We start from the raw sequence: 142,768 nt of genomic DNA on the forward strand, positions 1-142,768 counted from the left end.
CTTAAATACTTACAGATTCCCCCTTTTGCTTCCTGGAGCACTTGGAGATGAATGGTGTCTGTCTTCTGTTAATTTGAAATTTTGTAGTTCTTTTAAAAGATCTGTACCCAATTGCGGTTAAGGACATTTCCTCCCCTGTGATACTGGGTTATCCCAGGCAGTGTCAGAAGCACCTGTGCCTGTCCCGTGAATTACAAAGGAGCAGAGAAGCAGCTGGAAACACATCACACCTGCGTGGATTGAGCGCCTCCTGCCGGCCAGCTGAGGGGCTGGGGCCAGTGCAGGGCTCAGATGCTCAGGAGGTAAGACTCCTGCTGTGATGAAGCCTATGGTCCACCTGGGACACCGAGTAAAAGGGTGAAAAATCAAGGGATCCCACAGTTGCCAGATTCCAGGCAGTGGGAGAAGCCCATCACTCCTTTTCAAAATCACTACAGTAACGTTCAGAATGACTGTAAATCTCCACTTCCTAATTCCATCACTTTGGGTTAATGTGGCCAGGAAAGCCTTGCAAAGGTTTTGGCTGGACCTGGGTCTGGGAGGTTTGAGTTGTACTGGGAGAGGCAAAGATGAGGTTGAGAGAAACTTCCAGAAAATTGGTGCACCTTGAACGCAGGTCAGAGACAAGAAAGACTGCGGCTCGCTAAGCTCAGGGGCCGTGAGCAAAGAACTCTGAGACCCTGGGCACCAGCAAGTGGCAGAGTGCCTGGAGGGAAGCTGGTCTGGAGATCGAGGTCCGGTTGGGAGGATCTTGAATGTTGGTTGCTTTATTCAGTTGACAACTGTGTATGGGACACCCCGCTGAGCTGTGCCAAAGGGTGTGCAGGTTGGCACTGTCCCTGTCCCCAGCCGGGGTAGCAGAAGGGGACGTCACCAAGGTCACGTCACTCTGACATGGCTCATGGCCCATCCCCTGTGCACAGGGTCGGTCACACTGAAACTTTCTACCCAGAACTTTGACCTCCTTTTCCCAGGCATTTGCCTTTTGCTCACAGGGGGTGGGACCTTCCCTGGGACTGAGGAAGGTGTTTGACCTCGAGTCCTCATTCTGACTTTCTGATGGGAGGATGATCCCTGCGGTATTCCCTGCTGTCCATCCTGTACCCATGCCATGGGGGCAAAAGGACTCCACATAGGTCTGTTCAGTCATTGCATAATGAATGCACAAGTGGACGAATTTATCTACAGAAGAACCGAGAAAGACACGGCCACAAAGACAAAGCAAAGCTTTGACAGTTGAAATGGTTTCGTTCTTGTTTCCAAACATCTTGAGGTCAGAACATCCACTAGTCTTAAATATTTTTAAGATAAAAAGAAATGGACTTGTTAATGGCTGTTTTTAAACTTAGCCAGACTGAGGCAATGAACAGCCCTGCATTTATTAGCCCAGAGTCTGCAAATTCCAGCGCCACCTTGGAACACAGAAGCATTGTCTATGAGTGGGGTGGACCACTGGTGAGATGTGGAGCGTGCAAGGTGACATCCTTTGTCCGGAGGTGGTATTGGATCTCCATTATCCCTGATTGTTCTCCGTCCTCTGTCAGAGGATCACGCATCCCATCCTCTCCCTTGGGCGTGGCTTCAGCCAGTGGGGTGTGACTTGATGTGGCACCGCCACATCCCAGCAGAATCCCGAGAGCCAAGGTGCGGCTTGGCTATGTCTTCCTTTTCCCTCGCCGTGTGCCTGAGTTGGGGACTGATCCTCCGGCCAGGGTCCCTGAATGAAGAAAGTATGATGTGGAACAGTGCTGGGAGGTGCTGCCGAAGTGTGCCGTGTTATTCCTAGAAGCCACTGAGACGGGGGCTGGGGGTTGTTACTGCAGCATAAACGAGCAAAGCTGACTAATCAAGTGAATTTTATTTTATTTTATTCATTTTATGGTATTTTATGGCCACGCTGCTCAGCTTGCGGGATCTTGGTTCCCTGACCAGGGATCCGGCAGTGAGAGCGCTGAGTCCTGACCACTGGAAGGACAGGGAATTCCAGCGATTTATATTTTAAAACGTTGAACAACATAGTGTAGGCCAAAGGAAGCGTGTATCAGGCCAGCGTGTTCTTCGCAGCTCAATGCCCACACCCTCCCCTCCAGGAAGGCTAAAGTGACTTCCGGTGACGCTGGCCCATCTCTACCTTAGGGCACGGTCCTCCTTCAAAGCGTCTGTGCCAGGACAGGCAAATGCATCATGCAGAGCCCCCCAGGCTGGAGCACCCTCCTTCCAGCCCCCTTGTGTAGGGGTATTTGATAACCCTGCCCACTCCCTTCAAATCCCAAACTCTTGAAATGCAACTGTAAGTCCAGAGCAGGAGTCCGGCCCAAAAATACTTCCCATAGAATGACCATGTTCTCTCTGAGCTGCACTAAGGCACCTCATGGCTAAAATTAAACACTCCTCCAATTCAAGAGAATTAATAAACGGAAAACGACAATGATTACCATCCTGTCCTATACATTTTTTTTTTTTTTTTTCCAGTATGTGGGCCTCTCACTGTTGTGGCCTCTCCCGTTGCAGAGCACAGGCTCCGGACGCGCAGGCTCAGTGGCCATGGCTTACGGGCCCAGCCGCTCCGCAGCATGTGGGATCCTCCCAGACCAGGGCACGAACCCGTGTCCCCTGCATCGGCAGGTGGACTCTCAACCACTGCGGCACCAGGGAAGCCCAATACATTTTTTAAACCACGGTACTTGTCATCGTTTCTTTGCTGGGGGTGAAACCCATGCCTTTTTCACAACTTGTGGTCTGTTAAGGAAGCACTGCGGCATCGTGTACTGGTTTGAAACTTCAGAAACGGATTCATTTGATTGCTCCCTCATTTTCGGGCAGGAGGGTGCCCTGTGCTTTAGGGAAGGTGACCGTCCTGTGTCCTGTGACCGTCCACCTCCCATTTTCTTTCATGAAGGGCTGTGGCCCTTCATGATGGGGGACTCCAGCCATGATCCTGTCATGGCTCAAGTTCAGAAGGAAGGCGACGTTAGGATGAGAATGTTTTTCTCAACAAGTAGCGGGTTGCTGGACGAGGAGATCCCCAGCACCGCCTGCATCTGCCCTCCTGGCAGCATGGAATTCACCAGAAACGCCTCTGCCGACAAGTCTCCGGGCCCAGCTGTGCCTTCACCTCCAGCACTGCTTGGCTGGGCCCGCGAGGCCTCACAGTCAGGAGAAGAGAACCCGCAGGTCTGTAACTTTCTATTTTTAGGCCTCGGTGGACCTAAGCCAGTTACCCGAGGGTATGTAGTAATTGCTGAAATATTTTATTGAATACGGCCTTGAAAAGTGACAACACACATCTTAAATCTACTCAGAAATTTGAACAGGTTTAAAACGCCATGCAGCGAATTCGCACAGTGACACGAGCTGCCTCGCCCTGTGCCATCAGGCTGGTCCCATCCCCCCTTGGCTGCCCTGCCAACCACACCCACGGGGCTGAGCTCACCCATCGGCACTACAGGCCAGCAGTGAAGCTTCCTCCCAGACACGCCTCTTCAGACCAGTTTCTCTTCCAAACACAGCACTTATGTGGCCAACCGCCTCCTGGGTATCTCCCCAGGATGTCAGGCAGGGACATCGCAAACCTAACGTTTCCAAAAGGGATGCTTCTTGCTTTCCCTGTGTCTCCATCTGGGAAAGGAAGGCTCTCAACTGCTCAGGCCACCAACCCGGGTGGACCCTTTACTCTTCCCTCTGCCTCACTCCTCAGTCAATCCTAATAATTCTACCTTCAAACTCCATGCTGGATCTGCCCACTGGTCCCCGTCAGCCCCCAGCATCCTGGGACCAGCGCCCGTATCTCTTCTGTGGAGCTGCCGTGGCGCCAGACTGGTTCCCTGCCTGGATTCCTCCCTCTGCCCTGTTGCCCTTCACAGAGCATGCGGGGCGACCTGCTGGGGGTGTAGGCGCCGTCTCCATGGCTGGGCCCAGAATCCTGTCGCCCTGGCCTGTGAGGAAGGACACGTGTCTGTGGGTCCTGAGGCCCCTCTCGTCTCTAGCTATTAAATGTCATATACAGGAGATTTGACTCAAGCGATGGTTTAGCAATGACTGGAAATAGGGATGCTTCCATTCCACCCGTCCAAGTCCTGGTTTGCACAATAGAACAAAACAGACATCCAGAGGGTTTGTCTGCGACTGAAGAGAAATAGGAAAATGAATGAGTTCTTCAGACCTGCAGAGCAATAAACTCTTCTCTTCCATCACCAGGGATGTTGGATCCTGACCAAGAGCCGAAAGCAGAGAGCATGGCCTTTGACTGCATCTTCCCCTCAGTTAGAGGAGGAGATAACTAGGAAACTAAGGATGCCAGGAAAATTCTAGCTTCTTTAAGAATCTCCGCGAAATAACCTTGCGAACACACATGTAGCACCTGTGCTCTGTGCCAGTCACTCCGGTAAGCACTTCACATGTATGACTCTTTTAATCTGCACACAATCCTACGCACAGGTTACAACTATTGTCCCCATTCTGCAGATGAGCAAATCAGGGCCACCAAGGTTAATCAGCTTGCCCAACGCCTAGCCGTCAGGAAATGGCAGAGTGTTTGCAAAGTGAGCTGGCTCCACAGCCCCTGTTCTTAACCAGAGAAACAGATCTGGGTTTAAGAATGGGCTGTATGCCCCATTACAGTCCTAAAGCACAGGGAAGTTTCAGCAGACTCCGTGAGACAGAGCGTCTGGGTTTACTTGCCTACGACTGCCTCCCTGTATGGAGCCGTAGCTTACGAACGCCAGGGGCTGTGGCAGTGACGTCTGGACCTGGCTGCCAGTGACCTCTGTCAGGGGCGGGGACAGATCCCCTGGCGACTTCAGCTGCGGGAAGTGTCTGAGACTCTGGTGTGTAAAATAAACACTCAGTAGGTGCTTCTGGTTGTAAAGGCTTCTCCAGGGAGTGGGAGAAACAACAAAGCCAAGGGGCCTCTCCTAGCTAAGAATGAGATCCTGAAAAATGAGAATTTTCCGGTTTCACATGCAGGTTGTCTTTTACATCGTAGATTTACATGCGTTTATATCCATATTTCTCCTCCAATGGGATGCAGGGCACACAGTAAAACAGGTGGTGCCTGTTAAGTGTTCTGCGGTGCTTTTAGGATAGCCCTGGTCAGACTCGTCGTTAGGGCCGGGCTCCGTCAGCGGGTCTGTCCTCAGGCTCCTCGCTGGAAACCTGGAAGCTCTCTGGCTCTTCCCTCGTCCCTTCCTCCAGGTGGAATCAATTACAGGGCCGAGGGTTTTACCTCTGAAAAGTATTCTATGGCAGAGTCAGTGCCGTGTGTTTACCAGACCCGTTTCCTTTCGGTTTGGGGCTCTCGGCTCGACTACACTTTCTAGACTCCCTCCGATTAGGTGGGTCCGTGAGCCTGAGTTCTGGCCACCGGGATGTGGGCTGAAGATGTGCCGGCCACCCCAGGCCTGGCCCCAAACCTCCTGCAGGACCCGCCATCCTGCTCCTTCCCTCTCCTGCTGGTCCACTGCCGAGAACCAGCGGAGCCTGCCAGGAACCAGGGAACCGCTGCACTCCTGAATTAGGCAGCCTGCATCCTTGAGGGACCCCGTGAAGTCCCTCCCCTCCTGACACCCAGGTCCCATCAGGCCCAGCTGGATGGGGATGTGAATGAGAGAGAAACTCACTACATCCTGCCGCTGTGATCTGAGGGTGTTTCTTACACCATCTACAGCTACTGACCCGAACTAGTTTATCTTCTCCTAAATATTCCTGTGCAAACCTAATACTGTGCCCATTACTGACTTTCTAGTTCTCTCCCCAGGCCACGTTCTCCTCACCTCTGTCCCTCGTGCATCACAATTCCATCTCCTAAGGCAGAGTGAGCCTCTTAAAACACAGCTCAGACCCTGTCACTCCTCAGTGCAAATCTTTTCATGGGGACTCCGATAGCCTCCAAAGTGCTGCAGCGTGGAATATGGTTTTCCCAGGTCTGGCCTTGGTCTACAGCTCCAGCCTCGTGTTAGATTTCTGTGGCCATCCCCTGGGCCCGGATGCAGGGACGGCAGACGTGTCTGTCCTCAGGGCTGTTTCTCTCCCCAGGCCTGGAACATCCTTCGTCTGCCTGCCTCTACCTCCCTCTGCTGGCTTACTTCTCTGCATCCCGCAGGATCCTCTGGCAACACCTGCTCCAGGCTCCCTTTTTCTGTATCCCTCTCAACAACCTGCACGCCACGCATATCACTGTGTTTTCTCCACCCAGAGCATGTGGTTCAGAGACTGTGCTGGTCATCTTTGTCCCTGACACACAGCAGAGGCTCAGCAGCTACCCCTGAGACCTGACAATCACAAGTGTCTGCAGACGTTGCCAGATGTCTCCTGGGAGGCAAAATCCACCCCACTTGAGAAGCCCTGCCTTTGAGTCAGGTGGGAGAAGGGACCATCTGTTGATCCTGACAAGAAATCAGAGGGCACGTTATCTCGGTGGGGTCACCCTGGTCAATGTTGACCTGAACCTGGATTTTATCAAAACAAGCTCTCAAGGGACCAAATTCAGAAGAGCCTGGGGTGGCAGACACTGGGCTTACACAGTACCCACTGCCTGCTTCTTCTGAGCTAACAGACCCCGGTCTTTGTCAACACGGCCATACGCCCAGCACAAGCAATGTCTCACGATTAGTCTAGGCCTTTCTTGATCATTCTGTGTCTCAATATAATTTCCCAGCTTTTCTTGCAGTTAGGGGTGGCCTTATAACTGGTTCTAGTCAACGAGATATAAGGCAAAATCTAGTTTCTTTTTAGAAATTTCTGCTTTTCTGATAAAAAGGGCCGCAAGCAGGAGACACCTCCCTGCTTCACCTCCCTCCATCCTTGACTGTGAACATGACAAGTGGGCCTGGGGCAGCCCTGGAGCAAAGGCCAGCGGAGCCACGGGCGGGTCAGCTCGGACATCCTCGGACACTGAACCACCCTGCCAGGGGTGCTTTTTCTTCTGACTCTTAGTTATGGGAGAAAAAGAACTCTTTGTTTTCATGTAAGACCCTGAGTGGGTTGAATAGTATCTTTCCCCTGACCCCCAAATTAATGTCCACCTAGATTCTCAGAATATGACCTCATTTGGAAATAGGGTCTTTGCAGATGTAATTAGTTAAGGATCTTGAGATGAAATGATACTGAATTTAGGGTGGGCCCTAAATCCAGTGACTGGTGTCCTTATAAGAAGAGGAGAGAGCACGGGGAGACTCACAGGAAGAGGGCTGCGTGGAAAGACAGAGGCAGAGAAGGAAACAATGCAGCCACAAGCCACGGGACACCAGGAGCCACGGGAACTAGAGGAAGCAGGGAGCGCGGCCCTGCCGACACCTTGATTTTGGGCTTCTGGCCTCCTCAACTATTAGGGAGTGGATTACACTTGTTTTAAACCTCCATGTTTGTGGTGATTTGTAACAGGCAGACCCAGGAAACAAATACAGCCACTGTTAGTGAAGTTTTCTGCTGCTTTAAATGAAACTATTCTTTAAAAAATTAAAAAAAAATTTTTTTATTGAAGTATAGTTGATATACAATGTTGTGTTAATTTCTGCTGTACAGCAAAGTGACTCAGTTTTATTTATATATACATACACACACATTCTTTTTCATATTTTTTTCCATTATGGTTTATCACAGGATATTGAATATAGTTCCCTGTGCTAGACAGTGAGACCTTGTTGTCCATCCATTCTATATGTAATAGTTTGCAGCTGTTAACCCCAAACTCCCAATCCATCCCTCCCCCCCGCATTGGCAACCACAAGTCTGCTCTCTATGCCTGTGAGTTTGTTTCTGTTTCACAGATAAGTTCATTTGCGTCATATTTTAGGTTCCACATAAAAGTGATATCACATGATATTTGTCTTTCTTTGTCTGGCTTACCTCACTTAGTATGATAATCTCTAGGTCCATCCATGTTGTTGCAAATGGCATTATTTCGTTCTTTTTTATGGCTGAGTAGTATTCCATTGTCTATATGTACCACATCGTCTTTATCCATTTAGATGAAACTATTCTCAATGAATACACTAAGACATGGATGGAAAAACCAACTTAAAAACCACACTGGGAGATTTAATTTCCAGGGTGATTGTTTGAAGACAAGGGAAGGAGAGGAGCAGGTCAGCTGTTGTTCTAGGGAAAATGAAGCTGGTTTCTTTCATGTCTAGGTGGAGCCTTTAAAAAAAATTGGCTCCAAATATTTACCACTGATCTGTTTTTTATTATTTATCATAGAGACATTAAAATGGTGGAGAACAACATGCATGGAATACACTTCATTTATCTTACATTGTGAGGAAGTTAGATTTTCCACATAAAATGATTTTGCAGAAAACTGAGGCTTACCACTTTTTATGCTCACACACTTCTAATATTGTCAATTATACATTTATTTAGTGTTAATTTTGAAGCATTCTGAAACATACATTTTCTGTTTTCTCAAAACCAAAATTTTTTCAATATGCTTGAGCTTACGTATAAAGTTTTAAAAATTCAACCTCATTTCTTCCTTTATTTTACTTTTAAGGAAAAATTGTGCATATTTAAGGTGTACAGCATGGTGATTGGATACACCTGTACATAGTAAAATAATTGCTACAGCCAAGCTGACATATCCATCTTACCTTAGGTTTTTTAGGTGGAGCCTTTTGAAAATCTCCCTGCCCCCCTCAAATCTCATGGTGAAGGACCATGTGTGTCCACCAGGGTCAGGGTGTCCATCCTGGGACAAGAGAGAGTCAAAGCATGATTATGGGGCTCCCTGTTTATAGATTCCCTACAGACCATTTCCCAAATTCTGTTACATATGCCTTCCACAGGAATACTCCTTCCGTATTCCGTTATGTCATATTTGCGTGACATACTGAAGTTAATTCTTATGGGGTTTAACTGCCAGGACTTGCTCTGCTGAGCCCCCCACTCCAGTCGACCCGATTGGGCCAGAAGATTAGAAGTCTGGGTTTCAGGAAAGCCTCAGAGTCCTCATCCGGGGTTGTGAGGAGTTAGACCAGACGATCTGCATGGCATCTTCTGCGTCTCAGGTGGGAAGGGGCGTCTTGGGACGGCTGTGCTGTTGAAATGTGGTGACCCCGCCCTGGTGGAATAATGGACGGAGGGTCTTAGGTGATGCTCATCAAAGGCACTTGAAGGACACAGATCCACCTCCGCCGTTGTCACACCTGCCAAAAAAGACCGAAGCCGAATGTGATCAAGACTCTAGATCCAACAGACCAATTTACAGAAAAGAGAGATGACAGGGAACACGTTAGATGTTACCACAGGGAGATATAACTGCAAGATCCAGACCGTGGGACAAAGGAACCAAATTCTTCAACAACAGACGGTAACCCCTTCAACCCTTGCAGGAGAAAAGAGAAAAAGATGAGGGAGAAATCATAGATTAAAAACCTGGGAAGATACAAATCAACCATTGCAATATATAGAACTTTGGGGAAAAAACAACCTATTAAAATTTTTGTAAGATAATCAAAGATATTCATTATATTATGGATCAGACGTTTGATGATATCAAGACATCATTATTACTACCTTGATGGGACAATATCATAGTTTTGTTCTAAAGCAAGTGTGCTTATAACTTAGAAATACCTACTGAAATATGGATGGAATGATACATTAGCTGGGATTTGCTTCAACGTATTTGGAAGGGAAGAAAGTGCGTGAGGATATGAGTGAACACAGTTGACCACAAGTTGATAATTACTGGATCTGGGTAATGGGTATACAGGGGCTCATTATATAGATTCTCTCTACTGTTGTATAAATCTGAAAATTTCCATAATTAATGATAAGAGGAAGGTCATTTATTATACCAAAATGCTCACTTCCAAGATTTCCTTTTTTTAAAAAAAATATTGAAATATAGTTGACTTCCAATGTTGTGTTAGTTTCTGCTGTACAGCAAAGTGATTCCATTATATATATATATATATATATATATATATATATATATATATATATTCTAGATTTCCTTTAATGAGTGGCCCCAGTGCTTGCAACTTTCAAAAAGTCCAGCACTCACCTTTGCAGGAATATAGCTCTTTGAAGGAAACCTCTGCTCACGAACACAGAATCACTAGGGCACAGCACAGATGGATCGCTCTCTTGCTTTCTCTCACCTCTTTTTTCTCCATCATATTATTTGCCTCCCAGGGACCAGAGATTACCCATAAGCTACATGTAATCCACTGACTATTCGAGTCTGGCTCTCACTGTATGGTGGCATTTTCTGAATTAAACTGCTGTATCAAGGTGATTTCTGCAGCAAAGTGTGACCCGTCCAGAAAATGCCTCAACTAGTGAGGGTGGTCATCACCTCGACGCCAAGGGGTCTGCAGAGGGAGGCTGTGCTGTGGCTCATTCTGTTGCTCAGTGAGGCAACCAAGGGCATCTTCTTTCCATCATTCTGCTCGGCCCCCAGAGCGTTGGTCCCCTCTCTTTACTGGCCTCAGCGTGGCTGCAGCAGTGCCAGGCATCCTATATAACTGTGTCCAGCGGTGAAGAGGGGAGTTTCCTCTTGGATGTCTCTTTTATGTTCACCTTGAAGACTTTCCCAGGAGTGTCCAGCAGCCTTTCCCACAGGTCCTGTCCTCTAGGACAGAGTCATGTGTTGTGCTTATATTGGTGCTGGCAGGGAGAATGAGACCCCCAGGAGTGACGTAGACACGGCATGATTCAGCCTCTGATCCAAGGAAGGTGGGCCCTTCCTGTGTACCTGGCCATGCTGACACCTGGGCAGAAAGGGGGCTCTGCCTGCTACAACAGAGGGGGGGCAGCAGGGCCAAAGGACTTGAGTGGGCAACCAACAGCACCTGCCTACAGGTTGACATTACAAAACAGGACATTTCAGGCTCACGCCTGCATTTCCAGTTTCCTGTGAGAAAGGCCATCTCTGGTACCTTGGGTGAGTCCTGTATTCCTGCCAGCTGGAGAGCAGCATCTGTGGTCCTTTACGGCAGGCAGGTGCTCTCCAGGGCCCCTCGTTCCCACCATTCCTCATTCATGTCACTCTGGGGCCCTAATTATTCCCTTCATAGCATCCCATGACCCTTGAAATGTGACTTCAGCTCTTCTATCAAGGGGTGAAGGCTACTTTTCCACCCCTTAAATCTTGCCAAGGCCTTGTCACCTGCTTGGGCTCACAGAATTGGGAGGAAGTGAAGGCATGCCAGTCTGGCCTCGTGCATGCCCGTTTGTTTTCTTGAAATCCTATTCAGCCACCCTGAGAATGAGCTGGGGCCAGCCTGAGAGGTAATGAGAGACACATGGGCCAGTCAACCCTGGTGTGCCAACTGCTACCCAGCCAACTGCCAGCCCTGTGCGTGTGGCCCCTCTAGGTCAGCCAGCCTTTGGGGTACCCTCTAGCTGACTGAAGCACCTAAGTAACCTTAAGCCAATTTCAGCTGTGTCTGACCCAGATCAGCAGAACCACTCAGCTGGTCCACAGACTTGTGAGCTATACCAAACACTTATTTTAAGCTATTGAGTTTGGGGGTGGTTTGTTACTCAGCAGTAGCTAACACACACACACACACACACACACACACACAGATTTTTTTTGTCAGTTACTTATATTACCTAGTCAGTTCCTGTGAGCAATTGAGTGTGGAAATCTTAGATTAGGCAGAGGTTTTCAAGCTTTACTGTGCTTAAGAATTGTTCAGGGAATTTACTTAAAATACTGATTCCTGGGTTTCACTTCTAGAAAGTTTCAGTAGATTGGATGAGCCCCAGATCCCTGCATTTTAACCAGCATGTCTGATTCTGGTACAGAAAGCCCATGAAACACACTTTGGAAACCATTTGTTCGTGAGAACACTAAAACCATAATGTAATCTCAAATATCACCTCTCCTTTAATATCAGGAGAGCGAGAGAAGAGTGGGTTTTGGCCAAAAAGGGTAAATGTTGGGCTTACTGTGAAAATTGATAAGCAAAGAGAAAGACCTCCCCTGCCCAGAGTCTCAGAGACTGCATTTTGCCCTCAGTGTTGTTTCTTGATTTACATAAAGAAATATACTGCTTCTAATTTACATAAAAGATTTCTGATCAAATGCATAAATATCAAAATCTGGATATAATTACAAGAAGTTGACTGGTGGCTGATGAATCAAACTAAGGGGGATTAGCTAGAGGCAAAGACAGAGTGGGAGGTCATGGGGGGGAGGTTGAAATGTTGAAAACAAGTAAACAACGACAACCCGTGTACTAGTTCCTGGAAGCTCGGCAAGGCAACTTCCTGCTTTCATTCCCATTGGGTCGGTTAGGTGAACATTGGTCACCCCACCAGCGTTCACTGAGGACCTGTAATGTGCCAGACACCATCCTTGAGTTGGCACCCAGCAGGGAAAAGGACAGATAAAAATTCTTCTCCTTGTGGAGCTTATATTCCAATGGGGTGAGGGGACACAGACGACAACACGGTAAACAAAATTTAGATTAGATGGTATAGTGGGTTGAATTGTGTCCGCCCCCCCCACCAAAAAAAAAGATACGTTCAAGCTCTAACCCTGGGTACCAGTAGAATGTAACTGTATTTGGAAATAGGGTCTTTGCAGATGTAGTCAAGTTAAGATGAAGTCAACAGCATGAGTCCCAACCCAATGTAAATGGTATCTTTATAGGAAGAGAAGAGACACACACACGGGGAAAACGCCATGCACCGATGGAGGCAGAGATTGGAGTGATGTACCTACCAGCCGAGGAACACCAAGAATTGCTGGCAACACCAGAAGTTAAGAGTAAGGTTCTCCCCCAGAGCCCTCAGAGAAAGCACGGCCCTGGCAACACCTTGATTTCAGACTTTTAGCCTCCAGGATTGTGAGGGAATAAATTTCTGTTGTTTTAAGCCATCTGGTTTGTGGTATTTTGTTATGTGGCCCTAGGAAACTAACGGAGATAAATGCTAAGAAAAATAATGCAGGGTAGGGTAGCAGGGAGTGTTGAAGGCTAGCTTTGTAGTTTAAACAGAGCCACTTGGAAGTCCTCACTAAGACCTGAGAGTGGGGGCGGACATCTCAGGGAAGAGCATCCCAGGCAGATGTAACAGCAAGTGCAAAGGCCCTGAGGTAGGAGTGTGCCCACTGGCTTGTGACTTGATCAGGCTAGGATAGGGCACCAGACAATGCAGGGACTTGTAGATCACAGTAAGGTTGAGTGAGAAAGAAAGCCACCAGAGGGTTTTGAGCAGAAAAGTGGCATGATCTTATTATTATTATTTTTTAAGTCCACATTCGTTTTTTAAAGGATCACTCAAGTGGCTGTAGGGAGACAATGCCAAAGGGCTAAGAATGGAATAGGGGAAACCAGCTAGAAGGCACTGTTTAAAATAGACTAAAAATATTGGTGGCTTGAAGGGGGGTGTAGGTAGGGGGTAGGGTGGACTGAGGGTAGCTGTAGGGCTTTGGCTGTTTCCGAAGGTGAAGCCAAGAGGGCGTATTGGTTATGGAGACAGAGGAGGCTGGGATGACTCCAGGGGTTTTGGCCTGAGGCACTGGAAGCAAGGAGTTCCAGAATGGCGCCTAACTTGCTTGTGTGCGATTTTCTGTAGTTTATTTAACTGGACATGTTCTAATACTTGATCATAATTTCCAAATGTACAATATACAGGTACTGAAAAACGTCTGAACTCAAAGAGCCACTTTTATCAAGTAACATCATCTGGCAAAAAATCTTAGTATGCAACACACGGACTTTTCATGTCGGTACAAGGTTTGAGGCGTCAAGCACTTGGTAACGTCGACTCACCTCTGACACAGACGAGGAACAGATCATTTGAAATTCGCCTCGTTCCCACATATTTAACAGGAATGGCGCCCAGGCGCTGTGGGAGTGAGGCACACAGCCTCAGGTCCCTGGCTCGGTGCCGTGAAGTCGCCTGGCCCGGGAACGCATTCCCCGGACTCAGACCAGGACGCGCGGGGGCGGGGGGGGGCCGCGGTCCGCGGGGTCCGGCAGGCAGTCTGGGCTGCCATGGCAAAGGCAGGCTTGCTTTGGATCTCACAGACTGCGTGGTTAGCTTTGTATTCCGAACAATACTATTGTCAGACCCGGCTCAGAGCATCCTCTGGACACGGGGAACTCAAAGAGCAGACAGCTGGGCAATTCTCCAATGCATCCTGCGAACCTGTGCCAGCTCGAACAGCCAAGGCCACGCGTCCGACACCCACGTACACGGGCTGTTTCTCTGATGGGCAGCACTGCCAAGCTTGCCTCGGGAAATCGCTCCAGTGAGCTAAGCTGAAAGTTTTAACACCCGTTTCTGCATAGAAAGTCATTTTTAAATGAAACTGAAAAAGCCTGTGAGGAAACAGGCAGAGTAGGGCTCTGCCAGGGCACCCCTGGGCCCCGCTCCTGGCAGCCGCTCAGGGGCCAGTGCCGGCCGGGCGCAGGGTACAAGACCTGCTCCTCCGGGAGGACGCCGGCGAGCACTTGTGAGGGCGCCGACACGAGGGACCGCAGCGTGACCGGCGGCACGCAGGACCCTGATGGACGGGAGGGGGCTTCGGGCATCTCTGTCCTTTCCCTGGAGCAGCGACGGGACCGCAGTGGGGGCTGTCAGTTCCCTACGCAGGTCTGGAAGGTCGGCCAGCGGAGGGCGAGGACCCCGCACGGGGGTGCGGAACGTCCACCGGCAGCGCCGGCCTCTCGTCCCTGCGCACGCGCGGCGCGGCTAGGCGGCTGCCGGTACCCCAAGGCCAGCGCGCATGTCTCCACGCCTCAGCCTTGCGCGGCGGAGGGAGGTGGGGCTGTCGGTCGCTGCCGGGCCGAGGACTGCGCGCCGCCTCGCGGCTTCTCCGTGCCCCACCGCAGCCCAGTTTGGTCTAGAAAGGCCCACGAAACCGCCGCCGTCGCCGCCCCCCTCCAGCCCCTCCCTGTCGCGTATCCTTCCGTCGCGGTGCCCCCCGCGCCCCCCCGTTCCCCCCCGGCCCTCGCCGAGGAGAACCCCAGTACGCAGGCGTGGTAACCAAGGCGGCGGTGTCTAGTGAGGATTTGAAATCGGCAGCGCGTGCGCACTGGCGTTCCGGTCCCGGCAAGGGCGGCCGCGCTTCCTCCCCGCCAGCCCCCGCCCCGCTCCCTCCCCGCCCCTCATTGGAGCGGAGGCGGCGGCGCCCTCTCCTTCCCCCGCGCCCTGTCGCCGCTGAGAGTGTCTTTTCGCCGCCGCCGCCGCCGCTGCAGGAACGCGGAGCGAGCGGCGCAAGCGTGACCGAGGGCCGGGCGCACGGCGGCGGCCCTCCCGCGGGTCCCGGGCTGCGCGGCGCCTGGGCCCGCCCCCTCGGCCCTGCCGCCCGCCCCCTCCGATGGCCTCTCCCGCCGGCCCGAGTGGAACGCCGCCGCCGCGGCCCCCGCGCCCGCCCCGCGCCGCGTGAAGGGAGCCCGACAGGCCTGAGCAGCCCGCCGCGGCCTGCCCGGGCCCCTCCAGGTCGCCGCGAGCCGGGACCCCGACGGGAGCCGCCGCCCGCGAGCCGGCCTGAGCCGCGGCGCAGGCCCGCCCGCCCGTCCGTCCGCCCGGCCGCGCGCGGCCCGTCCGTCCGTCCGTGCGCGGCGCGGCCGGGGCTCGGGGCGCGGCGGGGGCGGGGCCGGGGCGGACGGGCGCGCGGGCCCGCGGGGCGGCGCGTGGATGGATCCGCGCGTGGCCTGGATCCAGCCCGAGCAGAAGGGGCCAGCCAATGCCCTGTGGATGCAGATCTGGGAGACCTCGCAGGGCGTGGGCCGCGGCGGCTCGGGCTTCGCGTCCTACTTCTGCCTCAACTCGCCGGCACTGGACACGGCAGCCGCGGCGGGGACGGCCGGGCTGGGCGGCGGCGGCCTGGCGGGGCCCGCGCTGCCCGCCGCGTCGCCCCCGCCGCCCGCGCCTGGCCCCGCCGCGCTGCCCCCCGCACTGCTGACGGCGCTCGGGCCCGCGGCTGAGGGCGCCCGGCGCCTGCACAAGTCGCCGTCTCTGTCGTCGTCGTCGTCGTCCTCGTCCAACGCCGAGTCGGGCACGGAGAGCCCCGGCTGCTCCTCGTCGTCCTCCAGCAGCGCCTCGCTCGGCCGGGCGGGAGGAGGCCGCGGCGGCGCCTTCTTCCACTTCGCCGACGGTCCTTCGACCGGCCCCGGCGCGGCCAACGGGCACCCCGGGCCGCGCGGCCCCGCGCCCGCCGGCTCCCCGCCGCAGCACCAGTTCCACCCGGGCCGCCGGAAACGCGAGAACAAGGCCAGCACGTACGGCCTCAACTATCTGCTGTCCGGCAGCCGCGCGGCCGCGCTGAGCGGAGGAGGCGGCCCCGGGCCCCAGGCGCCGCGGCCCGGCACGCCGTGGAAGAGCCGCGCGTACAGCCCGGGTATCCAGGGGTGAGTGCGCGCGGCGCGGCGGGGTGGGGGGCGGCGCCCGCCCGTGGGGATCCCGGCCCGGCCGGGCGCGCCACCCCGCCGCGCGGCTCCCCGGGCAGCACCGCGGGAGCTCGGAGGTCCCCATCCGGGCTCCCGAGGGTGGATGTTGGAGGCCAACGTCCAACTCCCTGGGAGGTTGTTATTTCCATTTTAAACTTCTCTTAACAAACGAGTGAAATGTCCGGATTCTTGCACTAACAGTGTAGGAGAGGGACCGTTGAGTCCGATTTGTGCAGATGTTTTCCTTTTCTCCCTGGCGAAACTGGAAAGGAGGTCGCCTAACTTTCTCTCCATCTCCTCCCACCCCACCCCGACAGGTTAGGGACCTTTTGTCAAAGTGGGGTGCAGATAGGTGTGGAGTTTGTTACCTTGCAGAGAATTATAGTATTGCCAGGAATTTGAATTAAGTGGAAGGTAAACATTGGTTAAATGTTAACTTTGTTTCTCCGCGGAAATACATTTGAAAGAGGATTAGGTTTTTTGTAACGATACAATTTAACCAACAGCGAATTTAAAAATTACATTTTCGGGAGGGGGTTTCAATGTTACGGTTTAATTTTGTGCCGAAAGTGACAAATAGCATCATCTGCATTTTTTTTAAACAAGTTAGTATCATTCAAAGAAAGTAAAAAAACGTTTGTAGCAAATACTTATTCTCTGGAAAGCGTCACTTCTGCTTCCACGTATTTCCACATCAGCCTAAAGGGGATTAGAAGTTCCTTTTAGGGTTAGTGCAATTACAGACGCAAGGACTGGTGAAAAAGAGGGTGTGTGTGTGTGTGTGTGTCTGTGTGTGTGTGTGTGTGTGTGTGTGTGTGTGTGTGTGTGTGTGTGGTGTGTGTGTGTGTGTGGTGTGTGTGTGTGGTGTTGGAGCAGTCCCAGGTGACCCTGCTCAGGTGTGAGTGCTACTTACCCAGCCCTTTTCTGAGCACTGGAAACAAGATATCTGTATGTAGGTTTTATGTTGGTATTTCAGGACTTAAATCATAAACTCTCCTTGTACAATCTCATGCTGACTTAAAGGGCATCTAATGATTTTCCTGGGTGTTAGGGTTGGAAAACATTAGAGGCTTAGAAATTCCTCAATTGCTTGGTATTGAAATTATCTCTTCAAGTAACTTTTTCTTTTCATAGGTCTGTTTATTCTGCTTTGAAGTGTGTTGTAAAACACTTAAGTTGATACTACTTTAGAGAGTGTATGATACACAGTAATAGCTGCGTTCTGCAACTCATTTCACCTGGTGTGGGTTGGAAGCATTACTTTCTTAAATTCCTTGCAGCATTGAGCATGCACTCAGCCCCAGGGAGGAGCCCAGACTCCTCTTCCCTCTCTTTCTACAGTTCTTACTTGTAGAACTTTCTAAGAAGAGGTGATGGGGACACAGTTTCTTCCTTTCTTCTTTTCTTTCTTTCATTTATTTATTTTTTGGGCTGCATTGGGTCTTCATTGCTACATGTGGGCTTTCTCTAGTTGTGGCGAGCGGGGGCTACTCTTCGTTGTGGTGCGCGGGCTTCTCATTGCAGTGGCTCCTCTTGTTGTGGAGCACGGGCTCTAGGCACGTGGGCTTCAGTAGTTGCAGCACGCTGGCTCAGTAGTTGTGGCTCGCGGGCTCTAGAGCGCAGGCTCAGTAGTTGGTGGCGCACGGGCTTAGTTGCTCCCGGGCATGTGGGAGCTTCCCCGACCAGGGCTCGAACCCATGTCCCCTGCATTGGCAGGCGGATTCTTAACCACTGTGCCACCAGGGAAGTCCCGGACACAGTTTCTTGATGTATGGCGTTAAACGTAAGAGTTCTTTGGGGGACCTGTAGGTTTCCAGCCTGTCTTGTAACTGGAATTGACTCTGTGTCTTAGCACTTGGAAAACAGAAGGTGCGTGGTCTTTGCTTGTAGAGCATTTTTGGTCCCAGACCGTCTGGAGTCCCGCTTCTTCCTCTCATGAGCTGCCAGCAGTGCCAGTGTGATACCCCTGTGCAAACTCCTCAGGCTCTGGAAGCTGTTTCCTCACCCATAGTTTCTAGTACGCCTCAGTACATAGGTTGCTGTCGCTTTCCTTAATAAATGAGCCTACTACCTGCCAGGTGCTGCCCTGGGATCTGGGGATGGGGTCGGCATGGGAGACACAGCCTCAGGACCCTGACTTGGAAACCTGAGTCCGGGTTGCCCACATCTAGGGCCCATGAGCCCTGCCTGTCCAGTCTCTCTCTGCCTGTCCTCCTCACTGTCACGTGGCCTGTCGTCGTCTCTAGTGAGGTTGCTCATGAACCCCGAGGTGGTCATCACGCCTTCTTGCTCCCCTTGGACCGTTCCCGGCACGGCCAGTGGGCTTTTCTCCTCTGGCAGCAGCTTGGGTCAGGTCCCAGCCCCGGGCACCTCCCTCGCCCCCCTTAGGTTAGAGGCAAAGCCTGATACCCGGCCTGCTTCCCGGGTGCTGCCGCTCTGGGCCCTGCCTGGGGTCTCCACTCCCTCTCTGTCAGGGTCCCCCGCCTCCACCCCCATCAGCCTGTTAGAAGTCGGCTCCAAGTCGTGTAGGGCTGAAGAGTGGGCTCCGAAGCGGCCAGGAGTTCTGTGTTTTGGCCCACCTAAATAGGCGGGCTGTGTTGGCTGCCCTTCCTTGCCCGCCTCTATGGGTGGCCCTGGGCCTGTCCACTCTCTGCCATCCCTGCCTAGAGGAGGAGTCTGCTAGGATTGCCTGTCACTTGCCTGGAAGGGTGAATCCCCTATGCTTGGCTCGCTGCTCTGAATCCTAGCGGACTGCCCATCTAGAAGGGCGGAGCGGAGGAAGAGTGCCCCAGAGGGAGGCGTCGTCCTTCGTGAAAAGACATTGCCACGGGCCTGCTGGGCTTCTCCAACTGACTTTTTGGTATCAAGAGATAGCTGTGTCTGGAACTTTCTTCAGGCTGCCAGCCTACCCAGAGTGATGAGGAAGGCCACCAGAAGGTCCCTCACTTGTGGCTTAGACAGGGAAAGAACTGAGATAAGAGATCGCCTAGGCCAGCCAGCAGAAAAAAATCTTGTTGATGAGATGTTGCTCAGCCCATCTAGTCTCAGGACAGCATTTCTGGAAAGACGGTGTCTGCAGTCCTCAAGAAAGGGTAAGCAGTTGCTGGTGGTGGGGGGGTGTGAGTAGCATCAGCTGAACCCCACTGGGCCTTTGCCTGGTAGCCCATGTAGCAGCTGGCACCATCCCTTCTTTATTGGGGGGGTTTCTGCCCTTGGGAACTTTGCCTGGCGGCCGCCTTGTAAGGTGGCCAACCTGTTTGCATCCTAAGAGGAAGAAAAAGCAGGTGAAAGTGCACAGGAATTAGTGCGAGAACCTTCAGAGTGGAGAAGGTCAAATTCTTGTTTTGGAGCTGCTGCTGGTTCTAGTTCTTAGTCAGTTTCCTTGGTTGAGCTCTCAGTCTTGAGACTGACCCTGAGCATGTGTCCCGGCCTCTGGCTGCCGCCACTCTCTCTGGCCCTTGTCTCCTGACCCAGCAGTATTTTGTGACTTTGCCTGGGTCAGTCTCAACAGCTTCAGAAACCTTCCCAGATCAAAGGTAAAGAGAAGCCCTGCATAAGTGAGAGTGGGAGCGTGGACCTCAGATACTCTGCCGCATCCTTCCTGGTGCCTGCAGACCCCCAGGAAGGAGATCCTGGAATGGGAGAGAACCCAGCGCCCTGGCAGATGCCTGCAGTCCGGGCCCTGCCCTGGCTTAGGTTCAGCGTTTGTCCTCTGAGGCCTGCCCGCAGTGTGCAGAGTCACACGCAGCACCCTCCCTGCAGGTCCCTTGACAGTATTTCATTTTTTTAACATCTTCTGTTCCTTCAGAGAAAATTCACTTAGCCTGAAGTTTGTGAGAAGCCGACAGATGTTGTTTCAGAGGAGAGGCCAGCGTGCCCTGCTGGGCCCCGGCCTGGGTTCTTTCTAACTCCACACATGTTCTCTTTTCCCCTTTCTCCCGAGTCAGTGCCTGGAGAAGATTCAGGATCCCTCCTCTCTCCCTCTGTGCCTCCAGCCTGACGTGGCACTACCTACAGTCCAACGAATGGTCTCCCACGCCTCGTCCTTAGGGGACCAGTGGGAGGGCACAGGTGAAGGGCCAGCAGGACCCGCCATGGACCATGGCTGTCACCACTCTTGTTGCCTTTGTCTCATTCTCATGTCTTCCTGCAGACGTCCAGGGATGCACAGGAATGGTTATTGTGAGATGGTGGCACACGTGGGCCTTGTTTTCTGAGTGATTATCCTTGGAGGCCCTGAGGGTGACGCCCTGGGCACTAGTTTGCTGCTGCACTGACCGTTCATGAAATTAGCTCCTGCTCGGACACTCCTCCCTGCGTGAAAGTTGCATCCTTGTCCCTGCCCCTCGCGCCACGGCCAGTCTCTCTGCAAAGTGAAATTGAAAAACCAGCACAAGATGGTGGCTGTGACAGTCGGGGAAAGGGATGCCTGGGTGCTGGTAAAGGAGGACGGGCAAAGCTAGCACAGCTGACGCTCGGAGGCCGGGCTGCCGAGGAGGGGGAGGAGGAGGGGGAGGGGGAGGGGGAGGGGCGGGACGGAGCTCTGCAAGTGGAGGGTCAGGATATGAGGAGTCCTCTGAAAAGTGGGCCCTCGAATGATCTTGTAAAGAATGGCCTCCCGACTGCTCCTGCTGTGGAGGTCAGGGTGGGATAAAGCGGACGTCCTGCTGCTGTGAGCTCTGGATGGAAAAGCAGTGCCAAGGCAGTGCCATTGTGGCCTCTTAGATGTGACACGTGGTTGTGACTTGATTGCTCCTAAACGTATTTTTAAGTGTTTTAAAGTAAACAAGTTTTTCAGAGTTTAAGATCTGTTTTTCAAAGTAAAGTCTCAGACCTTCTTTTGGTCGCTGTTTAATATGAAATTTTGGCCCCCATTTTAAATGGATTCATGTAAATAGAAGGAGAGATAACAGTCATCCTTGGAAAATAAGGATTTGTGCGCCACGGTTAGGTCATTATGGTTTAAGATTTGGGTTTTGGGTTGTGAAGTAGAAGAGGGTTGTAGTAAACAAACAAAAACCTGTGATGTTCAGATTCAGAAACCTGATTTTGATGGTACAGCCAGAAGGCAGGGTCACCGGGGAGGGGTGACTGAATCTCTCACTGGAGTCATAGGAGGTTGTCATAAGCCACGGCGTCACCTGGAAATTGCCACTGGCCAGCACAGCTGTGCAGAGGCCTGCCTAGAAGACTCTGGTCAGCTTGTCAGGGATTTCTCCTCTCAGAAGGCTGCTGAGTGGGTGTGGCACCCGAGGAAGGGTAGGTGGGTGGTCTCGGTAGTCGAGACAGGTGCCCCAGACATCTGCCCCCAGTACGAACGAGCCTCCCAGTGAGGTGCTCACAGGTGCCTCTCCCCAGTGACTTGGGATTTGCACTAAAAAGGAAATATCTTATGCTAGGATTTCCATGCTGCACTGATTTGCTGCTGCTGTGTAACAAATGTCCACAGGCTCAGTGGCTTTACAGCAGCACTCATTGATGTCTCACAGGTTCTGTGGGTCAGAGGCTGGCGCTGGGGGCTGGGTTCTCTGCGCAGGCACCCCGCTGGCTGAAGTCTCGGGGCTGCCCACTGTGTTCTCTGCCGGGGCTCAGGGTCCTCCTGTGAGCTCACTCCTGTCATTGGCATGATTCCATTCCTTGCAGTCACAGGACTGAGGCCCCTGATTTCTTGCTGGATGCCCGCTGGGGCCTCTCTCAGCTCCTTTAAGCCACCTGCATCCTTTGGCTCGAGGCCCTTCCATCTTCAAACCCACCTCAGGGCTTTGAATCTCTAGATGGCGCTGCCAGCTGAAGGAAGCCTTCTGCATTAAGGACTCATGGAGTTGGGTCAGGTCCACCCAAGTGACTGTCTGTGTTTAGGGCACGTAGTCATACAGCATAATCACAGGAGCAGTGACAATTTCATCACGGCCGCAGGTGCCGGGGGTCAGGGTACAGAATCTTCTGGGGGCTGCCTGCTGCGCGTGCAGGTGTTCTCTCATACGTAGACTTCTATGCTGTGGGAACACAGGTTGTGTTTTTCTCTTCCAACACTTCTCTCCTTTGACTGGACTCCAGCCCATCACGATGACTCTTGCAGATTGTCTGTCCTCTGGCTTGGTTGTCACCCCTGAACTCAGGGACAGCCAGAGTGATCATAGCTGCGAGTGCCTTTCTGTGCCTTTCTCACGTGGACTGTTCTTAAAATATGTCATCTGAGAAGAGGTTATGTGAAAGCCATGGGGATGAACATACGGAAATTACAGTGATTGAAAAGTCCCGTTTGTGAGGTATCCTGCACTGGTCAGCTTAGGAAAGGTGCCGTTCCTGTGCTGGGGGAGGAAGGTCGGTGACTCACCCAAGTCGCCTCCGTAGTCAGTACATGGATCCCCACAGTCCATCCTTGCTTTGCAGAAGACCCTGCAGCGCAGGTTAATGGGAGTGGTGTCCTGCCCAGAAGCCCCGCCTCAGAGCTCTGTCCCTTTCTGTGGAGTCACCACTACTCTTAAAAACTGACCCCTGCTCTGCTGGGTCTCTTCGGGGGAGGATGGGCTGCGGCCTAGCCTGCATTCCCAGTGCCAAGCATGCACCAAGCCGCTGCTGAGTAAGTGTCTGGTGAGTGAGTGAATGAAAGAAGGAAAGGAAGAGAGAAGGACGCTGGCAGCTTAGAGGGGCAAGTGAGGTGCGGCCAGTCTGCAGAGTTTAAATAAACCAAATGCTAAAAATAACTTTTGCTGTTTGTCTTAGAATTTCTGCAGACTTGATTGCCAACTCTGAAGTTATTTAAATGCAGAATGAAGTGAAATCTCTTGCAGTGTATCTGCCTGCCTTCCTGAAGAGTGCGGTTAAATCAGTTTTATGCCTTGTGACAGAATGTGAAAACAAAACATTCAACAAAAATTCTATTCTCCGTTAGAAGGGCATCTCCATTTAGTTCCAACTGGTCTTTTTCTTACTATAAAATTAATACCTGACATGAAAAGTTAGAAAACTTGGTACCTGGTGAGCGTCCTGTCACCTGTTCGCACGCACGTGGCCTGGGCTTCCAAGGCCTGTGTTCCCTTTGCTGGTGGGAGCGGACGGAGGCTGGGCCCCGCCCTGGCCAGCGAGGCTCGGCTCTGAAGTTTGTCCTTCTCTGCACCGACAGGGTGGACTTGACTGAGGGCTCTGAGGTTCCCCCTGGTGGGGAGTGGCTTTGATGATCAGCACCGTGCCTTTTTATTGTGGGTTTGTGCTCTTTTTTAGTTCCCAAATCAGCTGCTCCGAACAATCATTTAAGCTCTCTGTGGTTTGAGATCAGAGTTAATTTCCTGAGTGATAACATGTGGATGTAGGTAGTTTATATCTTTTCATGTTTGAAAGAGATTTCAGGTGATCTTAACGTTTCTGGAATCCTGGGAATCTGAAGGAATGGCTAGAATGCTAGTAGTTAAAGGGAAATGAAAAATCGAACTACTTGTGCGTTTGTTTTTCTTCCATCCCTTTAGCATCGGGAAGCATGTGCGAGGCCTTGAGCTTGCCGGCTAGCCTGCATCTCGTGTAGCCTGGCTCCTGGGTCTGGACATGGCTGTCTTCATCGAGGGTTCTCACTTCTGAGCCTCAGCGTCCCACCCGTGGAGCAGGGCCTGCCCCATTGCCCTTGCAGGGCTTATTAGAGAAAGGAGACGTGGGCTCGCTGTGTGAGTGGTCACGTGGGGGAATTAGGAGGGCTGCTCCTTTCCTTTTCTCCTCTCTTCTCTAAAGAAATGGAAACCAAACTTCTTGTTGCCAACCGGATACGGAGAACTTTCCCTCTCAGGCCAAAACTTTTCTCTTGGAGAGACTGCTGAAGACTTGCAGTTGGTGTCCTCAGGGCAGGCAGCGGGCACAGCTGGAGACAGACCCACCTGATGCGTGGAAATGCTTTCTCCTTTTGAGCCAAGGCAAACTTTTCTATTTTTAAAAATCTAAACAATGCCTGAGTCGTGTGTCCTCTAGATTTTTAAGTAAGAATCTTGTCTTCCCAGAGCTTTCAGGGTTTTCCTGATGTATTTATCAGGTATGTGTGTGCTGCGCTGTGTAACTTGCTTAGCGTTGTTTGGGGTTTTGGTCTTGTCCTCTGCAGCGTGGGAGGAGTGGATGTTACCCTATTTCTCTGAGCTCTTTGCAGCTTTTAGCACGTGCTCTGTGTACAGTGCAGGAAGCAAGAGTGAGGGCCTGGGAAGGTCAGAACTAGAACAGCACCATCTGTGGAACATTCTGTGAGGATGGGGGGGGCTCTAGTTCTGTGCTGCCCAGTATAGTAGTCGCTGGCCACGTGTGACCACTGAGCACTTGAAATGTGACTGATGGGACTGAGGAACTGGAGTTTAATTGTTTTTAATTTTAGTTGAAATTTAAATGGTCTTATGTTTGGACAGCACCGAACTGCAGTAACTTTAGATTCCTTACTTGACTCAGTAACTGCTGCCTGAATAAATCCAAACTCCAACAGCAGTGAAAGCTGCGCTACTCAGCGAGTCGCCACTGCAAAGCTCCAGAAATTGTTTCTGCGTTTCTAGTGTAAATCCTTCTCAGAGGGCTGCTGTTTCAGTAACACATGAAGTATAAGATGGGTTCCTACGGCTCGGGGTGTCTGGTCCAGCAGGCAGGTGGTGGTTCTCTGCACCTGTGCACACGGGCTAATGACATAATCCAGCCTCTTCCCACCGGGCAGTGTCCTTGGGCAGCAGCAGCAGAGCACAGGGACTCCAGCATGGGGTCGGCCCTCTGCACGAGGTTCCTCCCTGAGTTCTCAGAGCAGGCCCATGAAACGGGTAGTTTTTCTCTTGCTTTGGAGACAGAAAAGCAAAGCCTAGACAGGCTAATGTGATCTGGCCAAAGGTGCTGCATGTGGAAATGTCACTCTAGCTCTGACATTGGGGAGCTGCAAATAGTTCTTAAATGAAGAGCTTAAACGAAGTTCCTGAAACGAAGGAGCCGCCCGCAAGACGCGGGAATGGAAACTAGCAGCTTGCTCTGCAGACCTGGCTTTCGTGTGTCTGCTGAGGGCCATTTGCTTTTCTGCCTTCCTAGAGAGAGCAGACGGGGGGAGGGGGCCCAGGTCCTCCCATAAGGACTTTGCCAGTCAGGTGACCAATGACAGAGATGCGGGAGATGGGTGGGGGAGCGCTGGGGGACCAGAAGCCCATCCTGGTGCTGTAGTACAAGGAGTTCCTGCTTCCCCCAGACGTCCGAAGCTGCCTGGGGGCAGTCGTGGTGGAGGCAGCAGGGCTCCTGCCATCTGGGTTATTCTTAGAAGTTACACTTTATGAAAAACGAAGCATCCGATGAATCGTTGGCTTGTGTTTTTCTGGAAGACAGTGGAAAGGCCGAGAAAAAGGACTGGCGAGCGTTTGCCGACTTCCTCCTTGGTGTCAGGCGCTGCCTTCGCTGCAGATCCTGCTTTCTTCCAATTCCCCCGGACAGTAACTCGTTTTAAGTCTTGGTAGATGAAGAAGCATCTCGCCCAGGGTGCTACTAGAAGGTAAAAGAACGGGCGCCTCAGCGCAGGCCTGCTTGACAAGAAAGCCCCTGTGTTCACTGGTGCCTCCCAGGAAGGGGTTGGTGCCCCCAGAGAAAAGAGCCAGAAGCAGGAACTTGGTGAACTGGCAGGGGCGCGGGGGGCTTAGCGCCACGCAGTAAGGAGGATTTTGGTTACTGGCGTCTTTTCTAAACGTAAGCAAACGGATCAAAAAATTGAAGTATAACTCTGAAATGACTGAAATAGAAAAGAGGCTTGTGAAATGCAAAGAAATTCTGAAGTGTTGTTAGAAATTATCTCCTGTAAAAACGTGGGTGAGGAATCTGTCTAAAGAGTCGGTGCCTCTCTCGAAGACTGCCTCACAAGAGACAGACGAACAAAACCTAAGTATAATATGATGGATAGAAATAAGAGTATAGAACTGAGACCAAATTCCAAAGAATGGGGACCTGTGAGAATTGTCATAGGCTAAGGCCTGGAATGAAGGGAAGCTTGCAAAATTGGTAAGAGTAAAAAGGGCCTCTTGGGATCAGAGTAAGCCCCTAGGAAGTAAGTAAAAAGCTGGGCTGGGAAGACGGCTCAGTGTTCCGGAGCCTTCCGTAGCAGCTGGATGCTTCACCTTTTCCTCTGCTCCCATCAGGTGAATGGTCCTCAGTACTTGTCATGGTGTTAATCGTCGCTGGCCCTACTGAGCCCTCGCCCCTCCCAGGAGAGGGAGGGGCTCTTGTCTCCTTACTGTGTAGCAGGGGGTGGTGTGGGAGAGGGTGTGAGGCTCACACTGCCCATAGGTGCAGAGCTGGCACGGGAGCACAGGCAGTCTGATGCCACAGCCCGTCTTCTTAACTGCTGGACCCTCGGAGCAAAGAGGGGATTGTCCAAAGAGGAATAACAATAGGAAGAAAACACTTGCTTACGTTGAGTTCCAGTGTCTAGGTCAAGAGAAATGACTACTGGCTTCTCAGGAGGGGTAGCACACGACATCATGAAGCTCTGCCCCATCCCTGTACATCTCTCGGGCACCCCGCAGATGGACCCAAGAGGAATCTGAGTAGCTTCCTGCAGAGCCAGCAGCAGGCCCTGGTCTATCACCCTGCGGCTCTCCAGTGGCTCCTTTATGAACCGGTGACAGCACGGCTCTGTGTGACACCGTGCCTCTATGGTTCTGTTTGCTCGTTGCTTTAAAATGAGAGACTGATTTGGACTGTGCTTTATGCTGATTTTTAAATAATGATATTGTTTTTATAAAACAGATTTGTGTGTATTTTTCGGTAAAAAGCAGAAAGCTTTAAAAATCACTCAACCCCACCACCCAGAAATAACCATGGACCCATTAGGTGACTGCCATTGTAGGCATCTCTCTAAGCCCTGTATGGACAGACACATGCATTGATCAACAGAAATACTTCTATTACAATTTATGTTCTCCTTAAATACAATTTACTAAATTATTAATTTTGCTTGAAAGCGAAAGTAATGTTCAACTTCAAAAAGAAATAATAGTTTCTAAGAGATGTTGCTGAGACTAAGAATATAAAGAAGATTAAAAACCTTATGTGGCTAAGTGCAAAGAAAAGTTAAAGTTTTAATGAAATCACTTCAGTTTGTCTGCTGCCATGTAGGTTAGTGATGTTAGCCCTTGCTATGGACTGAGTTGTCTCCACTCAGATCGTAGGTTGAAGCCACAATGTGGTGGCATTAGGAGGTGCGGCCTTTGGGAGGTGATGGGTTTAGATGAGGTCATGGGTGGGGCCTCATCATGGGATTAGTGCCCTTATGAGAAAGACCAGAGAGTTCACTCGTTCCCTCTCCACCATGTGAGGGCACATTGAGAAGTCGGCAGTCTGCGAGCCAGGAAGAGGGCCCTCCACATAACCCGGCCTTGCTGGCACCTGGATCTTGAACTTCCAGCTTCCAGAACTGTGAGACTTAAATGTCTGTTGTTTCAGGCGCCCAGTCTGTGGTATCCCTTTGCAGCAGCCCAAGCAGACTAAGACAACCCTTTATGTAGCCGCCCAGCTCCTGATTTGCATTATGTTGTTTGTCTGCCACCATGAGTTAGGCATTTGTATTTTGTTCTGCAATTATGATCACTACCATTTGTTGAGCTCTTACTGAGTGCTAGACCCCATTCTAAATACTTTGTCTGTATTCATTAAATCCTCCTGACAGTGCCACGTGAGGGGGCACCATCAGCATCCTCATGTTTCACATGAGGAGACTGAAGCCCAGAGCAGCTGAGGGTCCCTCAGGGTTTCGTAGCGGATCCTGCCATCCTGCCTTGGCCCTGAACACTACAGTTTGCAGTCGATTAGTCTGGGTTCTGTCTTTGCGTAGACTTCATGCTGTGTGCCAGGCTCTCACCGGGACGCCGGCAGCTTTCCACGTTCTGATGGACATCTTCGGCAGGGCTCCAAGGGCCGTACTGCCTGGCCCCCCTGCGGGATGGGCTCTGTGCACAGCCCTTCACTCCACTCTGACCGGCCCGGCCTGGTAGCCCTCAGCCCGCTCCACGGGTCCATGCGGCCCTGCTGCGTTCCGTCTGTGCTGCGTGCTGGGAGTCGAGTTTGTACAGGAGAGCTCATGTGCTCCGCGTTCCCCGAAGTCTGCTGGGTGCCTGGAGAACAGGGTCCCCGCTTCACGACCTTGGCATGCTCCCCGATGTCTCTGGCTGCGAATGTTGTCAGAGATCTGGGGCGGGACTGATCCCGCTTCAGGGAGGTGGTTTCTTCTGGATGCCCGCCTGGCCGCGCCTTTCTCTTGTGCTCACCTGGTCCTTTCCGCAGCGTTGGCCCTGCATCAGCCCTTCCTGGACCGCAACTGCCCTTCCACCCGCAGGCCGGGCTCTGCCTTGACCTCAGGGGCTGGTCCCCTGTCGGGCCTTCGGCGCGGCCCTGGTTTCATCTTCCACATTTTCCACGTGGACGGCTTGACTCTCTTTTCCTCTCTGTCCGTCTTCCTTAAACGGGCCCTTCTCAGGTGTTGGCACAGTGGCTTTGCTGTCCTCTCCTGCAGCTCCTTGCCCCCTTTTCACCCTGTGTTTACGACCACGTTCTCACTGAGGTTTTCTGTAGCATGAAGCGTGGGAGTGGGTTTTCCTGATCCCGGCTGGCATCTGCTCCCACACTGGGGTCCTTGTTCTCATGATGTCCTGGGCCCCTTTCTCTTCCTCTTTGTTTGCTGTGCCACGTTCATGGGTTGCCATCTCTGCTGATGCGACCTGAGGGTGTTCTGAGCCCTCCGACATCCCCTAGAACTTTCCCTCTCAGGTCAGGCTGCAGGTTTGAGGGGCTGCTGTGTCTTTGGCCGACCTTCTGGGACCCGTCGGCCCCCATGTGGAGAGTCGAGTCTTGGGGCGAGTCCGTGGTCCACCTTGTTGGGGGCCTGAAGTCTGTTCTCTGAATTAGTTCAGCCTCTTAGGGCCCAGCTCATCTGGCCCGGTCCTTTCATGGCCTCGGGGTCCTCAGAAGCCTGGTGTCGTGTGCTCTGAAGTCAGCCCGGGGAACAGAAGACCCTCGCTGCTGGGTCTTCTGCAGCCTTCGCTCAGGCTCCCCCTGTCCTCTAGGCCCTGCTGACTTCCTCTCAGGGCCTCCAGGTTCGTCCCCTGATCTTTGCACATCTGGCTGCCTCTTGCCCTTCTGTCTTGGCTCCAGTATCAGCTCTTTGGGAGGCCGTCCCTGACCATACGATTTAAAGTAGCCATAAAGACAGCCGTGGCCACCATTTGGAATCTCGGCGTAGTGTGCTTATACTTGGGGTTGATCTTGGTTATTTACTTTGCCCCCTTCTCCGTGCCTCTAACCCAGCTCAGCAAGCATGGGGGACTTACTGATTCTGTCTTGCTCACTCTATAGCCTGTGTCAGAGCACCACCTGGTCCATCGTGGGTTGGCGGTAAATAACTGTGCAGTGATGACTTGCGTCTGCTTTCTGTACTTCAATATTGACTTAAACCTTTGGATCCGTTAAGTTCTTTGCTTTGCCCTCCCTTCCTCCCTGCCTTTCTATTTTTGCTAGTTTTCCAGCGCTGTTGTGTTGTCCTTTTTCTTAACATTTTTTTCTGGTCATCATGGTGGGGTCTTGGGAGGTTGATGTGTGCTCTTCCTGCCATCTTGAGCCAGAACCCTGGAGCCTGGCCTGTCTCCTGAGACTTGAAGAGGTAGACACGCCTAGTTCATGCTGAGCAGAATTGGTACAAATGATTTACGGCCTCCTTTACACTGGATGGAGACATTCCTGCTGATTGAGTGAAAAGTAAACATTTGATAATTAAAAGTTATGTTTTTATTTTTCTAATACTGTAGATCAAGCTTTGATATATATGCAAATATTGGATACAGGGACGTTAAGTAGCTTTAATTATAGCAGACGCTCAGATATGCTGACACTCGGGTGTGTGGGGAGACCTGGCTTTCGTGTGGCCATGCGCACTGGCACCTGGCGATGACGAGCGCCCACTCTGGTCACATCTGCAGGCCGCACGGGACTGGACACAGGCTTAACGAGTGCTTTGCCACTCTTGGTGACGTGGAAGGTGATTGGCATGCCCTCCGTCAGGTGCGTTACACACATGGGCTCTCCTGTCCTGAGGGTCATTGGGATGACTTATCCCGCCAGGACAGTGTCTTGGGGAGAGGCTGCACACGTCTCGCATCACCTGGCATCACCGTCTAGCATCATCTAGCATCACCACCGAGGGGTCAGGGCCAGGGAGGGAGCAGCTAGCGCCGTGGAAGTGGAGCTGAGGCCCCAGAAGTCTGCAGGAGGCAGTTGGGAGGGGCAGTCGATGGGGTGTGGAGCTCCGGGGCGCACTCTGAGCAGCGTGAGCACAGACACACTGTAGAGGTTTGTGCCAGGAAGTCTCACACCAGACGTGAGGCTCAGGCTGGTTGTCCAGCCTCTGAGCATCTGTAAGACGGGAGGTGGTGGTGGTTCTCAGGATCATCCTCGTGAAGCGTGTCGTACGCTGACTGGACAGAGCAGGCAGGTGGTACGTGTCAGTTACTTATCATCATCATAAGAATACTGGTAGGATAGTACCACTAATGAATTTTAAGTTTCTAAGTCTGAATATAGCCTCAGAATCCTACTCAACACAGCTGTCTGACAGCAGTGCCGTCAATGGGCGCTGGGACAGTGGGGAAGCCCGTTAGCTGTCCCTGGTGTGGTGTGGCCAGAGAGGGTTGGGGTACTTGAGAGAACACCCCCTTCCTCACAGGTCTCTGGGTTCAGTCATCTACATCTGCAGGGGTTTTTCTGGGATTGTAGGCTAGCTTTTTCAGGAGCCCTGTCTTTTGAGGGGGGGCGTGTATGCTAAACCAGTGACTTGGGGTGTCATTAGAACCAGAACTGTAGGGGTGAAGGGGCCTTTAGCCTTGCTGGACCTTGGAGCTGAGCAGAGTCACACGAGTAGTTCCTTGGCCCCCAGGGTGCCGGGCATGGGCCGAGCCAAAGGGAAAGCCCACGCGGGTTTGGCCTTAATGTAAAGGCCAAAGACAGCCAGTCTCAAAGAAGACTTAAGCACAGCGATGTCTGCCCTTTGATCTTTGGAGTAAAGTCAGTGTCAGTAAAGCTGACGTGATGACACTTTTTCTTGGCTATGATTATAAAAGCACTAAAGTACTTACTGAAGAAACTTGGAAAATACAGAAAGGAAACTACCCATAATTTTCCTGTTGTTAACACTTTTCTGTTCTTAACAAAGCATATGTCTCTCTTACTTTTAATGCTACTTTAAATGTGTCTTTTTTTTTTTTTTTTACGGTACCCGGGCCTCTCACTGTTGCGGCCTCTCCCACTGCAGAGCACAGGCTCCGGACGCGCAGGCTCAGCGGCCATGGCTCACGGGCCCAGCCGCTCTGCGGCATGTGGGATCTTCCCGGACCGGGGCACGAACCCGCACCCCCTGCCTCGGCAGGCGGACTCTCAACCACTGCACCACCAGGGAAGCCCTAAATGTATCATTTTTGTATGTTTGTTTAAATTCTAACTCTAGATAAGTGATTCCTCCTGTCTTAAAAAGCTCTTTTAGGGCTTCCATGGTTGGGCCCGTGAGCCATGGCCGCTGAGCCTGCGTGTCCGGAGCCTGTGCTCTGCAGTGGGAGAGGCCGCAACAGTGAGAGGCTCACAAAAAAAAAAAAAAAAACAACTCTTTTAAACAATTTTTAAAGATGGAATTGATGTATATTATTTCCTAAGTAACTAGGGAGAGATGTTTACAACTTTTCACTTTTTGTAGACAGCCCGTAGTGCATATGTCTGCATGCTTCTGTATGTTGGGCCACTTCCTGAGTGTGGCTTCACAGCCCTGTGGCTGAACGTCAAGATCGAGAGCTGCACAGCTCTGGGTTTGAGTCCTGGTCGTGGAATCTTGGGCCATTTACCATCTGTCTAATGAATAGTTTTCTTAAAATCTGTAAAATCTTAAAATCTGTAAAATGGAGAAAATATTGAATAATACTTGCCTCAAGGACTATTTGGGAGACTAACGAAAATGCTGGTAATATGGATGGTATTGTGTAGTATCTCAGGGTAGTCATCTTTTCAGGCTCTCACACATACTGCTTCCCAAAAGATTATCCGGCTCACCTTCACGAGGGTAAGCGTCTCTGGAAATTAGGACAGAGGATATAGCTGTTTTCATCTCAAAAATGATCCAGGTACTGGAGCTAGCGAGCAAGGCCGGGCCATCCTGCTTTCAGACTTGGCGGTTCCCTCTGAGCACCGTGGCCTGCAGGGATCTGTGCTGTGGCTGTCCGGCGAGGCTGCGTGGCCGGTGGCCTGAAGCAGTGCACGGGGCCCAGCCAGGTGCCTTCTTGGCACCCCTGTGTCCCAGCGGCCCTCCCGGCCGTGAGCTCCTCCAGATTGGGGGTCCTGGAGTGCACTGTGGGTTCCGTAGGACACCAGTGTTGGGGGCTGAGGCCCACTGGTCGTTCTTGCCCATGATGGGTTGAGGACGTACCGCGTGAGTGGGGTGCTTCCCTCTAGGTTGCTCCAGCTGTCCCGGCTCTTTTGTGGGTCTGAGCCCTTTCTTTCCTGGGCTGGCCGTGGCCTGGGCCGGGTGCAGTAGTGCCCCCAGCCCCGCTGCCACCTCTTGTCTGTCACTCAGCTCTCAGGCCCGCCCTGTGCAGCAGCTTCTCTGAGGGCCTCCCTGTCCCGTTAACATTTTAGAGTCTCTTTAGAGGCTCTCTCCCTCTAGAGAAGGAGCTGTGCACAGGTGGGGCGCTGCAGGAGCGGAGAGAGGCTGAGGTGCAGACCCCGCGGGCAGGCTGATGGGGGCGCTGGAAGGAACGCTCTGGAAACACAGGCTTTCTGCTTTGCAGTTTCAGTCAGCTTCCTCACACTTTTGAGCTTAGATTATAAACAACCTTTGAAGGTCTGATTCAAGACTTTCTAAATAGTGGTACAGACATTAATTGGCCTGTAACATAATTAAAAATAAATAAAATGATTTATAATTAGCTCATTAACTGTGTCAGGAAATGGGAGTTTTAAAAAGGATCATCTGGGCTTTCCTGGTGGCGCAGTGGTTGAGAGTCTGCCTGCCGATGCAGGGGATGCGGGTTCGTGCCATGGTCCAGGAAGATCCCACATGCCGCGGAGCGGCTGGGCCCGTGAGCCATGGCCGCTGAGCCTGCGTGTCCGGAGCCTGTGCTCTGCAACGGGAGAGGCCACAACAGTGAGAGGCCTGCGTACCGCAAAAAAAAAAAAAAAAAAAAAAGGATCGTCCATCCCCAAAATAGAAGTGATTCAGTCACTCGCTGCAGGTCTCACTGGTCGCTGCCCAGCAGAGCCCTTCTTTGCAGCTGGTGGAGAGGCAGCTGCTAACTCGGGCCGCCTGGGCCCCCGGGGCGCTCGGACTCCGCTGTCTTAGTGTAAGTGCATCCATGTGGGCTTGAAAATCTACCGTAAAACTCCAGTAGTTATAACTCCAAATACTTTCCCCAAGCCGTTGCTTTTGGCAAAAATGCAGACAGTGAGCACTGTGGAGCTGAGGGGAGGGAGCTCCAGCTTCTGAGAAACCGCTGGCTTTTCAAGGCTTTTGAGGGTTTTAAGAAGACTTGGAAGGAGTGGGAGAGGGAGAGAATAAATTAACAGTTGAAGTGAGTTTCTAGTGTTTTCTGTGGCATTTTACATTGTAATCAAAAAGCCTGGTTTTCCACAAGCACTTGGAGTTGAGCAGGTTCCTGGAGGGTGTGGAGGGGAGGCGTGACTCAGGGCAGCAGTAGGGCGGGGCCCTGGGGACGGTGGGCTGGGAGAGTTGGATGAGTTAATACTTGAGAGCACAGCTCTTACCTACAGGACTGGGTGCTGACACGTCTCGTAACCACGTTGGAGGAGGTTGCGTTCATTCATCTGGCTCTTCTGTTCTTTAAAGCAGTGAATGAAATCTGACCTCTGACCGTGGCTTTCCTTAGAAAAAGCTGTGGGGATTTCAGATCTAGGGGAACAGGCAAGCCTCTGTGCTTCCCCCTTGCAGACCCGCGTCAGTAACTGCTTGGCCTGTTAGCTTTGCCCCTTTTCTGTCCACACTGTTTTATTTTAAATGTACTTCACTGTCCTCGCTTCTGGTCCCTTGTGTCATCGTGTCTCTTTCCTGCTGTAGTGCATCTGCCTGTCCTCCTTTTTTGCGTACAGAGACGTCACCGTGGAACAACCTGCAGGTGGCGCTGGGCTGGGAATGGGAGAGGGAGCAGCTGTGCCTGGGGCTGGACACCGAGACTCCCAGGCCAGGAGGCAGGGAAAAGCCGGCAGTGGGTGCCCCCTGCAGAACCAGCCAGCCTTCCCGGCTTCCGTTCAGATTGAGACAGTCAGGGACCTTGCAACCCTGCCATCCCAGCTTCTGAAATCGAATATCATCCTCCTGAAATGGGTCATCTCTTTTCATGAATAGCTTTATTAGCTATGAAAGTAGATAGTTTGGTTCTCTAACTTAACAATCCATCTTTTGCTCTTTAAAAAAGCTCATTGAGTTGGATTTCATAAATGTTCACAGCAACCGTATACCAGCTGCTGAGATAGATACGGAAACATTGCTGATCTTGATAAGTTGGGACCAAAAGCAAAAATTAATTTGGGACATGTACTAAAAATTGAAAAGTCAGTCATTACCTTTTGAATGGGTTTGGCCTCTTACCAGAGAGCAATTGTAAATGAGAAATGTCTTTTTTCATTTTCAGTGAACTTTATTTTCTAGTATCTAGATTAAAAGCATGCTTGGTAATAATGTTCAGAAGTTTGTTTTCCAGTAGTTTCATGATGAAAACTAAAATGCACTGAAAACTCTGGTCTCACCATTTTCATCTTTCTTCAAATAGCCAGGAAGTGAATCAGTTCAGGGCTTGCTCCACTGTGTTGTATCAATTTGAGATTCTTCCAGATTGACCCGCAGAGTTGCGTGTGGTCTGTATGGGCCAGTAGCCAAGGCTAGAGTGTCTCAGAATCCACTGCTCGGAGACAAGGCATCGGGCGCGCGGCGCTTTCCTGCCTCCGCTGCCCGCAGGGTTCCTTTTGCACACAGACAGCAGACCTTTCCCACCGTGCCCCACCTGATGAGACCACTTAAGAGGCTCAAGCCACCACCACACAAAGCCATCCAGAGCGCCGCTCCTTGCCGGCCTTATCCCTTTAGGGCCCACGGTGGCGTGGGCACTCGGGTCCTCAGCTTAGGATGAGGGCTGCGTTGTGCGGAGGTTTCCAGAGTTCGCTCTCGGCCTCGTGGCTGCAAAGTGGCCGCACGGGCCTCACATGCCAGTGGGTCCTCTCTGTTGCTCTTGCTGCCCTCTCCCCACAAGATGCCTTGTGGTCAGCTTCTGATTCCCATATTTCTTTAGATTTGAGGTGCTATTACTTGCAAAAACCCAACCCATTCGAAGTTGGCTTTTTCTTACAGGGCAGAAATATGGGGTTGGCCAAAAAGTTCGTTCGGTATTAAGTAAGAGACGCCTTTTTCATTTTCACCAAGAACTTTATTGAACAACATATTCATTAACCGAGCGAACTTTGTGGCCAGCCCCATATAAACTTCATCTAGACAACTTCCTGCACATCAGCCAACCTAAAGAGATGCACTGTTATGAAATGTACCATGAAGAAAGAAAAATATTTAGTTGTGCATTGATTTGATGCTCAGCCATTGATTGAAAGATGTATCCCAATTTTAGACATGTTGAAATGTTAAGGAAAAAAGAGTACATTTTCGTGATGATGAAAGAATAGCCTTGCTCAATTCCACAATTACATCAGTTACTTTGGAAAATGCTCTAATCAGGCACCATTGTTACAAACATCTTGTCGGGCTCTTAAATCCTAGTTTCGTAAATGGAGCAGTGAGTATGTGTTTAAATTATATCAAGAACTATAATGCTTGCTTTTGACAGACATGGCTCTTATTTGTCCACATTTAGCCCTAAGATTCTAAAACGTTTACTTAGAGAACCTTTGAGAGCCCCAGGACCAGGGTGTGTTTTTATCCCTTGTCTCCCGTTGGAAGGTGTGTGGGCACGGTGCACTCTCCCCAGGCCCCCAGGCGAGGCCTGTGCCCCCTGGGGAAGCCGCCCCTCATTCCTGGACGGTGGCGTCTCACGGGATGGAAGGAGTGAGGGTTGCAGAGACAACGTGCGTTGAGCGTAGCGTTGCTTGGCCATCGGGGTGGAGACGAGGGAGCGGCGGCCAGGACTGCAGCCACGAGCCCCACGTGCTGTTGGGACTGAATTAAGTGAAGCTACAACCTGAGGCCCTCAGTCGCAGCAGCCACACCTCAGGTGCCCGGTAGCCGCTTGCAGAACGTGTGTTGTCACAGGAGTCCTGTCCGCAGCCTGTGCCTCCCCACTCCGCATGGATTTTAGGGCCTGGCAGAGGTGTCGGCACCAGGTACACTGAGGGGCTTGGAAGCCTCGCTGCTGTTTAGGGGCGGGATGGGAAGAATGGCGTCAGGGCTTAGAAGCCTGACCGACTTGATGTTCTTTTCTTTAAATTAAGCGATCAGTATTCACTGTTAAAATTAGGAGATGAATACAAGCAAAAAGAATTTAAAAATTACAAGTAATCTCGTCATCTAGAAATACAGTTGACTTTTTTGTGTTGTGTTTAACGTTTTGTTGTTTCCAGATGTTAAATATAATCAGTGGTGGAATGAGCATCCTCTCGGGCAGTTGTTTTCCCTCTAAAATGTATCATCTTTTCTCCTTTTCACTTTTAAATTGATACATATGATGAGTACATTCTTGTAAAAACCTAGAATTCCAGCAGCGCCCGCGTGTAGAGTAGGAGGTGGCCATTCTCACCAGCTCATCCGTCACCTGCAGGAGGAGGCCTGGCCGCCTTGGCACGTGGCCTCTTAGACCTTCTCCTGAGTTACGTGCGTGCGGGGCATGTCTGTCACCTGTCTGTCACAGAGACTCCCCTTGCTCTTCTTGGTGGGCGGACGGCGCCCGTCCTGACCCACTGCCCTGCCGCGAGCGTGTGTGTGGGGGTCTGGAGCCCAGGTGTCCAGGCGTGGGGTTCCGGGCTCAGCGAGGGATGCCTTTCTCTTGAGATACGTTGTCAGCTGATCCCAGAGCGTGAGGTCCAGCCCGAGAGAGGCCTGGTCTTTCTGAACAAGTCCTTCCTGCTTCTGACATGTGCACTTGACGTTCGCTTTTTAATTTGTTTACACCCTGCGTGTCTTTTGTTAGAATTTCTTGGTAATTATTTGACTCTCTCAGTCTTTGCGTTGCGATTGTCATTTTTGTGTTGGAGTCTGGAAAGGCCTCCTTCAAGTTCGAGATAGCTGATGATTTCCCTTGCTTTTTTCCCCTGACTTCTTCTATTTGATGTTTTCATTTAGTAATTTAACTCTGCGTCTGTGTTATGTTTTCAAATGTAGAACAAGGCAGGAAGCTAACTTCATTGGTTTTCCGCTGCTGTGTCAGGATTAGGCTTGGCTACAAAGAGTGAAAGTAACAGAGTGATGGTGCCCTGATCCCAGGGGACCAGCCCACCTTCTCCCTCTGCTGCTTTTCTCAGCCTTGCGGGGATCACGGTTCTGGAGGCCGGCCACAGGCCAGCATGCTGGGACTAGGGAAGGGGAAGGGGAAAGGGCTGTGGGAGCTCTCCCCTTAGGAAACCCTCCGAGAAGGTCTCCCCAGGGCCTTCTGCTGGGGCCTGGCAGATGCTCCCTGGCCTCTTAAGTGGCCTGGGCCCTCCAGGCGATCGTTGTTCCTGCTGGTTTTGAGATACCACCTCTCTGACCCATGATGGAGGAATATTTCCATGGTGGTCACAGCATAGAAATTTCCTTGGAAGATTTGGAGGCTGAAAGCTAGTGGGGTGACGTGAGCTCTAGGAGATGCGGTGACTAAATTGTGAGCCATGGAGGAGACTTGGGTGTGGTTTTATGTAGACGTCTTGTCATCTGTGAGCTTCCGCTGAGGTTCTGATATGTGAGAAGAGTAACTGTCCTCGTTTTCAAGTAGAAAAGATCAAAACTTTTCACAGACATAATTCAGCAAAGCGCTTTGGAGAACCAAGCGCGTGTGTCTGTTCAGTGCCGGAGGCGATGGCTGCACACGCGGCGCTGGCACTTACTGTGAAAGTGTGTTGTCCTAACCATCGTGGGTCGTTTCTTAAAGTGAGGAAGCTACTTGTGATGTGGTGCTGAATAAATAATCCCAGCTGTTTTATTTATCACCGTTTACATTTTTTTAAAAGGACAGTTGGCCATTTAAGTAATTTCTGCTAACAAAGCAAGTTATCCGATACAGGGGTAAACTGTTTCTTGGATGTTGATTTTTGATGACATTGTACAGGGAAGGTAGATCTTAAGTGACAAAGTCATAAGCAAAATATGCATTTTATCAAAACTTGATTCATCCCACGCATACTGGTTGAATGCTCACCGTAAGCAAGCGATCGGAGCTGAGATCAGGCCCCTGGAGGTCACCTTCCCTGGACAGAGCCCGGCTGCGGGGCGGGTCACCACACCGGCTGGAGGGCGGGGCGCTGCTTCTCCCACCCGCAGGCTCTGTTGGGCTGCCCCAACCCACAACTGCACTGTCTGCCCCACCCTTCCCAGCCCTCCGTGCTTCCTCTCTCCTCTCTGCGTTCCTTCCACCAAGAGCCTGAGCCGGAGGAGGCAGCAGCAGGGCTCTTTGGATCTGCCCGGGCCTCATGATGGTCGTTAGACCTTCTCGTGTCTTTCTGCTGCACCAGTGGTGCATCACCCTCCAGAGCCACGCGGTCCTCAGGTGGCCCCAGCGGTCGCGCAGTGCCTCCCGGTCCTTGCTTGCCTCGAGTAAGAGCTTGCAGGGGCTGGGCCAGAGCCACCCTGTCCAGCCAGGCCGCCAGCAGGATCCCTTCCATTCCCAGAAGGCAAAGCAAAAATACTCTTCCTAATATTTGTTACAGCCGTTGCTAATTTTTAGAGGCAGTTTAATACAAATTTCAGGTAGGCGTTTCATTAGTGTATCTATTGGTGGACCCCAACTCTGAAATCAGGAGGCGTGTGCTCTGCTGGCACTCCGCTCTGGGATGTGGGCACGCCGCGGCCTCGTTACTCATCTCTCCTGAATCAGGAGGGGAGGCGTGCTTGCCTGCCACAGGGAAGGGGCGCCCTTCTCTGTGACAGGCAAGTCAACAGACATCTGACGAGACTGACACTGTCACACTGGGCCGTGTCCGTGCCTCCTGGGAAGCTGACGGGCGACTTTTCATGTTGCTCTTTCACATGTGACAGTTCTCTCCACCCTGCAGGCGCAGACTGGCAGTGACATTTTGGCAAATCGGAATGGCCTGTTTCCTAGATGCTTTAATGTGTTACATTTGTGGGGTGTGGATAGGGTTTTGCCACACCAGGTTTGCTGTCCTTCTTCCGTGTCTCTGGGCCAGTTGCTTAGGTGCTCTAGGCCCATATCCTTATCTAACGTCTCTATGCTTCTGTACTCCTGGTGTTAGCAGAGCAGCGCTGAGCTGCAGGAGAGCGTGTGCTGTTAGCGCTTTGATGGACTGACTTCTCAGCGAGGTGACGGCTGGTCCAGTGGCACATGCTGTTGCCCCGAGGAGCCCTGTGCTATCTCCTGACAGCTGCCCGGTGACAGTGTTACTGTCACTTGTTAACAGGGGGAGGTCCCCGGTGTGGTCACTAACGTGACACATCTGGTCCTGCTGACGACATTGCCGAGCGCTGGGAACCATCGGCCACGCCGCCGACGTGACGTGCCTGCTGAGCTGCTGGAAGAGATGCAGTTAAAGGCTTTAGGATGTAGTTGGCACTGGGTAGTTGTTGAGATGTTAGAAGCTCGACCTGGTAAATCGTGGAGTTGGGTAGATATTTTGGAAAAATTATTGCATTTTAATGTTGCATGACTTTCTACCTTTTTGGGCTTACTAAAAACGGGACTCATGGCTGAATCAGCAGCATGCTTGGGGTGAAGTTTTGCGTGATTTTTTTAAAAAAATTAAACGTGATAACGTCAGGGCTCCAATCAGTGATGGCCTCACTGACCTTGCAGATGCACTGTGAACAAGCGTGTCGGGCGTTTATTTCCTGTGTGTGTGCTGTCAGCGGCTTCGAGTAGCTTTTAAACTGAGTGTCAGGATGGTCACTTCAAGTGAGTAGTGGGGGTGGCAGTCCTGAAGGTGAGAGAGTGAGGTTGGCCTCAAACAAGAGCCGAGGGCAGGTGAGATGTTAGACATCCTGTCCTTACCTTTGTCGTTTGGCGCTGGAAGGTCCTGTTAAGTGTTGTCTGCTGTCGGGTGGACTGTCTTGCTAGCTGTTGAGCTAACTAACATGATAGTATTATTGAACAAATTTCATTTTGTCTTCTCTTTTCCACGCTAATAATCAAACTTAGAACGGAAGCAGCTAGCTTTGACTTGACGTAACTCCTAGGATCGCGTTATTTGCTTGCCCGTCTTTAAATCCCTGACAGTAACCGAGGGCGGCCTGTGCTTCCTTCCTGGGTCTGCGGCCCAGATCCTCAGCTGAGACTTAACTCCCCGTCGTCGCCGCCGGGGACTGGCGGAGACGTGAGTTTGGGGGCAGGGGTGTGAGGCAGCTTCTGGAGCCCGCTCCTTTCTCCTGAAACCATTGCTTTTTAGACCTTTGTTAGGAAAGACCGAGAGGGAGAGAGGGCCGAGCTGACTCGTGTCCCTGCACACCTTGGTGCTGGCCTCCTTGCGGGAATCGTGAGGGGGATGCTCCAGTGCTGAGTTGAGTGGGGCTTTCTGCCCGAGACATGTGGTCGTGGGCCCTGGGTGCGGGGTCTAGGGTGTTGTCCGCTGGTGGGCCAGGCAGACCTGGCTGTCGAGACTTGGGGCTGCCAGGCTCCCGAGGACACACGTCCTCCTGGCCTGGCCTGTCTCAGACCCTTTAGTGAGGGTGCCCATGGGTGCAGAGCACAGCCCGGACAGGGTGAGAAACCCACTGGGTTTCCCTGCGCTGCCTCAGGTGGGATCACCCTCCATCTTTCACGGATGGAGTTCTCTCAGTTCGTTCATGTAAAGTCCCTGAAATGTTTCTTTTGAATAAGCCTTTAAATGCCAATTGAAAGTTTTGATATTTATATCAACAAAATGTGCTCGTGTTACTCTGTGGTGCTAAACCGTACCGTGGAATTTCATCCACCACAGAGTGTTCATTTCATTATATACTTTCAGAGGAAACAAGAAACTGGATTTTAAGTGGCCAGAAATATATTTTAGTGTCATGCTGCTCTAACAGCAGAATGAGAAGTGTGGTTAAGCTTAATTGTAACTCTAGTTTGTTTCTCTTTTGTCCACTAGACTTCATGAGGAAATAATTGACTTTTATAACTTCATGTCCCCTTGTCCTGAAGAAGCAGCCATGAGAAGAGAGGTGGTGAAAAGGATCGAAACTGTGGTTAAAGATCTTTGGCCGACGGCTGATGTGGGTATACCCTTTGCACTTCTGTGTCGCTACAAGTTCATGTCAGCACCCTGTGGCCGCCTGTGTCTGTGGATCAGTGCAGACGTGGCCGAGGCCATGCTTCCAGGTTCCAGGGGGTCCTGAGATGGGTGGCCGCCCTTACCGAGGAGCTGGTTAGAGACACACGCGCCCTGCCCCTGCCCAGTCAGAAACCCTGGGCCTGCCCAGGTGGGATCTCTGCCGAACTTGGGTGGTTCTGACACCTTCAAGTGTGAGGACCATCGGCCCGAGGGAATTCCTTTTTGGAACAGTGTGGTTATTCTTCCTGGTTTAAGTTTACCTTAAGATGAGAAGTTTTACCTCTTCCCTGCGTCACGCATCCTAGCGTGTGTTCCGTTTTGTGAAACTACACACTACTTTTCCAGAGAGCGAACGCGTGTACGTTGAGATGCGGTCCGTGGGCACTTGGAGTGCGGGGCCAGCGGGAGACGGCCCTCTGGCCGGCCCCGGGCTTCCCCTCCAGGGCACAGTGACACAGGGCACTTCCGGCTTTGCACTTCGGTGCCCTGGGACAGAGCCCTGCCCTGTGCCTTCCACGGGCTTGAGCCGTGGGGCTCTCAGCAGGCCCTGGCTTTGGGGGCTGTGGGCGAGGCCAGGAATTGTTACGCCTGTTAGTGCTGAGTTGTTGAAGATTCCTTTCTGGGGCTGGCGTTTACCTTACAGACCGAGAGGAGTTTGTTTGACCGCTGGGCCCTCGCAGCTTTGCTGTGTGAGAAGGGGCAGGGCAGGGCCGTCCGCGTGGCCGCGTCTGAGACGCTCCCTCTCTGTTGCAGGTGCAGATATTTGGCAGCTTCAGCACGGGCCTCTATCTTCCCACCAGGTGAGGCCCAGCTGCACCGCCGCGCGGAGGACCAGGGTTGGGTCTGCATAGCCGGGTGGGTGTCTGCACGCGTGTTAAGGCTAAAGTAGGTTCCTTGCATTCAAAGCTAAGGCTAGAGACGCGAGCGAAAGGAAGAGACGGTGGAGCACGGAGGGGAGATTGCAGGAAATAAAAATTTAATGACCGTTATGGTAACTGACTGCTTTGCATTCTTCCTCTTGCACTTAATGTGGTGGGATGCAGAGCGCTGGCTCCTAGGAGCGGGGGGAAGTGAGAGCCGTGGGAGCAAGCGCGGTAGAAGACGGTCTGAGACTTTTGGATTTGTTTTTGAAAAGTTCATCTTATGTTTTAATGAAGATTCAAGCAAACTTCTACTTGAACAGTATTTTGTAAGGATTTTTATTGGATAGAAAAACGTCAAAGAAGTTTGCATTCTAAAGCCGTTCTCCAGTGTACCCTCGTCAAGGACACTTCAGTATCTTAGTTTTATGTGCATCGTTTTATTAAAAGCTTATATTCTCCCAAGCCACTGTTAACGCTTGGAGGCTAAAGAGGCCACAGTCTCAGGATTTGGGTTGGCGTCGGCAGGGCCAGCGGGGAGCTGGACAGATTCGAGGTGTCCCGGAGCCCGGGCCAGTGCAGCCGTGAGGGCCTCGGTTGCCTCGGGGTGCGGGAGACTCGGTCAGCGTTTGCTTTCTGCCTCTGTTACGAGTGGCTCGTCAGCTGCGCTCTCTCACCGAGCGGGAGGGGCTTCCCGGCACGCCGTCTGCCTCTCGGAGGACCTGCAGGCCTGTGCCGGGGCGCGGGTCTGCCGGCCGTGTGTGTCGCTGTGTGGGGAGGCGAGCAGGGCTCACACTCGCTTTTCTCCCACCCAGCGACATCGACTTAGTGGTCTTTGGAAAATGGGAGCGCCCTCCGCTGCAGCTGTTGGAGCAGGCCCTGCGGAAACACAGCGTGGCCGAGCCGGGCTCCATCAAGGTCCTCGACAAGGCGACGGTAAGCGCGGGTTCTGGGCCCCGGGCCGGTGCAGGGGCTCTGCGCGCCTGCAGGCAGCCTGCGTCCCGTGGGGTTAGCTCATGTGGCCAGCGGTTTCTGGCTGCGTGTTTGAAGACTTCCCTACTTGTAGTGTAAACGCGCTTGTATTTTTTTGTGGTTAGGAGTTGAAGCTGAGTATGTTTAGACACCATCTGAAGTACAAGTTGTGAGAGCACCAAACTGTTCCTGCTCTAAAATGCATGATGGGGTCGTCTCTTGTGAGGCCGCGTAAAGAAAAGATATTAATACCCGAAACGAGACAGATTCAGAGGCTGCCTTTTGTGGAGAATGTGGCAGAATGATTAGACTGTGGCATTTATCACGTAGAAAAGGATTACCATTTGCCAAGTTATACTTCAGAGAGAGAAGCTTGCCTGTTCCTTTCATCGTTCCAAAATTGTACACACGTGAAAACTGTGCTTCTCTCGGGAGAAGATGGAAGATGAGGCGGCTTTGGAAGCGCGGGCCCAGGTTCACCCTGGTCCAGGGCCGCCGACAGCTCAGGAGCTCCGTGTTACCTGCCTGTGGTGTGCGGGTTGTCAGAGTCTCGGCTCTGCCCTTCTGTGGCTCTGCCGTTTGTCCCGTCGTGTTGGCCCCTCGAGAGTGCACGGTGGGTGGCCGGTGGTCTCTGACCAGGTGTCCTTGTTTAGGTGTAGAGCAGCTGAGGAGGCTCAGCCTGAATGTCTTGGGTTCCAGAACTTTCTGGAGGACAGACCATGTGCTGAATAGATGCTGCAGGAGCTGCATGGTCAGGTGGCCTCATTGCTGTCACACACCTCCTCAGCTGCTGGAGGCCCGTTGTAGGCCTCCACGAGTGTCAGCTGTTGCCAGGCAGCCCTCTCTGCCGGGCAGCCTCACCGGCATCTCATCACGGGCCCTGAGCCCAGCGTGAGAGCTGTGTTTAAGGTGGAAACTGGTCTATTTTGAACAACCACCACAAAATAAGTATTGCAGTGTTACTACTAATCTCCAGAATCTGGGGCTTCAACACATGAGTGAGGGTGGGAGGGGGGGGAGAGAGAGAGAGCGGGTGAGAGAGAGGGAGAGAGTGGGAGAGAGAGAATGAGGGAGAGAGAGAGGGAGAGAGAGAGCGAGAGAGAGAGAGATAGAGAGAGAGAGAGGGAGAGAGATAGGGAGAGAGAGAGAGAGAGAGAGAGAGAGAGGGAGGGAGAGAGAGAGAGAGAGGGAGAGAGATAGGGAGAGGGAGAGGGAGAGAGAGAGGGAGGGAGGGGGAGGGAGGGAGGGAGAGAGAGAGGGGGAGAGAGAGAGAGAGAGAGAGAGAGAGAGAGTGTGTGTGTGTGTGTGTGTGTGTGTGTGTGTGTGTGTGTGTGTAAGGCAGGCGGGTGCCAGGAGTGATTTGGGGAGAAAAGCCTGTGCGTATAGAAGGCTTCATAGCTGTGTCCAGAGGTGCCGGGGAAGATGCTGGCTCCTGAGGAGCTTACCACATCCGGGAGGTGTGGGCCCTTGACCACAGGCTCCTTCTGAAGCAGTTTTGATCAGTTCTTTGGGAAAGTGTTTTGTTTCCTCTGCCTCCTTGGACCTCGCCCTGCCTGGTGGTGGAGGTGATCTCCAGGAGAGACTGTCACCACCTGCTGGCCTGTCCCTCTCACACGTGTCCTGGGCAGTTTGCCCCCAGGTGTATATATGTTTTAGAGCCCAGAGCAGGTGTGCACTGAAGAGCGTGTTCCTCTGTTGACTTCCAGACATTTTAAGCCTTTCGTGAGACCCCGATTGTTTTGGCGGAGGGAACGTCCTTTTTTGTTCCTTAGAGGCGCCTTTTTTCTGGAAGAACAGTTTTGTGTGGGGCAGGTGTGGTCTGAGTGGTTGCTTGGGCAGCTTTTATGAGGCCGGTTTTGGGTGCCTTTTGGTGATGATTCTTGTTACTGAGAGCATTTAGAGAATAGCCTTTTACTTGATTTTCAGGGGAAAAAAATGTTTTTAAGTTAAATTGTCTTAAAGAATGAAAACCCACAATAGAGTTGTTTGGAAAAACAATATCAGTACAAAATATAATTTAAAAAACAGCTTTGAAGTTACTTTGAATGCTTTCAGAAATTCTAGCAAATGTGATTTGGGGACCAAAAGCTCTGCCCATCCCCAGGCCCTCATGGGGGGACAGGGCCTTAGCTGGCTTCCCCTCGCGGTAGGCAGGCTTGGGGAGCACAGGTCCTGCAGAGAGCCCGTGGTTGATGCTCAGTCACCAGCGAGGCGCCGGGTCAGGCCAGCAGGGCCGGGCAGAGATGAGCGCTAGCTGTTGTCGGATGAGGGGGCGGCCTTGGGGGCTCATGGGGTTGATGCTGGGAAAGTCCCTTTTCTTCTCATCTTTACAATCTGGGGTTCATGATCTCTAAGCCCCTTCTGTGTATAAGGAGAAAAACCCTCTGTACAACTTGGGAAACATCTGATGCCTGACCGTGGAAAACGTTGCCTATTAAAGCACAATTTTCTGTTTTCTAAAGCACAATTAACTCCTTGCAGGTGCCGATAATAAAACTCACAGACCAGGAGACGGAAGTTAAAGTCGACATCAGCTTTAACATGGAGACTGGGGTCCGGGCAGCAGAGTTCATCAAGAATTACATGAAGGTGCTGTCTCAGCAAGTTAGCACAGTAAAATCCAGGGGGTGATAATCTTTAATGACAAAGACTGTAGCAGTTGAATTTATCCTACAGTACTATTTCTAGAGACACTTCGAAACTACAGAGCTGTTTTACAGATTTGCCTTCCTTGGCTAACCATTTCATACACTCGAGCATTATTTTAGAGCACTTTGTTGAAATATTCTTTCTAGTTATTACAAAATGACCATCCCTGTAGCTCAGCGTGCCTGATTGCAAGTTGAGTACATCATAGTGGAGTGTATGTAAATTTGCTTACTTTGGGTGGTCTTAGTGCCTAAGGGTGGGACGCATTCACTGGACTCTGACCAGGTGTGTGGTGCAGTTAAATGGAGAGTCCTTCCCTCCTGTTGCCATGGAGGTGGCGAGGCGACCCCAGCCCCATCATCTGGACCCTGCCTCTGCCCACAGTTTCAGGACCACGTGCTCCCCTTCCCTCTGCACCATCCCGCTTGCCTGAAGGGTCATTTCTACCCCAGCAGAGCAGGAAAAGCAGCAGGAGCTTCCACATCCCTCCACCCACTTCTCAGCCCTTCTGCCCTCCACCCTTCGCCCTGCGTTTGGCGATGCTGCCTTCTGCTGGCCTCCTGCTGCCCCCCTTGCCCCTCTCACGGGTGCTTCTGAGTGCTGGCGTTTGCGCACTGCCGCACACCCACCCGCAGAGCCCTGCGCTGGGCGCCGGCGAGCGGGGAGACACTGGGAGGAGAGGCTCATTCTCTCCCCAGCCCCACTGGGCTTGGGGTCTCCATGCAGGCTCCCCACCTCACCCCTGCTGAGCCATAACCTGGTGGGGGGGCCAGCGTGGCCCTGACGAGCCCCTCACATAATTCATTCTCAGGCCCCTACGGTGTGAGGATGATTGGCCTCGAGCCTTCCGAGGGGCAAGAGGATGGAGGGAGCTTCCTGTCTGCCATGTGGAATTTGCTGTGTGAGAAGTCTTCAAAGCTACAGAGTCTAACCAGATGATGTTTTTCTTCTGGAATTTGCAGAAATATTCATTGCTGCCGTACTTGATTTTAGTACTGAAACAGTTCCTCCTGCAGAGGGACCTGAATGAAGTTTTTACAGGTGGAATTAGCTCGTACAGCCTAATTTTAATGGCCATCAGCTTTCTGCAGGTGAGTGTGCTTTCTCGCGAGAACCCCTGACCCTGAGGCTTCCGTGGGAGTGCCCTTCCTTGACGCTCTTACCGGCTGCTTCATGGGTCCCAGCTCCTCGCTGTCCCTTCGGTATTCTGTTTGGTGTGGTAGAAATTGACTTCTAGTCTTCATCATAAAACTCTGTTTTGATCAATACTATTTCCTTTGCTCCTTCGTAGCTTATTTTTGTATCCAATTTAACTGTTGGAGGGAGGGCTTATCTCGTTCTGTCAGTCGGGTGTATATTGATCTAACCTGGAAGAAACACTCTTTATATTTAGAAAAATTTCATGTCTTGAGGGACAGTGAAACACTATTTTTCTCCGTTCTTGACTATGATTTATACTGCAAAATTTGTCTCAGAAAAATAGTTGGCTACCACAGAAGGTAAAAAAATACTGAAGAGGGCTTTCTTTTCTGAGTGATGAAAAGTCAGTATTTTGTCTTTAATTATCTGTTGTGCTTATTTTGTTGAGTACCATGGAAAAATCAATCAAGAGAGAACCTTCCTAAGTATTAAATGCTGTGATAAACTATACTTATACTACTTTTTAGACATATATTCTCTAAGTTAACGGAGACATGAATTGCCCCGTTTAAATTTACTGGAATGAAGGACTGCGCCTGTGTTCTAGCTGCACAGCACCGTCCTCCGTATTTATCAGCAGGTTTGCCTTTGTGGTTTTATGTCCAGAATTTGGTCATTTTTCTCAGTGTCATTAGTACAGCTGACGGTAGGATTGCTGGTCACAGCGCCTTTCACCATGTTGATTTCCTTGGCATGTTTTTGCAGAGGTGCTGTAAGAACAGTGAAAATGGAGTTCCGCGCCCATTTTCTTACCGTTCTAATGACACTGCCTTGGCCTCCCCTTTCACCTCGGAGATGCTGCCCTTGTAGCCGTTCTTCCCGAGTTTTTGGACATTATTTTTTTTTTTTTTACAGTACGCGGGCCTCTCACTGTCGTGGCCTCTCCCATTCCGGAGCACAGGCTCCGGATGCGCAGGCTTAGCGGCCGTGGCTCACGGGCCCAGCCGCTCCGCGGCATGTGGGATCTTCCCGGACCGGGGCACGAACCCGTGTCCCCTGCATCGGCAGGCGGACTCTCAACCACTGCGCCACCAGGGAAGCCCCGGACATTATTTTGAACAGAGCACGACGTTGTGCGCTTAATTTATCTCCTCCTGTTTTCCTGATTGAAACTCTTCCAGTAGCCTTGTAACGGACCACTGCCCACTTCTGTGGTGCTGGGCTCCCCGTCTGAAGTGACCATGGAGGCCGCACCTGGCCGGGGCGGGGTTGCCGCTATCCCCTGCCCATCCCTCGGTGCCTTGCCCGCCCTGCCTCAAAGCCGTGACTGCTGTAGCGTCTGTGTTCATTTCACGGCTTATTGAGATCAGGAGGCCCAGCCTTGCCCCGGGTGGGCTCTCAGCTGGATGATTTTTGACTAAGGCCAGGAAAATAAGGAAGGGAGAAGGTAAGGCAAAAGTAAGAATGCAGCATTGTGCCTTTGTAAGGTCTTCCGAACCCTGAAAACATCTGCAGGCTTTAGAAACCGTATTTCCTTAAGGAGCCCTGTGCTATAAACATTTTCAGCCCTTGTGCTTCTGCTGGGACTCGGACTTCTACGTCCTTTCGAACTTGACCGTCCTTTCTTGATTGCTGCTGTCCAGTGTGACTTGCTGTGTGAGGGCAGTGCTGTCTGCTCGGTCCAGCAGCATGGCCATGTGTGCTTACGGGGCGCTGGCAGTGTGGCTATAGCAGACCAGCACACTGAATGTTTAGTTTGTTTGTTTTAATCCGTTTAAATATAAACACTCACGTACGGCTCGTGGCCGTCACAGTGGGCAGCGCAGGTCCCTGTTGCTCACATTCGTGAGCCTCTTAAATTAGTGACGCTTGGGTGGGGTCAGTAGACAGGGACTTGGAGCTTCAGAATAAATCCATCACCTGCTTCAAGAAAGCGTGGTGTGGAGCCGAGGCTGACGCGCACCCGTATGCCCGGGCAGGGAAGGATGCGGTGCTGATGCGGTGCTGACTACCACACACAGTTAACATTAACCGGTTCACGTTGCCCTGTGGTACTGTTCAGTCTCACACTGCCCCCTGTTGGCTGTATTTCAGAACAGTGGAATTGAGATTAGAATCCGTGAAAGCACCTCCACCATCTGGGTGACTCTAAATTGTGCAGAACATGGTCCACTTATTTATCAGTGTTGGGGAATTTGCGGTTCATCAGATGTCTGTGTAGGAGGTAGCTATATGGGTTACAGATTTCAGAGAATTAAAGTATAATATAAAAAATCAGAGGAGAAACTTTTATTTCTTTTGAGCACTCTTGATTGGCAAAAGATATCCAGGCTCTGTTGGTGCCTCCTGGCTGCCTCTGCGAGTGTCCTCACGGTGCTGGTGCGCAAGGGAGGGCCACCGACTGTGCGCGCCCTTGGCAGGCTAGCCGAGGCCGCCTCGCGCAGCTGTCCCTAGAGAGTGACCAGAATCCGAACAAACCGTGGATGCCTTGCTTTTACAGTTGCATCCAAGAATTGATGCCCGGAGAGCTGATGAAAACCTTGGAATGCTTCTTGTAGAATTTTTTGAACTCTACGGAAGAAATTTTAATTACTTGAAAACTGGTATTAGAATAAAAGAAGGAGGTGCCTATATCGCCAAAGAGGAGATCATGAAAGCCATGACCAGCGGGTACAGGCCGTCGATGCTGTGCATTGAGGACCCCCTGCTGCCTGGTAAGGACCCTCGCCTTGCACCCGCCCCAGCATGGAGGCGTCGCGCGCCAGCCGGGTGTGGAGGGGCATCCACAGGCCCCCGCCCGCCCCCCACACACACACTGAGCCGAGGGCATGTGATCTGATGTAGGTTCCTGCTGTACTGACAGAGTCAATGGTGGCACGTTCAGAATTCATTCTTAATGCTTCTCATTAACGTACTGTAAAGTTGCAACTTTGTTTACTTTCTGTAATCAGAAGAACATAGAAAGTGAGAATTAAGAAAAAAAATTTATTTTTTCTGAATAGAAAAGTGTTACGTATCCATCATAAACCATCTGCTTCCCGGAAGTTTGCCACATAGAAAAGTGAAGTATGCCATAATCCCCTCCCTTTTGCTGTGTTTTTCTCCAGTTTTCCATACGTGGATATTAACATTGATTGTTGCCTCCTTATTAATTGAATGGCGTCACATAATACCAACAGACTGCAGCTTGTCATTTATTTAAACAATGCACGCGAGACGCTTTTCCTCTGTGCATGGGGAGTGTTCGTTGTAAGGGCTTCCTCCTTGCAGACCCCGAGGCAGGTTAGGATACTTTACACCCACACCTTTGGTGACCGTCTTTTAAATCTTTGCCGATCTGATGAGACCGTGCAGTACACGTTGTCACGTACCTTATAGTTTTTTAATGATGAGTGAGGTTGAACACATGGTTACTATCAATTGTGCAAAATGTTTATTGAGCATTTATTAGGTGACACAGTGTACTTACTGTTGGTGATAAAGTCAGTGACAGACAAGTGACAGGAAGGGTGGTGGAGATTGTTAGCTCCAGGTCCACTGCCCTTTGTGTTACTTTTTGTGTGAGCTCATGTGCTTTGTCCATCTGTCTGCTGGCCTGTCCTCACTGACTTTGTAAGGTCCTCTGTGCGTCAGGGAAGCCTTTCTTTGTTGACATGCTGTACTTTTGTCTCTTGTGTCTGTATTTGGTTTTTTTTTTTTTTTTTTTTTTTTTTTTTTTGGCGGTATGCGGGCCTTTCACTGTTGTGGCCTCTCCCGTTGCGGAGCACAGGCTCTGGCTCACAGGCCCAGCCGCTCCGCGGCATGTGGGATCTTCCCGGACCGGGGCACGAACCCGCGTCCCCTGCATCGGCAGGCGGACTCTCACCACTGCGCCACCAGGGAAGCCCCTGTATTTGGTATTTTTTATTGTTTTGCTCCTGTATATGTTTTCCAACATCCTCAAATTTATGATTTCTGTTTTGTTTTGTGGCTTCTGGGGTATGAAATTTATTTCTTAAAAATCTTTTGAAAGACTCTCCTCTGTGATCTGTAAGCGCTGTAGTCTGCACAGGTGCTTATCCCTCAGCCCAGCAGGACAGGTTTCTCTCACCGGTTTGTCTGTTTGGATCAGTTAAATGGCAGGCAATTCCTTGGTCTTCAGTGTTTGCTGAAATATAACTGAAACATGAAAACCCACACAGTTACTGGGTTACATTATTATTAAACCTGGAAAGGAGACAATTCCAGTACTTAAGGATATATCTCCTAAAAAACACCCTCACCTGAATTGTGAAGAGCGAGTTACGTGTAAAAATTAAACTTGGAAACCCTGCCATTCTTAACAAAAGTCGGCTCCTTGCCTGTGGCTCTTGCTGACTTCAGTGGCGGCTTCGTCTTTATTTGCCATCCACCCAAGAGTTCGGCCTGGCACCTTCTGTCCTCGAGGGTTTGCTTCTTCAGGCCCCCTCGGTGCTGACAGGTGCGGGGCTCAGGCTGACCTGTCCTCTCGGGCAGGCCCTGGCCGTCTGGTTAAGGTTGTGCCTTGGCTCCATTGCACTTCCTGCCATCGGGGGGTGACCCTAGTGTTTGAGGAGCTGTCACTCCGTCTCCATGAATGACGGCTCCTTTAACGGACATGGATCCTGATCTGATGGTGAGAGGGGCCCTCGGGCTGCAACGCCCCCAGCTGCCCACGGCGGTGGGCGCTGTGCACTTCCTGGCACCCGATCCAGCTGTGCTGGGGGGTCTGGAGGGTGTTTCAGGGCTGGGAGCCTGTGTGGGAAAGGCTCACGCGAGAGGACCACGCGGCTGGGTAGCAGCTCCCACGGCAACCTTTCTGTTTCAGGGAACGACGTGGGCCGGAGCTCCTACGGGGCCATGCAAGTGAAGCAGGTGTTCGACTACGCCTACATCGTTCTCAGCCACGCCGTGTCGCCGCTCGCCAGGTCCTATCCCAACAGAGATTCCGAAAGGTAGCCCTGTCCTGGGTGCCGCAGCCTCTGCAGCACCGGCGCCCTGGCCTCTGTCGTTTGTTGACGGGTGTGCCACCCTATCTTGGGAGAACTGGGAAATACTGGTAAAGGAAGGCCTTTCAGGAGTTCAGGATGGTCATCGTGCTCAAGGGTGGAAAATTTTTTATTTAGGGAGTTAACATTTTCTCAGGTGTTAGTTTTGGGGAGCTCATTTCTGGCTTTTAAAGCTGTGGCACGTGGTGCTTTTTCTCAGGCCGTCTTCAAAATGTGGGTGCTTAGCTCCGAGGGACACGTCTGCCCCCCGCCCCGGCCCCTTCCTGTACACTTGTCCCCCATTCCCCGTTTTGAGTGTGCACTCTCGTGGTGTATGCATTGATTGGCGATGAGCAATATTTCTTTCTGAGCCCAGATGCTGCTGCTGTGGTGGAGGTGGAGGGACTTGGGCAGGGGGGAGAGGGGAGTTGAGAGGAAGGCTGAGGTGATGGTCACCAGTGGTCACCGCAGCAGGACCGCCACCTCCATCCTCGGCAGGTGATGGAGACAGTGGCCTCTGAGGCCTGGCCCCAGCAGTGGTGGCACAGGGCTCTGCGGCCTCAGTCCACTCAGCGTTTGCAGGCAGAGCTTTGGGCCCGTGCTGGGCTCTCGCTGTCTCGCCCGAGTGCTGGGAAACGGGACCCCTGTGGTCACTGGGGCTGGGGAGGGCGGGCTTCCCTACTCGGCCCCGGGCTTCAGCGGTCTTTTGTAGATAGACGTAGGTCCAAGGATTTCTGCCTAAGAGCACCCATTTTTTTCTGTCCTGTGATTGCAAAGTATGTTTGGGCTCAAACCCCGGAAGTCATACAGATTTGTAAAATTATTTCAGCTCTTTGCCCGCCTTTCGCTTAGTGAGGTTCTGTGTTAAAATGTAAAGTAGCTGCTGGGAAGGACTGTTGACTGCCCGTGTCCTCCTGCTGCAGCACCTTAGGAAGGATCATCAAGGTGACCCAGGAGGTGATCGACTACCGGGCGTGGATCAAGGAGAAGTGGGGCGGCCGGGCCCACGCGCCGCCAGACGCCGGTGAGAGGCCAGCCCAGGGCCGTTGCTGCGCCGCCTGACCCGTCGGTGCAGCAGTGTCTCTTTGTCCCTTGGTGGTAAACTGTTCACTCCAGGGGCACCTCGCTTTCTGTGAGAGTTTCATTTAAAACTGCTAAGGTTAGGCCAGTGCTGTACAGTAGAAATAACGTGTGTGCCACACGTGCAGTTCTAAAGCTCCTAGTAACTGCATTGCCAGCGTGGAAAGAAGCAGGTGAAATTAATTTTGATAATATATTTTATTCAACTTCTAGTGTTCAGAATATTAACATTTGCACAGGTAGTCAATATACAGAGTTACTGAGATTTTTTTTTCGGTACTGTGTCCTTGAAATCCAGTGTGTTTTTATACCTAGAGCACATCGTGATCAGGGTTTGTGCAATTTCCAGATGAAACTGTACATCCACGTTGTTCCAGGCCTATTTAAATGTTCTCCAGTAACTGAAGTGTAATTTTAAAAATTAATCGAAACGAAGTAAATTAGAAATGCGGTTTGTCAGGCCCCTGAGCAGCGTTTAAGGCGCGGCGGGGCCCTCGGGCTGAGGTGCGTGACAGCTCTGTCTTCCCTCCACAGACGACAGGATTAAGACCACCGAGCGGACGGGCACGTGCGAGGGGGAGCAGCCTCCGCGCCGGGACCCCGAGTCGCCCTGCGGCCCACGCCTGGCCCTGTCCCTGCCCAGCCCCCAGCTCCTGTCCTCCGGCTCGTCTGCCTCCTCTGTGTCCTCGCTCTCCGGAAGCGACATTGTGAGTGTTTCTGCTGGGTGTGTGTGTGTGTGTGTGTGTGTGTGGAAAACACCCGCAGCAGTGAGTTTAAACTCTGCCCCCCTCGCTTTATCGCTTGCTCTGTGTGCCTGAGGCCGCCCCGCGTGTGCGCCCAGCGGTCCCCGCTGTGCCTAGAGCCTCAGGTGGCGGGCACGTGGCCCTCGGGAGCGGTGGGCCCGCGCAGCGCGGCTGCCGTGGATCGTGTCTCACCCACTTACTGGGAGATGAGACCTTGCAGTCTGGGCGTCCCTTCTGCATCTCCTTTACGTTCTTCTTCGCTTACATTCTTCTGCCCAGGTCTTAGGACTCGGGGGAGACCTGGGCAGACTGGGGCGGCCCACATCCCAGGACCCTGGGGGCTCACCCTTGGCCGCTCCCGTCGATGTTAGGGGCACGGGCCTCGGGTGCAGCCATCCTCTTGTCACCCCCAGGATTCGGACACGCCCCCCTGCCCGACGCCCAGCGTGCGCCAGTTCAGCCTCCAGGTGCCTGCCCCTCTGCCGGCCAGCCTGCCTGCCGCCCTGCCGGTGCCGAGCGGCAGACCTCAGTCGGCCACGCCCAGGACGCTGGTCATGGCAACTAACACCCAGGTACGTGGCTGGTGACAGCCCCGGGACCAGCTTCCAGCTGCTGCCTGCGCTGTAGGACTGGCTGGTACGGTAGAACTTACAGAAGCAACTTTAGAAGTCTCTGGAAGTTCCGCTTCTGTCTTGTCGGAAATTCTCATCTTCTGTGGGTGGATAGGATGTAATCGTTGTTCAAGGGACGTCCGTGCAGTTGAGGCCCGCCAGGCCCTGTGTTTGCAGCGAGGGGACTCTTGGTTCCCGGGCACCGAGGTGGCTTTTCTGCAAGCGTGAGGCCACCTCCCTGGGGCCATGCTGAGAGAGGGACTCCGCTGCCGTCCCTGGGCAGAGACGGACACTGTCCTTGCTCTCCCCTAGATTCTCAGTGTTTACACTCTTACTAAGTTTTGATATAAACTTTGACTTCTCCACGTTATCCATTAGGCAGTATTTATAGGTTTTTTTTCTATTTGAATATGTCCTCTTTTAAAAAATTTAGACAAAATTAGAGCGTAAAAGTTAATTTTAAATATTTTAAATTTGTACCTACTTCCCCAATATACATCAATTACACGTATATAAAGCCCGTCCCGTTAATTGACTTCTAAAGTAGAACCCGTTTCCACAGTGTGGGGCATAATCTGAGCGTAAAGCAACGCGGATGCGTGCGAACGTATTGCCGGGTTCCTCTGCGTTGCTTGGCTCTCCATCCAGGCAGGGCGTTCTCGGGACACGCCTCAGGCCGCGGGGACTGAGGGCAGCGGGCCCAGGATGCGTGGAGGCGGCCGTCAGCATAGCACCCCCAGAAACCTTCAGTTGCTGCGTAAGCGTGAAATGAAGAGGCAGGTGCCTGCGCTGTGAAAGTAAACTGCCACAAATGAGGAACTTGGCTCTAACCTTTCCTTGGGCTTAGCTCCCTCGAGAGCTGCATGCCGATCCGTGCTGCCCGTGCTCTCCCTCCAGGATGCTGGGGACGTCGGGGGGATGGTCAGGGCCACATGCTGTGCCGGGTCCCATCTGTCACCCGCACGGACAGTGAGTGAGGCAGAAGCTAAGGTCATTCAAGTTTTAAGACGAGGCTCAAAGCCCACTTTCTTATTGTATTCCCAAACTTCAAACATTACTTCCAGTGGGGTAACTAAGGGAAATCCCACTTGAAAACCTCACGTGTACAGTCTCCCCTGCCCACTTGGGGTGCAGTGGGGACTTAGAGCTGGGGCCGCAGAGCCCCCACGGAGGAGAGGCCGCGGGTGTGCTCAGGCCCTGGGGTGGGGGGGGAGGAGGTGTGAGGAAGGGGCACTGTGTGTGCCCTGCAGCCCCTGAGCGCACCCCTGAGGCCCCAGCTCCTGCTGCAGCCGCTGCCCCGGTGGCCACAGTCACGCTCCAGAGGTCTTTGGGGCAAATGCATCCACTTCTAAGACGAGAGCAGTGAGGTTGTTGAAAGTGAGTGGAGGGGCTCCCACCAGCACCTCTGCCCCGTGACGGGCCAGTGATGCAAAGACGGAAGCGTTGGGGACTCTGACGAGAGCGGGGAGGGTGTCCACCCCGTCTGTGGGCCTTCGCTCGGGCCAGCCTCACGCCTGTCATCTGCCTTGCTGAGGGCTCTTTCTGGAGACCAGGGGTACAGGTATTTTGATGACTGTAATGTTTTTGAGTTGTTTGGTCTTCAGTGAATATTAAAACCTCACAACTTGGGTGACTGGACATACTTCACATCGTCGTTGCTGTTTCAGAGTATAGAATGTGTCCGATTCAAAATAAGATGTTGTAGTCGGGCACAAGCTAAGGGGCCTGTTTGCAAATGGCACCCTCGTTGGCGCCCATGGTAAGGACGGGCTGGTTTAGCCTGTGTTGCGTTGGTGTCTCATGGACGTCTCTGCTCATTCTCTCCCAGACCAGGTTTACTATACCTCCACCAACGCTCGGGGTGGCCCCCGTGCCCTGTAGACCAGCTGGCATCGAAGGAGCTCCAGTGCTGAAAGCTGTCCACCACGTGTCTTCCCCGGCTGTCCCATCTGCGCCGCCCAACGCGCTCTCCAGCCCTCACCTGTATCACAAGGTATGAGTCCTGTCTGCCCGGGTCCTGGGTTCCCACCAAGCAGGTTTGTGATAGCCCGGTGCTTAATGCTTTCTCCACCAGAGAGGGAATTCCACAGAGATTCTTTTTTTTGTTTTCTTCTCTGATCATTCAGCTTCATGTTTGCTTTCCCTTGTAACAAACAAAACTTTACAAGTGTTAAGAAATTATTTTAAAATTTCGTATAGTTTAATTCATCATGCATCTCTTTTTTCCATTGAATTTGTTAGCATAAAAATTACGTTTGAAGCGAAGGATATTTTGATTTCCCATTTTTCTGTTAATTTACACACTAAAAGAACTTTGGTTTTCAAGAAGCAGATGATGAAACCAGGAACGATCACGCCGTGAGCAGTGTTGTCTTCCCACAGTTTCCCTCCCTCCCTGTTCTTTGCCGTGGGTGCCCTGGGCAGAGGGCCTGGCAGGGCCTGCGTGCGATTGGTTTTCTAGTGACCGGGGTGGGGTGGTCCCTGTGAATGCATTTGTCCATTGCCCTGTGGCTGCTCTAAGTCCAGATCCCACACATTAGAAACTTGGTATCAGGAAGACAGGTCGTTGTTAAGGTGCCAGGATGTTGGAAAGAGCCATGACCGTGTCCAGGCGTGGGGGTCGGGGTGCGAGGCCCGAAGGCCAACGCGCCCAGGCTGACGGCGCTTGTCCACCTCCGCGCTAGTCAGCGCTCTCTGTTGCTTGTCTAATCACATTTGCCAGTAAGTTTTGATCCCTGAGGGTTGGCTCTTTGGACCTATGTCACTGAGTCCTGCTGATCTTTTTCATTTAGAGTTAAATAATAGAACGTTCCTTCCTGGATTTATCCATCCTGTCGCTACCTGGCTTGCTACGCTGATCTGTTAGAAATACTCAGGATGAAATTACAACTTTGCAGAGGGCAAAAGTGCTCTTCCTTAATAATAGCATTTTGGCTTTCCTTCGTAACCCCCTTCTGCTGGTTTTGCTCTGAAACCTTCCTGAGACCAGCCATGTCTTCCCTGGTCTGCTGTGCGTGGGGCTTGGCGGCCTGGGAGCAGCCTGCACACACCCCACTGACATGGAACCCGCTCGTGTGTTTCCAGAATGTCACGGTCGAAGTCTGGGGGAGAAAGTGAGAGGGACCCTCTTATCTCTGTGGACACGTAGAAGCAGCTAGAAGTGAGGTTCCAGACGTATTTGGATATGAACACGTGTGGTTTGAAACAGGCCCACAGTTCTCGTGTTGCCAGAGCTCTGGGGTAGGGGTGGTTCTCCGTGTCTGGAGGTAGCAACAGGAGTCCCTGTGAGGCGTGAGCGGAGGCTCGCTGTCAGTCCCGTCGCGTCTGGGGTCACGTGCACACGCGCAGCGGGCCACCGTGCGCAGCCTGCAGCCCTGCCCGCGGGCCCGCCACCCTTCAGACCCCCCAGCGGGGTCGTGTCTCCTCGCTCGGGCTCCCAGCCCACGGAGGCGGCGGGTCTCCACGTGGGCCCTGTCCAGGATGGCCTCCAACCCTGTGTCCCTCTTGGTCCCCTCAGCAGCACAGCGGCATGAAACTGTCCATGAAGGGCTCCCACAGCCACGGCCAAGGCGGCAGCTACAGTGCGGTGGGCAGCGGAGGGGTGCGGCCTCCCGTGGGCAACCGGGGGCACCACCAGTATAACCGCGCCGGCTGGAGGAGGAGGAAACACACACACACGAGGGACAGCCTGCCCGTCAGTCTCAGCAGATAATACTCCTGGTGGCGCCACCCGGCCCACACCTCCCAGACTGGAGCCGGGTGGCCTCGGCGCCCCCGGGACCTGAGACCAGCACCCAGCACGCCAGCCGGGCCCCCGGCGCCCTCGGCTGCTCGCTCTGCATGTTCCTTGTGCGGTGGCCACGTCCGTCATGAAGAACGGCTCCCGTGCTCGTCTGTGGAGCCTCACTGGACGTGGACGCTGCCTTCTGCCTTCCCAGGAGTCTCCCTTCAGTGCTGGACCAGGAGCTGCGGGGACGGACGGGGCCTTGGCCTTTCTCGGTACCGTGTCTGTCCTTTGCGTTGGTACTTCATTCCACGTTGTCAGAGCAACGGAGATCGAACCCCGTTATTTGTTGGGAGGTCATCCTTGTTTTACTGCCCTCACATTTTGTTTCAAATTTCAGAACTGTTTTTCTATGTAAATATTGGAAATTTATGATTTGTGCAATAACTCAGATATTTTTTATTTAATTTCATATTTTCACATAAGTTATATTTAAGGGAGAAGGGAATTTTTTTAAACGAGCTTAGATCCTTTCCCGAGTTGCATTTTCTAAGTTGGGTTCATCCTGTCGGCTGGTTGTCTGATGAGCGTTGTTACGAACACTGCGAACGAGGGGCTTGGGGTTTATTTTTATGTTCCTTCTTTTGGTCAGACGTGAGGCCTCTCAGTTCGTGGTGAAGGAGCTGAGTCTCCCCCTCACTCGCCCCCCCAGCGGGTTTCCGAAGGGGTTTGGCTCCGAAGCCTTCTGACCAGCTGCCCGCCGGCTCTGCCGTCCGGCCTGTCTGTTGTCTTGCTCTGACCGTGGAGTTTTAATGTTTTGGGTTTGGTTCTTTTAAACTAGACAACAGACCCAGCATTTAGAGTGCCAGAGTGTATAACTTTCTATGGGGAGGAAAGGTTGTCACATGATGAAATCTTAAGCAAATGTGAACTTTGAAACGCCTCAGTTTTAGTAACATAGCCTGTAAATGATGGGTCTGGTGAACAGCGTCACGGACAATGGTACCCAGTTTTAGGAATGTGGAGAAAGGAATTATGTTGATTCCATTGTGGAATCTGTAGCAGTATGCATTCGTTCTGTTAAGAGCAAATATAGGAGAAGCACTTGAGCTGCTCAGTGCGCTGTGGAGGGGTTTTTAACACATCACAGGAGAGCACAGCCCAGTGTCGGGCCCCGGAGCGGCTGGCGCCCGGCTTGAGAAGCATACAGGTATACTATGCAAGTGTATTCTGCCATGACAGCCACTGTCTTTGTTACCCATTTTTGAACACTAATATACCCATCCTGCCTCACCCTGAGTTTTTGGAGCACCACAGGTGTCCTGGGAGTTAGGTGCCTCTTCTAGGTCATCCGACTCCCATTTTTAAAATGGGAGTCCTGGCCCTGCTGACGCTACAGGTGGGATGGTCTTTGAAGTCCACTAGCAGAGAAGGTTGGGACGAGAAGCTTACTGCCGTGACCCCAGTGACATGCAGAAGCGGGGCGTCCTCAAGTGGGGTCTGAGTGTAGAGAGCTTCACTGCATCTGCGGGCCCCCTGGAAGCAGGACTGGCCCCCGTGCGTTGAGAGTGGCCAGCCGCGCCTGCAGGGCTCCCTGGGAGGCTCCCAGAGCCGAGCAGCACACTTTGTCTGCAGTTCTTGATGATCGGAGGTTATCAAAAGTATTTAAAGATATTTAAATCATGAACCTATTGATAAAGAAATATTTATAAAAACTGATCCGTAGGCCTGTACTAATCTCTACGCGTTAGCAATATTGACTGTAACCCTCCTCCAAGGAAACGCTGCGGGGGACCGCGGGGTACCGTGGGAGCGCCCTCGGGTGTGCCTCGGGACCCTCAGTCCCTGACCCGGGCGCCAGGCTCCAGCCCCGTCACGGTGAACCAATGAATTGGCCCGGCTGCCTGTGGCCACACGCCGCGGGCCTGACAACAGGATATCATGTTTCGATTTTTTGTGTGTGTGGACAACAATGTGGAAGCTAAAATTGACATATTTTTATGTAAAGTTTTTCTATTCTTTGATTTTTAATAAACTTTGGAAACCAGGAGGTGTCGTGTTTGAGTGTGTCTTTCCTTGCGGGGTTTATGTTATGTTATGGCTCCTGCAGCTTATGTTCTTGACCTCCCTAAGTTCGGAGGGCGGGCCGTCGTGTTACCACTGGTTCGGTGAACTCAGAGCCTGGTGAGGTTGCAGGCTGAGCGCAGGAGAACCAGACCCGCCACAGGCTAGGCTGGCAGGGTGCCCCAAAGCCACTTAAACACTGCTCTTTGTGCGCCGTGTGACACCGTACTGACTTCCCGACCACTCCTCTGTTTCTTCCACGGCTCTCTGAGGTCAACGTTGTTATCGCTTCAAAATAACGCATTTTAAACCACCGAACATCACGGTGCGGCTTAATGTAGCTGATGATTAGGATTTATAAGGAAACGTATAACATTTCTTACCAGCGAGTGACTGAGCCGCTTGTCCCGGGCTGTAAGGCCCGCGAGTGGGGTGCTCCGGGACCTGGTTGGTAGAGCCTGGCGTGCCGTAAGGCTGGTGTCACGGGTCCAGTGCTCCTTCGGGTCCTTCCACCTTCCGAGGGTGCCCTGGGCAGGTGCTGTCTGGAGATGCCAGGCCTGCTCCTCAGGCACCCACGTTCCAGTGAGGTCGCAGGAGACCTCCGAGAGCAGCCGACGCCACGTGGCCTCAGCAGGGCAGGATGCCGTGGCTGGAGGTGAAGAGTGACGGGTGTGTTTTTCTTAACAGGACCGCCTGGGGTGGCCTGGAGCCCAGGGCCTGAGTGGCGCCAGGGAGCTGGGTGCATCAGGGGCACAGCAGGAGGCCTGATGGCCGAGGCGGGGTGCAGGAGCTAGATAGGAGGGCGGTGGGCTGGGCGAGCTCCTGGAGGCCGCGAGGGGAGGTGGGAGGCTCTCTGTGCCACTGGCCACCTCTGGAGGATGGTGCTGGGATGGTCTAGGCGAGAGAGGACGGCTGCTCGGGGCACTGGACGGGCTGCAGTGCGGGTTTAGGATCCGGGGTCGGCCTGGAGGTGGAGCTGGTAAGGCCGCCTGGTGGACGGGGTGATGGGCGGGGGGCGGGGGTCGCCCTTGGCCGCCTCGGGGTTTCTGCCCACAGCTCTCCGCAGGAGCTCAGATGGTGTGACCGCAGATACTTGAGGCCTCCCCGAGGAGCAGGGGCTGAACAGGCCAGTTGCACCGGGAGCCTGGAACCCGGGGGCGTGGAGACTGCGGTTACCTGAAGTGTAAGCAGGGCCTCGGGGAGCTCAGAGGGGAGGCGGTACCTGTGCTGTCCCGGCGGGGCCCTGCGTCCTCCCGGGACTTGGCGAGCCAGCGTCGGCTGTCGTGAGGGTCCCACTGCAGCTCGGCCTCAGTGTGACCCTCTGCCCGTCCAGCACGTCGTCTCAGGGCCCATCAGCGCTGACTCCCAGGCTTCCAGATAAACCCCTCGCGGCCACGTCTCCAGGACTTCCCTTTTCATTTATTTGTTTGTTTGTTTGTTTGAGATTCGTGGCTTGTGGGATCTTAGTTCCCTGAGCAGGGATTGAACCTGGGCCCTCGGCAGTGAAAGAGTGGAGCCCTAACCACTGGACCACCAGGGAATTCCCTCCAGGATTTCCTCTTCAAGTTGCTGCAGGGTTTCTCGTGCGCTGTCTTATCCCCGTTCGAGGTGCCTGGCACGTGGGCCCCAGACAGCCTGTGTGCACGGTGGCGGTGACATTGGTAATCCAGACACACGTACACGTTTTTGCTTCAGTCACCTTATGATGATTTTTTAAACATATTCTTTATTTTTCTAGTGAAGTATAGTTGACTTGCGATATTAGTTTCAGGTGTGCAGCATAGTATTTCAGTATTTTTGTAGCTTATCCTCCATTTAAAGTTATTAGGAAATACTGGCTACATTCACCCCCTGTGATGATTTGATGAAACTTTGAGGAGGGTGTGATGTTTATCATTACACTTCAGAACTTGCAAAGCTCTTGCCAATCTTTAGGCGACTTAGATGACCAGAGCAAGCTGATTACAGTGGATAGTGGCTACCATGAAGCACAGAACCCCAAACACCCCACCCTTGGGGCTACTTCCCATTGGTTAAGAGCGACTCAAGAATAGGTTTCATTACTGTGTTTCCTTGGCTGCGTGCGGGCAGGGCGGTTCCCCGGCAGTTGATGAGGAAGGCACCCTGGCCACACCGGCTGGTGTCATTCGCTGTCAGTCTCCCAGCATCACAGGGTCCTGGAGAAGGACCAATTCGTGATTCACAGGCCCCAGAGTGGGCAAGATGGATAAACCCGGTGTTCGTTAGTGGGGTTTTCAGAAGGTAGGGTGAGTTCTGCTTTCATTGGAGCCGCGTGCCAGCCCGGAGCGCCTCAAGGTCTCCCGTGATCCCCCGAGAGACTGCTGACTTCAGGCTGAACCCCTTCGCCTCACACTGGTGTTGAGGTCCAGCCGGAAGCCCCCTGGGTTGATGTGTTCAAATGGTTATGAGAAAACCACCTGGACTTGGTTTTCATGGCCAGTGTTTATGTCGTAAGATAGTGGCCCTCGTAAAGACGGATTCTGGAACGTGCACTCTCATCCCGCTCTCTGGTCCTTTCGGCTCCTTCCTGACGGACCCCATCTTCCTCTGCCCCGGCGCCTCCTTTCTCATCCAGCTTCAAGCGCACTCAGGCCCTCGTGGTCAGATCCCTCACCGTTGTCTCTCAATTGCATTCTCCCGGCAAGACCCGCACCCCTCGGCCCTTCGCACAGGGGAAGGAACAGCGGGGGCGGGGGTGGGGGTCCACTAAGGCCAGGGCTGAGGGCCCCGCAGAGACGAGGCTGACGTTCTAAGTACTTAGTGGGCCCGGATCACCCTGTGACGCCACCAGCGCCGTGGCTTTGCATGCCTCCACGCTGGGCACAGGTGACGTCCCATCCGCAGGTGAGTGAGGGGAGGTGCAGAGGTTAAGGAACTCGGCCAGGGTCACTTAACAGGTGTGGGGTGAGATGGGACACAACTCCCTGTACCCTCAGGGCTCAGGTGGTCCTTCCCACTTTCTTAGCAAGGAGGGTCTCGACCCCTACTTGGTTCAAATCCACACCCCACCTCCCTGCTCCCCTCCTTCCCCTCTCAGACATGGCCTTGCCTCCTGGGTCAGAAAGCAAGCTGGGGCCCCAGGGTGCTTGCAGCACGGGCCCTGCTCCTTCGCCGACGTTGTAAATAAACACAGGAAGTGCAGCCCGGCCTTTGCTGGGCCCACTTGTCCTGTCCTCTGTCTCAGACCCCTGCTTCTGTCTCCCACCAGCCTCCAAACCCTTCAGGTCTCCCCCGTCTCCTCCCTCTCTGGAGGCTCCTGGCCTCTTCTGGAACCAGCTGCCTGCATGGCTCTCTCCACCCCCTGCCTCCCCTCTGGGCTCGCATCCCTGCGACTCTGTGAAACCTCGGGGCAACCTCAGCTCTGCTTCTCTTGGGCTGGGCTCCCAGGACGCCCTCACCTCCTTGGCCTCCTCGACGACATCTTCTCCGCATTTTCCCGTCTCCCAGCTCTGCTTGTACCCTGGCTGGATTCCCCAGGAGCAACTCCCAAGGCCACACTGGTCTCTCCTCCACCTGTGACCTCACCTGCTTCCAGGGTGGCTGCCCTCAGCCTTCCTCGATCATCCTACCTCACCCACTGGGCATCTGTTGGCCTCTAAATCTGCTACCTACAACTCCTCAGGACCTAGACCCGTCCCTTCCTTCTCAACCTGACTGCCTGGGACTGCCCTACCCGCCTCACCCTCCCTGCTCTCCCGGACGCCCTGCCCCCGGGCTCGCCCTCATCCCCACCCCTCTCCCGGACGCCCCGCCCTCATCCCCGCCCCTCTCCCGGACGCCCCGCCCTGGGCCCGCCCTCTCCTCCCCCTCCCCCGGCCCTCCCCTCCCCCTCCCCTCCCCCTCTCCCTCTCCTGGATGCCACTCCAGGGGTCAGCCTTCAGTCCATTCTCCAACTTTCCTCCACGGAGCACCGTCTTTCAAAAACACAACCTCAACCCTGTCTCTGCTTCTCAAATCCCGGCATGTCTCTCCGGGGTCCTCAGGACGGCCTTCCCCAACATCAGGCTTTATAGTACTGAATAGTTCCTTCCCAGTTTTATCTCTCTGCGTGTACTGCCTGAATTGTTACTGAATTGTTACTTACCTCCTTTTTTTAAACGCAGGTCCATTTATGTAGGAAGGAAAAGATACCCCTTCTTAAGTGGTTTGGGGCTGAGACTTCCAGGTCGTACAAATGCTGCGGGGCTGGCCAGAGCACTGTATCCTGTGACCGGAATTGGGAGCTTCTTGGGGTTCTGTACCCCCAAACGCGCCTGGTCCAGGGAGGAAGCCAGTCACCTCTCATTTCCTGTTTGCCTCCTCATTCTCAGGGGACACTGGCCAGCCTGGGCGCTGGGGCACTGGCTTCACCACAGCCCCGCATAAGTTTCCCTTAGAGCTCGGCCTGAGCCTTCAAGAGCCCTGGACAGTCGTGGCTGGCTGGTAGGACCACCCTGGCTCCCCTGTAGGGGGCCGGGCAGCCCTTTTGAAGAGAAGGCTGCCCTTTCCGATGACCTCTGAACACTTGTCTCTCAGATGGTCTGTACTGAAGGACTTGTGAGTTGTTTATTTTTTAATATCTGGTCAGCCATTACCAATAGTCATGTAAAATACAATAAAAAATGAGTTAGTAGGAAAAGAAAAGTGGAAAAGCAAAACCCTGCTTATAAATATACAGATTAAAAGCTCATGTGGTTCGTTACTGGATCCGTCAGACCAAAGCTGTGCTGTCAGGTGTTCGGGTGTCTAAACGTTCCCATCCATGTTCATACCTCCCTATGTGGCCGTGGCTGGGCTTTGGGGACCCAACTTGTCCCTCACCTTGCTCTGAACCGCGGCTCCCACCTGTCCTCAGGTCTCTCCACGGCCCTCCTGGGGAGCATTTATCCTTTGGGAAGCCCCATGACACTTATTTAACACACGACTTGTGGTGTTTCCTTCCTGTGGGTGGCCATCAAGTGCCCACGTTACACCACTGCTCTTGACAAAAGTGACTGGAAGACCTGTGTGGGTGTCTACATGGAGGCTGGCTGCCTGAGCCCCACCTGTAGGGATCTGAATTAACTGTGTAGATGGAGCCTGTGCCCACCAGCTTTAAGCCTCAGGGGATTCTCCTGTAGGGTCAGGATGAGACCCATTGCCCAGAGCATCATGTGTCCTATTTCTACGACCACCTCACCAAAAGGAATACATGTTACTTTGCCGCCACGTACATATGACTCTACAAGTTAAATGAACCACTGCCCATGTTTACATGTGGGATCGATTCTGTTCTATCCTGCTCTAGCTCATTACAAACAAACAAACAAAAGGGGAAGAGGAGGGGCTTTCCTGGTGGTGCAGTGGTTTGAGAGTCCGCCTGCCGATGCAGGGGACACGGGTTCGTGCCCCGGTCCGGGAAGATCCCACATGCCACGGAGCGGCTGGGCCCGTGAGCCATGGCCGCTGAGCCTGCGCGTCTGGAGCCTGTGCTCCGCAACGGGAGAGGCCACAACAGTGAGAGGCCCGCGTATCGCAAAAAAAAAAAAGGGGGGGGAAGGGGAGGGATAAATTGGGAGATTGGAATTGACATATACACACTACTATATATAAAATCGATAGCTAATAAGGACCTACTATATAGCACAGGGAACTCTACTCAATACTCTGTAATGACCTATATGGGAAAGAATCTAAAAAGAGTGGGTATATATATATATATATATATATATATATATATAGCTGGTTCACTTTCCTGTATAGCAGAAACTAACACAACACTGTAAATCAACTATACTCCAATAAAAAATTAAAAAATAAAAACAAAACAGAGTGCTGGTGGCCTCACCCACTGCATCTCTCTCGCCAGCCCTGATGGTCTGGACCCATCATTTGAAGCACAAGACCCCAGAGCCCAGAGAGGACACGAGCTGCCTCGGTCGAGGAGGGTGGGAAGCCAGCGGAGTGCAGCTCCTTCCTGGGGTCCCTGAGCCAGACCAGCATCCCCTGTGCTGCTTTCAAGAGAAACTGTCTGGGTGGGGTCTGAGGGGCTTGGCCCTTTGAGAAGCATCTCATTGGCTGGAGGTGACACTGTGGTCACAGTCTAAATGCTGCTGAATTCTGTTTGGGGTGCAAAACAAAGAGCAGTTGGGAGTTTTTTTGGCTTCCCTCCCTCCTCATGTCCTGAATTTCCAGCTCGCTGTGAAGGTGTAGAAGCCCAGGTAGGTCTGGTGCAGGGCAGGGGGTCCTTCCTGAGTGTGGGAGGCCCTGACACCCCTGGCCTCCACCTGTGTGTCCCAGGACCCTCTTTGGCATAGGGAAATGTTGGCTGTGGTTGGGGGTGACTGGGTCCTCCTTTTCTCTGTGCACTTATTCCAGGGCCGGCTCCTCCGTCCACACCCAGCGGCTCCCTCCTCTGCTTGGAGCCTCCTGGAGGGTCAGAAGGGCTGTCTGCACCTTGCTGGGTCCCGTAATTATCATTGGTCAGTCAGTCAACTTGCTTTCTGATATTTACTATATTTACTATACCATGGTAAGAAGGCTGTTACTTGACTTTTTCAAATGTATCTTCTTTACTCAGTAGATCGTGAGCTTTCTGAGGTGTGTGAGTGTGTGTGCGTGCCTGTGTGTGTCCCTCACAGCCTCAGTGCCAGGCGGGACATCGCGAAACTGCTTGCTGAGATCTCACCGGTTTATGGGGAGGTGCACATGCTTCTTCCCTGCTTCTGTTGTTACACAGGGAGGAAAGAAGCAAATAGACAGCAAAGCTTCAGTGAGTTAAAAAAAAAATGCTTTTATGTGGAAAAATGCAGCAGGAAATAAATAGTAAGACTCCAGGTTCATTTTAGGAAAATTGGAGTCTAGATGCCCACTAGAATTTGAAAGAATGTCAAGTCCTCCCTTTAGCTGTAACACATCTCACTGCGGTGTTGCCTGTCCTGGAGAGTTTTCTTTGGTTCTTTGATACCCTGCCTGCCAGCTAGTCGAACGGGAGGAAGAAAAGCTGGACCCACAGTGAAGCCGGACAATTGTCAACGTTTTGTTTGGCCGCTTTGTTCCATCTCACCCCATCCCATCTCCAAGTTCCGGGGTGGGGTGTCTACTGGCGGCCAATCTGCCTCCCTCACAGGTGCTCCAGGCGTTCCTGCCGTCCTGCCGCCGCCGCCTGCCCGGCGAGGGGACCTGTGTGCGACGACCGGGGTCTGGGCGGGCCTCGCTGTCGTGCCCGGCCCGGGACTGTCCCCTGGGGGCTGCTTTGCCGGCCCTTCGCAAGGCCTGAGGGAGCCTCGCCCCGCGGAGGAGGGAGGGGCGCTGCTGGCTCAAAGCCGACGCCCCGGCCCAGCATCCCCGCGGCCCCTCCCTCCCTCCCACCCTCCGCCCAGCGCCCCTCCCTCCGCCCGGCGGGAGGGTCCCTTTACCGACGGAGGACCGCTCCTTGAGGCGGGCTCTGAGCTCAGTTAATATTTGGAAAGAAACCACGTGCCCAGGTCTTACAAAAGCACAGGGAAGCGGGGCAGCAGCTCTTTTCTTCTACCGCGACCAAGAGAGGTTTGGGACCTCCCAGCAGTGACAGTGCGGGTGGGACCGCGGCCGCTCCTGCCTCTCCGGGGATGCCCGTCGGGTCCGACAGGGGGCGCCCCGAATTGCCGAAATCAGGCGTCCACCCTCCGTGCAGACCCGACGGCGTGTCTGGCCCGGGCAGGGGGTTGGTGGCCCTGTTGTCCACAGGTCCCCGACGGCGACGATGTGCTGCGAGGGAGACCGGGAGGGGGGAGCTGCCGCAGGACAGCGGCTGGACCTCGGGGAGGGATCCGTAGTGGAGACGGCGCTCAGCCCCGCAGGAGCAGAGCGGGGAGCATCTCCTGGGGGGAGAAGAGTTTCCCACGCAGAGAGGGGGCACTGGCCCTGGGGGTGGCGTGGCCCTGGGGAGCCCGTGGGCAGTGCGGGTGGATAGAGGTCTCTGGAGCTGCGGCCGCCACCGCGGGGAGGGGAGGGTCACTCGGCCCCATTGGAGGGACTGCTTGTGGCCCCGACCTGCAGCCCAGGACGCTGGGGGCTGGTAACTCGGGGGGGTTGTTAGGTTGACGGCCCCGTTCTGAGAACAGCCACGTCGGCAAACACTCTGCAAATAGATGCTCAGAGCCTGAGCTGGTGGAAGGAATATTTCTTATTCTCTCTCTGCTTTTCCTTCAGGGACCTCCGCCTCTCTCTGCCTATTTAAGTTCTGGGGCGCATTGGAGGCCCTGTTCCCACAGGCCAGGTGCCTCCATGGGGCCGGGGCCTCCCAGCCCCTTCCCCTCCCCAGCAGGCACAGCCCCCCCACCCCCGGTCCACCAGAGGGATTCCAGGAAGTCCTGCTTTCTTCTCAGAAACCCAGCTCGTCCCGGAATCCAGTTTTTTTGTGTACCTGACAGTTTGAAGCAAACAACTATGAAAGCTAGTTTTTAATATACAGTGTTTGTGTTTTTATTTTATTTTTTAAATATTTATTTATTTATTTAGGCCACACCGCCTGGCATGTGGGATCTTGGTTCCCCGACCAGGGCTGGAACCCGGGCCCCCGGCAGCAGAAGCTTAGAGTCTTAACCACTGGACCACCAGGGAAGTCCCTATGAAAGCTGTCTTACTTCACAAATGTCCAACTTCTTTTTGCTCTTGGTGACGTTATCGAAGTCACAGCCCAGGCCGGCCTCATTCCTCCCTCCCCCACTTCAGGACGAAGGTGGGCGCAGCACCCAGGACCCCGGGGGTGCATGGCAGTTGGGAGGGTGACCCAGGAGAGAGGGAGAGGGGGAGGGGGAGTTGACCCTGTAAGTGGCGGGAGTGAGTGTGGCCTGACCCTTTGTCTGAACCCAGCTTCTTTTGAGGCTTCCCGCCTGTGGCCAAAGTGCCGTCCTCGAGGACCAGCATGCTGGGGACACCAGTTCCCTTGACCTGGGGGCTCCTTGGATGACAAAGGGCAGGGTGGGGTCTGTGTGGGCAGCGCACCCCACAGGCAGTGAGCTCAGGTGACGCTGGAATCCACAGGGTGAGTTCCAGACATCCGAGATGCTGGTGCCCAGCCCGAGGGCCTCTGGTTGGGAGGGGCCAGGAGGGGCTCCCACCCCGCTTCTGTCACAGGCTGGAAGGAGATGTGTCTTCACGGTGGCTCAAAACCAGCTTCAGGGAGACTATCCTAACCAGGCAGAGCCTAGGTGGACCAAAGCATCGTTGTCACTCAAATCCCTACTTGTGAAAAGTCCGCTGGACTCAGTGATCATAGTCATTGTCACATGAGAAATTCACGTTACGTTTATCAGCGAAGGGACAGAAGGATTGTCAGGTGCTTCACCCTCATTCCAAGGGTGGTCACCGTTTGAAGGGTGATGGGGAATGCCCTCCTGAACTCTGTTCCCCAATCACGTTAACAGAGTGTCTCACCCATGGGGTCAAAAAGAATTTGAAGACATCGTCACTAAAAAGTCCTGAACAGGGATCACACAACCATTTCAAACACATAGCTTGATATAAAAAAGTCAGGCTCAGAGAAATCCACCCCAACTTTCTATTACAAACATAGTAAAAGCTTTTATTTGGAAATTTCACACAAATGCAACATTTATTATCTCCATATACTGTATTTCATTGTAAAATTATAATGATATACAAAAGGGAAAAACTTTTTTGCCACACTTCATGTCGATACCCCCAGTTTTTTCCAGTTTACCCAAATGTACTATAAAAATACAGTAAAGTAATAGTTTCTGTGGACTCAGAATTTGCTCTGATTATCACCAGTATTGGGAATCCCTGTCCTAGAGGGCAGTGAGTTTTGTGGTCACAGCTTCATAAGAGTTTTTATGTTAGCCTTATATTTATACTGCTTTTATTATAAAAATCTACAACTGATGTGGGATAAAAACTAATGAAGCTATGAAGCATGTTTACTTTTCACTACCTGTGAGATTGCTGTTCAAGGCTCTAATCACAGGACCCGGGTGGGTGAGAGCTTCTTTTCCATCCAAAGAAGAAACCTTCTGAGGTTCCATCATGTTAGAAGCCCAGTCGGCGCCTCACATCCACAGAAACACAGGGGGTTAAATTGGGCAGGTCCGGACATGTGGTTCATCTGGGGGGCTGGATCCTGGTGGCCGTGGCTTTGGCAATAAAAGCTCTGGAGCTGGGCTCTGCGGAGAGCATCTCCCAGCAGGATCAGCCGTGACAGGACTTTTAGACGCACAGGCTCAGTATACAGGGAAAGGCTCGCTCAGCAGGGTGAGCACATCCTTCCAAAAGTTGTGGTCCTTGACCATCCTAGGGGGGTCACCTCTAAGCCCCTATGTCCTGCCTGATGAGGGGGTCTTCGGTTATCTGGGGCTTTGGGCCCTGGTAGATTGTCAGGCTGGCAGTGTGATTCCTGGGGTCCTTGGTTCACGCTGTAATCAGTTTGACCTCTAGAGGGTCCAGAGACTGAGGATCCAAGGTCAACCCCCAGGGAAACCTGAGACACAAGGCCCAGGTAAGCTTCCCTGGTTGGCGATACTTCACACTGTGGTCCCCTGTCACTGCTGGGAGGGTTCAGCACTGTCTATACAGCTCCGTGGACACCCCAGCTGGAGGCTTATGCGTTGTCTGCCCTGGACTCTCTCAGGAGCCCTTGCCTTTGCCGATTTTGGTCTGTATCCTTTTGCTCTCGTAAATTCAGCTTTTCCAGGTTCCATGTGTCCTTCCAGCAAATCACTGAACCTCAAGGTGGTTTTGAGGACCGCTGTGACACGTGGGGACCCTTCTGCTTGTTGTCATTTTCAGATAGGAAGAGGTGGGTGAGGGAGGAGATTCAGCACAAACACACTGACATCCATGTTGCTGGGACGCAGGGATTTCCTGGGGGTCCAGCCATCTCCTCCAGAGACACAACCACTAATTGTCTTGGTGAGGGAGGCCCAGCTCCAGGGACGGGGGTTCTGGAGGTGAAGTGCAGGGGTCTCACTGCCATCAGGGGCTATCCGTGGGCCTCCTCTTCAGTGACAGGCACAGGTGCAAGCCCACCACACTCAGTGCTTGTACGGAGCTTCCTGAGTGGGGAATCTCTGCGTGCTGATGCAGTTTGAGCTCTGTATCTGGTGCCGACACTGGCCCAGGTGAGACGGCAGTTGGAGTGCAGTCTGTGGGTCGAGATGCTGGAGAAGCACAGTCCCTGCTTCTCAGCTTGTGGAGGATAAAATCTGGGGGCGGGGCAAGGTGGTCCTGTGCCCCAGATCATGCTGGGCTGGCTGCCCAGTGCTGGGCACACAGTGCTGGGCTGAGGAATGGCCCCAAGATGCTGTGACCGTTTCCTGAGGCAGCTGTGACAGAGCACCACAGACGGGGCAGCTAGACAACAGAGCTTTATTGTCTCTCAGTCCTGGAGGCCGGAAGTCCGGGATCCCGGTGTGGGCAGGGTGCATTTCTCTCCGGTCCAGGCCTCTCTCCAGCTTCTGGTGGTCTGCTGGCAACCCTTGGCTCAGAAGCATCACCTGGATGTCTGCCTTCATGTTCAAGTGGTGTCTCTCTTCATGTCCGTCCCTGTGTCCAAACTTCTTTTTTTGATAAGAACACCTGTCAGATTAGGGGCCTGCCCTCCTCCAGTCTGACCTCAATTTACTAGTTTCATCTGCAGCGACTTTATTTCCAAATAAGTTCACACTTCGAGGTTCTGGAGGTCAGGGTTCAACATATGATTTTGGGGAGGGAATATTATTCAGCCCATAACAGCTGCCCATGCCCTAATTCCCAGAACCTGAGCATGTTACCATGCACGGTGAAGGGCGCTTTGCAGATGTGATTAAATTAAGTATCTTAAAATGGGGAGATTATTCTGGATTGTTTGGGTAGGTCCTGCATATAATTGCAAGTGTTGTCCTAAGAGGAAGGCAGAGGGAGATTTGACTACAGAAGAGGAGAAGGCAATGCAGTGTTAGGAGCAAGGGTTGGAGTGATGTGGCCACAAGCAGAGGGACGCTAGTGGTACCTGAAGCTGGAAGAGGCAAGGAATCTCTCTCCCCAGAACCTCCAGAAGGGGCCAGCCCTACCGACCCTCAGCGTTAGCCCCCGGCACTGATTTTGGGCTTCAAAACTGTAAGAGAATAAATTTGTGTTGTTTGCAGGCTCCAAGTTTGTGGTCATTTGTTACAGCAGCTGTAGGAACTGATACGGCTCCACTTTCTCTTCCTGAGGCAGAAGGAAGGGCCCTGGAGCTGCGTACCTGCTCCTTTAAATTGGTTTTTCCATTCGGTTGGTTCAGAGGAGGACATGAGAGACTGATAGAGTCAGTGAAAGAAGGTTCTAGAATGAGCTTGGTTCACTTAGGTGAAAAGTGTGCCATGTCCTGAGGGATAGTAAAGCTCTAGCCTTGGGGATGCTTCCACCGCCTCGCAGAAATCCCTACAACTTGTCAACATTCACAAGTTAGCACGCGGCTTGCCTGGTCTTCACCAGCAGTCACGAGGGGGTCACAGCCGTGTGTGTCCTGTGTCCTCCGGAGGGCCGGCCTCGGGCTGCTCTGATCTGACTCTGCAAGGACACAGGACCTGCCTCTGCCTCGCTTCCCAGCCTCGCGGGGTTTTCTCCTCACTCGCTCAGACATGGCGCCACCACGTGGATGGAGCGATCACGGCGTGTCCTGGGGACGGAGGCAAGTCCCAGGGGAGCAGAGAGGAGCTGCCCTCCGGCCGCCCCTCAGCGTCTAGGAGACGGTACCGAGAACAAGGGAATCACCCTTGTGTCCAGACTGGCTCTTCCCAGGGTCTTAGAAGTGCTTTTAGATACAAGGCAGCGAGTCTGCTGCTGGTTTATGTTGTGACATCAGCACTTCTCTGCACGCGCACAGCTGTGAACAGACCCGCACCCCCTGCCCTCTAACCGCCCGCCTTCACTGCCGGGGCAGAGACCGGCTTGCTTTCCCCCGAGCCTCTGGGTGGAGGCTAAGGGCGGGGCCGGGGACTTTGGCAGAGCTGGCTCACGTGTGCTTCGTCTCTGACAACTTGTCACCCAGCACTGCTGCGGTGGCCGAGCTGGAGGTGAGCTAAGCTGGGTAGTGTGTGGGGCTTCACCCCGACGGGACGCTCTGAGAGCCAGATGCTCAGCCGCTGTGAGCCCCTAACACTGTCTGCCTGGGGTTTTGGGGGGCTTGTGTGGGATCTCCACAGGGCCACCCCATCTCAGGGATTTGCTTGGAGGGCTCACAGGACTCAGCATGCGATCGTACTTGTGGTTCAGATTTATTCCAGCAAAAGGATACGAAGTGGAACCAGCAAAGGGAAGAGGTGCACGGGGTGCAGTCCAGAAGGGACCGGGCATGAGCTGCCAGGAGCCCCTCCCGGGGGAGCCCCACGGTGGGCGGGGGAGGCCTTAATTCCTTCAGGGAGGAGCTGAGATAGCGCGCGAGAAGTGCTGTCCTCCAGGGAAGCTCAGCTGTCCCTGGTGCCCAGGGCTTTTCCTGGCGGCTGGTCACGTGGGCACCCACTGCCCAGCAGGGCCGGAAATTTCAGACCCCAGAAGGAAGCAGCTCTTGCCGGCATGGTCTGGACACAGTGAGCCCCTCTGGTCCGTGAGGGGTGGTGGGACCCTGCAGCCCGGGACACGGGGAGAAGCAGGCGCGGTGCCTCGTTCCCGCCCTAAGGAGAGTTGTTTGTGTGGGAACGTACCTGCAGGGGCTGAGTGGGCAGGACACGTGCTGTTGGGCTCCTTCTGGTCCTTCCGAGCTCAGCAGGCATCACCGACACTTAATCCTGAATCTTAATCCCTGACCTCCCCCGCAAACCCCCGGCATGGTGGGTGCTCAGCAGATATTCGTCAGGAAGGGAGGGAATGAAGGAGGGAGAGGGCTGGCTTCCAGAACACTCCGTGGGGCTGTTCCTCCACCCATGCACCTTGGCAGAATCCCTCAGCCCCACGAAGCCCGGCTCTGTCCCGGCCCCAGCTGGATGGGGAGTTTCAGACCACACTCAACTCACCGGCCCCCTCTGCCTGATGTGGGAGCCCTGAAGCAGGGCTTTAGAAGCCTTTTACTTTGCTTTCTCCACGGCTGCGTCCTGAACGCTGCCCAGCACACAGATGCTCAGAGCGCCAGTCCTCTGTGACTAGAGGCAGGTGTGTCCCCATTGGCTCAGCTCGGACCCCAGCTTCCCTGGAGCCTGGGGGAGAAGGGAGCATGCCTTCACGAACCAGAGGTCCCGTGGGGTGGGGCTGTCCCGGGGAGAATTGTGCTCTGTGGGTGTAACATCTGGCCGTCCTCTGCGGTCAGTGTGCCTGGGCTGATTTCTGCCTTGAGCTTTCGCCTCTTTGTTCCCGGAGGCGGGAGCCAGCAGCCCTGGGGACGGGAGTCGGGTGTGGGGTAGGTCAGCAGCTGCAGGAGGGCCGGCCAGTCGTCATCCCTGCCAGCAGGAGACCAGCAATCCCATCTTCCCTGTTCCTCAGCCAGAGGCTGAAGCCACGGCCGGCCAGCGCTGGGCTCTGTCCTCTCTGGAGCGGGTGCTGCCGTCCGTTGCGTGAGCTCGCAGGCCCGGGCCTCCCTCTGCCTCGCCATCTGCCCTCCAGCTTCTCCGTGGTCCCGTTCCATGGGCTTTGGTGCCATGGGGCTCCTCTGGCCGCTTTAGACTGTCCCGTCCTGCAAGGGTGACCCACCGCTGGGCCAGACCCCCTGCCCCTTGGGACCAACTCTGGCCCTCCCAGCACGTGTGTCTGCCTGGGAGCCTGGGATTTTGATGGGCTCCTCGCGATGCTTCGGGCTACACAGAATCTTCTCTGCACGAGGGGCCTGGCTGAGGGCAACCTGCGGCGGGGCTGTGTCCTCCCAGAGGAAGGGGCATCTCCTCCTAGTTGTCACAGAGGCGTGTGTGGCCTAGCAGGGCGGGGGACCCAAGCACAGCCGGGTGGCGTTTGGATGGTGCTCTGTGGCCCGGATCCTGGGCTGTTCCTGCCGGCTCTGGTGCAGCCACAGCACTAAGGGTGCAAGAGGTAGGGGCCTTGGCGCTGCCGGGGGCTCTCAGAACTCTCCCTCAGCACTTGCCAGCCCCGGGGAGGCATGCCTTCAGTCCCGACGTTGCTGAGGGCGGTGACTGGAGGCACCCGCAAAGAGACGGGAAGGTCAAGCCTGGGCTGGTGACCACGGCCATGAGGACTGGTTGTGAGGCTGACCAGTGTACCTGTGGGTCCAGGGGACTGGGTGGGAGCTCATGTTGGCTTCACCACGAGGCCCAGGTTCTTTCCCTGTGCTGGGAGCTCTTCTCCTTGTCTGTCTGCAAAGCTCTACTGAGTCTCCAAGAGCCACCCGATGTCACCTCCGCTGTGAAGGGACTTGCCCCAGCCGGACTCTCACAGACAGAATTAGTGACTTCGAGAAGAAATGCACCCTCATCCCCACCTTCCTGGGACAGCATCGCACAGTAATGACTCAACCTGGGAAAGGCGTGGATGATGGAATTGAGGGAACCGTGTATGTGTGTGTACACACGTGTGCGCCTGTGTGCGTGTATATGTGTGTTTACCTGCACACATGCAGGAAAACACACCCTTAGACTTAACGCAGATGCTTCTAGGCAATCACCCAGGGGCCCGCGATGGGACCTGTTGATTTTATTCTCTTATAATTACATTTTTTTCCCCCGAAACAATTTCCAGTTAAATTTCTGTTTGACAAGGTACCAAGTGAAACCCATCTAACCCAGAAAATGACAGGAACACGTTTACTCTTTCCAATTTAACCTTTTCATCCTGACTTAACCTTTCCCTTCGTGACATAAATGAAGAAATTAGGGCTCTTGACTGATCGATTTAAGGAGATTGCAGAGGCGCTGCTTGGGAGAATGAACAGGACATTTAGCTCCCCTGGGCCGTGGAAAGAAGGTGCTCGGTGTTTGGGGTCTCAGACCCCTGAGAAGAGGCAACTCAGCCAAAAGCACAGCCCTGCTCGTGGCCCCATAGGACACGCGGGCAGTCTCCACAGAGGCTGCTAGGCGCCAGGCGCAGCTCCGAGCACCAAGGAAGGGACGGTTTATCTAACGCTCAGCAGATCCTAGGACATGGGCACTGGAGTTGTCAGAAGTGTGTGTGGGGGGAGAGAGGAGGGAATTGTGCGTGAACCGCTCCCCTCCTGGCTGGCAGCAAGCCAGGCTGGACTCCGGCTCCGAGGCTGCTCCCGTGGCCCCCTGGAACACCCCTCCCCCTCCCCCAGCACAGCAGCACCCACGGGGCGGGCGAGGGATGCCGCCAGCCGAAGTTGGTGCTCCATCAGGGTTGAAGGCTCGGTGAGCCAGTGGTCCAGACGAATGAGGGCATGTGCACAGTAATTCACTAGAGGCCATGCTGGTGTCCTAGGGCTGCCCTGACAGCACCACAGGCTGGGAGGGCTGAGACAGCAGACAGTAATCTTTTCATATCTGGAGCCGGAAGCCTGAGATCAAGGTGTCAGCAGGCCCACGCTGTCCCTGAAGGTTCCAGGGCGGGAGCCCTCCTGCCTCTTCCAGCTTCTCACGGTGGCTGGCAATTCTCACGTTGCTTGCCTCGTGGAAGCATCGCTTCGTCTTCACATGACCGTCTTTCCTCTGTGTCTGTGTCCAAATTTCCCTCCTCTTATAAGTACACCAGCTTTGGATGAGTTTAATTTATCTAATCACATCTGTCAAGACCCTATTTCCAATTATTGTCCTATTCTGGTGTTCCTGGTGGACCTGGATTTTTGGAGGACACTGTTTCAACCCAGTACACCAACCAACTACTCGCTCACCCCCGTCCTGGTCAGCCTGGCTGCCACAACAGAGTACCACAGCTTACTCTGCGCCTTAAACAGCAGATGTTTATTTCTCACGGTCCTGGAAGCCAGATGTCCAAGATGAGGGTGCCAGCAGATTTGGCTCCCGGGAGGCCTCTGTTCCTGGTTTGTACACGGCCATCCTCTCACTGTGTCCTCATGTGTCCTTTCCTTGGTGTGTGCCCATGGAGGGAGATCTCTGTCTTCCTCTTCCTGGGAGGGCACTAATCCTGTAATAGGAAGAACATTTTGCATTCTCTTACAAGTTCATCACTAAAGGGATGTCGCCTACCAGCTTAAATTACACATCATGGCCCACCTCTGGGAACCCTGCCTCCCATGTAATGAGCATGAAGCTGAAATACCTTTGTTTAGCTCACAGGAAACATCCTGACCAGACCCACCAGTGAATGGCTGCAGGAAGGAAGAAATGAACACATCCCCTCCAGAAGCTGATGGGAACCAGGAAATGTTTGACTTTACTCCCTCCCTTTGTAGTATAAAAAGAGGCTGAATCCTAAGTCAGGAAAGACGGTTCTTTGGGGCACGAGCCCACCGTCTTCTCGGTTTGCTGGCCTTCTGAATAAAGTCGCTATTCCTTGCTCCAACACGTCATCTGCACCCCAACTGCTCGCGTGAGCCGCACGAGCTTAGAGTTGGTAAATCCCATCATGAGGGCTCCACCCTAATCTAACCCTAGCCATGCCCCAAAGCCCCGCCTCCAAATGACATCACACTGGGGGTTAGGGTTCCACACGTGGATTGTGGGGTCCCAAACCTGCAGCCCAGAGTGCTCGCTTACTGTCCCTTGGAAGAGGTAAGCAGGGTCTCCTAGTGGGCATGGCCCAGATGCCAGCTTCTGTAGACCTTGCCTCCTTGACGATACAGAAGGGACTGTCCAGCGATGGGGCTGATGGAGAGGAGGACACGAAGGACTGGGGTGTCTCGAGGGGCTGAGGCGGGTCACCTGTTCCACTCTCCGCATGTCATGTCTGTGATGCCAAGGCGGTGATGTGTGGTCAACCTCATCGGGCGTTGGACCACGAGTCTGAGTCTTCGGCATGTGAATCAGCTTGGGGACCGCTCCCCTGCTCCCGTGGGTTTCCAGCGTTCCCATCCTCTGAGAGAGAGATCATGGTGGTGCAGGATCTAGCCTCTCCACTGGCCTTTGTGGAAATCGGGGTGTGAGTGCAGACGTTTGGGGCCAGTGTGAGTGGGACCCTTTCCATCCTCCCTCGGGGCACGTGCAGTCAGGACAGGAACTGCCTGTTCATCCTCACCACCCCGTCATCTCCCAGAGGTGGGGTCCTGGCCTGGGGTCTTACCTTTTGCATCTGTGAAATGGGGGTAAAATAATATCCACCTCCCAGTGTTGTGAGGACGAAGAGTCAATTCCCGTTCAGAGAGAGAACTCAATGCAGCTGTTTCTGTTGTTATTACTTTCCCCACTATTTTCACACACTCTCCATCTGCTAACGTCCTGTTCCTATAAAGGGAATCATGCAATATGTCACCTTCTGTGTCTGGCTTAGTTCACTGAGCATAATGTATCAGTACTTCATTCCTTTTTATGGCCAAATAACATTGGCTCGTGTGGGTGCCACATTTCACTTACCCTGTCAACGGTGGATGGATTTGGTGTTTGTTGCTACTTTTTAGTCACTTTGAATAATGCTGCTATGGACGTTCATATACAAGTTTTTATGTTGACATATTGTTCATTTCTCTCGGGTATATACCTAGGCGTGGCGTTTCTGGGTTATGTGGCAATTCGATGTACGACTTATGGAGGAACGGCCAAGCAGTTTTCCAAAGTGGCCTCTGCATTTCACAGGCCCACCCGCCATGTGTGAACATTCTGATTTCTCCACATACTCACCAACGCTCGCGATTATCTGAATTTTTAAAAATTGAAGTATAGTTGATTTACAATGTTGTGTTAGTTTCTGGTGTACAGCAAAGTGATTTAGTTACACATATATATGTACATATATATATACTTTTTCATATTCTTTTCCATTATGGTTTATTACAGGATAATGAATACAGTTCCCTGTGCTCTACAGTAGCACCTTGTTGTTTATCCATTGTATATATAATAGTTTGCATCTGCTAACCCCAAACTCCCAATCCATCCCTCGTCCACCCCCTTCCCCTGCAACCACGAGTCTGTTCTCTATGTCTGTGACTCTGTTCTGTAGATGAGTTCATTTGTGTCATATTTTAGATTCCACATATGTGCGATATCATGTTTTACTTGTCTTTCTCTTTCTGACCTACTTCACTTAGTATAATCATCTCTAGGTCCATCCATGTAGCTGCAAATGGCATTATTTCATTCTTTTTTATGGCTGAGTAATATTCCATTGTATATAGGTACCACATCTTCTTTATCCATTCATCTGTTGATGGACATTTAGGTTTTTTCCATACCTTGGCAACTGTAAATAATGTTGCTATGAACACTGACGTGCGTGTATCTTTTCGAATTAGAGTTTTCTCCAGATATATGCCCAGGGGTGGGATTGCTGGATCACATGGCAACTGTATTTTTAGTTTTCTGAGGAACCTCCATACTGTTCTCCATAGTGGCTGAACCAATTTATATTCCCACCAACAGTGTAGGAGGGTTCCCTTTATTCCACACTCTCTCCAGCATTTGTTATTTGTAGACTTTTTAATGATGGCCATTCTGAATGGTGTGAGGTGGTACCTCATTGTGGTTTTGATCTGCATTTCTCTAATAATTAGCGATGTTGAACATCTTTTCATGTTGCCTGTGTCTTCTTTGGAGAAATGTCTATTTAGGTCTTCTGCCTAGTTTTTGATTGGGTTGTTTGCTTTCTTTGTTGTTGTTGTTACTGAGTTGTATGAATATCTGAGTTCTTGATTCTAGCCATCCTAGTGGGTGTGAAGTGATATCTCATTGTGGTTTTGATTTGCATTCGTCTAATAGGCAAATCCATGATGAACTCATGTCAAATACCACAGAACACCCATGTGCTATGGTGTCTTAAGCATTCCATACATGAGTGTTTATCTGCGTGGTGGGATTAAAGGTGATTTCATCTTTTAAAATCAACTTCATTTCTCAAGTTTTCTAAATTTAGCATGCATTTTTTTGCAATATTTATCATTTTTCTAATGCTTATAAAAGACAATGACAGATATTCTTTTTCATAAGGGTAGTCCCTGGAGGAAAACATTTATTTAAATTTATTTATTAAATTTATTAATTAGCTCAAATTCTCATAAGAACTGATGTCTTACGAGGTCAAATATTGGTTTGAGAAGGTGGATGAGGGGAAGCACCAGAGAGAAGGCAACAAGTACCAACAGCTAGTGGAGGGGGCTCCCTTCAGAAGGATCCAGGAGCTCACCTGTGTCTGTGACTGTCCACTTTCTTAGGTGTCTACTCAATCCACACAGTTATGTGTGATTCCCAACTTGGAGATCAATCTTATGTCCATGGCAACCTACAAATCCCCATGAGGACTCTTTCCCTTCGGAGCTGTCAAGACCTTCTCTTCACCCAAGACAAGTAGCTTCCCATCCTTACGTAGGGGGACCCCTGGCCCTCTGTGAGCTCCTCTCTCTTTTACTCAGCTCCCCTGCCTGGAAGGAGGCAGAGTTGCTGGCTTCACTGACAGGGTCCAGAGAATGGGACTGATTCACAACTCTCTCCATCCTTTGTCGTCTCCGTCAGCTTCTTGTGTTTGAAAGCAGACCATGGAGGCTGGAGGCCCCGAGTACATTGCTTTGCATCCTCGAGGGCAGCCTCTGTTGGGTACCATATCCAGGTGTCTGACAGCTGTGCTGAGCCCCCTGGCAGTGCCATTGGCACCACAGGGAGAGTTGATGCTCTTGTGTGTTTCCCAGGTGGCTGGAGGTGCCCACGGATGAGTGAGGAGACACTCCCCCTGGAGAACAGAGGTGGCAGGAAGGCGCCCAGGAAGCTGGCCGAGCTGTCTGCTTCCACTAATTGTGAGGTCCACCCGGCTGCATGAATCAGTCACACGACAACTATGCTGGGATGAAAGACAGGTTTCACTCAGCCATCACCATCACAACCAGAGTGCTTTTTATGCTCAACTTCCTGAGACACTGTGACTTAGCAGAGCTCGCTGCTGCTTCGGTGACAAGATGCTCATCTTCTGCAGGAAACAGGAAATGAAATGCATGCAGCAGAGGACAGCGGTTCAGCTGAGAGAATTGTTCCACGTAGTGTGCAGGGGTGTTTGTGAAAGAATACATCAAACTTTCCCTTAGGTAGTTTTTAAAACTAGGAGACAAACATCTATGCCACTTTCCAAAGTGATTCTTGCACAGGTAAGCTGGGATAATTTCTCTGAAACATGACACAGACTCATGGTTTAGTCAGGTTTGGGCAATGGAGCATGGAGTCTGTCCTGAGTCCCTGGTCCCCTGTCTCCTCTGGTGAGGATGGAGCCTGGTGTGCCCGCTCACAGCAACCCTCACGCATGGGAGATGTGTCAGCTACACACATCGACTGGGCTCTGGACTTTCAAACCACGACAGAGTTCAAACAGCCTAAGGGAAGGAACCTGCAGTTGACTTTTATTCATTTCTTTTCTCCACGCTGCCATTCGGAAGCAGGTTGGCAACTTTATGCTATTTTACAACAGATATTGCTGTCACTTGCAGGAAATTAACCTCAGCCTGGTGTTGGCGGCCCCAACACAGGGGATGTGCCCCAGATCCCTGCTCCAAACCCTGAAGGACGTCACAGTACCTGCTGTTTGAAGCCTTGCCCTGGGTGTGTGTTTGGCGAGGGGGCGGGAGTGTACCAACAGCGGGCCAAGGGGCTCCATTCAGAAGGATCCGGGAGCTCACCTGTGTTTGTGACTGTCCACTTTCTTAGGTGACTACTCAATCCACACAATTATGTCTGATTCTCAACGTGGGGACCAATCTTATGTCCACGGCAACCAAAGAATCCCCATGAAGGACTCTTTCCCTTGGGAGTTGTCAAGACCTTCTCTTCACCCAAGACGATCAGCTTCCCATCCTTCTGTGGGGGGTCCTGACCCCCTGCAAGGTGTTCCTCTCTCCTCAGCTTGGCTCCCTGCCTGGACACTGACAGACAGAGATCAGGGGTCGGGGCTAACTAAGAACTCAAGAAGTCCGCCCCGTTCCTCTGTGTGGCTACTCACCTCTGAGAACAGAACGGTAGCCAAGGCTGATCCTTCGTGTCCGGGGAGGGACTGCAGATGTATGGGAACCTGGGGGCCTAGAACCACCTGCTGCTCCTCGTGTCTGCGGGGGTCCCTGGACTCTTTTTGGAGGAAGAACTTTTACTCTGTGTGTTGGCAACTGGGGTTCTGTTGGCTGCGGTCTCCAAACTGGGGGTAGAACTCAGCTTGTGCCTCTTTCAGTGTGTTCCAGACCCTTCAGGGTCCTAAGTGGAGCTAAGGGGTGATTCTGCCATGAAGGCTTATCTCCATCTGTCCCCACTGGAGTGACCCTGGCTGTGTAGACACTAGCCTCCTGGGTGTGGAGGGGGAAGTTCTCCTCATGTCTGAGCGGGGGCCTGTTGCTGAGGATGCGTCCCATTAGGCAGGTTCTAGTTCAGTCTGGCTGGTGTAGAGACCACGGTCTCTGTTTTGGGCTGAATTGTGCTCCCCAAAAGATAAGTTGAAGTCCTAACTCCCGGAATCCGTGGACGTGCTTTTATTTGGAAATAGGTCTTTGCAGATGTCATCAAGTCAAGATGAGGTCATACTGGATTACAGTGGGTCTTAATCCAATGGTTGGTCTCCTTATAAGAAGAGAGAAATGTAGACAGAGGCACACAGAGAGGAGAATGCCATGTTAAGGCAGAGGCAGCAATTGGAGAGACCTGGAGTGATGCGTCAACCAGCTAAGGGTTGCCGGCGACCATCAGAGGCTATGGAAGGGCGTGGAGAGGAGTCTCCTCTAGAGCTTCCAGAAGGACCCAGCCCTGCTGCACCTTGATTTTGGACCTGTAGCCTCTAGAATAGTGAAAAAATAAATTCTTGTTGTTTTAAGCCATGCAGTTTGTGGTATTTTGTTACAGGAGCCCTAGGACTTTATAGCCCTCTTCCAGACTTTGCTAGCCAGCTCTGAGGCTGCCCCCAAAGGCCGGAGAGGCAGGGCTCTTTCTGGTTTGGGGCTCTTTCCCACCTCATCCCCATCCCTGCTCTTGGCCATATTGATGGTTGAAACATAGTCTCTCTCTCTCTTTTTCTTTTAATCTTCATTTCATTGATTACTATTTAAACATCTTCTTATATTTACTGGTCAATTGAATTTCTATATCTGAGTTGCCTATTTAGATTTGTTGTCTGTTTGTAAATTCTTTTTCTCATTGTTCAGAAACTCTGTAAGGTTAAGGTGTACAATGTGTTGATGTGATACACTCACACATTGCAACTTATATACTGAGTTGATCTGTGTGTGTGGTATAAGACAGGAGTCCAGTTTCATTCTTTTGCGTGTAGCTGGCCAGTCTTCCCAGCACCATTTATGGAAAAGACGATCCTGTCCCCATTCTAATTTCTTGGCTTCTTTGTCATGAATCAACTGACCATGTATGTGTAAATTAAATTTTAAAGGAGACAAATTAGAATGTTTTTTCCTTTTATATATATATATTAGAAAGGCTTTTCTACTCCAATACCTTAAACATCATTCTCCTATACAATTTTTTTTCTTATTTTCATAGTTTTGTATTTTATATTTAGGACCTTAATCAATGTGAAACATTTTTTTAAAATTTGCTTATTTTATTGAAATATACTTGATATACAATGTTGTGTTAGTTTCAGCTGTGAATGTTGTAATGTAGGAATTTAACATTTTTCCCCCAATACCTTGCTAATTTTGCACAAACCATTCATTACCTGTCCACAATTCCTTTCTTCCCTTCCTTCCCCCAGTTTGAGGTAACACCTTTCACACAGACAGTGCACTAGAATATAAGCCTCAGGAAGGAAGGGATTGTGTCTATTTTCTTCACTGCTGTATTCCCAATGCAAAAAACACAGTGACTGTCAATTTTTATTGTTATTTATTCTTGAGTGAACAAATAGATGAGTTTCTGGGCTTTATCTGTTCTACTGAGATACTCAGCTCCTCCTGAGTCCACCCATCACTATATAAATTTGAAATTTTTTAGGCAGAGCATATATGGTAGAGCAAAACTCCCCTCTCCATTCCTCTTTTTAAAGGTCCTAGCTATTTTAAAGGTCCTGACTATTTTTACACAATTACCCTTCCATTGTACTCTTTTTTTAAAAAATAGATCTTTATTGGAGTATAATTGCCTCACAATACCATGTCAGTTTCTGTTGCACAACCAAGCGAATCAGCCATAGGCATACACATGTCCCCATACCCCCCTCCTTCTTGAGCCTCCCTCCCATCCTTCCTCTCCCACCCCTCTAGGTTATTGCAAAGCACTGAGCTGATCTCCCTGTGCTTCCCACCAGCCAACCATTTTACATTCAGTAGTGTCTGTATGTCAATGCTACTCTCACTTTGCCCCAGCTTTGCCCTCCTACCCCATGTCATCAAGTCCATTCTCTATGTCTACCCCTTTATTCCTGTCCTGCAACTAGGTTCATCAGTACAATTTTTTTAGATTCCATATATATGTATTAGCATATGGTATTTGTTTTTTCTTTCTGACTTACTTCACTCTGTATGACAGACTCTAAGTCCATCCACCTCACTACAAATAACTCAGTTTCGTTTCTGTTTATGGCTGAGTAATATTCCATTGTATATATGTGCCACATCTTCTTTATCCATTCATCTGTTGATGGACATTTAGGTTGGTTCCATGTCCTGGCTATTGTAAATAGTGCTGCAATGAACATTATGGTGCATATCTTTTTGAATTATGGTTCTCTCAGGGTATATGCCCAGTAGTGGGATTGCTGGGTCATATGGTAATTCTATTTTTAGTTTTTTAAGGAACCTCTGTACTATTCTCCATAGTGGCTGTATCAATTTACATTCCCACCAACGGTGTAGGAGGGTTCCCTTTTCACCACACCCTCTCGAGCATTTATTGTTTCTAGCTTTTTTGATAATGGCCATTCTGGCCAGTGTGAGGTGATTCCTCATTGTAGTTTTGATTTGCATTTCTCTAATAATTAGTGATGTTGAACATCTTTTCATGTGCCTCTTGGCCATCTGTATGTTTTCCTTAGTGAAATGTCTATTTAGGTCTTCTGCCCATTTTTTAAGTGGATTATTTTTTTTTTTTTTTTTTTTTTTGATTTTGAGCTCCATGAGCTGTTTATATATTTTGGAGATTAAGTCCGTTGTTTCATTGAAAATATTTTCTCCCATTCTGAGGGTTGTCTTTTCATCGTGTTTATGGTTTCCTTTGCTGTGCAAAAGGTTTTATGTTTAATTAAGTCCCATTTGTTTATTTTTGTTTTTATTTCTGTTACTCTAGGAGGTGGGTCAAAAAAGATCTTGCTGTGGTTTATGTTAAAGAGTGTTTTTCCTCTAAAATTTTTATAGTGTCTGGTCTTACATTTAAGTCTTTAATCCATTTGGAGTTCATTTTTGTGTATGGTTTTAGGTACTGTTCTAATTTCATTCTTTTACATGTAGCTGTCCAGTTTTCCCAGCACCACTTATTGAAGAGGCTATCTTTTCTCCACTGTATGTTCTTGCCTCCTTTGTTGTAAATTAGGTGCCCATATGTGCATGGATTTATCTCTGGGCATTCTATCCTGTACCATTGATCTATATTTCTAGTTCTGTGCCAGTACCATACTGTGTTGATTACTGTAGCTTTGTGGTATAGTTTGAAGTCGGGGAGCCTGATTCCTCCAACTCTGTTTTTCTTTCTCAAGATTGCTTTGGCTATTTGGGGTCTTTGTGTTCCCATATGAATTGTAAGATTTTTTGTTCTAATTCTGTGAAGAATGCCATTGGTAGTTTGATAGGGATTGCATTGAATCTGTAGATTGCTTTGAGTAGTATAGTCATTCTCACAACATTGATTCTTCCAATCCAAGAACATGGTATATTTCTCCATCTGTTTATGTCATCTTTGATTTCTTTCTTCAGTGTTTTATAGTTTTCTGAGTACAATATTTGCCTCCTTAGGCAGGTTTATTCCTAAGTATTTTATTCTTTTTGTTATAATGGTAAATGGGGGTGTTTCCTTAATTTCTCTTTCTGATTTTTTGTTGTTGGTGTATAGGAATGCCAGAGACTTCTGTGCATTAATTTTGTATCCTGCAACCTTACCAAATTCATTGATTACTTCTAGTAGTTTTCTGGTGGTATGTTTAGGATTTTCTATGTATAGTGTCATGTCATTGGCAAACAGTGACAGTTTTTCTTCTTCTTTTCTAATTTGTATTCCTTTAATTTATTTTTCTTCTCTGATTGCTGTGGCTAGGACTTCCAAAGCTATGTTGAATAAGAGTGGCGAGAGTGGACATCCTTGTCTTGAGTGGAAATGTTTTCAGTTTTTCACCATGATGCTTGCTGTGGGTTTGTCATATATGGCCTTTCTTATGTTGAGGTAGGTTCCCTCTATGAGCATTTTCTGGAGATTTTTTAACATAAATCGGTGTTGAATTTTGTCAAAAGCTTTTTCTGCATCTATTGAGATGATCATATGCTTTTATTCTACAATTTGTTAATATGGTGTATCACATTGATTGATTTGTGTATATTGAAGAATCCTCTCATCCCTGGGATAAATCCCACTTGATCATGGTGTATGATCCTTTTAATGTGCTGTTGGATTCTGTTTGCTAGTATTTTGTTGAGGAGTTTTGCATCTATGTTCATCAGTGATATTGGTCTATAATTTTCTGTTTTTGTGTTATCTTTTTTCTGGTTTTGGTATCAGGGTGATGCTGGCTTCATAGAATGAATTTGGGAGTTTTTCTCCCTCTGTAATTTTTGGGAAGAGTTTGAGAAGGATGGGTGTTAGTTCTTCTCTAAATGTTTGGTAGAATTCACCTGTGAAGCCATCTGGTCCTGGACTTTTGTTTGTTGGAAGATTTTTTTTTTTGGAAGATTTTTAATCACAGTTTCAATTTCATTACTTGTGATAGGTCTGTTTATATTTTCTAATTCTTCCTGGTTCAGTCTTGGAAAATTGCACCTTTCCAAGAAATTGTCCATTTCTTCATGGTTGTCCATTTTATTGGCATATAATTATTTGTAGTAGTCTCTTATAATCCTTTGTATTTCTACAGTGTCAGTTGTGATTTCTCCTTTTTCATTTCTAATTTTATTGATTTGTGTCCTCTCTATTATTTTCTTGATGAACCTGGCTAAGGGTTTATCAATTTTGTTTATCTTCTCAAAGAACCAGCTTTTAGTTTTATTGATCTTTGTCATTGTTTTCTTCATTTCTATTTCTTTTATTTCTGCTCTGATCTTTATGATTTCTTTCCTTCTACTGACTTTGGGTTTTCTTTGTTCTTCTTTCTCTAGTTGTTTTAAGTGTAGGGTTAGATTGTTTATTTGAAATTTTTCTTGTTTCTTGAGTTGAGATTGAATTGCTATAAACTTCCCGCTTAGAACTGTTTTCACTGCGTCCCATAGGTTTTGGGTCATTGGGTTTTCATTGTCATTTGTTTCTATGATTTTTAAAATGTCTTCCTTGATTTCTTCAGTGATCTCATGGTTATTTAGTAGCTCACTGTTTAAGCTCCGTGTACTTGTGCTTTTTACAGTTTTTTTCCTGTAATTGATTTCCAACCTTATAGCGTTGTGGTCAGAAAAGATGCTTGATACAATTTCAATTTTCTTAAATTTTCTGAGGCTTGATTTGTGACCCAAGATTTGATCTATCCTGGAGAATGTTCCATGTGCACTTGAGAAGAAAGTGTACTCTGACACTTTTAGGTAGAATGTTCTATAAATATCAATTAGATCTATCTGGTCTATTGTGCCATTTAAAGGTTGTGTTTCCTTATTTATTTTCTGTTTGGATGATCTGTCCATTGGTGTAGGTAGAGTGTTAAAGTCCCCTACTATTATTGTGTTACTGTCAATTTCTCCTTTCATGGTTGTTAGCCTTTGCCTTATGTATTGAGGTGCTCCTACGGTGGGTGCATAAATATCTATAATTGTTATATCTTCTTCTTGGATTGATCCTTTGATCATTATGTAGTGTCCCTCCTTATCTCTTGTAACATTCTTTATTTTAAAGTCTATTTTATCTGATACAACTATTGCTACTCCAGCTTTCTTTTGATTTCCATTTGCATGGAATATCTTTTTCCATCCCTTCACTTTCAGTCTATATGTGTCCCTAGGTCTGAAGTGGATCTCTTGTAGACAGCATATATATGGGTCTTGTTTTTGTATCCATTCAGTCAATCTGTGTCTTTTGGTTGGGGCATTTAATCCGTTTACATTCAAGGTTATTATCGATATGTATGTTCCTATTACCATTTTCTTAATTGTTTTGTGTTTGTTTTTTGTGGGTCTTTTTCTTCTCTTCTGTTTCCCACTTAGAGAAGTTTCTTTAGCATTTGTTGTAAAGCTGGTTTGGTGGTGCTGAATTCTCTTAGCTTTTGCTTGTCTGAAAAGCTTTCAACTTCTCCATCGAATCTGAATGAGATCCTTGCTGGGTAGAGTAATCTTGGTTGTAGGTTTTTCTCTTTCATCACTTTATGTATATCCTGCCACTCCCTTCTGACCTGTAGAGTTTCCACTGAAAAATCGGCTGATAACCTTATGGGGATTTCTTTGTATGTTATTTTTTGTTTTTCCCTTGCTGATTTTACTATTTTTTCTTTGAATTTAATTTTTGTTAGTTTGATTAATATGTGTCTTGATGTGTTTCTCCTAGGGTTTATCCTGTATGGGACTCCCTGTGCTTCCTGGACTTGGGTGACTATTTCCAATGCCATGGTAAGGAAGTTTTCCACCTTAATCTCTTCAAATACTTTCTCAGACACTTTCTTTTTCTCTTCTTCTTCTGGGACCACTATAATTCAAATGTTGGTGCGTTTAGTGTTGTCCCAGAGATCTCTGAGATTGTCTTCAACTCTTTCCATTTTTTTTTCTTTATTCTGTTCCTCGGCAGTTATTTCCACCATTCTGTCTTCCAGGTCACTTATTCGTTCTTCTGCCTCAGTTATTCTGTTATTGATTCCTTCTAGTGTATTTTTCATTTCAGTTATTGTGTTGTTCATCTCTGTTTGTTCTTTAGTTCTTCTCGATCTTTGTTAAACATTTCTTGTATTTTCTCAATCTGTGCTTCCATTCTATCTCTGAGATTCTGGATCATCTATACTATCATTACTCTGAATTCTTTTTCAGGTAGATTGCCTATTTCATCTTCATTTATTTGGCCTTGTAGGTTTTTACCTTGCTCCTTCATCTGTGACATATTCTTTTGCCATCTAATTTTTTTTTTTTATGAGTCGGATTATGTTTCTGTTTTACTGGTTGTTTGGCCTGAGGCTTCCAACAGTGGAGTTTGTAGGCTATTGGGTAGAGCTTGGTCTTGGTGCTGAGATGAGGACCTCTGTGAGACCTCACTCTGATGAATATTCCCTGGGGTCTGAGGTTCTCTGTTAGTCCAGTGGTTCTCTGTTAGCTCCAGTGGAGCTCCCACAGCAGGGGCTTCCTCCTGACCCTGGGCTCATGAATCAAGATCTTGCAAGCCGCATGGGGTGGCAAAAAAAAAAAAAAAAAAAGAGAGAACAATAGCATAGTAAAAAATAAAATTAGACTAGGAAACTAACAGGTATGTTAGAAAGAATATAAAAATAAAAATGTAGATGAATCAATAACTGGAAGGTACATCAATACCACAAGAGTAAAAAAGAGGAGTAGGGGCTTCCCTGGTGGTGCAGTGGTTAAGAATCTGCCTGTCAATGCAGGGGACATGGACTCAAGCCCTGGGCTGGGAAGATCCCATGTGCCATGGAGCAACTAAGCCCATGTGCCACAACTACTGAGCCTGTGCTCTAGAGCCCATGAGCCACAACTACTGAAGCCCATGTGCCACAACTACTGAAGCCCGTGTGCCTAGAGCCCCTGCTCTGCAACAGAAGCCACCACAACGAGAAGCCCATGCACTGCAACGAAGAGTAGCTCCCGCTTGCTGCAACTAGAGAAAGCCCAAGTACAACAACGAAAACCCAATGCAGTCAAAAATAAATAAATAAATAAAAAAAAGACAAAAAGAGGAGGACGGAAAAGAAAAAAAAATGGACGGGGGGGGGAGAACTTGGCTGTGGAGGGAGTGGCCTAAGCAAGGGTGCGGGTTGGGTGGTGGGCGGGGCCAATGCTCAGGACCCACAGGGTGGAAAAGGCCTGGGGGCTGTGGGGGGAGGGGCTTAGGCTTAACGAACAGAAGGGGCCCATGTGTGCCCCCCACCGCTGGTCTCAGAGGGCAGGGGACCTCACCTGGGAGACCAGCAGGCTTCCTGTGCCTGAGTGGTTGGTGCAATCGCTCTCTGCTCCTCTCCCGCTCCTCCTGGAGGGCCCCTCCCATCTGCCTCTCCTGATCTCCCCAGACTCCCTCCTCCGCCCCCAGGACCCACGCTACTTGGAATGGGCTTTGGAGGTGGGGGGGTACCAACCTGGGAGCTCAGCAGGCTCCCTGGCCTGAGTGGGCCAGGCGATTCCCTCCACTCCTCCCCTGCTCTTCCTGGGGAGTCCCTCCCACCTGCCTCTCCTGATCTCCCTGGCCTTGGGGGCACTGATCCTGTCTGGCCTTCACTTCTCATCTCCCCTCAGTCCCCCTACATCCTACCGGTTCACTCTGGGGTTCCTCCCATCTCCTTGGGCATCAGAGTCCCCCACCAGCAGCTGTCAGTCACCCTAGTTGTGAGGAGACCTAACTCTGCAGCTTCCCACACGGCCGTCTTGACTCCACCTCCCATTATACTCTTAAACTCAGCTTGTTCAGTTGCTTTAAAACCTTTGCACTGTTGGGTCTTTTCATTTGTGAACAGTCCATCCCATAATATATTCTGGTCTTTCAAAAATGTCTGTCCATAAGGTCTTATGGTGCTCTCTGTAGAAGTCGTACCCAGTTCTTGTTAAGTTTATTTGTAGATTCATTGTTTTAATTTTTATTAGTCAAGAGACTGTTCCTTTCTATTACACACCTAATTGGTTTTTTAAAGTGTATAGAAAACTTGATATTTAAAAAAATGTTGATCTTGACTAGGACTCTCTTTATAGCTATTGTTTCAAATACGATGATCTAGTTAAATGCTATTTTCTAAGGGAAATTGTGCAGATTTTACGAGGCAGTGGAACCCCAAACAGTCAGGCTTGCACACCTGGTGAAGGAGTTGCATTGTGCAAAGCTGTAGGGCGAATGCAGGAAGCAGAGGGACTCCTTTTTGGAGGGAGGGGCTGGATAAGATGGAAGTTCACACTGGGAGACTGTGGCATAAATGTGTCCTCTGACGCCTGGTTCTCAGACGGGACGGGGTGGGGGGAGTGGGGGGAGCCGGGCACCCTGGGAGCAGGGAGATCAAGGTCCCCTCCAAAAGAGGAAGCTGGAAGCTGGGTGAAATCCCATCGGGTGATGGACTCCAGCTGTTCTAAAACACCCCAGTTGGTGGCTATGTCTGTCCAGGGCTCCAGAAGAGCTAAAAAGCAGAAGACTGACCAGTGCTGTGGTCCCCGTTTTAGAGATGGGGAGAGCCAGGCTGAGAGAGGGCACATCGCCTGTCCAGGACAGCTGGGGGTGAACTCCACAGTGCCTGAGTGCAAAGTGCCTGCCACTGTCCCCACTCTGAGCCCCCGGCACACACAGACCCCGCAGCTGGTCACCATCGGAGTCCAGCTTTAAGGCTGCACTTCTCAGCTTTTGTTCAGTATGAAGAATCCCTGGAGCACTTTCTAAAAACGCGGACTTGCTTTTTTGATTCTAGAGACACTAATTCTGTGGGTCTGGGGGTAAAGCCCAGAGCTCTTCATTTCTAAAACACACCCCAGGTGATTCTGAGGACGGCGCTTTAAGAAATCCTGGGTTAAGTTTCATTCTCTTTGACAATTTAGAGGTGGATTCGTAATTTGGCAGGTTAAATTGAAAGATAAGACAGATATGACACATTAACCGAAAGATGCCTTATGTTTCAGAGAACTGCTATCTGGTTCATCTGGGCTGTCATAATAGTGGTGCCACAAATGACAGGAATGAAATAAAGCACCTAGTGTGTGCAAGAGGGGATTTACAAAGACTGTAATGGGCGTATAATTTGCCTACTTAGTCGTTGCCAAAAAGTGAGTTGACTTATAATAGGGCAATTTAAAAAAGACCATGGAAAGAGGCAATGAATAAGGGATGCCAGGCGCCCACAGTGAGTGGGGCTTAAAATCAGTTTTCTATCTCTTTGCACCGCTCCACCCACCCGCCCACTAACTCTAGGCCACAGCAGAGTATGGGCTCCCATGGAGGGCAGAGCCAGGCTGCGTGTGTGTGTATGTATGATGTGGTTTGGGTGTGTGGTATGTGTGTTTGGGGGGGGCATGTATGGTGTGTGTGTGTGTGTCTGTGTGTGTGAGGTATGCCAGGGCCCGTGGATTATGCAAACAAGTGTCATCCGGGCTTGTCTAGAAACACTCAGTGGCCGTTCTCATCTTGGCTACATGCCAGTTGCTTCTGGTCTTAAAAAAAATCAAAGAGAATTACATAAACATTCCATGCACAGCATAAATTGTGGATGATTATTCAAATTTCTGCTTCTGAATGGAAAATAGTGCATATAAAACACTGCAAAGAAGAGGCTGAGTGTGGAGACAGATGTATTGGAACAATCTAGAAAGCAAGGAGGAGTGGGTTGGAAAGCTGCCTGTAGCCATGGGATGATGAAATGGTGGGGTCAGAGGTCCCCCGGCGTCAAACAGTCCTGCCTCGCCCCCCAACCCTCCCTGTGCGCATCTGTGTGCTCCCCTGGGGTGGAGACGGACACCTGCCTGGGAATGTCTCCCTGCCTTCTGACCCGAGCCCCTCCTGCTGCAATGAGAGCCCCCAGCCCACCAGCACACGTCACTTACTTAACCGAAGATGCAGGGCTTTCTTCTCAAAAGTGCAGCTCTTAAGTGCATGTGTTGGTGGTCATGAGGGTTCCGGGAACCAGACACTCTGGGCAGAGATTTTGACAGCTGCAGAGATGAGTGGGCAGCCCCACCCATCCTGCACCACCTAGAGCATCACACAGGGGAAAATCCATTTGGAGACATCTCCGAGGACCAGAGGTCTGCTGTTGACACCTTAGAATTTATTTTCTCAGAGTATTTGGGATTGGGCTAAATTGAAACATGGAACTTTCAAGTAACCATTATTTGCTACAATAGAACTGCACGTGTCCTCCTCAACTAAATTCTCAAAAGCCAAAATTTAAATATAATTAACTATTACCATTTTCTTAATTGTTTTGGGCTTGTTTTTGTGTGTCCTTTTCTTCTGTGTTTCCTGCCTAAAGAGTTCCTTCAACATTTGTTGTAAAGCTGGTTTGGTGGTGCTGAATTCTCTTAGCTTTTGCTTGTCTGAAAAGCTTTTGATTTCTCCTTCGAATCTGAATGAGATCCTTGCTGGGTAGAGTAATCTTGGTTGTAGGTTTTTCTCTCTCATCACTTTAAGTATATCCTGCCATTCCCTTCTGGCTTGCAGAGTTTCTGCTGAAAAATCAGCTGATAACCTTATGGAGATTCCTTTGTATGTTATTTTTTTGCTTTCCCCTTGCTGCTTTTACTATTTTTTCTTTGGATTTAATTTTTGTTAGTTTGATTAATGTGTGTCTTGGTGTGTTTCTCCTAGGGTTTATCCTGTATGGGACTCCCTGCACTTCCTGGACTTGGTGACTATTTCCTTTTCCGTGTTAGAGAAGTTTTCCACTCTATTCTCTTCAAATATTTTCTCAGACCCTTTCTTTTTCTCTTCTTCTTCTGGGACCCCTATAATTCGAATGTTGGTGCATTTAGTGTTGTCCCAGAAGTCTCTTAGGCTGTCTTCAATTCTTTTCACTCTTTTTTCTTTATTCTGCTCAACATCAAAAAAATCTAGAAACAATAAATGCTGGAGAGGGTGTGGAGAAAAGGGAACCCACTTGCACTGTTGGTGGGAATGTAAATTGATACAACCATTATGGAGAACAGTATGAAGGTTCCTTAAAAAACTAAAAATAGAACTACCATATGACCCAGCAATCCCACTACTGGGCATAAGCCCTGAGAAAACTATAATTCAAAAAGACACACGTACCTCAATGTTCATTGCAGCTCTATTTACAATAGCCAGGACATGGAAACAACCTAAATGTCCAATGATAGATGAATGGATAAAGAAGATGTGGTACATATATACAATGGAATATTACTCAGCCATAAAAAGGAACGAAATTGGGTCATTTGTAGAGATGTGGATGGACCTAGAGTCTGTCATACAGACTGAAGTAAGCCAGAAAGAGAAAAACAAATATTGTTATTAACGCATATACGTGGCATCTAGAAAAGGCATGCTGGGTGCAAAGGGGCAGGAGCCGCCCACCTCTACTACTGCATTGCTGAATGTAAGGCAAGCATTGCTGTATGTAAGGCAAGCATGACCAATTTTCCACTTTTTAAGGACAGGCTGAAATCTGGAATTTTGTGAAACATTTTCTAATTTTTATGTGTTAGAAACTATAGGCATATATTTTTTTTTATTGTGTTTTGCTTTATTGCAGTTCACAGACACTGTTTTTTACAAATTGAAGCTTTGTGGCAACCCTGCGTTGAGCAGGTCTATTAATACCATTTTCCCCATAGCATTATTTTTAATTAAGGTACGTGCATTTTCTTTTTTAGACATGATGCTATCACACACTCAATAGACTACAGAAGAGTGTGAACATAACTTTTATAAGCACTGGGAAACCAAAACATTCCTGTGACTCACTTTATTGCCATATTCGCTGTTGCAGTGGTCTGGAACTGAACCTGCCATATCTCTGAGGTCTGCCTGTAGTTAGAACATTTGTAGACCCTTGGCAAGCCAAGCAAAGCAGAATAGCAGCTCAGAGTTCGACCCAGGCTTATAATTTACCATGTTTGTTCTTGGGTTATCATGGAAAACCTTATCAATTTGAGCCATCAATTCAATGGGTTGCAGGTGAGAAAATGAGATGATTAGGATAATCTATCACCACTCCTGGCAAACCGAGTTCAGTCCACGGTGGACCAATGGCAGGTCTGTGCATCATCTCCTAGGGGGAGGACACTTCATCGTCACAATATGATGTGCAATCATTTACCATTGGAAGACCTCACAAGGAAGCCCATGAGTCAGGCTTCCCTGGCCTCTCCCAGGGACACCCTGCTGGTGGTGGAACAGGTATTGTATAAAGAAAGGTGATTCCCTAAAAATAAGACATCCGTCACTAAATACAAGAGCTTTCATGCTCTCAGGGTGGGTTTGATCAACATACACCAGTTATTTTCAGTGGAGATGATTCCTCCCACCCAGGGGCATTTGGCAATGTCTGGAGGTATTTTTGGTTGTTACAACTGGGGGGCTGCTCTTGGCATCTCAGAGGTGGAGGCCAGGGATGCTGCTAAACACCCTGCAATGGACAAGGCAGACCTCTACCACAGAATGATCTGAACCCAAATTCCAGCGGTGCCCAGGTTGAGAAGCCCCAATCTAGAGCTATGACCTGGATTGCCATGGTAATAAAGCCAGGTGCAGAAGTGACACATAGGTCTGTGTTCTATTCAGCGAGTGCAGTGACATTGAACATGGTTGGTGGGCTCTAGAGAGTCAGTTTAATTCACTAATTCTTAACCTCTTTTGAGGAACAACGTTGCCTTTGATGTGTTCACAGCCTATCAGGAAAGCTGGGACAGCTGCTACATCCTGGTACCCAGGGGCTCGCACCCCTACCCCGGGGGGAGGCGGACCCACAGAGGAGGGAGCACCACATGATTGGGGTCGGGGATCTGACCTCTTGAGCAGTTTTGGAATTTTACTTCATTCATTTAATTTAATGAAAATGTCCACTGTTTCAAAGGATTTGCTTAAACTTTATATGTGAAAACAATGACTTGCAGGGAGCAATGGTTGAAAGTGAAAGCACCAGTGACAGGATGAGTAGCAAGTTGCTTTGTACATGTGTCGGTGGAACGTTGGGGGAGAAGCTTCAGTTCTCTCTGGCCCCAGGTGCCACTGGGGGCGTGGCCACCACCGAGTTCTGCGGGCAGGACTTTGATCAGTGCTGTGCGAAATAGAACAGACCATGGAGAGGAGAAAAAACATCTCAGTCTGTCTCATTTTTCCATCCCTATTGAGTTTATAGTATAAGAAATAACTCTTTTTCTTGGACTTATACACTGTCAATGAGACAAGAAAGTCATTTGAGGGAAATGTACTGGAAAAGAGAATTTCATTCACTTCCCCAGGAGAATCACTGTGTGTGTGTGTGTGTGTGTGTGAGCAAGTGTCTGCACAGATTAAAGACAAGAAGTGAAAGAAATAAAAATCTTTATGTTGGAGCTTCAAACAAGCCAAGTATGCCCTGTTTAATCCCAGGCTACTTGTAAAACAGTGTTTGGGGGAATTCCCTGGTGGTCCAGTGGTTAGGACTCCGGGCTTTCACTGCTGAGGGCCTGGGTTCATTCCCTGATTGGAGAACTAATATCCCACAAGCCACATGGCTCAGCCAAGAAATTTAAAAAAAAAAAGAAAAAAGAAAAAAAAATAGCTTCATCTTATTAAAAAAACAAACAAAAAAAAGAAACAAACCAGTGTTTGGGATCCACAATACTGGTTCCCTGCAACTGGGGAGTAAACATCAATCAATACAGCTGATCAAGTTATCAGCCATTTGCTACTGACATCAGCTTAAATCCTACTTTTGATTGTAAATGTGATGTGCATGTTCATAATAGCACAGTTGGAATATATAGAACACTATAAAGATTACCAAAACCTCCTAGAAGTCCAACATGCGTTGATAACCATTGATAACTGTTAATAACTGTTGGTGTATTTTAGGGCATGGCTCAGTAAACTGTGGCCCGTTGGTCACATCTAGCCTGCTGCTTGTTTTTATAAATAAAGTTTTATTGGGATGCAGCTACAGATATTTGCTTACGTATTTTCCAGGGCTCTTTTCAAGCTGTGGTGGCAGAGCTGAGTGGTTGTGGCAGATACTGCATACCCAGCAAAGCTTTAGTTATTTACTCTGTGGCCCTCTGTAGAAAAAGGTTTGGCCACCCCTGCTTAGGGCAGTCTTTATCTTGGGGGCTGGGGTGTGAGTGCACATGTGACAGACACATTGAATTGGAGACGAGGAACCAGGAACCAGAAACTAGTTTCAAGATTTCTGGGGACATCTGAGCTGAGTTTTGGCCATGCTGGGTGTGAGGCACGTGCCCCGGAGAGAGCTGGGGAGATATTCCTGGGGAGTGGAGCCAGGAGAGTGGTCCGGGAGGGCATGGAGTGTCCTGGTAATGGTGGAAGCTGGGGGCGTGAATGAGGATGGACCTTCAGAGTGAAAGGAAAGACCAGTGACGGGCTATGGGGTTTCTATGTGGTGAGCTGTTCTTGTGTAGGAAGTGGGTCCGAGAGGAAGGGGACAGGGAACCCTACCTCCCGGGAAGGGAGTGTCACCAGCAGCGACAAATGCTGCAGACAAGGCAATGGAGCTGAGTGTGCAGGGGCCACGGGACTGGAAATCAGTGGGCGGTTAGTGAGATGTGTGTTCACACATGCTACACAGAAATGCCTGCCAGATGGCGGTGAGGAGAAGGGTGCACAGATGAGGAGGTGGTAGGAGCAGCCAGAATGTTCTAGAAGACAGTACGTGTTTCGTGGAATAAAAAAGTGTGCTGAACAATTGTGTGCCCAAAGCATAAAAATCCACCCGTAAAAGATTTCTTCCATGGGGCTAAGTTCATTTCTGTAATGGTACTAGCCCCTGATTCGGTGGCATTAGCTACTGGAAGGTTCCTTTTCCATTACTTTAGTATCGATCTGAGTGTAGTCTTAGTGATTTACAGATCTATTTTGAATCAAGATGCTGCTTCATATATTAAGGAATTTTAATATGGTATTATTCATTGATTTACATATAGGTTCTGTTGCCTCAATGTGCATATAGATAAAATCTATATTTTTAATTGCCATAAAGAATCACAAACCCTAGGGAGAGAAATTTTCATACAAATCATTTTACAATGTTGGTAATTGCAACCCAATTTTGTGTGAATCTGTATTTTAGCATGGAGTTTGACTTAAAGAGATGCATATCTTAAGAAGTTTAGGTAGTAAATGCTTAATTTTAAAAAGGCATTGAAATGAACTTAGTTTAGAATTTAACGAAAAATTTCCCTCCATTTAAAATAAATAAATGGCAGTCCAGTGGTTAAGACTCTGCACTGCCACTGTAGGGGGCGTGGGTTCGATCCCTGGTTGGGTAATTAAGTGGCCCAGAAAACCCCCCAAAAAACAAAAAACAAGAACTAGAACTGGATGCCAGTGTTTTTTTTTATTTTTTTTTATTTTTTTTTTGATGCCAGTGTTTTGAATGTTTTAAATTTAGGGCCACCTAATGAGGTAGCTGTGTGATTTTTTTTTTTTTTTTTTTTTTTTTTTTTTTGCGGTATGCGGGCCTCTCACTGCTGTGGCCTCTCCTGCTGCAGAGCACAGGCTCCGGATGCGCAGGCCCAGTGGCCATGGCTCACGGGTCCAGCCGCTCCACGGCATGTGGGATTCTCCCGGACCGGGGCATGAACCCGCGTCCCCTGCATTGGCAGGCAGACTCTCAACCACTGCGCCACCAGGGAAGCCCCAGTTGTGTGATTTTTAACTGTTCCGTCATTTTTCTTAGATCAAGTGTTAAAGGAATAGTAGTTTTTAATTTTTAAAAACCCCTCAAGGCCAGCAGGCCAAGTAGAGGGGTCTCAGGGGTGACTCTGAGAGAGGAGGGATGTATGTGAGGGGTCAAATGTCTCTACCTGTGGAAAGAGCTTAGTGGGGGATGGGGGATGGAGGATGGAGGATGCTTTAGAGAAGCTCCTTGAGGAGGTGAATACCTGGAATTTCACCACCAAGAGCCCACTTTACATTCATCGTGCAGTCAACAGGCCTTGAGTTTTCTAATGATGCCACCACAGGATGGGGTGTGCTGGGACTGGACTGGGAGAATTACCTGAGCCCTCCCTCCCTGAGGTCATCAAGAGGGGAGGGCTGCAGAGAGGTGGCCAGGAGGCAAGGACGCACTGTCTCACCTGCCCTGGTTTCCCAGGGAGCTAGGATGAGCTGGGGAGGCACCAGGGCGACTCCTCCAGGTCCGGCTCCCTCCTGGCTCCGTGGGAGAGCCTGTGAGGACTCTGGGCCACCTGCCAGGTGGGTGTCGCTCTCAGGACCCCAGGAGCAGGGAGGCTCTGCAGGGGCTTCCAAGGGGTCTCCAGCTCAACCCAGAGACCAGACTCCACAGGGGTCTCATGGCAGAGTCCCTAACCCCGTCCGGGGTGAGGACCCTGAGCCAGTCAGGAGAGGTCCAGCCAGCAGGTCCCTCCCAGGGAAGCTACCCCTGGCCTGGGAATCTCTCCCGGTGGCTAAACCCAGAGATGGCGTGCAGTGGCAATGCCAGCTCATCCCTCCCGGGAGCGGGAGACATGGCCCAGGGGCTGCGTAACTGCTGGGTTTTGGCTGAAGTCGGATGTTTAGGTGTGACTCTCCAGCCTGGGAATTCTGGGTGTCGGGATGCGCAGCACAGCCGAGTCAGCGCCGTGCCTCTGTGGAGAGATCTGCAATCTTGACTAAATTTATCCAGAATTTCCTGCTGTGCCAGATCCATTTCGACTTTGAACTTTAAGAAAACAGCTTCTCGGGTTATGTAACTGGCATCGCACTGGATGTGGGATGGAAGGAGGTGAAAAGAAACCTTGGACACGGAGCAGAGAAGCTGTCCTCCTGCTGCAGGGCCGCTGGTGATGGGCTGCTGACCCCGTGCGGCTGGGATCGTGATGCCCCGCCCCCGCCCCGGTCAGGAGCCTCTGGGAGGCAGGGCCCCCATGTGGGTGGAGCTCTTCCACTTCCCACAATGCTCACTCAAACAAAACTCACCCCTCCACGGCGCAGGGCTCTGCAAAGGGGCTGGCAGATGGATTTGAAAGGAGCCGAAGTTAAGGCTGTGAGAATGTGATGCATCAGTTTTCTCATCACACTCACCTGGGGAGCTGGTGATGCCACTGCTGCGGGGCCTCATCATCAGAGACTAGGATGGAATCAGGTTGAGGTTGAGCCTGGGTGTCAATGTTTCAAAGCATTTCTGCTGTGCAGCTTGGGCTGAGCCCCACTGATCCGAGGCGTTACTTTCCCAGATAACATTTGTGGATCCACAGACACCTCAGAGCCTCAGCTTAGGAATCTGCAAACTGAGGATCTCGGATCCTGTGATCTCCCGAATTGGCTAGTCCCAGTGTTTTATGATCCTGATGTTCGAGTGCTATGGAAATCCTAACAGTGCTGGAGGCCACAAAACTTCCCCAAATGGCATTTTAATTTTGGCTGTATTAAGAGGCCTACAGGGGAATGTCTAAAGTCCTGGTGAGCTCATTTATGTGTTGTTTCTTATTTCCCTGATCATCGAGCATGCGGCCCCGTGCATTTTGCATACCAACAACATGCATGTCCCTATCTGCTGGCCAGAGCAAGATATGAGCTTTGCCAGCCCCCAGAAAGAAAACCAGACATCTCAAGTTAAGGAATTTAGCACTTTTCTCTATATGGGAGGATGCAAGAGTCTGGGCTTACTGAAATCGTTCCTTTGAGATGCACCTCAGCTGTCTGGGGCCAGTAACCTGTGCTTTCTCATCCTGAGTTTCCTCAAGCTGCACCCCATTGGGGGTGGCTGCAGTCTGATGACTCCTAGATGGTGGGCATTCCTGTTTCCATCCTGAGTTCCCTCAGGGCTCACTGTTGTGGGTGGCTTCAATCGCTGATGGCTGAGACATCCTTTGTTTACTGATGTGGCAGGCAGCATTCTTAGTCCATATTTGTATCCCCCCAAAACTCATAAGTCAAAGCCGAAATCCCCAGTGTGATGGTATGAGGAGGAGGGGCCTCTGGGAGGTGATTAATTAGGTGATAAGGGTGGAGCCCTCCTGAATGGGGTTAGTGCCCCCATAAGGAGATGAAGGGATCAGAGCTCTTGCTCTCTCTCCACCATGTGAGGACACGGTGAGGAGTCAGCCATCTGCAAACCAGGAAGTGGAATCTCACCAGTCACAGGACCTACTGGCATCTTGATTTTGGACTTCTAGCCTCCAGAACTGTGAGAAACAAATGTTTGCTGTTTAAGCCTCCCAGTCTGCTGTGTTTTGTTATTAGCCTGAACTGACAAACATATTATGCCATACTCCATTGTCTGAATATTCCAGAATAGATTTATCCTTTTTATTTATTTATTTGGTTGCGCCGGGTCTTAGTTGCTGCAGGTGGGCTCCTTAGTTGCAGCTCACAGGCTCCTTAGTTGTGACTCGTCAGCTCCTTAGTTGCGGCATGCAAACTCCTAGTTACGGCATGCATGTGGAATCTAGTTCCCTGACCAGGGATCGAACCTGGGACCCCTGCATTGGGAATGCAGAGTTTTATCCACTGCGCCACCAGGGAAGTCTCAGATTTATCCTTTGTCTTGATGTACATTTGGGTTGTTTCCAGTTTGGGGCTGTTTTAAAGCTGCTAGTAACATTCTTGCATTCATCTCTAATTTTTAGCAAACAGTATTAGCCTGGATTTGTTTCATTAGAACTTGAAAAGCTGGTCTGGACATTTAGGAAGATTGTACAGGAAAAGAGCCCACAAGAATTCTGTTTGGTTTTGATGCAAAGTGCAGAATGAAGCATGATCATTGCATTCAGATTTAATTGAGCTGCTTAGTTTTTGTTGTACTACTAAAAAGTGGACGAATGGAGTTGGTACGGAGCAAGGAGTAACTGTGGCATTGCTGTGGCTTATTCCCACTCCCCTGGACCTGGGAGATGAACAGGTTGGAGCCAGAAGTGACACGTAAGATGGGGCAAAGGCAGAAGATAAATTCCACCGCTGGAACACGTGTGGATTATGGATGTGTATCCCACAGTGCATGAGGGCAGCCCCACAGCTCAGACTATGCTTCCTGCTCGAGTTCAATTTTGCCTTTTGAAAAATAAAATGAGTGTTTAAAGATGAATTTTGAAAACCATATAGTTAAAGCTAATGACTATATTTTCTAGAAGTTTTCCAGGTTTATGGCTGCATTGGGAAAAATGGAGAGACCTTTACTCTATAATCCTCAGTCACTTATTTAACAAAGGAAGTGTGCGGAAACCTCGTTAGATGCAAGAGTGAAGCTCCTTTTGTCATGGCTCTCCTTCGCCAACTGCTGGGGGCACTACTGCATGCAGTGTTCTTTTTTTTTTTTAATTGAAGTATGGTTGATTTACAATGTTTCAGGTAGACAGCAAAGTGACTCAGTTACATATATATATATATATATATATATATATATATTCTTTTACAGATTCTTTTCCATTAGAGGTTATTACAAGATATTGAGTATAGTTCCCTGAGCTATATAGTAGGTTCTTATAAAATAGATAAATATATCTATTTTATATTTAGGAGTGTGTATATTTTAACTCCAAACTCCTAATTTGTCCCTCCCCTCCCTGTCCCCTTTGGTAACCATAAGTTTGTTTTCTGTTTATGAGTCTATTTTTGTTTTATAAATAAGTTCATTTGTATCATGTTTTTAGATTGCACATATAAGTGATATCATATGATATTTGTCTTTTTCTGACTTAACTTCACTCAGTATGGATCTCTAGGTCCATCCATGTTGCTGCAAATGGCATTATTTCATTCTTTTTTATGGCTGAGTAGTATTCCATTGTATATATGTACTACATCTCCTTTATCCATTCATCTGTTGACATTTAGGTTGTTTCCATGTCTCAGCTTTTGTAGCATGCAGTGTTCTTTGCTTCTCATGATCTCAATGATCCTTCAATAAGGATTCAGCAATCAATAATCCTTCTCTGTCATTGAAATTTAAATCATCAGATTGTCTGTGTGTTGATCTGATTGATGGCTTTTCCAGTGCAGAGGGTGCTAGATTGGATTCCTTCAGGGTCAAGTTCATTGAGACCCACCCAGGGAGTGACCCCCAGTCGTCCCACTTTGCCTCCCACAGAGCTTGGCTCTGCTGTTGCCTGAGCTGCCATATTCAGAATGAGGTTCCTAGGTATTTTGTTTTCTCTTTGGAATCCTCTTTATCACATTTTGGTGTCATGTTGGCCTCATAAAACAAGTTGAGGAGATTTCCACTTTTGTCTATGGTCTGGAAGAGTTAGATAACATGGGAATTCTTTTCTTTTCTTTTCAAAATAACAGCTTTATTGAGATATAATTCACATACCATAAAATCCCCCCATTTTAAAGTATACAATTTAGTGATTTTTCCTCCCTAAGATTGTAGTACATTTTTTTTTCAGTTACACATATACACATATCTATTCTTTTTCAAATTCTTTTCCCATTTAGTTGTTATGTAATACTGAGCAGAGTTCCCTGTGCTATACAGTAGGTCCTTGTTGGTTATCTATTTAAAATATAGCAGTGTGTACATGTCAGTCCCAAACTCCCTAGCTATTCTCCCCCTCCACCACACCCTTCCCCCCTGGTAACCATAAGTTTGTCCTCTACATCTGAGAGTCTGTTTCTGTTTTGTAGATAAGTTCATTTGTATCTTTTTTTTTTAGATTCAGCATATAAGTGATATCATACAATATTTCTTTCTCTGACTTACTTCATTCAGTATGACAATCTCTAGGCCCATCCATGTTGCTGCAAATTCTTTGCTGTGTTTGGATAACATAGGAATCCCTTCCCCAGAGGCCCACACCACTCCCCCGTCACTTCGTTTAGCTAGCAGATGGGTGTCAACGTGCAAACGGTCCTGGAAAGCTGATGCGACTAGCACTTCCTCTAGCATCTGTGCCCCCCGTGATGTCTGCCTTCCTTCTAGCCTTTACAACCATCTGCCACGGTGTGCATCCATTCTTCCTGCCCTGTTTTCTCTGACTGTATTATAAATGATACAAGACAAAGGATTTAATTTTGCTTATTGCTCTATCTCTAGTGTGTAGAATAGAAGTGGCATATGGCGGGAGTTTAATAAATATTTGTTTGAGTGATTGAATTCAGCTGTAAAACCATCAGGCTCTAGTCACCTTTTTTTTTTTTTCAATTATAGAACTTTTATAGACTATTTAACCATTGTAATTCTTCCTGGGTAAATTTTTATTTTTATATTTGACCAGAAAAGCATCCATTTCCTCCAGTGTTAAAATTTATTGATATAGCATTGGATGAGGTATTCTCTTGTTTCTTTAAAGCTCTTCTTTATCTATGGGGATGACTTCTTTTTTTATATCTAATCTTGCTTTTTTTTAAATTAATAAGCCAGTCCTTGTATATCTGGGATGCTTTGCAAATCTTTACAAGTAAACTACTTTTCTCTTTAAAGTGGTTTTACCTGAGTTTTCTTTTCATGTGTAAGATCTGAACCCTCCTCAATTTTGGCTCCTGGTTTGATCTCCTGATGATCCTACTTTCCCACCCTATAGCCCAAGTACCAAATCCGTCAGTCTATGCAATTCAAGACTAACCTCCTTAGAAAACTTTAGAAGCCAATTTTTGTTCACCCTCTCGGTCCATAATATCCCAGGCAACCCTGGGTGGACGTGTCAGGCAGTTCACTCAGTGTACCTTATGACCCCATCCTTCCTACCCCATAGAACAATGGGTGAAATCTAACCCAACAGGCACAGCCCTTGCTTACAATTAGATTCTTTCTGTCAAGAATTTGACCTAAGATGCACAGAAACCATAAATCAGCTGGAGCAATCCCAAACGTTGGCAGTACACTCAGGCAGCTTGGAAGAGAAGCAGGCTTCATGTATTAGAAGAGGCACTAAGAGAAAAAAGGACATGTCTGCAGTTTGTGACCTGCCTTAACTGGACAGAGACCAAGGCCCTGATGACGTTGGTACAGTTCTGGAGCCCGAGCAGAACCCCGCACCCCAGAGTGTGGAGGAGCTATTCGGGCCCTGTTCGTGCACGTACTGTGCTTGTTTTGCTACTGTCATTGAGGGAGATCTTCAGCAACTACTGGACACTGCTGACTTGCATTAGTGCCTTTAGCACATCATACCTCTTCCTGTCTCAGTTTCCTTATTCATATGTTAGAGCTGTTAACACCTCTCTTAGAAATGAGACCATGAATGTTACTTATAAAGTGCAAAGGGCTCTACAAATGCACGTTATTATTATTTAAGTAAGCAATCAACCAATCCATCCATTCATCCATCAGTCTTGACCTAGGCCCTCTCCCGTCTCTTTGTGTGAGTGTACTTTAGTATGTTTTTTTCAGAAAAGCAATCTGGAAGTGTGATCAAGAGTCTTTAAAATACAGAGAGCAGCCAAGATAGCAGAATAGGAAGACACAGAAAAACCTCAACAAATTTTCTGGTCAACTCAATATGTATATATATTGGGTTGGACCTGGATGGACCTGGAAGGTATTATGCTAAGTGAAATAAATCAGACAGAGAAAGACAAATACTGTATGATTTAACTTATGTGTGGAATCTAAAAAACAAACAAATGAACAAACATAGCAAAACAGAAACAGAGTTACAGAGAGCAAACAGGTGGTTGTCACAGGGAAGGGCAATGGGGAGAGGAAAGTAATAGGTGAGGGAGATTAAGAGGTACAGAGTTCCAGTTGCAAAATAAATGAGTCATGGGGATAAAATGTACAGTGTGGGGAATACAGTCAAGAACTAGGTAATATCTTTGTATGGTGACAGATGGTAACTAGACTTATCATGTTGATCATTTTGAAATGCATAGAGATACCAAATCACTATGTTGTAGAACAGGAACTAACGTAGTGTTTTAGGTCAGTTATACTTCAAAAACAAACAAACTCACAGAAAAAGAGACCAGATTTGTGGTTACCAGTGGCAGAGCATGGAGGGAGGAGAAATTGGATAAAGGCAGTCAAAGGATACAAACTCCCAGATAAATAAGTACTAGGGATGTAACATACAACTTGATAAATAAAATTACCACTGCTGTAAATATGCATATGTTATATATAAAATAAATATATATTTTTTAATTTCTTTATTTTTGTATCTATACAAGATACATATTTAATATACATCATACTATCTATAATTTTTATTTATTCTTCTGTTAGAATTGGTTGTATTTTTTGAGAAATTTGATGTCATCCAAATTGTCAAATTTTTTGGAGTAAATTTGTTCATAATGTCTTTTTAATGTTAGTAGGATCTATAGTTTTAGCTCATTTTTTCTTATTTGGCCATTTGTGTTTCATTCTTGTTCTATATTTCTGGGACTTATCATTTCAAAGAACTAACTGTTGGCTTTGTTGATATTTTAATTGGATTACAAAATTTTTATTAAAGCTCTGCCCTTAGCTTTCTTATTACATTCCTTCTTAAGTGAGATTTGATTTTTCTTTCTAGGTTCTTGTGATGGAAACTTAAATCTTTGACTTTTCAGCTTGCCTTCTTCTAATACATGCATTTAATGTTATAAGTCCCCTCCGTCCTTTTTGCTTTTATCATTTCTTTTGAGAAATTGCTATTAGTCTTATCTTGACTTGTTTGAAGGTAATGTGTTACTTCTTTGGCTGCTTTTAAGATTCTCTTTCTGTCCTTGATTTTCAGCAGTCTGACATTGATAACATGCCTACATGTAGTTTTATTTGTATTTGTTTAGCTCAAAGTTTGCCGAACTTCTTGAACATGTGGGTTGATGTCTTTCATCAATTTGGGCCATTCTCAGTCATTATCTCTTTGAATATTGCTCCTGTCTCATTTTCCCTCCTCTCTTTCTGGTAATTCAATTATATTAATTTAGATCTTTTGAATATATTACACCTATCTCTCAAGTTTTAAAATAAATTTTCTTACTTTTTGATCTCTATCCTTCAATTTGCATATTTTTTATTTAGCACCTTTCAGTTCATTAATTCTGTGTGTTTTCTGTGTGCAATCTGTTGTAACAACTCTTCATTGTATTCTTAACTTCGGATTTTGCATTTTTCAGTTCTGCCATACCCATTATTTGAAAAAACAAATTGCAGTTCTCAATTGCAAATTGCTATCATTTCATGTATGTTGCCTCTCATTTCCTCTGTTTTCTTGTACATATTAATCATACTTATTTTTAAAGTAATTGTCTGCTATTGTTACTGAACCAAATGTGGGTCTGCTTGCCCACACGCAGTAAAGCCAATCTCCTGACACCGGGTTGTGGTGAAGGAAAGTGCAGCGTTTATTGCAGACACCAGTCAAGAAGTCCAGGGCAGCTAGTGCTTAAAAGACCCCAAAGGCTTTCAGGGAAAGGTTTTTAAAGATAAGATGAGGGAGAAGGGGTTGCTAGGTGTGTGATCAGCTTGTGAACATTCTTCTGATTGGCTGGTGCTGAGGTAATTGGGAGTCAACATCATCAACCTTCTGGTTCCAACTGGTCTGGGGTCTACGTGTCTGTGGACAGCAGACAGTTAACTTCCTCCACCTGGTGGGGGTTTCAGTGTCTGCAAAACAGCTCAAAGGACACGGCTCAGAAGATTATCTATAGTCCTTGAGGAAGAACTAGAGGTCCTTGACTTTGTTTAATGGCTAAACTATTATTTTGTCTTATTTGACTGTTTTCCCTTCTTTCTACATTTTCTCACTTCTCTGATTAAATTTACTCTTTGGAACTCAGGGAAGACCTAGGAGGCTACAGATTTTTACAAACAAGAGGCGGGTGGAGGACACGGGGGCAGGGGTAGTCTGTTCTGGGAAGGCCCATAGGGTCCCTTTCTGTTACACTATCTCCAGTATCTGGGTCAACCTGGAATCTAATGCTGTTGATTTTTTACTGTTTAGCATATGGTCTTTCTTTTCATACACCTCGTGATTTTTCTGTAAGCTGGATATTGTATCTAAAATACTGTGAAAGTAGATTGAGAGAGGAGGTCAGTTTCCAAACTCTAATCAGGGATTGAGCTCTATGAGGGCTGAGAGTGAGGGGGTCAGGAGTGCAGAGAGCTGAACTTAAGTCTCTCAAGGGCAAAGCTGAGTCACCCACAGCCTGTCAGAACTGAGGAAACAAAGATTTTCCAGCCTCTCACAGAGGCAGATTGAGTCTGATCAATCATAACTTGGCAAATGTCTTGATGGATAGAATGGTTACATGTGTGGTGCCCTCCAGTCTCTAATTTTGTCCCACTTGAACATCAAAATCCTTGCTGATTTTTCTGTTTCCCAGCAGCCGGTTTTTGCCAGTGGCTGAACCTTGATTCTCAGCCTAGAGGCAACACCACAATTTGACAAGTAGCTAGAGTTCCTGCTGTCAATTCACCATAGGCTTTCATCTTCTGTCTGTTCTCTTTTCAAACCCCTTCCCTCAGGAGATCTTTGATCCTAATCACCTCAACATTCATGGCAATTTTATTCTCCTTTTCAAAAACTTTCTGCCTAGCTCTTTAGGCTCCATCTCCCTGACCACTCAGCCAAAAAGGTGAGCAAGCGTCTTGTGGATGAAATCAGCTATGCATTTCAGACCCCTCACCTGTAGTATGATTTATCACCCTAGCCCTACACCACCACTAACAGCTTTTCTCTTTCTCTTTCCCCAGCAACATCCTCTACCTGGTCCACGTCTGATCATCAGACTTCTATCTAGACCTGGAAGATGCTTCCAGGGAAAAGTGGGTATCAATCATACACTTTTCTCTCTCTGGAATTTTAGTTCATTTAGTCCTTTTTAATTCCACTGCTCTCCAATGCTTTAAAATGATTTTTGTAACTTATTCCTTAAAAAAAGTTTTGAGAGCGGGAGCATTGGCTGTGACCTACCATATCCTCATTAGAAGTGGAAGTTCAGGGCACAAGTTTTGGCTTTCTTTTCCATAGTTTGATGACTTGATTACAGATCAGTATACTCTATACTCTGCATTATTCATGGGACTCCATATTTTTACTTGTAAAACTATTGCATTGGAGGCATTTTCAGTGGTCACAGGCTAGGATTTTCTTTGTGAAGTTGAGTAGTCCTTAAAAGACTGGAACCTTTGAAACTAACTTTATCAGAATTATGACATCATTCTCAACTTTTGGACCTTATAGCTCAAATTGGGGCCTGATTCCTTAAAGATTCTCCACTTCATTGTAAAGTCATGTCGGGGTCGTGCCCTTTGATTACTGCTGTTCCTGGAGTTTTTACCTTTTGAAGTTTTTCCTTTTAAGGCATGAAGATGGAGGAGGGATTTGACTAGGGTTTTGGGCTTTTGGTTTGTGTAATTTATGAAGATTGGGGGAGTAAGTGTAAGCCTAGGGAATGTAGAGACGGAGTTAGATCCAGTCTGCGCAAACTTTTCATGTTGATTCAAGCAGAGTTCACTTTTCCTCTTTTCCTCTACAGGCTGGCTCTTCACTGAGGCACCTTCATTGCCACTCTTCATTTTGGAATCAATTAGCTATCTTTTTTCAATTACACTTCAAGAAGAACTGATTTCACCACCTGGGTTACAGGCTTAAGCAACTGAAATCTTATTGGATTATTTTATAATCCAGAAGAGCATGTAGACTCATCTTTTCAATAATGTTGTCAGTGAAGAAGAGGAAACTTCAGGGAAGGTTCTCTTAGGGTGTAAAAGAAGGAGCCAGCTGCAGTGGGACCAAGTCTATATGATGGTATGTGGTGGCTACTGCAAGGTATAGAGAAGTGGCTTGAGTTCTGGACACGAGGGCTACACAGTTCCTCTGAGAGGGAAGGGAAAGAGGCTGGACTGATGCTCATGGGATGCCATCCCCCGTGACCAGAGGGCAGGGGTGGCGAGCCGAGGGAGTTCCGTGTGCTGAGACTGTGTGTCTGTTCTTCGCACATGCCATCCAACTAGACAGAAATTATTCCTCTACTTCTATCTTTCACATTTGGCTTGGGGCAACTGACCCTGCATCATAATATCTCCCGATTCCCCAGTTGGCAGACAGTCCTCCCACTTTTTCACTCCTAAAGCACGTGGCATTATTTATGTATCACACTAGTTGTCACTGTACTCAGGGGTGAAAATCCTATCTATCTACTTGGTGGTAGAGCATCAGTAGGGTAGTATTTTCTAGTTGTTGTAAGAATGAGCTCTAGATTCAGATTTCCTGGGTACAAATCCCTGCCTCTGCTCTCAATAGCTAGTATTTAAGACAAGGTAAGTTTTCCCATCTGTAAAGTGGGCCAGATCTTGGTAACAACTTCAATAAATTTTGTGAGGATTAAACAAGTCATTATGTAATTAATTAAAATGTACAAAGCATTTAGAATACACTGAGTACTCAATAATGTTAGCTGCTACTTTTCTTACTACTTCCATTAAATTAATATACACAGAGCATTGAGAATACATTTCCCTTTAAATAAATGTTATTTTTCTTACCTGATTGTTAGCTCTTTGGTAACAGAGATTGTGTCTCAGCAGCAGTGAAGGACACCACAGTAGCTGCCCTTACACTGGAGTGTTAATAAAGCCATGAAGAGCATCTTCGTAAAAGGGCCTCCAGGATCCCAGTGAAAATATCAAAGGGAATTTTGTAAATGATGGTTAGGCTTCCAGATTCACATGGATCTTACTCATGAACTATGCGAGCCCAAGGTCTGCAGGTCTAAAGGGGTGTGTGTGCTCACTTACAGACTCTCCTGTTTAGTTTCCTGAAAGAACAGCAAGAATTACGATGCCCATGGAGGGGTGCCTGGAGGATTGAGGGAAGGGTAAGGAGCTTGCAGTCACAGTGAGGAACTGGATGGGAACAGGAAATAATGCAACTGCCATGGCACCCTGGGCCAGAACCGGCCTCTGAGGCTGGTAAGTGGAGGAAACACACAGCCTCCTGTTTCACCTTCCATGGGACCCATCGTTGATGCTCAAAATGAAGTGGCTGAATATATGAGTTCAATGACCTGAGGCTAAACTATTATTCAGGCTCTTAGGAGTCAGCCCTCCCCTGACTCCTGCAGCTGCGAAAAAGGCTTGCATGTCACTCACCCTGTATAGAGGGTTGTCTCAGGCAGAAACCTGAGGGTGGTGGCAATGCCAGTGCAGATGGGAGAGCCTGGCTGTTTGCATGACACTTGCAGCTCTGCCCTGTCACAGTGTCAGCCGCTGGACAGCTGTCCTCATGCCAAGGAAATGAGTTTACATAGTGAGGCAAATCAAATTGTAGAGAACAATGTGATTAGAGAAAATAAATTATCTTGCAGTCCCAGGATGTGATATATTCATGGTTCAGGACTTTTAACAAAGAAATAATAATAATAAAATCCTCTAGAAAAACAAACTGACAAACATTTGTAAAATATTTATAAGATGCAGGGCCTTTTTAAATACAAGAATTTATTAACTAATTTTTTATTCCATGAAGGACTATTTTTGGAATCAATGACATTGTTCTGGAGAAATACATAAATTGGTGAAGATTTAAAAAAACACAAAACAGCCAAGACTTTAATTATTGTGACAATTATATTTCAGGCAGGAAAATTATGCAAAGCTATTTGCACTTTTAATATTTTACCAACTATTTTTTTTTGTTTTTCACATTGGTGACAAGGGTGAACTCATTCAACCTAGCAAATAAAGAAAAAAAAATCTGGGAAGGAATCTGGCTAAGCTAAAATTGCTTGATCTCTAATTCTTTTGCGATGTGAACCCTGAGTAATGCAGATTTATATCACCCAATGAGTAAACATCCTGATTTGTAGAATGTTTAAAAATAAATCGTGTTTATTTCTCCTTGTCCAACTTTGCGTGTAATTACTGCAATTTCTGAGCAAGTTACTTGATCAGAGACATTGGCAAAAGGGAGAGAACAGAGTAGAGAAACCAAGGGATAGTGGGTGATTATAAACCATTTGCAAAAGGAACAGTTGAAGAAATGGGATTCTTTACATAAAGAGTGGATCACTGGGTGGGGACTCATGGGCCGCCCTGCAATGTATGAGAGTTTCAGCGTCTCCCATCTCTCACTGTCCTCTTCCTGGGAGGAGCTCTTGGCCAGATGGATAAGAGAATAGCGTATACAAGTCATGCTATGGAATGTAATCAAAAGTACCAAGAAACAGTGTGTCATGTGGCTGCTTTATCCTAAAGAAACATAAAGCCTCAGTTTTCCATAGAACCTGACATGTCTGTTCTTGGGATGGACATCGAGGGCCCCTAAGAGATCTCACAGTGGTCTACAAAGGGGGCCACACCAAGATGGATTTAGGAGTTTATGTAGCTCATCCAGCCTCAAGCCATGGAGGGAGGTTCTTGTGCCTTCTTGCAGGCACCCCAACCTCTAGGAGTGATTCCTTTGGAGTCTTCCTTGATTTTCCTTAGATGGGGATGTGGAGAAGAAAGGCACATCCCTCCACACTGGACCACCAATTGCTCTCCTGGTTTTCTTCAATCCTCTGTGTACTTCTTGTCTTCTCTTACCTATGCTGGGGATGACTGTAGGGGGCATGATACTGACCAGCAGGGGTGCATTTGTTATTTTTCTGCAAGTTGGTCGTAGATGTGTTCATGCCTCTCTTTAGCAAGTAGTTGTACTTACTGCTTCCTGTCCCAAGCTCTGTGGATTTAGGCAAAATTTTTAGAGACTAGGAAATGGCCCGTTTAACACCCTGCTACATTAGGCTCTAACTGGCCAATGCACTGCTCAGTATGGTGATCGGTTTATTTGTGTGAGTTAACAGAAGTGAGTGTCACTGATCTCAGTGAGGTGTGGTTCAAGCTCTACTGAGTCTCGTGGTCTAGCAGGTGGTCCCCTAGTGTGATGTTGCTTTGTTCTTAGGACTTTTAGAGAGTTTTTGTTGAATTCACCTACTGGGTGGATATTGGGTTTGCTGATCTCAAGAGCTTCTTTATCGAGCTTCTGGGACTCTGACTAAGCAAAGAGCTGTCTGTCCTCAGTGGTGATCCTTGTTCTTTGAAACACGTGGAGGTTTTCTTGGTCAGTTATTATCTACGATTGATTATCGTAAAAGTGCGCTTGAGAAAAAAGTGTTTTAAAAATTGGGAGATATAGAACTTTGTATCTGTCCATTAGAACAAACTTCTTAATCAAACTGTTCAGCTATTCTTGCTGAAATTTTTTGCCTGATTGATGACCAGTAATTACCATATCAATCCAATGTGATGGTGAATTTATCAACTTCTTTCTGTGGCTTTAACACATTTTGCTACATTTTGTGAATGTTTTTTAGGTATGTACATTTAACAAAATTGTTATATTATTTGACTAAATTGAATCTGTTTTATTAATGTTGTGATCAGGGCTGTCTCCCTAATGCTCTATTTTGTCTCAGTGTCTCTTATCTAGAATGATTACATCTATATTAGCCTTCTTTTTTGTTGGTAGGCATTTATGTCTTTCATCCTTCTTTTCTACATTGAACCATATAAAATTGGCAATATCTATCAGTTTCATATAGTTTAACCAATGCTGTCAAATTTTACAGGTCTCTATGCTTTAGGTGGGTCTTCTGTATATGTAGAGCATCTATGTGGACTTTGGTTTTTATCCCTTCTTTCAACCTTTATCTTTAAACTATGAGTTTAATCCATTTACATTTACTATAACCTTGGTATATTTGGACCCACTTCTACCCTCTTGATATATTATTTCTGCTTGTTTTACCTCTCTACATTTTTAATTGATATTTTTATTTCTTCAATAATGAGACTAGAACTCTTGTATTTCCACACATTCACTGGTCTCATCCTCTTACAAATGCTGCCATCATGATGTTCTCTCTTTCAGTTCTGGCTGATGGAACTTTCTGTGGCAATGGAAATGTTCTATATCTAGGATGTCCAATAGGGTAGCAGCAGCTATACTGGGCCTCTGATTGGCAAACATCTCTAAGATCTTGTAAGCCTGGTGATATTCTCATTTGAATGATGGTTTGACAGTATGCAACAGTCTAGGCTATTCAATGTTTTGAAAACACCAATCCATTTTTCCCTTATATCCAATGTTACTATTGAAATATCTAATGTTGACCGAGTTCTTGATCCTTTGTATATGATCTGTTCTTTATCTCTGGAAGCTTTAAAAATTTTCTTTTTGTCTGATATTTTGAAATTTCATTAAATGTGTTTAAATTCTTCTTCTTTTTTGGCCCTTTCAATATCAATTTTTTTATTTCTGGAAAATTTGTATTTCATTTTTCCAAATTTTACTAGTTTCATTTTAATTTTTCTCTCCGCTCACCTGGGGGTCCTTTTATTTGAATTTAGTACATCTATTTCCTTTCTTCATATCACTTTTATTTTTTTCCTGCACTTTCTAATTCTTTGTCATTTCTTTCTTCTTTCTGGAATTGATATTCCAGTTTGCTATGTTATTCCTCAGCTGCATATTTATTGTATCTGTTATTATTATCTGTTCATTATATCTATTATCTATCCTATTCAGTCGATTCTCTATTTCAACTGTCATATTTTTCACACCAAATGTTTCTGTTTGTTTTCTATAATTTTTTCTTTTTATTTCATATTGCTAATATCTCTTTTCAAATGTTTATTAGTTTAATTGTAAATCCTTGGTCTAATATTATTTCTGCTTCAGAATCTGTCATCTAGTACTTTTTTTTTTTTTTTTTTCTGTAAAGGGTATACCCATCAACGGTCTTGCTTTTTTTTCCTTTTTATCCTGAAGTGTATTTTTCTCTGGGATGTCAGCTACCCTCTCAGCCAAGCAGATGGAGGAGGCCTGACTCCATTGCCTCAGCCCAAGTGAGCTGGAAGCATGGGGGTAGATAAACCTTATGGACAAGAACCTGGCGCCAGAAAACACAGTCATGCCCCCACCCCACAGGACCACACGTCAGCTCAGGCCTTCACCTCCTACCCTACTGGGAGAGGCAGCATTAGGGAGAGGTGCTCTTAGATTAGAATTTACCAGCCCTGGGGAGATGGGCAAGCTACTACCTGAAGTTTGTCAGTCTCAGCTCCTCGTACATACAGAGCATCTGGACCTCCCTGAATTTCCTCCTGTGGCCATCTGGACCAGAGATCAGAGTTGTCCAGTTATGGTTCCTCTTCTATTTTTATTCTCCCACAGTGTGCCAGGCTGCCCCTGACATGGGTCAAATCCATCACCCCATGTTCAAAACAAAACTGTCCCCACCCCATTTCTTGATGTTTTATCTCCAGAGTTCTCCAGCTTAATCTTGGCCAGGGCAACCAGGGTCATGCTTGTTCAGCATTTGATAGGAACCAGAATGCTTCTATACAAAGAAAAGATTTTAAAACTTAAAGTCTCATTTGTTTGTATATAATTAAGGGCTACAAAGACTCTTTTCCCAAACAGATAAACATAGTTGGCACCAATCCAGACTCAAGCCTAATTCAAAATGTGAATAATTTGGATAGAATTTGAGATGTTTTACAATATGTTATCTCTTTGAATGTTTATTTTTAACAAAAACGAAATGGCATATTGGCCATGGTCAGTCTCAAGGTGATTTATATGGAATAGTATGAAACAGGTCTTCCCTTCAGATAAAGGTGGTGGGAAAATGTCTCTCCCTAGGACTGACAGTTAAGCTTATGGAAATGACTTTGAAATGCAATTCGATAGCTTGGGTGTGGTTTTAGTTCCTGGTTGCCATTAGTTAAAGCTTAATTTTGGTCTCAAGCAAATAGGTATTTTATCTATGAGATAATTAACAAAACGTGAATTTTGCAGGGCAAGAAGCAAGACCGTATTTCTGTTTCTAAATTTAAGCCTGGAGACAGTTAACTCAAGGAGATGATGAAGAACACGTGTAAGACAACTTCAAAGACTTCTGTGAGATCACCATTCAAAAAATCTATGACTTACTTAAGATCATAATGTTTACATTTGAAGATTTAGAAACTTAGAGAAAGTATGGAGGCATACACATCCATGGTTTAGCAATTGTTAATACTTGGGCACTTTTCCATCATGTCATTGTTTTTATATTACGTATAAAATATACATATTATACAAACATAATATTTTCTGTACTTAAAGCATTAAAAAATGGTCACATAGAATGTTACAAAGGTCACCATGGTCGTGAGTTCGGTGAATATTCTTCAGCGCTGCAAAGACAGACACAGAACAAGGAGGCCAAGACCTAGGGGTCTGTCCATTTGTGGATGGATGTGTGTCTCTCTGCTCGTATGGAGACTGCATTGGTTTGGTAATCACCTAAGAACATACATCAGGTAACCTGGGAAGATTTTAACATGGGATTGTATAATCTCAGTGTTTGAAGGGCTTTGGGGTCACTTAGTCTGACACTGCGGTTTCCAGATGGGGAGGGAAACTGAGGCAGGGAGGTGCAATGATGCTAAGAAGGTTGTATTATTCCAGTAACACAACTTTGTTCCCTGAAAGTCACCTACTAAATAAATTGAAAATTATAACCATGGTTTGGGAAAACATTCGGATTCATGAGGACACCTTGAGAATGTGTTCTAAACGGGAGATTTGGAATAATTTATTTTCTAAATAACGATGTTGAAACTGTTCTGTTGTGGCATCTCAAATGCACAAGCCAGAGACTAAAATCAGTCTGAGCTGGAGCCTCGCAACATTCTCTCCAGGGAACTTTTGGGGGTTTAAAGACATCAATTATTCGTAGGTGAAAGCATGGCCTCCAGCAAACAGAGAGTGGCTTGCGGTAGTCAATTTTTGTGCATGTTTGATTAAGAAAGTTATTAAAAAAAACAAAACAAAAACAACTGTGAGATTTTCAGATGCTTCAGACGACAGCGTGCAGTGTTTCCCAAACTCACTTAATCTGAGTTCCGTTTCTTGTAGTACATTACAGGGTGGTGCCCCATAGAATATAGGTTAGGAATGTCCTAAAGGTAAGAAGATGTCAGGAGGGGGATAGTTCAGGCTTTAGATGGAATTACCAAGTTGTATATAAAATGCTTTACATGCAACAGAGCACTGAGTCTTCACAACAACTTTGCAAGGCAGATACCGGGTCAGGTGAGGACAGAGAGGCACGGAGGTCCCTTAGGATTCGTCAGTGGTGGCTGCACCTAAGGGGCTGTCAGCTCAGCTCCGGAGCCCAAGCTGCTGAGCCCAGACCTCTGTGGAACTCCTGGGCTCCCAGGCCTGCCTGTTTCTGGGAGTCAGGTCTACCCCACCCCCATCCCTGCACCTTCACGCTGAGCTCTGGACTTTTGGCCTCATTTGAATTCCTCCAGTGAATAGTGCAGCCTCTTCCTCAGGGCCTTTGAACATGCTGTTCCCGCTTCCCTTTGTTCCCTGTTAACACCTATTCACCCTTCAGGGTTGAGCTCAATGTCACTTTCTTGGGATGCCTTTTCTGACCCATCAGACTAAGTTTTGTTCTTCTGTCGCCCATCACCGTGTCACTTATCACCGGTCTTGTAAAGATGTGAATAGGGCCGTGGACTGATGCCCTTCCCCTCCCCCACGGGCAGGCAGGAAGCAGGGCTAGTTTGCGGCATCCATGTACGTGTGTGGTGCTGAAAGCAGGGGATCAATTAATACAGCAAAGATGAGTCTCCCTTCCTACTGGTTAGTCTCTCAGATTTACAATAATGCAGAGACTGGAAAATTCATTGGTTGACTGATGATGTGTTTGCCTTGTATCCTGGAATAGTTGAAGCATATTTAATGTTTATTATGGTTTGTGGTCTTAAAGTCTGTCTCTTCCAAGTGGAGAATACACACACGTGACTCTATATTTCTCTGGTTTTAAATAACGAAAGCTATGTCCCAAAGTACAGCTCTCTTTGACCTTTACTGTTGATGGTATTTTTAGATGTGAATTTTGGATCTGGCTCCTGTATAGTAAGAAACAAAACACCATCACCCTCCTGTTAACAGAGCTGACAGAAAATACTTCTCCCTATTAACAACCTTCAAGAATGGCGTTCTGAATAGAATGAAAGAGTTGTCACTTATTTCTAGCTTTATTTGCTATTACGAGATCTTTCTCTAAGGGTCAAGTTACTATTTTACATATTGCTCTGAGAAAATAGGAATGAGCACGGCTGACCCCAACCTGCCGTGATTACGAGCAGTAACAAGGAAAACTGGTTGGAAAGCACTTTGCAGATGCCAGATGTTACATAAATGCTAAATGATTAATTGCCACTGTTCACTCCCCATCGTGAACTCTCTCTGGCAATGGTAATTTTAAGATGGGAATTTTTCTTCATATGGTTTAGGGAAAGCTCAAAATCAAAATCTAGCTTACAAATGTCTTTTATATTTGAAAAGTGTCTTCACAGGGTAATATGGAATGTTTTCTTTTCCTCCCACGTCTAAGGCAGAATGACAAGGTTATCAAGTGTCCCCGTTCTCTGTACGCTTTGAAGCTTTTGTCTGTCTGTCATTTCTGCAAAGATCTGCATTTCTGCAAAGGTCTCTCTCACCGCACGCCATGGCCAACCCTCAGGACCTAATGGAAAGTACACCTATGATGCCCAGCTGTCTGATGTCCGGACCTACCACTGCTTGTGTGTGTACCTAGGAGTCCTAGGTGGGATCCCCAAGAAGAGTGAAAGGCAGCACCAGCCTGGGGGCGGGTGGAGATGGGCATCTTACACAACACACCCCCGTGGAAGATGTTGTTTCTACTTTCAGACTTGCCAATCTTCTCCGTGTCTTGGTGATCAGAAGCCTTCCCTCACCAATAAACCATTGTGTGGCGTGTGAATCACTGACCTCAGGTATCAGCAACATCTACCTTTAATCCCAACCTGTTTACTCCTGCTCTTGGATACAGGTCATGTGTTTATAACTCAATGAGACGAGATGAGGTCCTTCTGAGCCATCTTCAGTTGGTTGCTCCTGAAGACCTGGAACTCAGCACCACCCTTGGAAAAATGATGACTCTTTGGTTAGTGGATCCATTGTAACTGAGTGAGGACCTTAATGACAGTTTCCGTCTAGTAGAAAGATCAGCTGAAGAACCTTGGACTTCTAAGAACATAGGAACTGCAAGAACCTTGGTTGGGTCTTGGGAATTTGAGATCAACATTGGGCTCATACAGGCATACAGGTGTGTATACACTGTGTACATACATGTAATACATATGTGTTTAAATGACGCTGTTGACAATTTGCAGAGAGAACACCCAGATACAGAGAAACTATATAAATACTAATTAGCAATTTATTAAATTTGAAATGCTTTTAACTTTATTTCAACAGTTTCAATTAAAAAAAATGTACGTAGCTTTACTCTGACATTCTAGGTCTCGATTAAAGCCTTGATCAAAAACTGTAATTTGTGTGCCCTGCCCCCGGGCACAGGTGTGCTGGAACAGGCCCCCACTGGTTCACCGGAGCCACAGTGAACGTCTCTTCCCAACTCCATGTTCAGCAACGTCAAGTCGGTAGCTTGAAATAGGCCATGGTAGCAGTATTGACAACATGGCAGTCAGCACACGCTGCACATCAGTCAGCTCCTTTCACCTCCAGGAGAGCCTGTTGTTAACCATTTACAAGCACACCACTGCTTCCAGCTTCTGGTATTTGGAAGAGCCCAATTTCAGTATGGAGGTTATAACTTGTATATGTAAAAGCTTGAAGCCTCTTCAAGGAAAGTGGTCACGAAGGGTGATTAGGAGTGCCTGCAGCAGAAGACACCCTTCTAACACCTGGGACACCTTGCCTGAGAGCCAGGGAGGCCACTGTCATAGGCTGTTCTTTGTCCGCAGCCCTAGCACTGTCACGCCAACCCTGCGATGACTGGAACATAAATACATGTTATCTTTTTTTTTTTTAATATCCTCAAGGTTTTCATTTCATTTACTTATTTTTGGCTGCATTGGGTCTTCATTGCTGCACGCGGGCTTTCTCTAGTTACGGCGAGCAGGGGCTACTCTTCACTGTGGCGTGCAGGCTTCTCATTGCGGTGGCTTCTCTTGTTGCGGAGCACGGGCTCTAGGCGTGCGGGTTTCAGTAGTTGCGGCACACGGGCTCAGTAGTTGTGGCTTGCGGGCTCTGGAGCGCAGGCTCAGTAGTTGTGGCACACGGGCTTAGTTGCTCCGCGGCATGTGGGACATTCCCGGACCAGGGCTCGAACCCGTGTCCCCTGCATTGGCAGGCGGATTCTCAACCACTGCGCCACTAGGGAAGTCCCAATACATGTTATCTTGTGTTCCACAGCTCCTTTTTAGTGTCTGAATGACAATGTCAAAGCAATAATGTTTTAGTACCTGAGGGGAAGAGAGTTTTGCAAATAAGACTCACTGATAACCCCGGATGCTTGTTTGAACATCACAGGAGCTGTGAAATGGAACTTTCCCTCTCATTTTGCGGTTGAGCTGCTGGCGTCTGCACAAGCTGTCTGATAAATGGAACAGAATGGATGTTTCTTGTATAGGCTTACGTCGAGGATGCAGCGACTCTGTGGGAATGAATTTACCTGTAGGTATATGCGCACTTCTACTTTCCTGTGACACCAGAGTTCAGTAATACAAATGAAAGTTAATTTGTTTAAGAAGGAACCCTCTAATGAGTCTTAAAAGCATTTTTATAATGCACCCTTGAGTATAGTTCCCTGTGCTATACAGTAGGTCCTTGTTGGTTATCTATTTTATATAGAGTAGTGTGTATATATGAATCCCAAACTCCTAATTTATCCCTCCTCCCTTTTCCCCTTTGGTAACCATACATTTTTTACATCGGACATACTATACTCAATATTTTGTAATAACCTATAAGGGAAAAGAATCTGAAAAAGAATAGACACACATATATAGGTATAACTAAATCACTTTGCTGTACACCTGAAACTAACACAACATTGTAAATCAACTATACTCCCATAAAAAAATAATGCACTCTTGACTAAATAGCCATCGTTTGCAGGGTTTTATTTTCTGTTATAGATTTACTGAATTATCATTTACATAACATGCAATTCACCCACTGTAAGTGTACAGTTCAATGATTTTTTTTAGTAATATACAGTTGTACAACCATCACCACAAAACAGTTTTAGAACCTTTTCATCACACCCTTGCCATCCTTCCCCTGCCCTGGCTGGATACATTTGTAGATTCTGCACTCAGGAACCACCAGACAAGAAGTGGGAATCAGTTCTTTATTTCCAAATACATGCCTACCCTCCTGAGGTGTGTGTGTGTGTGTGTGTGTGTGTGTGTGTGTGTCTACAGAAACTGCAAGAAGGAAGGAAATTAGAACTCATTTCATGTCTCATGTAAATTACCAGAAGATAGAACTTCGCAGCTCACTCCATCACACTTCTATTTGATCACTGTTTTATGGCAGTCAGCTCTGGACAGGAGCAAGTTTCTTCTGAGCCATCCTTACAAATTTTGTTTTCTTTATTCACTCATGACCTTCCTTCCCTCTTCTGCCCTACTTTGCTGGCTCCCTTGTGGAATATCTCCACGGCACGGACTATCATGTGATTTCACTGCATCTTTTTTTAGTGGCACTGATTAGCTCCAAAAGTTACTTGGAAAGTCATTTGTGATGGACAGTTATGTAAGATCATGGTTCACCAGTTCTTCTGGAAGCAATTTAAAATGCCCAGAAATGTATTAGAGTTCAACCATTGCAATAAAACCAAGATTGGAACTCCCGTGTTTATGAGGGAATTGCAAGTTATATGAGGAAGCATCACTTGGAGGTGCTATTTCTCCACTGAGCCTAAAAGGGGCCGAGCAACCAGACTGTTGGCTTTTACTCCTCTCTGTTCATAAATGTGTTACATTGTAGTTCATGCAGGATTGTTGCAGTTCTTTCCCAGTGGATCATTACCGTCTGTTACTTTTCTTATTAGTTAAACCTTGCTTCAGATGTCCAAGGTCATCCAAACTGATCTCTTTATCTGAGAAGCGGTACCTAGCGAGCATTATTCTTCTAGGACTTTATTTCGAAGGAAGCTGCTTTTTCCTCTCCCTATTTGTATTTATTAAAGTAATACAGCAGTTTACAACTGATTAAGCTTGCATTTTCTCATGGATAGTGCTATAAGTGGGTTGAAATTCTGGGATAGATCCACTTGTCCCTCAAAAATATCAAACTTAAAAAAGGTTTGAACTATGTGGCAGAGACATTTACTGTTCAGTGATTATCCACATGATACCCACAGATCCCAGCCCCTTGGGGCTAGGTAGGTCCATGTGACAAGTTCTGGACAGTGGGCCAGAATTATAAGCTTCACTTCTGGACCTTTAGAGCACTTGAGAGAGGATGTATGACCCTACAGTTCTCTCTTCCATTGATGCAGTGAACTGGAAACCATGGGACCCAGATGGTGTAGCTGTAAGAAGCAATTAGCCTGGATCTCTGAGTTACTGTTCAGAGGTAAGAGTCCCTAGAAAGTGGCTGAAATCACAGAAGACTTTGTGAGGTAGACAAATGAACCTTTACATATAACGCCCCTAAGGTTTCCAGATTAGTTTATTACTGAAGGATAACCTACCCTATTCTGGCTAATACACGAAGCATTCAAATGCTAGAAAATAAGACATCTGCAATAACTAATAAATGAACTAGTGCATAAACAAAAGAGGTAATCAGTGATTTAATAACCATTTACAAAGTTGAAATCCTGCTGCTTAGGAAATAGAATTTGTGAAGTTTCTGGGAAAGGGTTTCTTAGGGGAGAATCAAGGGTTAGCAGTTAGTGATGTTGTTTGATTTCATTTCAAATGTCTCAATTTTTGTTACCTCCATGCAGGTTTCAAGCATAATTAGAGTCATTTTAATATTTTAATTCATAAGTAGAGATGAAAGGAAAATATTCTCTCTAGACAAGATTATGAAAGTGTGACAAAATGATTGTCTTAGGTGGAAATACCTTGGGTTTGAGCAGTAACAGAAGAGAAAGGAAAATCTCTGTTCATTGTTCTAATCATGATTCTTTTAAAGATCCTGGAGATGTTGAAGGGACTTAAAATTAGACAGTTCTCTTTAACAGCCTCAAGAGGGCTCCACCATCCCAGTACCGCTTGGTTGTGGAGCGTCTCCGGACAGGTGAGGCTGACCACAGGACTGGTCGGAGTAGAAAGTGCGGCGAGCCGCCTCCGACCAGCAGAATGACGAGTCGCCACACGCAAGATTCTTCTCGTATCACACTTTATTGGAGCACAGCTTGGTTAAAGAAAAGATGGAAGGAAGACGCCGCAATCCTATAGCAGTCTGCTTATATAGGGATTAAGAACATGTGTCGCTCTGTGATTGGCCTTCGCCGATGGTGCGACTTGTGAGCCAGCATCGGATAGGTCGCTACTTTAAAACCTCATTAGTATACTTAGCGCAAGCGCAGTGGCCACAGGAAGGATGACTCAGCTTACTTCAGCTTCCTGCTGCGTGGCAGTTAGCTGACCGTGCCCTACATCTCCCCCTTTTTTATTTACTAGAATCACCAAGCAGAATGTAGCCCGTACAAGTGTTCACCTCATGATGTGCTCACTGTTCGAGGGCAGCCTTCCGTTGGCATGTCTGAGACACCTTCCTGCGTGCAATGCCAACAAGGGCTGCAGGGTGCAAAGGCTGACTCAGAATAAGTTTTGATTCCCTATAGAGGTGCAATGGCAACAGGGCCTCTCCGTGCAAGGGCAATCCATTCGAATTGTTTAGGACGGAGATCCAGGCTGCGGGAGAATCACCTTCACGAACAGCCAAAAGTGCTTGAGTGAGTAGGACCTTATCTCGATGTGCCCTGACGCGCATGCGACAGACCAACTAGAGACATATTATAATCCCAAATATACAGCAGAACCGGCATGGGAACTGGCCAGGTCCGGCTAATTCCCCAGAACGTCATATTCTCTGCCCTAAGCAAGGGAAGAATCATCAGGAACATCCAGCTCAGCATCTTCTCTGAAGTTTTCTTCAACAATTCTCGTCAGTCTTGATGGCACCCAGATCGGATCTTGATCCGACGGTTCACTCCGTGTGTCGAGTTCTGAATCGGTCCTCCATGCAGGGCGCGAAGTTCCCGGGTTTCGGCACCAAATGCGGCGAGCCGCCTCCGACCAGCAGAATGACGAGTCGCCACACGCAAGATTCTTCTCGTATCACACTTTATTGGAGCACAGCTTGGTTGAAGAAAAGATGGAAGGAAGACGCCGCAATCCTATAGCAGTCTGCTTATATAGGGATTAAGAACATGTGTCGCTCTGTGATTGGCCTTCGCCGATGGTGCGACTTGTGAGCCAGCATCGGATAGGTCGCTACTTTAAAACCTCATTAGTATACTTAGCGCAAGCGCAGTGGCCACAGGAAGGATGACTCAGCTTACTTCAGCTTCCTGCTGCGTGGCAGTTAGCTGACCGCGCCCTACAAGAAAGAATATAAATGTCTTAGGTTGCTGTCGTTTTTACATTCTGGAAATAATTTTTCTACGTAGCAGTTTTAAAAATTAAAGTTAGAGAATGTGTTTAAATTTCCCTCTAAATTTAGATATTTCCTTTCCTAATAAAACTCAAAAGTATTTGCAAAAGTACATACCAAACAAAACACAAATCAGGGAGTGACTGTATGATTTTGAAAGTAATTCACCTCAGAATTTCTTTGAACGGTAGCCTTCTTACTTCATTTAATATCTTTATAATAATTTCTTTATATCAACATTTTAGAAGTAGATTTATTTAATAAGGCAAAGTGTATAAACATAGCACAAATGTGATTCACCTTGATATTAAGTTTCCTGAATTCTGTAGACTATCCAGAGTCATAACGTAATAGGAACTAATCCTTTGGTAACTTCCCAGAGGCATCTTTTGTTAATGCAATTTTGGAAAGTTTTCTTGCTCATTTTGAAAGCGTAGTAGGTGCTGAACACTTTCTAGGTAAAGGTTGCTGAACATTCATGTGCTGTAAACATTTTTTGTTTTTCAAAATTTCCTTCAAAAACATCTTGAGATTAAATAGGACACACACACATACATATGATGTATGTGTGTATGTTTATTTCAAAACAAGTTTGCTTCTTTCAAACAGTGGGAAACATTAAGACTGTTTCTGGGGTAACAGCCTTCCTTTAGAAAGTTTTTAAGGGTCTGAGAACTACAGAGATGAAGTATTTCTTCACCTGGTCTCCTGAGGGGCAGGATTATTTCTTAGAACTGTTGTTTTCCTCTCCCTGGGGCATCTTGTTAGGTTTCAGACTGTTTCGTGCCCTGAGGAAAACATGAAGCGGGATGTGCTGGAAAGATTTAAATCATATCAAGCAGAACGGGGTTTCGAGATGGAACCTAGGTTAGGGCTTTCCCCTCTGCCTCCACTTCAACCCTGTCATCCACCTGGGGAAGTTGACCGCACAGCTGAGCTTGCTTTGATGTGTAAAACGGAGACACCCTGCTTGGGGTGAAGGTGCCACAAGACCAGCTTTCAGAGGCTCTCTGGGGAGGAGTCTTGGGGTCTGCTGTTGTGCTACACAGATGGTGCTACAGGGGAGGATGTGATTGTCGTGACCATGTCTGTTAGGTGGGATCTGAGCCAGGGGCTGGATGATGGAGTCAGTATGGCATGTTAAGAGGTAAGGGGTCTGAAAAAATGCCTGCTTGGGTAGAAAAAGAGCCCGCACTTCCTGAAACACACGCTCACTTAGCCTCCTGATGGTAAAAAACATGGGGTCCAGACCCTAAACTGTTGCCTCAGCCGGCAACACGGAGTAAAAGAGGACCAAGTAAGCCATGTGGTGATGGGCAAAGCACCTTAATATTTGCAGGTGGGGCACCGAAAAGATGCTGATATTTCAAAGGTCTTGTAACTAGAATAAGTTTGCAAAGTAACTGAGGTTGGACAACCTACCCTCATTTCAGGACTTATTACCCTCGTTTGGCATCTGGGAAATAATAAGCTGTTAGTGTTTACCAAGTAAGATGAAAACACAATTACGGAATTTCAGCCATTTTCTCCTTTGTAATTGCACAATAAAAGGCTTAATCCATGTTTTAGGAAGACCCCTTTTTAGACCAGTTTTTGAGGTTTAATACGTAACACAGGTGTCCTTGACTTGGGGCATCAGCGTCCTTGTGGTTTGGGGCCAATGTAGGGTCATTCCCAGCATCCCTGCAAATTCTTGACCTTTTCTGCTCAGCTTTGTCAGTCGCCACTGAAGATGCTCCTGCAAGATGAGCTCCTTCTTCCCCCCGCCCCATCCCGAACCGTGAAACTGTGGCCGCCTTCCTTAGGAAATCCAAGCAAACCAGACCTCTCTGGATGTTTGTGGGGTTTCTCAAAGGTCCACGAGACCCTGGTGAGGGCCCCTCAAGCAGTACAAACTTCTGCTGCACTGCTGTCTCCAGGCGCAGAGCCCTTTCCCCTGTTGCCCTCCGGCCCACAGTCCAAGGCTTCCGGTCATCTGGCTTCTGTTGTGTTAGACCATCGGGCCGCACAGAGGGGAGAATGGAAGGAAAAGCCCCACTCCATGCCTCTGCTCTGGCGATGTCTCCAGCAGGACCCGTGTCGCCTCCGTGACTCTCACCTCCATTAGACAGACCTGCTGTGGTTCCAGTTTTCCTTCCCATAGGGCTAACCATGGACCTCTTCCATCTGTCTCTCCAGCTGGCGATGGTTATTGTTCTCTTTTGTTGTTTATCTGTGGCTCGTTTCACAGCCGGGTTTGGCTTCTCAGCCCCTCCGTCCCGTGTAACCAATGCCCCGCATTAATTTCCCTCTGTGTTGAGTGGGTCAGCTGTTCACTTACCCTTCACACACAGTTGCCCCTGCACTTTCATGCCTCTGAGAACCCTAGTCCTGAGAGCATTCCTGTCCCTGTGGGTGAGCAGTGCAGCCTGAGTTTTAGAGAATCCCCTTCCTCTATCTCGTTGCAAAGGAGTTGGTGGTTTGCTGCACGTAATCAAACTGTTCCCTGGACATTTCTTAGGGGTTAATTATGTTCTTTTAAAGTTAACACATTTTTACAACTGAGTTTACAATCTGGAGCTTAATTCCAGGTTAGAAACCCCTCTTTCCAGTACAGGAAAAATGATGAATTTTATCATTAAAATTTAAGAAATGAACCTAGATATACCTTGTTGATATATGTGTGTGTGTGTGTGTGTGTGTGTGTGTGTGTGTTGGTCAAGCACATCTGATCTGCATTTATTCTGGTTTCTTTTTGCAAGAACGGTAAAGTTTCCATCTGTTGGGCATCCTTTGTTTATTTTCTGTATCTATGTTTTTTTTTTTTTTTTTTTTTTTTTTTGCGGTATGCAGGCCTCTCACTGCTGTGGCCTCTCCCGTTGTGGAGCACAGGCTCCGGACGCGCAGGCTCAGCGGCCATGTCTCACGGGCCCAGCCGCTCCGCGGCACGTGGGATCCTCCCGGACCGGGGCACGAACCCGCGTCCCCCGCATCGGCAGGCAGACGCTCAACCACTGCGCCACCAGGGAAGCCCTGTATCTATGTTTTTAATCCAGTCTTTCTTTCATCTTACAGGACATTTTTCCTGCATTCTGGGTCATTTCATGAAGCGTGTCATAGATGGTACTGATTCTGTTTCCTCCCCAGTGTTAATTCTATACTTTATATAACTTTTTGTGTGTATATTTTTCATACCTGACATGTGTGATGCGTGTTTATGTTCCGTGTGGCCTCATTTGGGGCGTAACCTCTTCCTGGGGTGAATAGATTCCTTCTCTTCTTGTTCTCTGATCTCATCAGCTCCTTTTTCATCCTTTATTTTGTGGAGTTCACCTGGGCTTCTCCAGCCTCAACAGCTTCCTACCCCTTCAACTGCATGCTTCTGAGTTCAGACACAATTCCAGGTGTATTTCTGTGCTTTTGAAGACTTCAAAATGTACATATGTGATACATCCTCTGTGATTCCATCTATATGACATTCTGGAAAAGGTAAAACTATAGAGACAGTAAAAATATCAGTGGTTGCCAGGGGTTGGGGAGGGAGGGGTGAATAGGTCAAGCACGGGGGATTTTTAGGGCAGTGGCCCTATTCTGTACGACACTATAATGGTGAATACGTGTCATTATGCGTTTGTCCAGACCTATAGAATGTACAACACCGAGAGTGAATCTTGATTCAAACTACGGACTTTGGGTGATGATGAGGTATCAGTGTAGGTCCATCCATCGTAACAAACGTACCGTCTGGTGGAGGGAGGCTGTGTGTGTGGGAATGAGGGGATTTAGAAACTCACTGTACTTTCCACTCGTTTTTCTGTTCTAAAATATAAAGCCTATTAAAATATATATACACGTAAAAATTCTCTGTGTAATTAAAAAATAATAGCAGAGGCTTTATAATAAAGCATAGACACTGCGTGCAATTTTCTCCTTTAGATGATGCCTGAGGGTTTTTCCCCTAGGAGTCACCATTAACAATTCCGTCTGGAAACTTCCAGATCCTAGTTTCTATGGCTTCACAGACACACACACACACGCATAATTATAACAAGTAGATAGGACCATTCCTGTTCTTCTGTAGCCCTTGATTAGTATTATTATTATTTTTACTAACAATATATCTTAAACCCCTTTCCATGTCAGAGCATACATTTTAAATTCATCCTTTCTCACTGGTTCATAACGTTTGCTCCTTTTTCATCTTGAGTGGTGAATGATTTTTCAACACATCTTCTGGATATTAATCCTAGCCTGTCGTATATGTTGTAAATATTTTCTCTCATTTTTCCAATTTTCCCTTGGTAGAGGGTGTGTTTTTTGGCTCACATGTATGTTTTAAAGTTTCATGTAGTCAAACTGTCAGTGTTTCCTTGATGACTTCTGAGTTCTGTGACTAGCTTGGAAAATCCTTCCCCATTCTAAGATTATAACATAATTCTGATATTTTCTTTGTATTCTTTTAAAATCATTTAGATTTTTTTTGGTCATGGTATAAGGATCTAATTTTATTTTTTTTCCAAAATGATGGCCAGTTACTTTAATACCATTGAACAGACCATTCTTTCTGCACTGATCTGAAATGCCACATTAGTGATATTTTTAGATTTTCTGTTCAGTTCCATTGATGTATTTTCCATTCCTCCACAAATATATATTATTATAATTTCTACAACAAGACAGTATGTTTTGAGATCTGGCCTGACTCTTCCCTTTCTTTGCATGTTTTAAATTAGATTTTATTAGTTATTCTGGTACATTCATTTACGCTGCCGAATGAAAGTGAGAATCAGCATGTCAGGCTCTAAAAAAACATGCTGTTGCAATTTTGATCAGGATTGCTTTGAATTTGTAAACGAATTTTGGGAGAACTGACATAATTTTAGTATCTATTCAGGTGAGTGTTATGTCTAGTTTTTCAGTTTTTTAAATTTCTGCAAAAATATTTTACAAATTTTTTCTTTAGATTTTCTATAACTTTTACAGGTATATTCATATAGTTCTTGCACATTTCTTGCTAGTGGCATATCTAGGCTTTTTTTTTTTTTCCTATTGTTATTGTGACTGGGATCTTTTTTTCCCCTATTCCACTTTCTAATTGCTTGTGACAAGTACATAGAAAACTGTCTTGGGGTAATTCATGCTAGCTGCTGTAACAAACACCCCAATATTTCAGTGATTTAACACCAGAAAGTTTTATTTGTTGCTGATGAACAATCTAAGTTGGACCTCCTTCATCTAAGCAGTGATTTGGCATACCAATTTCTTTCTATTCAATCAGGCAAGCCTGGGAATTTCTGGACTCTATTCTCTGCGATTACTGTGCATACACGAGCCCCTCCTTTTCCGAACTCATCTCTTTCTTGTCGTGGCTTTGCAAGTGAAATTATAGCCAAGACCCTCCTCTAACACTCTCTGTTCATCTTCATCTCCAGACCTACAAGATCCACTAGCACGTGACCTGCCTTCCAAAAAAGAAAAGCTACGTTTTACCAAATATCTTGCCACAAGATAACGTTGATCCATTTTCCCATCTTGAATATAACTTTTCTTACCTCTTGCCATCCAACTGCTAAAATAATGCTATGAATTTTAGGTTTTATTATGTTTTTTAAATATCAAGAATCCTCTTTCAAGTTGCTTAGTTTATTAGGATAATCAAAGTGAGCCCATGTAACAAACAGTCTAAAAAGCTGAGTGGCTCCGTCATTGAAGCTGTGTTTCTTTCTCATGTCATAGGTCTAATGGATTTGTTCTGTTTTGAAACATGTTTTTCCTTTGTCATTTCTAGGAACTTGGGGCAAGGGCGAGGGGAGAGAGTTGTACCTTGTTCAGTCTGCCACCTTGATCTGATGCTTTCTTGTGAATTGATTTTTATCACATTAAAAGTGTGATTCCCAGAAAAAAACACTCCGTGCCTCTGGCTCCACCACCTTTTGAGTCCTTGGGCATCATTTATCGGGCAGGAAGTATATCAGCAGTTCCAACCTTACCAGCTGTGAGACTGGAATAACTATACCTCGATGCTGGTACCCTCAGCATCTGGTGTTTCTGGTTTGAATGGGAAACCCAGGAAGACTTGAAATTATATATTTCCTACTCCTATCCCAATCCCTCACCAGCAGCCTTGCCCCAGTTGGAAGAACTAGATTATTCTTATTTCCTTTGCTACCCCACCCAGTTCTGCGGTGCGAGAGAGCTCTAGACTAACCCCAGCCCACTTGGCTTTTGCCATCCCTGGCACCTGCCAGCCCCTGGGTGTCCTGTGCTCCTGCAGCCTCTCACTGCTACACTCTTTCCCCCCACTTTTGCTGCCCCCCCCAGGCTGCCGACTCCTGCCAGTGCTGCTTCTGTCCTTTGGAAAAGGGGTTCAGCATGGTTGTCGAGTACATACTGGTCATGGTTCTTTTCCTCAGGAGAAGGCGTCTCCTTAGAGGGGGTGGCTGCTCCCCGGGCTCAGCTGCTGTTCCTGCTTTTCCTCCATCCGTTCATCAACCACCCACCAGCCTTGAATGAGGTGAGGGGTTCTGTCCTCTCTGGCCCCTTGGACTGGCAATTGTTTAGGACGCTGAAGCTCTCGACAGAGGGGAAAAATTCACAGAGGAGTAGGGAGACAGATGAAGTCACTCCTTTCCGTGAACACTTCAGCTTAAATTAGTTTTCTCATATGAATGATGCAAAATCATAAATTGGTACTGATCAAATCTGGGCACACAGCAAAGCCTCTTTTATGCAGTGAGAGTGTTCACTTAATTGAATTTTGCATATAACTGGAGGTTTCTCCTTCCACTGACACATGGGGAGGGATTTCAGTGATAAGCTCTGAAAATAACCAGAAACCATTGAGGTGGGGAGGCCATGGGGAAGGGATGAAGCCCAGAGAGAACAGCTGGTCGAGGAGGGGGGACGCCAGAGTCCACCAAGGTGAAATCTTGGCTGCCTCTGAGTTTCATTTCCAAAGACCATTAGGAGGATGATGAATTGCTGTCTGTAAACACACCCTTTTGCAGGAACTTTCGTTGAGAGAATTGTCCACAACTGGGTCTATGTCATGTCAAAGCCTTAAACATAATCAAACACAACTGCATTTAACAGAGTCTTTATGGGGCTACCTCAGATTCTTTATCACAAGAGGACACATCACAACATTATCCCCACTGAAATTATGACTGCATTTGATTTTCCTGGTGTCAACCAAAAACATGAGGCTGGATGTGCTAAGTAATTCCTTTTGTGTACGTGGGAATTCTCATCCATGTGTCACCCATGAGAGCATCCGGCCGCTTCATCCCCGCTCACAAGACAAACTGAGTGAATATAACCCTTGGAAGATTATGGTAGGAATTGTCACCTTCTTTTGTGTTCAGAGCCCTAGAAATTTAGAGTGAAAAAAACAACACACCCTATGGAACACAGTGTGTAAAAACACATTTACATTGTATGTTTTATATAAAGATAAAGAGAAGAAGATAAAGAGCTTGTCTTGATTATATGTGGTTCCTCCAGAGGATGTTTTGAAATAAGAAAAGCAAAAGATCATTTTTTTTTAGATGAGTGGTGTCTGTAAGTAAAATTGAAAAGAAAGATTGAAACAACCCTCTAGATACGGGGCTTGAAAAATATGTAACAAATCCAAGGAACATTTTTACGTTTTGTAAAAGTTTTACATCTGATCATATTTCTCCCTGAGGTTTCATGAATATATACACAGATGAGAGAGATTAAAAACCTGAAATACTTGTGGAACAGATGAGGATGTAGGAAAGAAAGCCCTTTTATTCCATGTTTGTTTGTTTTTTCTCAGAAAAATTTATAGTTTAACATTTCCCTTTCTGGTTTCCCCTGGAAATCAGTTTTCCTTAGAAATTAAATGAGTGGGGATCATGAGTTTGCCTGAATGTCTTTTTTGGAAACTAGTACTTTGCAGTGTTCCCACCTCAAACTTTTGTCTCTTGAGTTTACCTTTTAATTCTTTAGTCTGTGAAATTGTATCAGTTGGCAAAGATGGATAAAGGAAAATTAAGAATCAAGTTAAAAAGGAACAGATCGGGGGTCAGCAGACTTTTCAGTAAGGGGCCAGAAAGTCAATCTTTTCTGTTTTGTGAGCAGATGGTCTTTTTTGCTGCTCGACTTTGCCGTTGTCACCTTAGACAGTGGGGGGAATCCTCTCACAGTGTATCCATACATGAGATCATCACCTGGTGCACTTTAAACCTCTTGTAATTTTATTTGTCAATTGATTTTTTTTAAAAAAGCTGCCACAGAGAAGAGGTGAAAGAATGGGTGTAGCTGTACTCCAGTAAAACCTTATTTTTAGGTTTCAGTTTCACGTACTTTTCACATGTCCTGAAATATGAATCATTGTTTGACTTTTAAAATCATCTTAAAATGTCAGAACTATTCTCAGCTTATGGGTCATATTAAAACAGATGATGGGCTGGGTTGTTTGCTGACTTCTGTACAATATCATACCCTTGACCTAGTTTACCTTTAAAGTTTGAATAAACCCATTTATTTATTTGTTTTTCAACTCTTTTCTTGAACAACCTCTAACTGGGTATAATATTCCTGGCTCACATTTTCTTTCCCTCGTTACTTTGCAAACATTTGCTCCATTGTTCTTTGGTATTAAATATTGCTACGGAGAATACAGTTAGCCAGCTCAAAAAAAATCCTTAATGTTGATTTGCTTTTTCCTGAAGGTTTCATTATTTATGCTTGACATTTAATAGCTTAGCTAGTGTCTTAGTCATCTCTTGCTGTGTAACAAATCACCCCAAACTTAGCACATTGTTGTCTCACAGTTTGTGTGGGTCAGGCATCCAGGCAGAGTGAAGGTGGCTGCTGTGTTTCATGCTGTCTCACAAGCTGCAATCACGGCACCAGCCCAGGGTCTGTGGTCTCATCTGAAGGCTCATCTGGGGAGGGACTGGCTGCCATACTCACTCAGAGCCTGTTGGAAGCATTCGTATCCTTGTTGGATTGAGGGCCTCAGCTCCTCGCTGGCTGTTGCCTGGAGTCTGCTCTCAGTTCCCTGTTATGTGGGCAACTTTCATATGGCAGCTTGCTTTATTAAGGTGTGCAGGCTGAGATGGAATAGAGGACTCCGCTGAGAAAGAAGTCAGAGGAAATCATCATACCCTTGGCCTCGTGTACCTTGAAGTTCTAACAAATACATGTACATAGTCAAAAATGGGAAGTAAATTCATCTGTTTTATTGAATACTTTTGCTTTTGATTAGTGACCTCTGTCTCAGCTTTAAAGATACCATAGATTTAATCAAAACAACCTGGGCTATTTACTCTGACTATGCATCCCAGGCAAGCAAGGACCACGCACCTGAGGGTCAGATGGCATGTTTTGGCAGTAACCACGATAAGAGCAGCTGATAATGAAGTAGGAGTCATTGTGTTTCTGGGACTCTCTGGAGTAATTTCCAGCCTCAGTTCAATGAATCATCACAACAAACCCATGAGAAAGGCCCTAACATTCTCACTGTGGAGCTGGGAGACTTACTGACCTGCTCAAGGCCACACAGTCAGAGTGGTGGCACCTGCTCCCTGCTCAGGTGGGCTGGAAACAGGCTGTGCTGACCCCCCAGTTTACAGAGGATGATGCCCACCTGCAACAGCTCATCCTGGAAAAGGAGAGCAAGGAGGTGAAAATCTGAGAAGGGCACCTGTACATAGCTGCTCCTTCAAAGAGTAACCCGTGATTGATTTTGAGTAGAATTTTACATTTTGTAAAATTATTGGTCCACATTCCAAATGGGACCATACAGTGTTTTTCTTCTCATCTAAACAGACAACAAACAAAGCTGGAAGGAGCAGCTGGCCCACAATGTTTAAGAAATTCTACTCATCAGTTTTTTTTTTCAGAATTACATTTTTGTGTCCCCTGGACATAAATGTCATGCATTGGTGCCTCTTTTTTCTTTTTCTTTCTCTTTCTTTCTTTTTTTTTGAGCAGTGTTCTCTCTGCAGCACAAACTTTGGAAGTCAATGTGGGGCTGTAGAGTTAATCCATTCAAAATCCTCTTTCTGAGCTGGGATGCTGGTGGCCAGGGTAGTCCCCCCACCCCGGACAAAGCAGGACAGAACCAGGGTGAGTCCTCTTCATTGAGCCGTGTGGTCCAAAGCACGAGACTGGAAACACTTGTGGTTTGTTCCTACTTCTTGCTTTGATAAGTCTGTTTTATCACACATATCAATGAATCCCTCGGCAACCTGCTTCTTGTGAGATAGAGACAGGAAGCGATAAAATCACCATCCTGGGAACAAATAAAGTGAATCATAATACTTGGAAGTTAGTTAACTTTTCCTGCATGAACAGGAATGCACATATCTACACGTTTACATTTTGTGGAGGCTCTATGCTCTCCCTTCTTCTCGGACAGGATTTTATTTATTTCTAATTGCAGTATAATTTGACATATAACACTATATTAGTTTCAGGTGTAGAACATAACGATTTGACACCTGTATATTGTGAAATGGTCACCCCAATAAGTCCAGTTAACATCTGTCACCACACATGGTTATAATTTTTTTTTCTTATGGTGAGAACTTTTAGGATCTATTCTCTCAGCAATGTTTAAATATGCAATACAGTCTTATTAACCACAGTCATTGTGCTGCACATTCCATCCTCAGAACTTATTTATCTTATAACTGGAAAATTGGATCTTTTTATCGCCATCATTCGTGTTCCCCTCCCCCTAGACCCCACCTCTGGCAACCACCAATCTGTTCTCCACATCTATGAAGTTGAGAGTTTTTGTTTGTTTCTTTAGACCCCACATATAAATGAGGTCACATGGTACTTGTCTCTGTCTGACTTACTTCACTCAGCATAATGCCCTCAAGTATCATCCATGTTGCAGATGGTAAGAGTCACTTCTTTTTTGTGGCTGAATAATACTCTGGTGTACATATACACTGTATCTTCTGTACCCATTCATCCATCGGTGGACACTCAGGTTGCTTCCATATCTTAGCTATTGTGGTTAAAGCTGCAGTGAATATGAGGGTGCATTGGACAGGACGTAACTGATTAGAACAGATTCATCATGCTTATGTGGATCAAGCAATACTATAGATCCATGATATTCACCATTATTTTAATTTGTATGTTTAATGACTATATCCGCTAAATACTTACATAGGGCTTACGAGGTGCCAGGATCTATTTTAGGCTCCTAACGTAAGTTAACTTAGTCCTCACAAAAACCCTTCGAGTAGGTGTAACTCCGTCCCCATTTTACAGATGAGGAAACTGAAGCACAGAGGGGTTGAAGAACCTGCCTTGGTCCCCACAGCTGCAACTAGCAGGGCAGCGCACTCCCGCTGCTGGATGAGCACTTCCTGGTCGCTCAGGGTGTTAGGCTTTCGTGACCCAGCAGGAAACAGGAGGCACAGATGGCGCTCGATGCAGCTGCGGCCAGTCGGGTGGCTCTGGACACCCATACCCATCAGAAGGTGGAGCCACTGGGGCTGGGGACCTGGAAGCTAAGGTTTCACAGCAAGGAGCAGAAAGGATGCCCTCAGGCCTGACTCTTCCACCTGCCTGATGAGGGGCTTATTTTCTGCAGCACCTGGAGTCACGTGGGCAGCCCCAGGCAGGACTAACCCAGACCTCATCGCCCCACCCACATCTGGGCGGAGGTGGGTGCACCGTCAGAGCCCCCAGGGTGTGTGTGCCTGTGCCCCCCCGGGCCTGCGCGAGGCAGAGTGAGCCCTCTGCCTAGGGGGATAGAGCAGGAAGCCCCGCTCCCGGCTTTTAGGGGCCCGGGCGTCCAGGTGTCAGGAATGTTCCCTCCTCCAGCTCACAGAGAAGTGCTCTGTGGTCCAGAGTCACCTTAAATATGAGTGAATGAGTCTTCATTTGATTTCTAGAAATACTCACACGCTTTAAAGGGTTGAAACACCCTGGGAAGTCTCCAAAGGCGGCTTTGGAATCACTGACCCAGAACGAGAAACTGCTAAAGCTACGTTGGGCGCAGTGGCACCTCCCCCCCTCCCCCCAGGACTCCTGTGGCTGGAACCAGGCTTCCCAGCCGAAGGGAGGGCCCTGTGCTAATCTGCGCAGCCCTGCAGGCAATTCCCCAATCCTGTGAGTAGAGTGTGATTTCATGAAAATGCAGTAATTAAAAATAACAGGAAAGCCTTTCTAATTATAGATGGTTTTATAGGCACTCTTTTAAAACAATCCCGAATTTGGCTCCAGTGATTCGGCAATGGTTTTTCTGGGCCCTACGTGGGTTTTATTTTTAGTGGTGCAGAAGGATTTCTAAAGGCATTCAGCTGTAATAATAGAAGAGGGCAACAGGAGGCCTTTGCAAAACACCAGGCTCCTTAATTAGAGGAGAGTGGCCGAAAGTAAAAAGGTTACTTTTAGCTAAGGTGCTCATTCCCTGGTAGATAACTGTTGTTCATCAATTTCATATTATGTGATGTAAGATACTTCATGTATTGAATGCTTTGTCACTGCTTACAATAATCCTTGAAGGAAATTGGAGGACATTTTTGTCTTCTTATTTTTATGTATAGATGGGGAAACTGAGTCATGATGGACCAGGATAGGGATCAAAGCTATCTTGAGGCTTGGTGTCAATGTCTGCCCACCATGAGATGCTACGGGGTCACTACAACTAACCTAGATAAGAAACGCTGGGTCTTGGCACCATTTGTTCCTTGTTGTCCAGAACCTCCTGGATTTTAGAGGATTCTTGGCTATTTCATTTACCAGATAAGAACAGGGTTAGTTTGGGTTTGATATTTGTTGATGATGATCCCTGCAAATAAAGAAGAGTAGCAACTTTTCCTTTCTTAAAGCTGTGTTGGTGTATATGTTAAATAAACGAATGTCCCCATTTTAGGAAATTCACTTGACATCAACAAGGTCTTTTTATGTCAATAGAGAAATAGAGTGTGGGAAGAGGGCTAAAAAGAGAAGCATTTTGTATCAAAGATTCTTTTTCCTATGGAAAAGCACAAGATAAGACAATGGTCACTGTTGTTTAGTGTGGAGTGGTAAAAAAAATAAAAAATGACCCAGAGATAAAGATCGTGCCCAAAGTATAGACTGGAGTGATGTGGTGGATCCACTCAGGTGGTCCACGGGCTCATTCAACTCGTGAAGGTGGGATGGATATAAGAAAGGAAAAGAAAGGCTGTTCATTTTTAGGGTCTTGATTACAAGAAAGATGCTAACCACAGCTTGAGAGAGAGCTCTGGGAAAACCTCTTACTTCCTCTCCTCTTATAAGAAGGCTTCTAGCAAATGTGCTTCCCCAAATTGCCTTTTTTGTCCTTCTTCTGGGTGTCCCCCGTTGTATTGGTCAGTGTTCTCCAGAGAAACAGAGCCAATGGCACATGCACGTGTGTGTGTGTGTGTTTGTGTGTGTGTGTGTGTGTGTGTGTGTGTGTAGAGAGAGAGACACACATACACACAGATTTATTTATTTATTTATATTAAGAAATTTGGTCACATGATTGTGGATTCCCTGGAGAATCAGGGAAGAGTTGCAGTTCAGCAGTTCAGGTCCACAGGCCATCTGCTGGCAGAATTCCCTTCTTGCTGGGGAGAGGCCAGCCTTCATTCTATTCAGGCCTTTGACTGATTGGATGAGACCCACCCACATTATGGAGGACAAATCCACTTTACTCAGTGTCCACTGATGTAAATGTTAATTTCATCCAAAAAACAGCCTCAGAGAAATATCCAGAATAATGTTTGGCCAAGTATTTGGGCACCTTGGCTCAGTCAAATTGACACGTAAAATGAACCATCACATCCTTACTCGGAAGCACAGAACAAGTTCGGGAACACCATGGCAGACTCTGCTCACACGCTATCTATGGGTTCCTACATTTCTAGCTCCCTTGCAGTCCAGCGAGCATCTCTTCCATGTGAAGCATTTCAGAGTCAGTACTCTTCCTCAGCTCATTGCTTCCTTGCCTTGGAGGTCAGGGAGTTATGTGTTGAGATGATGGCAGAGTTACAAGATTGAATCTCCTTGAGACTTCTGCCTACGTGGGTGAGAAATAAATTGTTGTGTATTAAGCCACTGAGATGTCAGGGCGCGGTAGTGAATACAGTGAGTATTGTTACAAACTCATCTGGGTCTCCTGGAGGATCTGTTCTCACTCAGCCTCTCTGGAGGTCAGTCACACCTGTCGTATATAAATTCCACCTAGAATCCCTTCTTTGGAGAAGTCTCATCCTAACCCATGTGTCTTGTGGGGCTGGGAGTCATGCCCCTTCTCCCCAGGTATTGTGTTGACTACATGATAAGTTGGAAAGATAAAATCACAGTATCCACAGTGTTCACTCTGGGTAGGTGTTTTTCCAAAGCTAGGCTAATTGGAGCACCTCTCTGGATTCCTCCCTGGAATTGGATGGGCGGGGGTAGCTCTTAATCTAGAAATGTGACCCACAAGCATGTAGTCTGGGCTGTCAGAGCCATCTTGCCACCCACATAGACATTGTTTCATTGCAGTGAGAGTCAAAGAGACCAACACACAGAGTGGAACAGAGACAACAGAGCTGCAAGGTAGAAAGAATGGAGAGGGTGTCCTGACAACATTCTTGTATCCTCTAGATCCAGCCGCATTGGAAATTCACCATAGATTTCTCCCTTAGGTGAGTGGATATGTCCCTTCTGTGGCTTTGGCTAGTTGATGCTGGGTTTCTGTCAGTTGCCAGAAGTCCCAACATTTATGGCAGTATTCCAAGGACATGAGCATGTTACTCTTCCTACCATGGGCTGCTGTCAAAGTGGGGTGCCAAGAGTCAGGGAAAGATGAAGCCAATTCTAAACAAAAGAAACCTCACGCGTTGAGAAGAGAAAAGGAGACCTTTTACTTTTATCCTGATTGGCTGTTCCTCCATTTCAATGAGTTACGTTTGTTTGTCAATGCCACTTAATTTCCTTTATTATATTTTGGGGGGGCATGTTTAATCAGCACATCCTGGTTTTTGCACTGATTGCACCTGTCAGGTACTGAGTGCAGGTGATATTTGCTTGCCTTTGAGTCTTTGTTAAGCAGAGACCTGGCATAAGTCACTTCTAACATGTTATTTCTAGGGCTTCCCTGGTGGCGCAGTGGTTGAGAGTCCGCCTGCCGATGCAGGGGACATGGGTTCGTGCCCCGGTCCGGGAAGATCCCACATGCCGCGGAGCGACTGGGCCCGTAAGCCATGGCCGTTGAGCCTGTGCGTCCGGAGCCCGTGCTCTGCTATGGGAGAAGCCACAACAGTGAGAGGCCCACATACTGCAAACAAAACAAAACAAAACAAAACAAAATAAACATGTTATTTCTATTTGAATCTGATTTCCCAAATTTGTACAGAAGATAGCCTTCTGAGGCTGTCTTTTTTCTGACCAAACTCTTTCAAGGTCCCTTGAGATAGATGGAGTTGCTTTCACATCATTGTGTGATGAAGATGCTGCAGGATGTGGCCTTGTGGGTATCCCTGGAGCTCCTGGAATGCTCTGAACTTGTCACCTGGCGCTTTCTCCATAAGTGGTCCCTGGGCTGTTCCAGTGCTAGAAAATTTTCTTCAAAGGGATGTTGCAAAATCTCATTTATGAATTACTGAAGCCCCAGAGGCACTGTTTTCTCCAAGCACCCGCACCTGTAGCTAACATTTTACTTGTGATAGTATACTAGATCTAAAATTCAATTTACTGGTACCCAGACGTAAGAGCATGATGACGCAGGTACCATTAGGTGAGACCTAAGAAGCTTTTGGCCGTGAGCAAGTCTCTGTATGATGGGTTGAAAAGAATGGGCTGAGCAAGACGTCATGTAGAGAAAGCTAAAGCACTGAGTTATCCCTTCCTTCTAAAAAGAGTACTGATGACACACTTTTGTTGAAGAATTTTTAAACGCCATGGTTAGGTGCTCCTTAGGTTTCTAAATGCTTTGTATGGTTACATCTGTTTGTAATTTGAAGAGAGAGTTGACCACTTGACATTGGCCTTGGTGCCCCCATCTGTCTTGACTGGACCCTATGTCTTATCTCTAAATTACTGAAAACCTTGACATCACAGGCATATCTCGTATTGTTCACTGGGTGGCTCTTTGCCCCAACTGCCGACCAAGGGAAGCTTCTAGACACCTGAAACAAGAACTCCTTAGCTCCACATGGAATCATTGCATTCTTAGAGTTGGAAATGGCTTTAGGGAATAGTTTTACAACTGTTCCCTGTTCACAGATGACAAATGAACACCTGGAGAAGGGAAGCCCCTTGTTGAAGTTCTCAGTGCTTCCCATGGGGGAGTTGCTGGGAACAGAGGATACAAAGGGAAAGGGAAATGTCTCGGGGAGAAGAGGGTGGGCATGCGCACCACGTACATCTGGGACAGTGTGGTCCACAGCCGGGCTCTGTCTGTGCTGGGGCTCAGCTGAGGCCTGCGAGGTGGAGGGCTGGGGTTCTTCCCACCCTCTTGTCATTGTGACGAGCTTAACGTGGTGCCTGCTGATGCAGGAGGAATGTTTACAGGGCCGGGTCTGTATCACAAGCAGGTGTGGAAGGGTGGATCTGGGGCTATTTGGCTGTTTATTCACCAATTCCACAGTGGTACAGAGTGAATAAAACAGACCAAAAGCCTGGCCCTTGAGGGGCTTGCGTTCTCGCCATAGGAGACAGAGTGTAAACATGACAAAATAGTGCAACACACTCATGTGGGTGCTGAAAAGTGTTGAAGAAAAATACAGGATGAGGAGGGGTTGGGAGTACGTGTGTGGAGAGCTTCCATATGGATCCCTGGCGAGGCCAGGAACAGACTCACTGAAACAAACTCCGGACAGAGGTGGGGAGAAGCATGTGCAAAGGCCCTGAGGTGGATGCACTCCTGGAGTTTTGAAGGAAAACAAGACAGTGTGACTGGTGTGTAGTGAACACAGGAGAGATGACGTCAAAGAGGCATCAGACAGAGGGAACATGTGTGCATGTGTGTGTGAGAACATACGTGTGATAGATGTGTATACGAGTGTGTGCATGCATCCATGTGTGTGAATGTGCACAGGTGTGAGTGTGTGCATGCATGTGCGAGTGTGTGTGCATGTGTGTGCATGTGCACATGCACGTGTGTGTGTGTGTTGTGGACAGGATTGAAGGGCCTTGCACAAGAGCACTAGAGGAAATTAACTTGGACTCTGAGGGGACAATAAACCTTGTGCCCCAGTAAAGCGGAAGTTTTGAATGGAGGAGCAGTGGAATTTCCTGGCATTCCCAGTTGCTGCAGGGAGCATTGGCTGTGATGGGCAGGGGTGGCAGCAGGGGACCAGTGCAGAGGATTCTAGGGGGCCCTGGGGGTGTGGACCAGGGTGGAAGCATGCAGATGCTGAGGGGTGGGCGGGCTCTGCATCACCAAAGGTAGAGTGCGGCTCCCAGGTGATGTTTTGCTCGTGCTGGCCACTCTCTCTTGAACTTGGCCATGGGACCTGGAGGGCTCCAGCTGGACGTTGACATTTAAATTTAGTGCTCACCATCTCAAAGCAAACCTTCTCACTGGGGGGCTGTACTGTTCCCTGGACAAGAGAGTTATCTCCCTACGAACGTGGAGAATAAACTCAGGCAAACCAAGACCTCTGCACTTCCAGGAGGCAGTTCCTGTCCTTCCACCAAACCAATTAGGAATGTGCCGAAGGCCGAGGAATGATGTCTAGGGGAATGTTTGTCCTCCTGCCGACTCCTGTGAATCCCTGGTTACAGGTGTGTCCTTGATGCTCAGATGAGAAGTCCTGCCCCCAGGTCGAGGACCAGAGGTGGCATCTCTAAGTGGTGCATATTGTCAGGAGTGAAGACTCCAAGCAGGCTTTTTGGAAAAATTAAAGAGAGAAATAAGAGCATTTCCTGGGCGGTGGGCTTGCGAGGGCCCAGGCAAATGTGTATTCGTAAGCCGTGCGCCTCTTCTCTTCTCTGTAAACCACACACGTCTCCTTCCCTGTCGCACTGAGTCCTCAGCCCCTCCCGGCTCAGCCCTCTG

At 48.4% G+C, this 142,768-nt stretch overlaps 1 protein-coding gene and 1 long non-coding RNA gene across 3 annotated transcripts; one reads left to right on the forward strand and one right to left on the reverse strand.

The window, feature by feature from the left end:
- Nucleotides 1-7,455: 7,455 nt before the first annotated feature.
- LOC141278256 (uncharacterized) lies at nucleotides 7,456-14,865 on the reverse strand. The gene is made up of 2 exons (XR_012330613.1): nucleotides 13,731-14,865; nucleotides 7,456-9,143 (listed from the first exon to the last, which is right to left on the reverse strand). It is a non-coding gene; the product is annotated as an uncharacterized lncRNA (long non-coding RNA).
- A 216-nt stretch (nucleotides 14,866-15,081) lies between these two features.
- Nucleotides 15,082-60,591, forward strand: TENT4A (terminal nucleotidyltransferase 4A). Of its 2 annotated transcripts, none has more exons than XM_033852755.2 (13): nucleotides 15,082-16,316; nucleotides 41,595-41,718; nucleotides 42,531-42,577; nucleotides 43,453-43,573; nucleotides 46,091-46,198; nucleotides 47,221-47,349; nucleotides 49,899-50,112; nucleotides 52,224-52,350; nucleotides 53,307-53,407; nucleotides 53,998-54,170; nucleotides 54,620-54,778; nucleotides 56,646-56,810; nucleotides 58,338-60,591. In XM_033852755.2, the coding sequence occupies exons 1-13, from the start codon at nucleotides 15,604-15,606 to the stop codon at nucleotides 58,527-58,529; spliced, it is 2,373 nt and encodes a 790-aa protein (XP_033708646.1). In that variant the 5' UTR covers nucleotides 15,082-15,603; the 3' UTR covers nucleotides 58,530-60,591. The 2 variants fall into 2 exon arrangements, with proteins under 2 accessions (XP_033708646.1, XP_033708645.1); XM_033852754.2 differs by having other exon boundaries at nucleotides 15,084-16,316; nucleotides 58,335-60,591.
- The last annotated feature ends 82,177 nt before the right edge of the window (nucleotides 60,592-142,768 follow it).

Source organism: Tursiops truncatus, chromosome 3, assembly GCF_011762595.2.
Source record: "Tursiops truncatus isolate mTurTru1 chromosome 3, mTurTru1.mat.Y, whole genome shotgun sequence".
Taxonomy (NCBI): Eukaryota; Metazoa; Chordata; class Mammalia; order Artiodactyla; family Delphinidae; genus Tursiops; species Tursiops truncatus.

Excerpts from the sequence above, each read along its gene's own strand:
- TENT4A (XM_033852754.2), top strand. The coding sequence starts at position 15,604 with ATGGATCCGCGCGTGGCCTGGATCCAGCCCGAGCAGAAGGGGCCAGCC. Across the intron at positions 41,719-42,530 it reads ATCTTTGGCCGACGGCTGAT|GTGCAGATATTTGGCAGCTT; the intron begins GTGGGTATACCC and ends TCTCTGTTGCAG. Across the intron at positions 47,350-49,898 it reads TGGCCATCAGCTTTCTGCAG|TTGCATCCAAGAATTGATGC; the intron begins GTGAGTGTGCTT and ends TTGCTTTTACAG.